We start from the raw sequence: 144,179 nt of genomic DNA on the forward strand, positions 1-144,179 counted from the left end.
CAAGGTCTACATTTTCAAAACATTTGTTTTATGTTGGATCCTTACAAGAGTAGCAATGTTTTGGTTAAATAATTAAGCCATCATGACCTGAAGCTTTTCCTACCATTCTTATTTTTCTTGGGTTGTGAACAAAGCCCTAAACAAAGTTATGATCACTATAAAATGGAAAAAATGAAACTAAAAAAAAGCAAGTTGCAGAGAACAGTGTGTTCCAAAAATGAAGCCAAAACCCCAATTATAACCTGAGTAGAACACATAATTTGCACATATGCGAAGGAGCTCATGCCCCAGGATCTCATATATTGCCAGTTTGTGTCACATGACAAATAAAGATGAAGCAATTTTTTTCAGAGCCAGTCCATGAAAAACCAAAATGGCAGTGAATCAAGTGAATGCCCATAAATGCAAGGGTTTCAGTGTGTTTTGAATTCAGTCTTTTACAAGGTAAGTATTTTTTTTAAGTGCGGAAAAAAATGTGTGAATGTAAATTTGAGGCCCTGCAGGGGAAAAAAAACTAGTTTCAAAGCCACTGGTGTACTATAGCTCTCATCCTCACAAGCTGACTATGAGTTAAAAGTGCAATGTGGCTGCAAAAAAGGCAAATGCTATTTTAGAATGCTATTTTAGGCTACATTAATAGGCGTACAGTCTCCATATCCCATGAAGTACTACAGTAGTTCCCTCCTCTTTGACAATGGTTAGTCCTCATCTTGAGTTAGTCCTCATCTGGACACCACACTTTAAGAAAGATGCCAACAAACTGGAACAAGTTGAGAAGGCCAACAAGGATGATCAGGGGACTGGAAACCAAGCTATGAGGAAAGACTGAAAGAACATGTTCAGCCTTGAGAAAGGAAGACTGAGGGGAGATATGACAGCACTTTTCAAATATTTGAAAGATTGTCATATAGAAGAGGGAGAGGATTTATTTTCAGTCATCCCAGAGTGCAGGAGATGTTATAATGGGTTCAAGTTACAGGAAGCCAAATTTTCGTTAACGGTCAGGAAAAAAATCCTAACTGTTAGAGCAGTATGACAGTGGAACCAATGACCTTGGGAGGTGGTTAGAGCTCCAACGCTGATGGCATTCAAAAGAAAATTAGACAACTGTCCAACTCCATTATTCTGTGATTCTATCCCCATTCCGAATATCAAATGAATAAAATTTGCGGAGCTGTTGTACCCCCCAAAATAACACCTCCACATTGTGACCAAAAATGAGAACCATCACTTGAGGGGCACTCTAGGGTCCTCATACTTTAAGAGGATCAAACTTTTTCAAGTTAGGATCTTCTTCAGGGCCCCTATTAAGACTAATCCAGATTGTAATCTATTATGCTCTGGGATGCTTGAGCCACAGGCAAATCTTTGCATTTCAGCATCACCAGATTTTTCATTTCTACAACTGCAAGTTTGTTTCGGCAACTGTGCAGAACAATTGGTGAAAACAGGAGAATTCATGGAAAGGAGGAAGGCTGCACAAAAAATTATACACCTTTAATGATTTTTCCCCTTTATAATAGAAAATGTATACATTTTTGGCAAGCATTTTCTCCTGAGAGAATGCATTTTGGGACATAATTTCTCCAGTATGCACACATCTTTTAAATATGCACATTTCCTACAATTTTTAGTGGCACACCAGTCTTCTCAAAAGTGTGGATTCCAATGCAGAAGTGCTTCTGTGTTCAGTTGGTCCAAATCCAGTAGGTTCATGCAGAAGTTCAAATGAATTAAATTTCCTCTACGCATATGGCTGGATATATCATTGGGATTGTTATTTTCCATCCTTTATTGACAGCATGGCAACCGTTGTTTATTATAAGCCAGATATTTTTTCCACAGCTTTCCTTTGGCAAAAGAAAAAAGAAAAAAGGAAAAAAAAGGAAGGGGGGAACATACTTTCCTCCTGTGACATGTGGAAAATTAATGTTACTCATTGGGTGTCTTCTACTCCTGTTGTCCTCTCTCTCTCACCAGAAAGGATTATAGCTATTTTGTTTGATGTAATTGGTTACCATTAGAAATGTGTAATAGGCTGTAACTTCCCAGAGACAGTGCATGTCGAAACTCATTAAACTGTTACATGAGAAAATGTTATTCACAGCTTTCTTTTGGGCAACTTGTAAACAAGGTAATAATTGTGATGAAGACAGACAAAACCTCAGCCACCTTTTGAAAGACAGAGAGGAAGCAGTCTCTGAAGCAAAAAATGCTTCTGCCTTGTGGACAAACATTCATGCCTTCATCAGGCGCCCAGCGTGTCACCCAAGACAGAGTCTCACCTTTCCTTTCAACCAGTACATACATTAATTGAAACAGGACACCGTGTCCTTCCTGGTTCAGTTAAGGAAAGGGATGCTGGGAATCAGCCACTAGTAGCGGCGCAAGCTCATCGCAGCAGTAAATCAATTTAATCTGGTAGAATATAATTATAAGGGAAGAAGCTCTTAACGTTTTTATTACAGTGATCAGGGACCTGCCAAGTCAAGAAGAGACCTTGAAGTATCTATGTTTCTCTCTCTCCTTCTTAACCTCTTTTACGAGGAAGCGCCTTGATGATGTCTCTGCTTGTTTCATTGCCAGGCACTGTTTTGTTTTCCTGTGCCAAAAGGTGGGAGGTATAGAATGGCCTTGGTTGGACTGATTTCCCTGGGAATAAAGAGAGAGAGAGAGAGAGAACAAGGAATACAGCTTGGAAGGCTTCTATGCTATGATTCCAGACAATCCTACAGCCAACATGGCTATAGCAATTGGTCCCTTGTAACCTAGAGGAGGAGCAGAAGAAACAAACCCCCACTGTTATTATGGAATACTGTTGACATTTCCTTTGTACTATGCTCCCTGTCCTCAGATTTCTGGAGAAGAAAGAGAAAGAGCAAAGCTAGGTTCCCAGCCAAAGCTCCAGTTGGAATTCCAGCAAAAGTGGAGTTCCATTGGGCGCTTTGGTCAAAGATCTAATGATGTCATATGACTCATGCTTCATGTTCCTGCCCTGGGGCTAGCTGGACAGAAAACAAGGCAGAGCTAGGCCTTGCTAAGCCTCACCTTCTAATTAGGACTTTTTTCCTCAGGTGGCCCAAGTTTAGGTGTCGGTAAGGTGTGTGCCAATCAGGTAGAACTCCCAGTATTCAGAATTATTTTGTTCTTAGACTCATAACAACTAAATAGCTAATGCCTATGTGCAAGGATTTAAATGAATTAAATCAATTAGTCCATGTGTCAAGTAAATTAAATTTCCCCCATTATGTACTACATGTACAGCTGAGACATCTCCTCAGATTGATCCTCCGTCCTACCAGCCATCAACCATGTAATACATTGTGGATTCCCTCTTAACCTCATGCCACAGTGGTTAAACTGCTGTATCGCAGCCCAAACTGGGATCACAACCTGAGTTTAATCCCAGGTAGCCAGCTCAAGGTTGACTCAGCTTTCTATCCTTCCGAGGTCAGTAAAATGAATACCCAGCTCACGGGGGGGGGGGGGAGTGTAGCCTGCATAATTAACTTGCAAACTGCTCAGAGAGTGCTTTAATTGCTATGGGATGGTATATAAGCAGCACACTTTGCTTTAACCAGGCACAAACATCAGAAGGCAGCTGAACCCATTGTCACAGTCTTCTTTGATTACATGTGTGGCCTGTTAAGATCTTAAAGGATAGTTGATAATGATGTCTTGTGCTTTAGCATAAAAGATTGGGTCTAACGCTGTTCTATTTACTAGTTTTAATATTAAATGTAAGTCTTTAATACTGTAATTATTTATTGTTTGTAGCTTTTAATGCTGTTTGTTTTTTTAATAACGTAAGCCACCTTGGGACCTTTTTTACTCTGTTTTCCTGAAAATTAGACCTAACCTGAAAATAAGCCCTAGTATGATTTTTCAGGATGCTCATAATATAAGCCCTACCCCCAAAATAAGCCTCAGTTAAGTGAAAGCCTGCCGTCCACCACTGTGCAGCAAAACAGAAGAAGATGACATGACTGCATTTCAATAAATGTAGATTGTTGTACATGGGGGGGGGAAATCCCCCGAAAATAAGCCGTAATAGTTGTTGGGGTTTTTTTGAGCAAAAAAAATATATATATAAGACCCTTTCTTATTTTGGGGGAACACGGTAGGAGAAAGGTGGTATATAAATATTTTTAAAGCATAAGTTTCCTCTGTGAGCAAAGTGATGCTTAAGATTTTTTTGTGACAAAGATTTCTGCCATATATGGAGTGATAAATGCCAAATGTTCAAGCCAGATTCAGAAAAGCACTAGAGGTCATATTGCACACATATCTTGACTTCAGAACTGTATCACAAGCTTTCACCTGAAATGCTTTATTGGTTGTAGTGAAGCCATTGACTGTGTGGACCAGGGAAAAGCCGTGGTCCATGCTAAAAATGAGTGCACCTCAACATTTTATTGTTCTGGTACATAGAATAGATTCTCTTTGGCAAAGATGTCGGCTAAAGGTATACATGTCCCTTCAATCTATATTCAGAATGTATCAGGTAGTAACCTGGATTAAGTTCAGAGTGAAAGAGGAGTGAAAATTGGTAAAATAGACATCAGAAATGTAAGATATGCAGTTGACACCATATTCCTAAGAGAAAACAACAATTACTTGAAATAACTACTAATGTAGTTTAAAGAAAAGAATGCAAAACAAAGATTACAGTTGAACCTTAAAAGGACGATTGTTCTGATTAAGGAACAATGGCATAACTTTAAGGTTAACAATGAAGAAATCAAAATACTTAAAGATTTTCTATAACTTGTTCAGTTACAGTATCAGCCTGAATGAATACTGCAGCCAAGAAATAAGTAGACTACTGAAACTTGGAAGCGAAGTTATGAAAGAATTAGACATAGTCCTAGAGCATAAGGATGTGTCACTGGAGACCAAGACCAACATATCCATACCATGATATCCAAGATATACTATAGTATGGTGTTTGTGATTGTGTATATGCATGAGAACTGGACAATGAAGATACCTTGATGGGGAGAGATATAGACACACTCTAAATATAGTATTAGAGGAAAGCTTCATCAATGCCACAGATGGCCAGAAAGACAAATAAATTCTAGGTGAGATCAGACCTGAAGCTAAAATGACTAAATTGAAGCTATCATATTTGAACATATTATGACAAGAAATGACTCCATGGAAAATACATTAATCCTAGGAAAAGTGGAAGGCAGTAGGAAAAGAGGAAGATCTCATGTGAGAAGAATTGACTCAGTAAAGGAAGTCACAGCCTACAGTTGCAAGATCTGAACAGAGCTCTTAATGACAAGACCATTTGGAAGCCATAGCATCACCAAATTTAGAAGCAACTTGAGGGCATATTACAACAAAGCATCACTCGGTGGTAGAAAAGGATGGTATATTTTAAAAAGCAAAATTAATCAAATGTGCATCTGTAACCATGTTACCAATACCCAGTGTGGTATAGTGAATATAGTGATGGTTTAGGATTCTGGAGACCTGGGTTCGAATCTCCACTCAGCGATGAAAGCTCACTCGGAGTGTGGAACTCATAAAACCATTCCTTAAAAATTTCACTTATCTTGAAAGCCTATTAGGGTCTCTAGACATCAGTTCTGACTTAATGGCACATAAAAACAAACAACCATGATCCATTATTTCCCACAGCTATCCACAGACTGTCTGCCACTTCTGTCTGCACCAGCTGATTTGTGCGTGGTCCTCACCTCATCCGTGTTGTAGCCCCCTGGACATTAGCTCTGAGAAGCAATCCCAGCTGCACTACTCCTCATTTATGCATTCAGGCCTGATAAAGACCAAATATGAAAGGAGGGCGCTCAATGAGGAGTTAAGTTTCTGAGTAATTCTGCTCCCTTTCTTGAAATATTGCCAGTTTGGGAGAAGACCTCCTCATAAATAAGAACCCCAGCATGCTCCTCATTAAGTAACTGTTTGCAAACAAATCATGCAGATCTTTGAGATCTCTCAAAACATGATAGATAGATGTGGTGTCTTCAGAAAGAATTATTCATCACAGCTTCCTTCCCGAATATTTTCAGTGCCATATGTGCATTGCCTGGCAAGATGCAGGTTTGTGTAAGTCGTGTGGAGGAGGGAAAATATGCGCTGAAATTGTTTCATAAACTATTTTGTATCTTTTCTTAAACAACATAGTGCTTCAGGAGCCTCACCACCTGTGACGGTGGTGGGACTGAAATACACCCCCTCCCTGATTATCTTAAAACCTAAGCAGGCTCATAAAGAGAGATGTGGTATTTAAGATAGCTCAGACCCAAGCTGTTTAGGGCTTTATAGGTTAAAATGAGCACTTTGAATTGTGCCCAGAAACAGACCAACAGCCAGTGGAGCTGATGTAATATGGGGGTTATGTGATCCCATCACCTCCTGGCAAATAGAAGGGGAAGATATGGAGGTAGTGACAGATTTTACTTTCTTGGGCTCCATGATCACTGCAGATGGTGACAGCAGCCACGAAATTAAAAGACGCCTGCTTCTTGGGATGAAAGTGATGACAAACCTCGACAGCATCTTAAAAAGCAGAGACATCACCTTGCCAACAAAACTCCGAATAGTCAAAGCTATGGTTTTTCCTGTAGTGATGTACGGAAGTGAGAGATGGACCTTAAAGAAAGCTGACCACAGAATATTTGATGTTTTTGAATTGTGGTGCTGGAGGAGACTCTTGAGAGTCCCCTGGACTGCAAGGAGAACAAACCTATCCATTCTAAAGGAAATCAACCCTGAGTGCTCACTGGAAGGACAGATCCTGAAGCTGAGGCTCCAGTACTTTGGCCATCTCATGAGAAGAGAAGACTCCCTGGAAAAGACCCTGATGTTAGGAAAGTGTGAGGGCAAGAGGAGAAGGGGACAACAGAGGATGAGATGGTTGGACAGTGTCATGGAAGCTACCAACATGAATTTGGCCCAGCTCCGGGAGGCAGTGGAAGACAGGAGGGCCTGGCGTGCTCTGGTCCATGGGGTCACGAAGAGTCGGACACGACTAAACGACTAAACAACAACAACAATCATTTCATACGTGGAAAAATACAGTAACCTAATGCACTAAGCCATCCAGCCACTTCCCGAAATGTTACCGCTGATGTGATCATATGGACCACAGCAGCTGGACTGCGTGCAATGTGCTGTTTAATGTCATCGGACTTATAGTGACCTTTACAGGGTTTACAAGGTAAGTAAGGTATTTAACCTTGCCAACAAAAGTCTGAATAGTCAAAGCTATGGTTTTTCCTGTAGTGATATACGGAAGTGAAAGCTGGACCATAAAGAAAGCTGACCGCTGAAGAATTGATGCTTTTGAATTGTGGTACTGGAGGAGACTCTTGAGAGTCCCCTGGACTGCAAGGAGATCAAACCTATCCATTCCAAAGGAAATCAAGCCTGAGTGCTCACTGGAAGGACAGATCCTGGAGCTGAGGCTCCAATCCTTTGGCCATCTCATGAGAAGAGAAGACTCCCTGGAAAAGACCCTGATGTTGGGAAAGTGTGAAGGCAAGAGGAGAAGGGGATGGCAGAGGATGAGATGGTTGGACAGTGTCATCGAAGTTACCAACATGAATTTGACCCAACTCCAGGAGGCGGTGGAAGACAGGAGGGCCTGGTGTGCTCTGGTCCATGGAGTCACAACCTGGCTACAGTGTTTTGGACCACTGAAATTTCTGAATGATTTCCAAAGCAAAGGCATTACTGCAATGCATTACAGTAATCAAACCAGGGTGTAAATAAGACATGTGTCATCATGGCCAGATCAGACATCTCCAGGAATGGGCACAGCTGGATGTAATAGTATTAACTGTGCAAATACACTCCTGGCCATTGCCAAAAGCTGGGCATCCAGGCTGAGGGACAAATCCAAGAGCACACCAAAGCTTTGCACCCATGTTTTCAGGGGGAGTGTAGCCCCATCCAGCAAAGGTTGGATCTCTACTCCTTTATCTCCCTTCTGATTGACCAGGAGCACCTCTATCTTGCCTGGATTAAGGTTCAGTTTATTCAACTTCACTAATAACACAAAACACCAATGTGAAGCTGACAAAGCTTCCTTGGATTTCAAAGGAAAGGAAATATAGAACTGAGTGTCATGACTGAATCCCAAAACTCCAGACGGTCTCCCCCCCCCCCCAATTTAAAGTATATGTTACATTGCATGAGGGACTAAATAGAACCCTGAAGGACACCACAGGCCAATAGCCAAGGCAGCAGTTTCGCAGCATCACCTGAGTTTTTCCTGCAGGAAGGATTGGAGCCACTATAGAACAGTACCTCCAAATCTCATCGCAGAGTGACGATCCAAAAGGATACAATGGTTGATTGCACCAAAAGGTACTGAGACATCCAGCAGAACCAACAGGGACATACTCTCCCTGTCCAGTTCCAGCATAAGTCATCCACCAAGGCAACCAAAGCCATCTGCATCCCATAATAAGGCTTGGCCAGACTGAGATGGATCTAGATACCATGCCCAAGAATGGACTATTACAGAGTGGCCCGTAATTATCTAATACCATGGGAATCAAGGAGGGCTTGAATCAAGGAGGAAATCAGGAATTGTCTTATTACTGCCTCCTTTAAGCAGAAGTAAAGCAACAATCCTACAGTTATTGTACTCCATGGCATCTCCTTTCTTGGAGAGCAGAATGTGTAATGAGTGTTTCTGTTCTGTGGGTCGTTGCTTTAATTTATTTATCAGCATATTTTGTTAGGTTTTGATAAATGCAGTCTTCATAGCTTGAAATAGCTCTATTGGTATCCCACTGATTCCTGGTGATTTATTTCTTTTGATCCCTTTGAGAATACCTTTTGCTTTTCCTTCTAAAACTGCAGATTCATCATTAAAGGATGCTTTCGTATTTGTTGCACAAATCTTCCATTCATTGTTTCTTCTTTTTATTTCATTCTGCTAATTTAATCAGATTTTTTTTAAAAAAAAACTATTTTATTTTGATAAACTATCTGGTAGGTTTTTTGGGGGGGGGGGGGTGAATTGCTGTTCAGAGCCTAATGACCGTAGACTACCATATCCATAATCCTCTGAAACTCCCACAGAGCTTAGCCCTACCTACCCATTCTCTCTATCTTTTCCACAGTAAAATGGCTGCCAAAGCCTGAATTCTTTAGCTATAGGAATGTGAAAACAAATTTTAGGACTTTAATGGCTTGATTAAAGCCCAGATGTCTGTAATGCAGAGATTCTGAAAATACCATACCTAAAAACTGCTCCAGAAAATCAGAGCCAAAGCAACACAGAATCGGTCTATTCTACTAACCAATTCAAAAAGCAATAATGCAACCAAACATTAGAAAAGAAAAGAAATACAGTATGGGTTGACTGCTTAGCCACCCAGCCCAACAAATACCTTTTGGGCATCGGCAGAACAATAGGAAAAAGAGGCAAGGAAGCAGTCAGATGCACTCAGGGAGACCCACTCACCAAAACAAACAACAACATAACACCAAGGTCAGGTGCTGATAGTCACATCAGTCATATCATAGTCATATCAGTCACATCACCATGTCTTTGCAATATTCCTTGTAACTCTGTCAGATAAAAAAATTCGTAGGCGATTTGATATAGAAAGAGTGGCAACTAAAAGTTACATGAAAGAGGGAAACACAAAAGAAACATAAAACTGTTGTTCCCCTCTCACTTGTAAACCCACATTTTTTTTTTGTGCTCAGAGGCTCTCTTTCAACAATCAGTGGAGCAAACACAGAATCATGCTGTTTGTGCAAGTGTTGACATTGCACAGATTGAACCTGATTTTTTTTGTGATGGGAGGCTTCTGCAAGCACCGTAGCTACACTAGCAGAAGCAATGTGATCTTGCATTACTACACTAGCAGAACATTTTGCTCACCAGTTCAGAAGGATATTTGCTGATGTATACTATTTGCATAGATTGGGACAGTGACTTACTGGACTAAACTTTTAGAATACCTAGTATAACAACCCTGCAGTATTTTGCATAGCTCTCCAGTTTGTTTGTTTGTTTGGCTGAGTGGGACCCTAGATGCCTACTCTAAAGTCCTACCCTGACAACACCATTGCCTTCTTAAAGGTAAGACAGGCCCTAGAAGAAAGAAATCATACGGAGAATTTACATCACTCAGGTCCTTATAGGTCTTTGGCAAAGAGACATAACAGTGTTGAAGGAAAGACCATGCATCTGTACTCTTGTTTAAGTTCAAGCAAATATTTCAGGAAATAAGTTCCGGAACTCAATCTCCTATAACTATCGCTATGCCTCCTGTAACAAATTTATGCTGGCTGCACATGACACAGGCAATTTGGGCCCTTTAAAGCTTTCAAATATGATTTAAACTTTCATGCAACCTATATACTGTAGGTCAAAGGAGGAAAGGCCATTTTTCATGCTTTCCTTTGGATGAAGTTGCCTCTTTTAGTACTTAATTAATGGCCCCTGTGACACAGTCATAAAGCTGTGATGCTTCTAAACCCTAATGCGGTGCCAAACTTCATTTTTCTACCTCGCTGTCTACTTTGCTAGTTTGGAACCTATAAATTTCTGGTAACAAAAAGGGAAAATATTTTACTCACTTTTGACAAAACAGAATTCATAACTTGCATTCACTGCTGTCCAATATACCTCCATGAAATAATAAATGAAATAATAATAGTTTTTTTAAAAACTATATCTTGAGTTGGAGGGGCAATACACTTATGCTGATTTTTGTAAAAAATTGATTTGAAATTTTGCCATGTTGCTAGGATTAGATTGAAGAAACCAGTATAGCTGGGGGGGGGGGGATTTAAAGTTTTATTTTCAAAAACAAGCAGAAAAAAGGTCTAATGAAGAAATATCTAATTACACAGTGCTCCCCACCATAAGAACTATTTGGAAGAGGACACACATCTTCTCTTCCAGAATTTTATTGACTTTTGGGCTTTGTCCATTCCCCTTTATTCATACAAAATCGGTAAATTCTCCATATATATCTATAAATAGATATCTGCCAGTTACTCTCTCTTAGCTTATATTACATGTACGTTTATCATTGGTAGCTACAATATATCCCAAATGTCCCTATACCAATCACTTAATTGAAAGTTATAAACTGTTTTCTAATTCCTAGCAAATCAATCTCACCGTTGTTAACAGATTGGAAACAAATTCTTTAGTTGTCTAATTCCCTGCTTCCTTTTCAAATACAGATAAAATGCATTATTTTAAGACATACAGATACATTTAACTTGCTTATTTCATTTATTTCCTTAAAAACCAATTGCTAATATGTCAAAATATTCTCACATTCCCACCATATATGAAAGTAAGTACCTACTTTCTGGAACCCTCTCCAGCACATCTTAGAACAATTACTAGGTATTTGATTTCATTTCACTGAAAGTTTTTTTTTGTTTGTTTTTATTTTATCATAGTGGCTGATGTCCATGTAGTCTCCAAACCACCCATGAAGTTGTCTCAGGATGTTCACAAGGAATTCAGAAATCTGATCAACATCTCTGTTGGGTCTCAAAGAGGAACAAAAGGAAAACAAATATTAGTATCAACTATGTTTTACAATAAAGTTAAGATCTTGCAGTGCTAAGATCAAACTAACGCCCTCCAGATATATTGCCCAAACTAACGCCCTCCAGGTATATTGGCATAACCAACAGTCATTCCCAGAGTGTATGCTGTCTGGGAATTGTGGGATCTGTCATTCAACATATCTGGAGAGCTCCGACTCAATAGCATGCAATTATCCTTATGGAACAAAGCAGCTCGAAGATTACAATTCGAACTGGGTGAACTATTCAATAGCTTTTAAAAAATTAAACTGTAACCTGGGTGAGCAGGATGAAATTCTTTTTATATGTTCTAGGAGAGCAGAGCCTTTTTTGTGTAGATCTTCTTTGTTTCCATGGAAAGAGCTTGGCTTTTCTAGAAACCATGGCTTACAGGAAAAACAAGTGTCTCAGATCGCAATCCTGCACATACAGTACTTCTCTGGGAATAAATCCTATTAATTTTAATTGGACTTCTGTATAAGCTTGTATTGTTAGTTAGTCCTTCTATTAGGTTAGCAGCAAGTTATTATTTTATTTTTTTATTTATTTTATTTATATCCCGCCTATCTAGTCGATTAAGTTAGAAATGAGCCAACATTTCTCAGAAAAGAAAAATGTAAAAATAATCCACATACACACACCTGCAGTTCACCTCATCTTTCACTCTTCTCTAAGTATTCTCTATTTTTTCTTGGGTACTTCGTCATGCTCTCCTGCCCCAAGCGACAGTAGATCCAGGACGTTATGAAGAATGCAGAATGGTGGAAAGGCTGTCAACAGAGTTACAGCTGGTGCCACTGCTACAACAGGATGGAGAAACTTTAGGAATACATGTTCACCGCGAGTGTTCAGCCCCACAGCAGGAGAAACTGTTGAGGGATTTCTCTTCACTCTTGTGAAGTGGTTCACTCAATTTCTCTGCACCCTGATCCAACAGAGAATTTCAAGAGGCCACTGGTGTGCAGCTGTACTGCATGCACATACCTTGAATGATCCGGAGATTATATGTGATGCACTTTTCTCCCTACTTAGTACTATAGAGGCACTTCTACTGTTTAGGCACACACGTTTCTGCTCTTTGCTCTCCCGACTGATGGAATGGCGTGCCAAAATGAAAAAGGAATATTTTCTGAAAGCTAGGCTTCTAAGTCCCTCGAGAGCTGAAAACACGTTCTGAACCCTGGAACCGTTTCTCTTCCTTTGATTTGCCTGTTCTTGATCCTGGGCCAAAATGAAACGCTACCAACTGAAATCCTTATATTTTGCTTTGGGTATATGAGGTTTGGATTATTTTTGTTTGTTTTCCTGAAACAGAAGGGCTGGAAAGAAAAAAGATGGAAAGTTGCCATAAAACTCCAGGTGAGGGTAGAAAGGGAGGGCAGTCATTCCATGGTCTTTCCCACTGGAATTTTAAAGTTATGAAAATGCTTACACATCCAACAGGAGGTGCACTGGCCATACATTAGAAATATTCTAGTATTTCCCTTTATTTGGGTTTGTGACAAGTTAATCTTCAGATCTCGGCAGAGTTATCACCCCAATTCAATCTCTTTCCAAATTTCTCAATATAGATTTTGTCTTCAGGAAAAAAAACATGCACACAAAATGCTTGATTTTGCCATTAAATCCACATAGAATATAGTCACGCAGTTTAAAAACAGCAACGCAGACTCATGCAAAAAAGTAGACAGCATAGACGTATGTGTGAATACATGCAAAAGTGCTTCATCCCTTCATACTCATAAATAGCCTGCAAACCCCAGAATGATTTACTGTGAAATATTCAAAGGTATGAGCTGAACCGGGCTAATAATTTAGGGTTTTGTAAAAGTCCACTTAGCCACCATCACTATTGTTCCCCACCACCTCTATCCCTAGAGTTTTACGACCCTTGTCGTTTGAACAACAGATGCTCCAGATTGGAAAAATTAAGCTATTCATAGCCACAGATGCTGTTAAATTGGCGACATATACCAAAGCTTTGAACAATAAGGAACTAACTGCATTTCTTATTGCTTCTTGGCAGTCAGGTTGCTGTTTGGTGACCTAACAGTTATTAATAGTATTCGCGAAGGTTTTCACGGCCAGGATCTAATGGTGGTTGTGGGTTTTTTGGGCTCTTTAGCCATGTTCTGAAGGTTGTTCTTCCTAACATTTCGCCAGTCTCTGTGGCCGACATCTTCAGAGGACAGCACTCTTTCCTCTGTCCTCTGCTGTCCTCTGAAGATGCCGGCCACAGAGACTGGCGAAACATTAGGAAGAACAACCTTCAGAGCCCGAAAAACCCACAACAACCATTACTTATTAATAGGTTGTGCTTACTGGTTGATAAGGAAAACAGATTATATACGCTGCTTCTCTCTATTGACCAATTCTGATATTATACCTTACAATTATTTACAAAAAAGTGAAAGTTGAAACTGAAGAATATTGCTCTAGCCCCTTAGAACCTGGAAAAATCCTGTCAAATTACTTCTATGTCTTAAATGCCTTTAAAATGTAGTTTTTGAAAGTAATTAGAAATATTTATTATTACCCCCCAAAAAGCAATTTTATAACTACTTCCATATTTGTCTGATACATGAAAGCTCATAATGAAATAAATCTGCTAGTCATTAAAGTACCACAACATTTCATCTCTCTTTTCTTTCTTTCTTTCTTTCTTTCTTTCTTTCTTTCTTTCTTTCTTTCTTTCTTTCTTTCTTTCTTTCTTTCTTTCTTTCTTTCTTTCTTTCTTTCTTTCTTTCTTTCTTTCTTTCTTTCTTTCTTTCTTTCTTTCTTTCTTTCTTATTCTGCTTTAGTTTTGCCAAAATTTTGTAGCTATCTGTTACACTGGTTGTTGTGGTTTTTTCGGGCTCTTTGGCCGTGTTCTGAATGTTGTTCTTCCTGACATTTCACCAGTCTCTGTGGCTGGCATCTTCAGAGGACAGCTCTCTGTGCTCTCCCCTGTTACATTACTTGCACTAAGTTTGTAACTTTCTTACAACACTAGTTATCCAAAAGTGACTCACTAAAGGTAACTATGTGACATGTAACTAATTACTTGCAAACTCTGTATTTTTCTTTCCTCACCTCTTCCCTGTAAAATTTTAGCACTGTAAAATTAAAATTAATCCCTTTGTTCTTTACTTTGTCCAATCAGTCCAGTTTTGTTAAATTCATACTCTTTGAACAGCATATTCTTTAAAGTGCATTACACTCTGACAGTTTTCACTGAGAATTTGACAGTCTGAGCTCCACTTTGGGAAATCAACACATTCTTTACATCAGTGCTCCTAAAGCTTAAACTATGCACCTATGTCACTGAAATTCATAATCTCCTGGTTCAATGTATCCATGAAGCACATTAACTATAATCAACAGCACATGGTCTCAATCTGCTATATTATGTTAGTCCATCATATTGATTGGTTCTTGTTTATTGCTTGGCTGTCTCCCCCCAAGCTCTAAGACACCCTGATTTATTTGCCAGAGGTTGTGTTAAGGAATGGTTTAAGGCAAGTATAACCAGCCTTTTACTTGGGACGTGGTGGCGCTGTGGGCTAAACCGCAGAAGCCTGTGCTGCAGGGTCAGAAGACCAGCAGTTGTAAGATTGAATCCATGTGTCAGAGTGAGCTCCCGTCCCTTGTCCCAGCTCCTGCCAACCTAGCAGTTCGAAAGCATGCAAATGTAAGTAAATAAATAGGTACCACCTTGGTGGGAAGGTAAAATGGCATTTCCTAGTTACGCTGGCCACGTGGCAATGGAAACTGTCTTCAGACAAGCGCTGGCTCTACAGCTTGAAAAATGGGATAAGCACCGCCCCCTAGAGCCGGACATGACTGGACTAAAAATGTCAAGGGGAACCTTTTATGTCCTTCAACATTTCTTTACTACCAAGGTCAACCAATCCATCCCAGAATTCTTCGTGTGTTTGTGTGTGGGTGTGTCTTTAGTTCAAATTAGGACTGCATGTTGGCTTTGGCTAAATCCTGAATTTCAGACTGATCTGCATGAGGTCTATATTGAAGTGGAATGACCAGATTTCCTTGTAGAGGAAAGGGAAAAGATCTGAAGAATTTCCACTCATTCTGGAGATCTGGAGATCTAAAATGAGCAGGAAAAAAGACCTTCAGCAATACATCTGCGACGAGATTGTGTGACTGGGAGCCGAAATGGTTTTGCTCATCGATACCTCTAACTTGAAATCTGAGCAAAATAAAAAATAAAAAAAAATCTCATCATCATTCTCTGTTCACATGCTTGTTGCAAGAGATTATATGAAGTTTCTAAAATTATAGGCAAACTCAGTTATCTCACAAAACTGTTTATCATTCTTCTGTCTGGTTTATCAGTGTCAGTTGGCTCAATAAATTAGACCTTTAGATGTGATCTTTAATTTGCAAAATCTGAGCAGGACTGTCAATGGAGGGACCTTTAGAAGGTCATTAATTCATAAGGTCACTATAAGTAGGAAAGAATGTGACAGCATTAACAACATTGGAAATAGCAGTTCTATAGAAAGACATCTGTGAACAGTGTTGTGTTGATTGTTCTCTGAGCTTCATCTGAGTCATCTCCATATTGTTTGCCTTGTTAATGTGCCTCTAGCTCCCATTTTGTCTAAGGCTCCTTTTAACCTCTCTAATACATTTTTCTGAAAGATATCTTTTGTGTGTTCTAGGTAGCAAAACTCATGGTGTGGCCAGGATTGCATCTAATTACACCGGAAAGGGTGATTTTGCTGGGAGCAGTCTCCCTTAAAGAAACCCTTGCATACATGTCAGGAAATGCTTCAGCCCAGCCCCAAAAAGAGTAGACCTGGTGATGGATCAAAAAGATTCAGCTTGGGCATGGATTGGGGTCAGGCTAGATCGCTATTGTCTGCATGTTGTGTGATTACCTGGAAATTTAGTTTGCAGCGTGTCGTGTCACAAGTGGTCCAAAATGCAAGCTATTCCTCTGTCTGATCACACCCTCAGCTCTGTCCCTGCGCATGGTTCCCACGTACATGCCGTGCATTCGGCCTGCTGCCTACCTGATCTGTGCCCATTCTCCTTGTAATATTTTAACTCATTCTCCTAGATCTTTTTTAAACTTGCTTTTCTTTGGTACAGTTCTTCCAATATAAGCAAGGATTTCCCAAGGGAAGGAGATGCCAAAACTAGGATACAGTGATTGGACGAAACAAGCATGAATGGGCAAGACTAAGCACTTAACTGAATGCACCTGCTTTTAAGAATTGTATTTGGATTTTGAAAGCTGCAAACTTTAAAGGTGTCTAATAGGAGACATTCTGAAACTTGTCTGAATTCTAGCAGATTTCCTTTAGATTTTATGACAGCTCCAAATTTCACATGCATCAGTGAAAGGAGAAGAAATTTTGGTTTTCCAGTGCAAATGAACTGAATGTGGACATGCTCAAAAGTACTGTTGTCATTTTCATGATATTTGAAGCTAGTGGTGGTGGTGATGGAGGAGGAGGAAGAGGAGGAGGAAGAGGAAGAGAATGAGGAGGAATTCACATAAGCCTTTAACTTCACCACAAAGTCTCCACATTGTCCATCTGCCAGAGACTTGCCACTTTGCAATGGTTGCTAAAGGAACTGTGTTAGTGAGAACTCAATGGTCCATCCACTTTGATACCACCCAGGCCCAACTTTACATCTGAAGTTAAAATCTCAAGAAATGGGGTGCTGCTGACCTAGCAATCTGAATGCTAGAAGTTCGCCATTTCTTTTTGTCTCTCATAAAGAGCGGCCTGAGAACCGTTACATATGAGTACTGGAGTGGAACAAGGTACAGCGCCTGAAGCTCTGTTATAAGAAGACACTATTTGTATGTTTGGAAAAGGTACCCACAGAAGTTCAGTATTGCTGGAGAAAAGGACTCAGAGTACAGCTGCCGGACAACATTTGAGGGCAAGGTATTATCTTTGGCACATGCTAAGCTGAGGCTAGTAGTAAATGTCAGACTGTACTTCTGGAAGCTGTGCTGCCTTGCTACAAATATTCTTGCATTGTTTAGACTACAAATTGCTTCCAGGAAACTGAGTACGCAATCATGGAAAACAAGGTTCTGTTCAAAGCAGCAGAAGTCTTTGTTTTGTCCTGAATGAAACATGTGAAGGTTCAAAAACTTGCATACCAGCAGACAAAAAATCAGTGTCGTGCCACCTATGCCCCTGATGTCACAAGTTCCACTAAATATGGTCCCACAGCATTTTAGGGTTGTACTAAGCAATGAAGGTTCTGCTTGAGAGACCCTGGTAGTCAATTGCATTGCTTCTCCACAAGTGATACCTGACCACCAGTGAAACACAGAAAAAGTCTAAGCAGGATGCAGGGTTTTGATAACATGAAATTATGGCATCTTTTGTGTGTGTTATATGCCACCAAGTTGAATTATACCAGTCTTACTAGGATTTTCAATGTTTATGAGATATTTGAGTTCTTTTATCATTGCTACTCTCCAATAGTTTTCCATGGTCTAGCATGGATTTGAACTCCCCGGTCCAAGTGTGTCTTTTAATTATGGCAATAAAATTTATAATAATATATAAGAATAATGGAAATAATAATAACAGCAACTGTGGGGTAGTGAATAGAATGTTTTACTAAGGCTCAGGAGATTTGAGTTCAACTCTTCAGCCATGGAAACTCACTGAGGTGCGGCAATGGGAAACCATTTCTTGAACATCTCACAGACCTTGAAAACCTGTTATGGTTGCCATAAGTCAAAGGAGACTTGGTAACACATAACAATAATAAGTATTGCCATTTTTTAAATTTAGTACAGTACCTTTTTTACAGTCTTACAGTTTCCGAACAAGTAGCTGTGTTTGTTAGGTGACAAAATTTAAGTGGGGCAACAGAAAAAAGAAGGGAAGAAAAGCAAAACGCCATCATCTGAAAGACTAACAAGTTTGGTCTTCTATGAGCTTTTTGTGCATAAAATCCTCTTGCTCAGGCCACCCTCACACTATGTAACAAGTATGCTACTCTTCAAAATGCCACATGATTTTGTAATTCATTCCTCCACATCTTGTCTACAGTTACCATAACAGTAGAATTTATACACGGAGGTATTATTGGTATTTTCAACTGCTAATAAGATTATTGAAGGCAACAAGAAAAAAAGGAGCAGTAAGTCAGAAATACTGTACATTGACTCAACGAAGGAAACAGCAGCCTTGAATTTGTAAGAGCTGAGCAGGGCTGTTAATAGCATGGCTTTCTGGAGGCCACTCATTCGTTGGGTTCCTGTCACTAAGAAGCAAGAACAACAATGGAATTATATTTGTTTATGCTTGGTTCTAATTCTATTGCCATTTCATATCTTTAAAACATACCCTAAATTATAAGTATAATAGCAAAATGTCTATAAAATGTCCTTCTCAGACATAAAATGAGTCTTTTGTTTCTATCTCAGTGAGACCTAAGTTCTTTGATGGTGGGACATGTGAAGCAAAAGATTAGGAAACAGGCAGGAAGTAGCTCAGTATCATCTAGTATAAACCCTGTGCATACTGGACAGCTTTGTATTTCAACCTCTCTCCAGATTGGGGTCCACTTCCCTGTAAATCCAGTAAAACTCCAGGAAGCAAGATACTCATGGGAGGTATTTCTGAGTGAGAATAGGTCTTTTTCAAGAAAAACCAACAATGGTTTAGTTGGCAGCCCAGGAGCTCAGCTGCAGCTGCAGCTGCCATGTTATGTTCTGCCAAATGAAGCTACAAATGCCTGTGTTGTGGGCACAGCTATGGGGGAGGGGAGAATGCACTTACAATATGTCCACGGAGGAGAAATCAGAACAGCAGTACCTCATGCTGCTGTTTTGCTAAGGATGGGAAAGAGATTTGTTGAGTTCTCAATACCTGTTTCACAGATTCCAAGAATGGCAAGGACATCTGAGGCTTGCTGTGTGTTTTGGGGGAAGAAAAAAATGTACTGTACTCCAGAAGTGGACATGTTAAAAATGTGCAGGACTAAAAAAGACATATATTTGAAAAATGCACACAAATTGCTTTCTTAAGCGGAGAAATGTGTTAACACGACTATAAATAAAACAAACAAATAAATAAAATGAATAAATAAATATGAAAAGATGCATGCATAAGTTTGACGGGGAAATGCATTGGTCACTCACAGTGTTTGAAGTTCCAGCTAGAGTAGACCTATCTGAATCAATGGATATTATGGAGAAAATGACTCACCAAGTTCCACAGAGATTCAACAGGTTTGTTCTAGTGCCATTTGCTTTGGTAAAGTACCTTTATAATAATACCTTTACTATGCCCTCCATATACCCTCATTATACCCTCATATCTGCTAAACAACAGGATTTCAGCCAACAATATGGATGAATTTCCATTTGAAGATGGAAAAAGCTACCTTGCAACCAGATATGCAGTTGAGATGGATGGGAGAAGAATGGTGATGCAATTCTGAGAGACATGATGCAAATAGGACTTATACATTTTAACATCACATTTCTATAGAAAAAGAGTGGGCCTAGCCAGCTAGTGAGTGGCCCTTTATGCTAAATGTTCAGCCTGGAGGCAGGCGGTGCATCACGGCCTATCCCAATTTGAAGAGACCCTTGTCCAGCAGGCCGAAGCAAAGAGGAAGTCACACAAGCAGCAAAATCAGGGAGCTGGACAGGGGACAGATTGGATTTGTCTTCAGTGTCGAAGGAATTGTCACTCTGGAATTGGCCTCCTCAGCCACACTCGACGCTGTTCCAAGTCCTCCACACAAAGCACGTTACCATAGTCTTTCGAGACTGAAGGATGCCAATGAATGCCAATAGCAAGGTAGCGACTAAGGATGTTAGTCCTCAGTTGATTCATCTTCATGCCCTAAACTGGAAAACGTCCAATATTTTTTTTCTTCTGGCTGTGAAATGGTGGGATTTTGCCAGGGAGGGGAGTCAGTCTCAGAGGAAATATCTGCATTTTCACAAGTGGTTCATCTGTAGTTCTGTAAGGTGAAGAGTACTGGAAAATGTGACAAGTGTTCCAATGTTGCAACAAACTAGCTAAAGTCATAGCATCTCACAGCTTGCTGTCCTTCCGATCAATCAGCCTATACTATCACTTGTTAAGTGTGTTGTGTTTAGTCTCACAAAGAGAAAATGCATTAGTTTTGCACAGAAACAGGAGTTTTTGCACAAATTCTGTTTTGCACAAATGGTGAAAACCATGATGAGGAAGAAAACTCTTAGCAATCTTGGCATCACAATAGGGCTAGGTTCTGTCAAAGAGGATGGCAAATCCTCAAGGTGCTGCCTGACAGGATGGCTATTCTTAACTAGCCTTTGGCAGCGGCAGGACTTTTTCACCCCGCTGCTAGAAACCAGCTCCATTCTCTAAGTAAAGGTAAAGGTTCCCCTTGACAATTTCTGTCCAGTCGTGTTCGACTCTAGGGGGCGGTGCTCATCCCCGTTTCCAAGCCATAGTGCCAGCGTTTGTCCGAAGACAATCTTCCGTGGTCGCATGGCCAGTGCGACTTAGACACGGAACGCTGTTACCTTCCCACCGAGGTGGTCCCTATTTATCTACTTGCATTTGCATGCTTTCGAACCGCTAGGTTGGCGGGAGCTGGGACAAGCGACGGGCGCTCACTCCGTCGCGTGGATTCCATCTTACGACTGCTTGGTCTTCTGACCCTGCAGCACAGGCTTCTGTGGCTTAGCCCGCAGCGCCACCACGTCCCTGAGCGCCACCACGTCCATTCTCTACTCCTCCCCTATAGTTTTCACCATATAACTAATGAAAATTGAAGCCGCTGCAGGAAAGCTGTGGTGTCTAGAGATCTGGGACCATCTTTGAGGCCCCAGGATACTTTTGGGGCCTCAGAACCCTCGCAATAGAAGTAACTAGAAGTGGCCTGTGAGACTGACCCTCACACTTTCAGAGCTACACTTATAATTACAGGAAACAGTGGCAAAAGTCCTATTACTTAGCATAGTAAGTTGCACCTGGAGTCGGCCTATTAAATCAGTGGGGATTTGGTGAGTCAACTTTTCTGTAATTCCATGAGCCTACTCTAGTTGCAGCTTACAATGCCAAGCAACAGGATTTCAGCCAGTATCATTTGCAGGACTCAATGTAACGTGTAGATAAGTCTGTACAAATCACAAAGGTCAGGAACATATAATTGCCTATTTTCCTAAACTGAAATTGTTTTCAATGTATACTTTCAGTGTATACTTCTCTCCCAAGTAAATACTTTCTTCCCATCTCTGATTTTTTTTTTCTCCCACAGGCCCTCATATTTTCCTTCAGCTGTTTCTAAATCACTTTGTCATGTAAGTGAAGATTTTTATAAAGAACACCATGGACATTTGTCTGTGCTGTGACCTGAGTACTTAGTGTCCATCTTATTGTTCATGGTAATTAAGAGTGGGGAGAAGCCAGCAAATTTGGGCAAACTCAAATTGCAATGCAATAGAGCCTCCTGTGCAAGGAATTTGCTTCTGTCCAAACAGTTACAAGGAGATGTTTATAGCAGGCTGAAGAGGAGGGGTTAAGGTACCACAGATGAGAACTACTTAAGATCTTGGGTGAGCTCAAAGTTAACTTCTCATTCAGGAAGATGTGCCATGAGAGCTATAAATCAAGTGCAGGCAGAAAATTAGCTAGGAGGGGCCCATATGACCTAGTCCTGGAAAAACTAGCTTTCTCCTTGAAATCCAAAAACTCCATCATTCTTCCCAAAGAGTGTTTGTAAACTAACTTCTTGCGTGATGAGCTGTTTTTTTTTAAAAAAAAAATCAGATCCCTAGGTTTTGTACTACTTATTTATATCTTACAAAATATAAATGAAGACAAAATAACAGTAACAGCAGCAGGAAAAAAACAATTCATAGAGGCAAATTTAAAATTTTACATAGTGACCAACATAGGCTAGTTGTATTTCCATATTGCAACTGCTGTGGGTATGTTAATTAACTGAATATGAGAGAGAATGTCTTGGTTGAGGTTACAAACTGAGGCCCTGCTCAGGTTTTGCAAACTAAATAAAGGCTGTGGTTTTCTTTATTGAGTCAATCCGTCCCATCTTCAGACTTCTCCACGTTCCTTCAAATATTCCCAGCGTTATCAGTGAGTTTTGTCTTCTCATGATGTGCCCAAAGTACAATACGTTCAGTTTAGCAAGAATCTTGCATACTGTACTCTGCTCAAAGTATCCTGAATGAAGAAAGTCAAATTATAAATGTATGGTGTAAACTCTGAATACATGTGATCCAGTGGTAAGTCTGTCTGGTTGTGGGTGTACTCTGTTTTGATTGGCAGAAGATCTTATTTGTACAGACCGTCTAAATATTTCATGCACATACATATATAATAAAATCTAGACAGGTCACTTTTTAAAGAAGAAAGCAGTTATTTCCAATCATCATTATGATCCTGTGGTAGGACTGTGAAATAAACCCTTGGTCTTCAAAACATTTGCATCTAGAATATGCCACAGAGAAAAGAAGTAAGTTTCATATAAGGTACCATTTAGACAATGTGCAGAGAGCACATTTTCCCCCATTGCGAAAATGTGCAATGGGGGAAATAATTGCTAACAGGCAATTATTTGTTCAGCTTCTGAAAGCTACTGACTTATACATACACGCATACACACACATACAGTGCATGCATCAAAAGTACTAACACTTCTGATCTCCATAGCAAATTATTCTGCTCTCAGTCTTCTGCTCTCAGTCTTTGGAGACGCCAGGGTAAATTTCCAGAAGATTTTAATAAAGCTTGTTGTCAGTAACAGTTTACATATCAGACACGAGGAATCTTGGGTTTATTCTGCTATTAAATTCTTATCAGGTAAGTGGTCCACTGAATTGGATAAATCATCTATAGAGATATTTCTAATGATGCATTGCTGTGGAAGCACAGAACCTTATTAAAATGGATGCAGATTTGGTCTGTGCCTCGGGGCTAGAATTTGAACTTCTCTGTGCCTTCTAATCCAAAGTATTTGTATACAAGACTACTTCTCATCACTTCTTAGGCTGGTTCACATTTTCATATTTGTCTACCAAGGTTTAAGAGGCAGTGATTCATAAGAACTGAATCTTGTGATGATTGACTACCTATGTCAGGCATCACCACCTGGAATCTTTTGGCAACCACCTAGGCTCACCATTTGGCATGATGGAGAAGAAGCCAGGCTTTACCACTGTTAATGCGCTGCTGGCAGCATAGTTGATATGTTGGAGCTGGGAGGTGGTGCACTAAGTATAACTTCTGTCCCACATAAGAGAAATGCCATGTTAATGGTGCTACGTCTTCCACCAATGTTCATGTGTTTGGGTCATGCAGCACAGTTGAACTCAGCAGGTATTGTCTAGAAATGCTTGCCTACTTAATATTATGTGCTGGAAACAGTAATGTAGTGAAACCAGGCCTTACAGGGTCAAAGCTGCAGGACTTTCTGATTAGCAGGGACAATGGAATAATTCACCATCCCGCTCAGGTTTTCCAATGATTGATTGATTGATTGTATTTATATGCTGCTTCTCCCCCCCCCCCCCCATTAGAGCATAGCACTATTCTGGACAGAACTGCTCAGAATTGAAACAGGAATATAGCATAACATGAACAACAACATCAAGAGTGGGATGAGAATGGAACTTAGTGCACTACCTCCCAGCTCTACCTCTCCCCTCAGAACTTGGCTGCCATCCTCGCAGTAGCTGGGAGAGAAACAAATTTTCCTCAGAACTTGCAAGCTCTCCCTGATGTAGCACAAAGTATTTATGGATGGTTTGGTCAGTGTCAAATGAGCATTTATTACTGTTATGTACCATCAAATCCTTTCTACCAATTAGAGACCTCCAAAAGATCCTACTTGGTTCGGAGGTTTGTGCTGCTTCGTACACACAGCACCACATGTTCCCTTCCCCTGCCTCTCTGGCTAGATCCCCCACTCGCCAACTGGCGCATGTTCCCCTGCTCCTCCTCTTTGGCTGTATGACCAGACTTCAGCAGACCCACGGGCTTCCCTGGCCCACCTCCTTGGCTGATCAGCCACTCAGACAAGGAGGAAGGGCAGGCAAACCCTTGCTCCTGCCGGGGACTGGTCGAACAGCTGAAAAGGAGGAGAGGGGCACGCTCCAACTGGTGAGTGGGTCATTGGCCAGGGAGGCAGGGGAAGGGGATACACAGCATACAAACCAGGACCATCTCTAGTCCTGGTTCCTGAGCATTCATGTGCATCATTAGTCAATTTTTCTAGCTAATGGACAGGCTTTCAAATGGCACCACTCTATTGGTTATTTGACAATCCATGCCAATCAGCCTTCACTACAGATGCTTTCTCTTGATTTTTCTACTATTCCTTCTTCAGACACATACTTGCAAACACTGTCTTTATTTCCACATTTATCCACTCTATGGAGGTTTACATGGTTGTGGTTTTTCCCTCAGGCTCTTTCCCAGCTTTAGTTTACAAGACAACGTGCCTCAAGCACACCATTATACTCTGACTAGACTGACCTCTGTGTATTTTATCTCATCTTAAAATCTTGGCAGCAACTTAAGGTCATAGTGAGCCCTGAAAATCACTGGATAGTGCCTTAGTGTTGGCACGGACCTAGGTACTTGGATAGAATTTAGCAAAACGTCTCCTGAAAGGTGTTTATTTAAAACAGATGTAATCAAAAATGGCAAATATTTTATCATAAAGTAAAAGGGAGAATCGGGGCACCATTTCATATTTGGATGGAGGAATGTATCACACTTACCGTCAGCAAAGCATTCTCCTCCTCCTCCCATCAGAAAATAGTTCAATTTATTTTGAGCCATTTGCAGACCAAAATAGATCCTGATAAAGAACACACTGGAGTCTGAGTTCTGCCTGCATCTCTCTGGGGTCCCTGCCCTCCTGCTCTGGTATGACAGCTGCTGAAGCAATGGTGGCACAAGAAAAAGAAATTGTTTACTTCTCTCTCTCTCTGTCTCAGCTTCTTCCCGTCTCCCCTTTCATAGGGTCAAACTAGACATTAAAGGGATGGTGTTTTCCCTGTGGTTAGCAATGAAGGTTCCTCATAAATGCATGCCTCAGCCATCAGACATGCCAATGAAGCCTATGTTTATCTTCCAATGTCCAATCACAAAAGAAAAAATGAAACTCAAGATACTGAGATACGGGAAAGCACCGATTAAAATAAACAGACCCCTTTCACCACTTAAGGGAGTGTTGCTTCTAGATATGTGTTATTTATCTACTTAAATTTACTCATAGTTCAAAACACATTTAAACAAGTGAGCCCACTTTCATGAGCATCCCTATCTAGGTGCTTGCAAGCAAGATGAATAAGTCATAAAATCAATGCCACTTTCCTGAAAATGCTTGGAAACAAAAGTAGTGGTGGACTCAGAAAATTCTTCTCCATTGAAGGACAGAGTTGTGTCTTCCATTCAATCTGAAGTGTATCCCCTAAAGTGGCCTGTAACTCAGGCAATATATTTATTATTACTTATCTATTTTATTTATGTGCCAGTTTTCTCTCCCAGGGGGATTCAAGGCAGCGTGTGGTCATCTAAAAGCACACAATTGTATCTCACTCCAATTCAGAGTGTTTGCCACCACCCTCTCCTAACATGTGCCTAAATCCTTGGGGCAAGGGAAGAGGGAAATGGCAGTAGCTGAGTGCAGAGTATTTTGTGAGTGCTGTCTAAAATTTTCCAAGTAAACTGTAGATTACTACTGCTAGTATCATATTTTAGCAATGCACAGCAAAAGGGGAATTTCATAAGTGTCTCCCCTTGCAATTCTGGTAGGCTCTCCTCGTATGATCACTTGCCTGACCAATCTTGCATTTGTGCAACAGGAAGCTTTCCAAGGTTGGGGGAGGAGCACTTATGGAATCACCCTTCAAATTTATGGGGACAGGGTTTTCCCTCTCTCAAAATCACTACCATTAAGAGAACATACACATGAAGGAACCAGCCATCTTGCTGTGAACAAATATAGAAATTAATTCATTTCCCAAGGTAACACATCTGTGCAAACACTGTTGCCAAATGTAAGCACATTTCTAATAAGAGGGCAGGAATAGGGCATGTTTGTGGTCCTCTTATCATAGCAGTTGGGAGTTATGGCTGAGACTTGAAGCGCAACAGTTCACAAAGTATTCCAAAGTTTGAGAGGTAGACATAGCATGCCACAGAGAGACAGACACTCTTTTCCCTTAAGAGGATATTCTTTAACAGACTTGAAAGGCTGACAGTGAAGATACAGCAACTTCTCTGATTTCTCTTTATTTATTTATATAGTTTTACCCTGTCTTTCAAAGAGAGATTTTCAAGGCAGCTCACAAAATAAAAGTCATATCAGCCAAATATAAATCATCAAACAATATCACCAGAAGACCGAAGAAAGCGGCTACAAAAGAACAAAGCCACCAAGAGAATAAAAATATTTTCACTCGGTACGGGGGGTTCTTGCAAAGGCTTGGGAATGAACTTTGGGGCTTTGAAGAACTTGCCTCAAAAGCTCTTCAGAGCTCCAAAACAACTAAACTAGGGGTAAGCATAACATGACCTCTAAGATAAATGTGACTCCCAAGACCATTCGGCACAAGCCTCATAAGAACTAGCCATATTGTGGGTCCCACAGAGAGTAGGGGAGGAAGGTAGTTTGTTCTACAAGAGGCTGCCCAGAACAATACTCCTTGCATCTATCAGATCTGGGATGTCCCTAACCCCACCAAATTCAAATTCCACATTCAAAAACAGAAGTAGACATCTAGGAAGTTCTGGTTTTGATTCCCAACCCATCCACCCAACCCATATTTGGTCATTTCTCAACTTGGCCCACTGCTTTCCACCAGTAAGATGGTGTCATCTGCATATCTTAAATTACTGATGTTTCTTCCACCAATTTTCCCTCCTCCATTTGAATCTAGCCTGACTTTCCATATGATATGTTCTGTGTACTGATTGAACAGATAAGGGGATGAAATACACCTTTATCTGACACCTTTCCCTATAGTAAACCATTTTGTCTCTCCATATTCTGCCCTAATGGAAGCTTCTTATCCACAATACTGGTCATACATCAGGACAATCAAGTGCTGAGGCACACCCATTTCTTTCAGAACAACTCATAGTTTCCCAGGTTCCATACAGTCAATACTTTGCAATAGTCCATAAACTGATGCAAATTTTTGGTGCACTCCAGTAGCCATCAGATATTTGCAATATGATCTCGAGTGCCTCTTCCTTTTCGGAATCCAGCATGAACATAAGACATTTCTCACTCCATATAAGGCAATAGCCTTTGTTGCAACACTTTAAGCATCACTTTTCTTACATATGAAATTAGAGTAATACAGTAGTTCTATAGTTACTGCACTTCTTGGCATCTCCTGTCTTAGGGACTGGAATGTATATTGAACATTTCCAGTCTGTGGGCCATTGTTTTGTTTTCCATATTTATTGGCATATTCTTATTAGGAGTCTGACAGACACAGTTTCTGTGGCTTGAAATAGTTCTATCGATATCCAATCTACCCCTGGTAATGGATTCCCAGTGCTTTCAGAGTAGCTTTCATTTCACTTTCTAGAACTGTATGTTCTTCATCCTAGGATTCATTCTTCCTTAAAGGAGTCTGTCATCCTTTTATCTCTTCTATATAGGTATTCCATATACTGTATTGTTTCCACCTTTTCTTTATTTTCTCCTGGTCAGATAGTATACTTCCTTGTTAGTCTTCAGCATTCCTAACCTAGGCTTAAATGTCCTTTTGATTTTTTGAATCTTCTGGAATAGATCTCTTGTTTTTCTCTTTTGGTAGAAAGGAGAAATAGTAATAGTTATCTTTGTCACTACATGACAGTCACTGAAAAACTGCATTCGGGGTTCTTTCTGTAACCTTTTACTTTTGTTTCTTACCTGTCGTTACCAGTTTTGATATTTCTTCCATCATCTTCCTAGGTTTTTTTCTTTTTAATATATTACATGAATTGTCTTTTTGTATTCTTCCCTAATAATATCTTCAATCTACAGTTCTTCTGAGTCCTCAGACAATTTTGCTTGGGTGGTGTAAGATAGACACATGGGGGGAGAGGACAGAGGAATGGGAAGATATGCCTGAGTCTGAGTGTGTGATGGCTGTTTGGGAATCTGTGCTGAACCTACCTGTTTTGTGTTTCCTTCTGCTTTGGAAGCAATGACAGGAGACAATACATGTTCTTCTGATATGTTTCATAAGAACATATATTGTCTCCTGCCGCTGCTGCTTTGCACTCTTCCAACAGCACGTGCCAATAACCACATCACATCCTTCCAGCAGAAGTTGTTTACAGCACCCCACCGTATGTACCCCAGGGGAAAACCCCAGTCACACCACCCTCGTTACTGCTCTACAGAAAGCACTTATCAAAAATAACCACATAAAATTCTCAACCATCTTTACTAGCCATATCAAATAGGTACAGTACAGCTGTTTTTCAACACAAAAAAAAGTTCCTAATGTATCTGCCAGGTACGTAGCTATTAAAAAATAGTAGCCTGCTGGAAAGTGAGAGGTGGCAACCATCTTCACTAAATTATTTGTTCTCATGTCTTTAGGCTGTCCCAATGTGATGTCTCAGTTTATGGTTGGGTTTTTGTTTGTTTCAGTTTTTAGTCCATGACATTCTTCACTTATGAGAGCAAAAGAAATAGTGCTGTTTTTTCTTGTCATGCTCTCCATAATTTGTGCAAACTGTTTCTGCATAAAACTAGTGCTCTTTTCCTTTGAGAAGCAAAGCCCACATATAGCAAGCGCAGGATGCCTGGCAGATTATTTCAAAATACACAGGTAACCAACATATCTAATCTTTAGAAGTCCAGACAAGCAAGCCATAACCATCATCGTTGTGCACACATTGCACTATTAACAGTATTTGTGTTAATGCATTGTTTTGTTTTGCTCAGTTCTGCTTGCTTCTCTGGTATCAAGAGTGCAACAAAAATGCTTCGAATTTTGGAAAATGTCCATCAACAAACGAATGAAACAAAATTCTCACCTGTCCCTACCCTAAATGGCATCTCTTGCTCAGTTCTTGCTCCTTTTTCCTACTTGTTCCCTTTACCTTTACACGATGCTCAGTCACTCTAACCACTTCCTGCATAGCGGTTGACTCCCCCAAACCACTTCCTCATATGCTGCTCCATCACCCAAATCAATTTCTTCAGCAACAAAGGTGCTGCTCATTCTCTAAAAACAAAAATAACATGCCAAAAACAGGACAGGAGAAAGGAGTTCTGGTTGCAAAGATATATATTGGTTATAAATCCCCTGAAGCCAAATTGTTGCTTGTAAACTCTTTACAATGTCTGCATTGTGAAGGTATGCATAGCTGAGTTACAGTACCACTATTTTCTCAAATGCCAACTGCTTTAGGCTCCAGTCCTAAACTACAGAGAAAATGCCATTGAAATCTATGGGACTTCTTCAAAGTGCCTTTGCTTAGCGCCAGACCTGTTATCCTGCCCTCCATTTTTCTTCAAGTGACAATCTGTTGTTATGCGCTGTCAAGCTGCCTACTACTCATGGTGACCCCATGAATGAGTGACTTTCCAGAATATCCTGACCTCAACAGCCCTGCTCAGCTTTTTGCAAAATAATTTATGGATTCAATCAATCTCATATTTGTTCTTCCTCTTTTCCTGCTGTCTTCTACTTTTCCCAGCATTTTCGTCTTCTCCAGAAAATCTTACCTTTTCGTGATGTGCCCAAAGTATGACAGCCTTTCTGACTATACAAGAACTATAACTCGGGAAAACAGGCTATTTTGTATCATAATTGCTGTCCACACAATGTCTTTTTTCTTCAGTTTTTAAAAGGCACCATTTACATATTAAGGCAATTTGCAGTTGGAAATTATTGCCTGAATACAAAATGCAACATAAACACCAGCCCTTTGTTGAATGAAATTACTGTACTACATACAAGCATTTGTCATGTCCTCTGTGCATTATTCCCACTTTTTAAAAAAAATCAGCTGAAATGTGCTGAATGCGCCTTTCCACTTGCCCTACTGTTTTGCAATGCCTGATTGCATTGTAAAGAGGAATGGGCTGAACTCATTCAATGTGCCTAAAACTGTATCACAAGCCCACAAACAGGACAACAAAATGGGGAGGGGCTTCTTAATTCATCCCTAGCAGTAAATGAAAACAATGTGTGGGACCCAACCAAAATGGCTTCCTTTTAAGTCTCATTGATGGTAGTCAAGATAAATTAAGTGAGTCCTCATTTTTCTCCCAATAAGATAAATGAGACTGAGTGCTTAACATTGACTGGACCCTGTTCATTATTACTGATAAAAAATTATCACTATTGCTGATACACTTGAAATAATAGTGCACCCATTATTTCAAGTTCACCCCAGACAAGTACTTGTAGACAAAAAGCAGCCTGTCACCCAAACACAGTAATTGCTTTGCCTTTTTAAGCTATAGAACATAAGAAGAGTCCTGCTGGATCAGGTCAAGGACCCATCTAGTCCAGTTTCCTGTATCTCACAGTGGCCCCACCAGATGCTCCTGGGAGCACACAAGACAACTAGAGGCCTGTCTCTTGATACCACTTCCCTGCATCTGGCACTTTGAGGTACCTTCCTTCAAAGCCTGGAGATTATACATCTCCATCATGGCTTGTAACCTGCAATGGACTTTTCCTGTAGAAATCTGTCCAGTCCCCTTTTAAAGGTATCTAGGCCAGATGCCATCACCACATCCTGGAGCAAGGAGTTCCACAGACTAACAACATGCTGGGTAAAGAAATATTTTCTTTTTTCAGTTCTCATCCCAATTTCAATGGATGTCCCCTGCTTCTGGTATTGCATGAGAATGAAAAGAGCTTCCCTCTATCCACGATATCCATCCCCCTGCATAATTTTATATGTCTCAGTCATGTCCTCCCTCAGGCGCCTTTTCTCTAGAATAAAGAGCCCCAAATGCTGTAGCCTTTCCTCATAAGGGAGGTGCCCCAGCCTGGTCATCATTTTAGTCACTGTTTTCTGCACCTATTTGTTGTGCATACAGTTGTGCAAAGCTGAGCTCTCTCTTGTTGATTCATGTTGTTCCATTAATGATAATGTGGATGTTCAGAATTATATATCAAGAATAATAAATGGAACAAAAGCCACATAATGTTCCCAGCTATTAAGTGAGACTCTGGATAAATGAATACTGTGCTAGCAGTGAGATAGGCTTTTTTTAAAAAATGCAAATCTAATAACAGGTTGACCTTAAAGACAACGTGAGATATGTTCCTGCACAGCACTTGCCTCTGGAGGTCAGAATGATTCTGCGTCGCCTCCTGGATGACTGTCTCGCGGTCCTGCTGTCCCAGTGGAGGCAAGACAGTTATTCATGGGCATTTTAAGAATTGCCGCCTCGATGAAAATATCAGAAGGGGATTTTCAGCATATGTTGGAATTTACTGCACAAATGCAGACATAGCCTAAGCAACAGGTAATGTTTCTTAATTAGACATGCTAATCCTTCTTTAAAAGAAAAAAATACCCAGACAGGCATGCTGCACATTCATAGCAAGTCCTTCAGCTTAGTCATGGGAATCTTCTTACAGAGTGCAGCTGAGACAACCCTGCTGTGTCATGACCTAAAGAGATTCCAGGTAATAAATGAAAGAAATAAGCTCTTTTTGGAGTTTTACAAAGGAATGATTTAGAAACAAATCATTTTATTTCTTGTGTGTCTGTGTGTGTGTCTGTCTCTCTCTCTCTCTCTCTCTCTCTGTATGTGTGTGTGTGTGTGTGTGTGCGCGCGCGTGTAAATAGGACTCATTAGAATTTTCAACATAAAATAAAGGGCAGCCTTTCTTTCTTTTATCCCTGTCATTTTGAAAGATGCTGGCATGCCAGCTGTGCCTGAGACTGGATAAATGAATGTTGCCTGAGATGGGGCAACAAATACTCTTATATAATATCAAATCTGGGTCATTAAAAATGAAATCAAGATACGTTCATGACCCCTAGGCAGTCTGTGATCTGTTTCCTACACAGTCTGCCTAGAGTAAGCGTGCTCATTAAAGGCACAATGTAATATTCATTTTCCAGAACTAGCTGTCTAATATATTCTGTTTCCCATCCGCAGGGGAAAAGTGCAGCTGCTTATGCATCCAGATCAGAACCACTTATGCACAAGTGTGAGTATTCTGTATGCAAGACCAATGTCAGGAACAGAATACAGAAAGGAGTTTGGGTTATTTTTGTTGGGTGCAAGCAATGGTTGCTATCATACAAATTTAGAGTATGGAGTGGAGTATCTTGTGCCTCTTCCCACAATCACCAGGTCCAGTATTAACTTCAGGTCCCCTCCCAATCCTTGCCTGTCATGCCCAATGACATACAATGTTCTGAGAACTGTGGTTCAAAAAAAAGGAACTTTTCTCAATTCCAGTGTGCCTACTGAAACCCAGTCCCTGAAGCCCACACCCAGGGTACCTCACACCAGGCTGCAGAATTTAAGAGCTGTATCCAGTATGATGCAGTAGATAAAGTGAGGGACCAGGAGTCAAGAGATCTGGGTTTGAATCCCTACTTAGTCATGAAAACTCACCATGGGTGTGTGTAACTGGTAAAACCACTATTTAAATACCTTTGTTGTTGTTTAGTCGTTTAGTCATGTCTGACTCTTCATGACCCCATGGACCAGAGTACACCAGGCCCTCCTGTCTTCCACCGCCTCCCGGAGTTGGGTCAAATACATGTTGGTAGCTTTGATGACACTGTCCAACCATCTCATTCTCTGCCGTCCCCTTCTCCTACTGCCCTCACATTTTCCCAACATCAGGGTCTTTTCCAGGGAGTCTTCTCTTCTCATGAGATGGCCAAGGTATTGGAGCCTCAGCTTCAGGATCTGTCCTTCCAGTGAGCACACAGGCTTGATTTCCTTTGGAATGGATAGGTTTGATCTCCTTGCAGTCCAGGGGACTCTCAAGAGTCTCTTCCAGCACCACAATTCAAAAGCATCAGTTCTTTGGTGGTCAGCTTTTCTTAATGGTCCAGCTCTCACTTCCATACATCACTACAGGAAAAACCATAGCTTTGACTATTCAGACTTTTGTTGGCAAGGTTAAATACCTTACTTACCTTGAAAACCCTGTAAAGGTCACTCTAAGTCCGATGACATTAAACAGCACATTGCGCGCAGTCCAGCAGCTGTGGTCCATATGATCACATCAGCGGTAACATTTGGGGAAGTGTAGTGGCTAGATGGCTCAGTGCATTAGGTTACTGTATTTTTCCATGTATGAAATGATACTTTTGTCTAAAATCTTTAGACTAAAAATCGTCTTATACATGGAAGTAAGCCAAGGAGAGAACCGTGCAATTGGAAAACTGTCCATATCTTGCCTCTGCAAACAGGCTTCCTTCGGTCATGAGGCTTAGCTTTCTCCAATCAGGAGCCTTGTGTAACTGACATCAGCTGATGCTGAACAAACCAATTGCAACACACCTTGTTGGAGGTGCAGCATGTAGACAGTGCTCAGATGCAACAGGGACAATACTGGTTTGTAGATGTTACCTAATTAGTAAATAAAAATGTACAGTATTCTGTTTTATAATATGGCATTAGAAAGTGAGGGGTTCTTATACATGGGGGCACCTTATACACAGAAAAATATGGGTATTTTGTATCTGACTGTGGAACCAGATGTTGGGAGTTTGATCTCCCACTATGTGACCCAAGTGAAGAGCTAGCTTTTTGGCCTTGGATAAGTACCACAGTCCAAGAGAGCCCCCGGAAAAGAATAGCAAACCACTTCTTAGTTCTCTATACCTAGAAAACCTTGGAGAGGGTCACCATAAGTCAGAACTAACTTCACTGCATGTTGTTGTTAAGATCATTCATTTTAAAAAGTAAATTTTCTCAAGCTCTGCTTATATCGTAGAAAGGGCAACCTTTTAAGTTCCCAGCTGTGTTGCTGCTCTTCCCTCTTGTTGCTTCATCTCTCTCCTGTTAGATTAAAATATTCAAAGCGGATTGAAAACTTTATTTTAAAAATACAGATTTTTTAAAAAAAATCCAAAATATTCTCTAAAAAAGTTCTAAAAACCAGTTTTAGAAAGAAAAAGCCTTTCAAAATAATACATTTGTTCATCAGAAACTCAATAGAGATGGAGCCACTGCAGCTACCCTGTCTAGGAGCTGCTACACAGAAAGTTATGTCTCCTGTATTCATCACACTAGTTTCACCATCCTAAGAAACTAGGTGACGCACAAAACAAGGCTTCTGCTGAAATTTCAGACTGTAGGCATGTATATACAAGAGGAAGTGATCTTGTAGGTATCCTGGTCTCAACCCATTTTATAATAATCATTATGTTCTATCAAGTTGATTCAGGCTCCCTTTCCAGCGTTTTCTAGGTACTGAGTAATAGAATAGTAATAGTAATAAAATAGTAATAGTAATAATTCCCTTCTTTTGCGGGTTCTCTAGGATTGTGCACCTTGCCCAAGGCTACACAGGCTGGTTCTATTACAAGTCACAATGGGGAATCAAACTCCTGACCACTGGCTTTGTAGGCAGATCTCTAACTCACTGAGCTTTCTAGCCAGTGCCCGACCCATTTAGGGCTTTATAAATTGAAACCAGCACCTTAAATTGAGCTCAGAAGCAAATGGGAAGCCAGTGCAGTCGGTTCAAGACCACTGTTTCATGGTTTCTAAGCTACACATCAACCAACAGTTGGCCCACCATATTTTGCAGCTCCACAACTGATCCTCTGGCCACAAGGCAAGGGTGGGTGCTCTGTGGAAATAACTGCTGGAAAGTTCAGTGGTTTGTGCACCTGGCTGTGGAGACAGGGGTTGGACGTTGGCTTCCCCACTGTGCCTCCTTGACAGGGGCTGAATTCAATGATCTATAGGGCCACTTCCAGCTCTGTAGTTCTAAGATTATTATGAAGAAACATTTCTTGTATAGTAGAAGTGTATGTGGCAAATACGAGTTGACAGTCTATGCACCAATCAGACTTGGCTACATTCCTACAGCATAGAGTGCCACACACATAACTATTCTCCTACCAGCAGTTTATAAATGCCAATTTTTTAAGGGTCTTGTTCCCTGTCAATAAAATTGTTTCTGTTACCAACACTCAACCATCCAGCTGCTTTCCCATCTGGAATACGAATAAGCTCCTCACAAAATAGTAGGTGAACATTGCCCAGTGCTTTTCTTCACAGCCATTTTTGAAAAGAAAATGATTGCAGCTGTTTGTATTGTGCTAATCCTGCCAAGTCTTTGAAACATGATGCATTTGAAAAAACAAAAATGGGACACCGTGCCTAATAAGAACAGTGAACGGACCCTTTCAGAGGGAGGTGGTTTCTTCTGTTTTTGAAGCAAGACGACAGGGAATATACAAAATCCACAAAGGCAAGGAAGGGGGAGAGACAGTACTACAGCAAACTGTGCATCTACTGATGTATAAATTTGTACTCAGCCTATGCTTGGTCATACTTCTTAGCCAGATAGCCTCATATTTACTTGTTAATTAAGAAAAAGATTTGAAGGCATGCTGTTTGCCTGTGGTCTAAATTGGAACTATGCCATGGGGAATCTTAATGGTTATTTACAGCATTCTGAATTAAATCTCATTTCTGTGGTGACTAAAGGCCTGTTCAGGCATTCAGCCAAAAATTTTAAAACACAACCTGTGCAGGGAGCATAGAGCTGGACACACTGGGGGTGAAAGTTTCAGGCTGTCAGGTTCAGGATAGAATGATGAAGTGCTAGATCATGCTGGGGTTTTTTTACAGGAAATCCAGCGATGAACTTTTAAACCTGTCAGAGAGGTTCACAGGGTTGACCCACAGTAAGGCAGAGTGAGGCATCTATATCTACTCACCTCTGTTCTTGGCCCTCCATGTGGCCAGCTCTAAGGTCTCAAAGCCCCTGTAATTAAGCAAAACACACTTACAAGCCTCCTTGAAACTGGAAACCTTGGCCTTCTCAGGTCAACTTGTGATCAGGGTTGCTAGGTCAAAAGTATCTCCTTCCCTGAGATTTCAAAGGGCCCATGTGATGTCATAACGCCGGGTAGGCAAGGGCTGGGAGAGGACCTGGAACCAATTTTGGGCCAGGTGATTGTGGGAACAAGCCGAAAATACTCCACTTTGTGTCTTGCTCCAAATGCTCACGGTAGACCTGACTGCTTGCACCCAGCAGCCATTCCACATTCCCCAAGCTTTGCTCCTGAGGGGTTTTTTTTAATGCACTGATACCGCACACACCTCCCCACTGAATCTGTTGTGTCTTTCTACCAACTAGAATGGGGTGCCTGGCATATAAAGCCACCTCACACACAACCCCAACATCATCCCCCTCTAGTGCCATTCATCCTGAGCGTTGTCCCTTTGCCTAGAAAACTAAGGGAGCACAGCAAGTCCTTGAGACTTGGAACATTCAGTTTAAGATGCTTAATAGAATCCATTTGTTTGTTCTAACATTCCACTTTGGAATGGGACCCAAGTAGGCTCACAAGAAGTTTAAAACAGATGCTGTTAAAACAAATCTGGATCTTAAAATTAATTTTTTTAAAAAAAAAAATACTCTTAGCAATCCTTAGAACTGTAATGGTAGACCACTTTTGAATATTTTATACCTCAAAAATCCTATGATTATTTTTTAATCTTCTTCAAATGATTTATTCCTGCATGCAGGCGTGCATGGGCGCATTTTATTTGTATCCTGACTTTCTCCCAATAAAGGGACTCAAGACAGCTACTTTTTTGGTTGATCCATTTCTTTTATATGATTACTTGTTCTGGTTCTTAGCACAATGAGGTATTTAAATTCACGAATGTGTTCTTGTCAAGTCTGGAAAAACTACTTTTTTTTACAGTCCCCAGCGGCCATACTGGCAATGGATTTTGGCAGATTGTTATTTTAAAAAGTAACATTTCTGAGTTTTGATTCTGGTCTGAAGAAATGTAGTATAGCTAGTCTCCTTTCCATGCTGGCTTTAATTATATGGTGAAGTACATAAAAGGAGAGACTTATTGCTTTCCATAGGTGAGTATATAACAATTTTATTTGTGAGGGGGAAACCTATGGGAAATCTGGAGTAGGCTCTGGGTCTTTAGGGGATATCTGGAACATTCCAGCCAGTGAAGAACAGTGCCTACTTAACTCCCCAAAGAAGCAAGCCTCGACATAACCACAGTGCAGAGTGAGGCTCCCTAGCTGAAAAAGTGAACAGCTGTCTTCCAGCTGGCAGTGCTTAACAAAAGCAAAGGGAGTAGCTTCCACCTGATAAAATATACCAGCCTCATCAATGTGCACAGAAAATGAACTGCCTGAATAATACTGTTCTCAGTGTCAGTTTAAAATCTATTTCATTCCAAAGCTACCTGCTAGTCTCTTTAAATTGATTCACGGGCTATGATGACAGGAAACTCCGTGTTTTAACTTTTTTTTAAGTGCATTTTTATGGCATGTGGTCTTAATATTATAATATTTTGTTCTGATGGAATGCTTTGCCATTTAGTTATGACTGGCATCCAGGTTGAAATGCCTTTCGCAATGTGAGGTTGCATGTGTTGATTGATGATAACAGAAATCCTGTTTTTCTTTACCAGCCTCTGCCTAGTTCAAGAAAAGCACAAGGCTGGCGTCGTGTCTGAGCTGCTGCATTTCAGGAATTCTGCTGCTCCGCTGCAACCAGGTTCAAGGAAAAGATATGTGTGCACTAACTACACCTGAGTTATAATACATTGTTCTAACTATAATCACATTCATATTCCAGAGATATGATTCTGGCAAACCTTTATGTCTGAGAAATCAAGCCTACAGATAAAATCTGTGTTTCCTTCCTGAGAGCCAATCACCCACATTTAGTTTATTAATTAATTAACTAGGCAAACTAATTTGTAAAGTGTGATGTGAAAAGCCACTGTTGTGACAACCAGACACTTCCAGCACTTAAGGAATTTCCCCTTCAAATGACATGCTCTAAGTAATACAGTACCTAATTTGTTCCTAGGAGCCCTTTGCAAACAATGCATTCTGCAGAATGAAAGTATGGAGAGGGAGACTGGACCTGATGTCCACACATTCATTATACCTTGTGAACAAACTGGGTATGCTCCCTTAATGCTGTGATTTTTTGTAACATACCAGACCAAAGGTATGCTTTACATAAAGAGACTGTTCAGATTTTGCTATTGAATACAAACAATTTGCCATTCTCAGGACAGAAGGATAGAATTTGAATGAAATATATGGACGTTCAATTTACAAACCATAAACAGCTTGGACAGGGTTTATTGGCAATATGCTTTTATGGACTGTAGACATGGGGGAAGTGGGAATATAATGGAAACACAGGAACCCCAACATGTAGATTGGCAGTCAATAGTCATTAAGAGTCACTCTCCATCTTTGAGGATGACAGGCACCTAAAAGTCACTAAGTATGTGGGTGACAAATACATCCAAGCATAGATAAGGAAATCAATTCATGTTAGATGGGTGGAATATGTGTTCACACCCAAAGTAACGGACACAGTGGGATGAGCACTGGTCCCTGGAGTCGGACACAACTAGCCTTAATTGTTAAAGGGAACTTTTACCTATTGTTACACAAGATTTTCCAAGTTCTTGCTCCTGTGTAGATCTATGTATGGTCAACAATGGTCTTTTCTTCAGATTTGGCACTGAAACTATGAGCAAAATAACAGATCTTGGCTGGGCGCACACCTCTCCCTCTGTTGAAAGTGCCTCATACAATGCCTGAATGAGGGCCTTAAGAGGCTATTAGTGAAGTGGTATTCTTGCTGAAAAGGGGGCTGCCTTCAGAGGTGACCCAGAGTATATAGTACTAAATATTGTGAAATTGGGCACATGGTTAGAGATGCAGATTTCACTCATTTCAGGTCAGAATGAAGAAGATCAAAATGTGTGGAGTGATTTGACTGCCACTAGGAACTGAACCAGCCTAGAACAGCCTCCCTATCTAGTCACACCCTCGGTTAATTGCAGAGTACATCCCTAACCGTATGCCTAGTCCCATCGTATTCAGTCCAGGGCAGGACTGCAGCTCAGGAGAGGCACATGTTGCCTATCCTGATTCAAAAACTATTTAACAGCTATATTTCTGCATGAATGATGCTTAGATCACACTCTTATTGACTGCAAGATTGGAAGATATTGCTAGAACTATAAAGGGTTGGATCTGGAATTTTTCTAAAGAAAGGGGCTCAAAAAATGAAGTAAAATAAAACTCTGGCTGCCTGGGAACTGAATTTCTGATTCAAGTAAAATATTATTATTACATTAGAACATTAATATATGAATACTTTCCCAGGACTGCATCTCAAACATTAAGAAGTCCCAAGAGTAATAATGTTTGCTTTAAAATAATGTAATTCATGAGAAATTGTATTTTGTGGAAGTTGGTATAATTTAAAGAGTGAACGCGTTCTTCGAGAATGGGATACATTATTTAAACTTGCATCCAGTATCATGAGATCTAGAAACTTGGAGATTTGTTTTGTAATCAAATGATGTGGTTTCCATGAGTAAATTAATTTTATTGGGATTTGAAATCTGAAATAATGACAGATAGGAGATGATTCATAAGATAATTATTTAAGTTTGGCTTCAAAATAAAAAAAATAAAAAACCAGGCCCAAAACTTGTGTGCAATGTCTGCTCCATGACCTAATTGTAGAAATCCGTGCTTTCTCCAGAGGGTTATCCTTAAGTATCCTTAATTCTAATGTTTACTAAGTGGAAAGGAAGACTAGAGAGATGTGGATGAAGATATTTGCTCACATATAAAAAGCCATCAAATGAAGTTTCAGTTAGAGAGGACAGAGAGAAACTAAGGAGATACATTAGCGACAGAGAGTAAACTAGTCTGGGTAGCTTTAGAACAGTGGGGCTTGATTAGATTCCTCCGTCCATTCACTTGGAAATATCTTTGGCACTTGTAGCTGCGATCTAGTCAACTACATGTTGGCATTAGATTGCACTATTTTGGTCTGTTTGGTTTCAAGGTGCCCCGACCCTCCTCACTCCTTACCTCTTGCCTTCTCTTTTGCAATAGCTGTCAGCCATTTTGCTTGTGGCCGGGTGGGTGGGCATGAATGCTGGGTTTTATGCACACAACGAGTGGCGGTAAAGAATGCCACATTTCAGCCTCATGCTTCTTCTTTCCTCTTTTTTTAAAACTATTTTTTGGTAAGTGGCATAGTGCTGTGATTTTTTCATTGCTAAATGACCCTTTGTTTCTCTTCATTTCTGAAACATATTTCCATCTTTAAAACAAAAAACAAAAAACCATTACTGATGACTGTAGTATAATGCTATGTGATCTTCATTGACAGATGTTGAGTAACATCAACTTTGCAAAACTGGCAGGCAATAAACATGTGTAAAGGTGAAGCTGCACAGGCAGGATCTTCAGCCCTATATAGTGCTAAAGTGATGCAGCGCAATAGTGGGAAAGGTTTTTAAAAAAAATTAATTAAAACATTATATTAAAACAAAAATGTATTTTTTCACTTCTCTGTAGAACAAAGGGTGCCATCCATAGTCACAGCCAGATCACAACCTCCTCTACACATCACCACTGTTGTGTAGCAAGAACGGCCAGACCACACCACCAAACTCACACGGGAGGTGTATATAGCAAGAAAACCGTATGCATTTGGACTGATTCTAATCATTCCAAATAAACAGTAGACTCCAACCCTGGAACAACTGGGGTGAACTGGTTCCCATTAGGGACATATTGGAACACTCTAACAAAAATATCATGTAGTCAGCAGTTTTTAGAGCAATCCCAGGAACTACAAAGCAGGATAATCTCCCATGTAGCCGGCCTCTAAGGAAGGAAGTTCTATCTCTATCGGCATAAAGCACAAATCAGAACCCCCCACTTTTCTAATGCCAAATTAATAAATCAGAGGGAAGCTCTCTCTGAATTTCCTCTACAGGCCCTGCAGATTTGGTGAGGGGTTTGGGACTTCCGAGTTACATACCCACAAGAAGGACCCCCCAGGAAAGTTCTCCCCAGGCACCTAGAAACACCAAAGTGGCAGAGAGGCTTCCCCTGATTTCTTTTCTATTTTTCTTTTCTAAGCAGCATATGGGGAACTACAACAAAACATGATTGTTCAGAGCAGCTACAAGACTGGAAGTGCTTCTGGTCAAAACGTCAGCTTAGTGTGGTCCTTAGGGGAAAGGGACTGGTCCATTTTTCACAACATGAGATAAACATGTGGGGAGGTGCTCTCTCTCTCCCACGCTTGCATGGAATGTGAGAACTCTTACAGTACTGGAGGGTCCTCAAGCATCTGTCAAGATAGCCTGTTCACAACCGGAAATGAGCTGATGGCAAGATTTCTTCCAATGCCTATTGATATACCGTCAACATAGCAAGTAGCCAATAATTGTCATATATGCCCCTAAACTGTCTAAATAACCTCCTGTTACATAGTTCAAGTGGGTGGCCATCGCTGTATTTTGTGGCAGAAAGTTCCATAGAGGCATGAGTTCAAATGGATGCTGAAACTCACTGGGGTTGTGGAACGGATAAAACCAATCCTTAAGTATCTCAGCTTGAAGCCACAACATTCAGGGTCACTTTAATTCAGTTCTGACTTGAAGGCACATAGCAACAATAACAAGTAAGTTAACAATGTGTTGTATAAAGTATTTCCTTTTATTTGTCCAGAAGCCGCCAGCGATCAGCTTCATTGAAGGAACCCAGCTTCCAGAAAGAAGAAATTCTATATAAATGTGCATACAATTATTATGTCTTCTGCCCTTGGTTGCCTTTTTTTCTAAGTTAAATAGCCCCAGGCATTGTTTCAGCTTCTTGATCATTTTGGTTGCCATTTCCTGAACAGCCAATCTGCCACACAGGCAGAGAGAGACCTTTTCTTCTCTCCTTGCTAGCAACTCCACATGCGCTGTGAAGAGACCAGCCACAGATGGGATTGTAAGAATAAATAATCCCCTGTCACTGTGCTATTCTTACATTTAAATGTTTGCTCTTCTGTCCTTCAGAAACTCCAACTCATGGAAAATAATCCTTTTCCCACCCATTAAAATAAACCACATCAAATGTGGCATGCACTGGAGGGGGTGTGTATGCAAAAGATCAAAAGATAGTCTTCACTATGAGGCCAACTGAAAGCAGTACTTAGTTCTCATCACAATCTTCATCATTATATGTATCAAAGCCCAAAAGGACCTTCATTTAGTGAATATACACAGACAGTACAGCAAATTGAAGGATGTGTGCTTAAATTTATTAGGAATACTGCTTTTCCATCAGTCTCTCCTTTTTAAAGAAGAAGCAGGGTAGAAAAGAAAATGTACAATCCATACTCTGCCTGAAGACTATGGCTTAATAATAAATATTTTCACAATAATGGCTCAATGTTGTGGTAATATTCTGGAATTTTATCATGATGTTTCATTCCCACAAGAAGACCAAAATGCGGCACCCTACATTGAGCCTCAAGGATAAGATCTTGTAACAAAAAAACTATAAATAGCACAGCAGTTTTTTTAAAAAATGTTGTGGTAGAAAGGTTATACTGTGCTGCGTGACTAAAATACAGTCTCATGTGAAGCCAACTTCAGTGCTATTATTTTTGAAAGAACTCCAGTCTCCAGAAGGTTTATGAAAAAGATGACTTAAAACTATTATGTTGGGTTTAGAACAATCTTAAATCCAAAGGTTGAAACCAGCAGGCTTAAAGCTTCTGGTACTGTCTCCTGCTCTACACTACAATGCAAAATGGAAGAGGGTTTTATAGTTTAAAAACTCAAAATAAGATTAGTTGGCAGATATAGGCTGAAAAGGATTTTTAATTTAAATATTTGAGCAGCCTGATTATGTACATTAGGAGTGTGAAGCAAACACATGAGCCAGTTTGACTCAAAGGTCTTTCGGTTTGACTCTAATCCTAAATTTGAATAGAGAATTCAGAAATCTGAAGGTCTGTAGCTCTAAGAGACTGTCACAGATCCATGTACCGTATTTTTCGCACCATAAGACTCACTTTTTTCCCACAAAACAGGGGGGTGGAAAGTCTGTGCGTCTTATGGAGAGAAGAAAACAGATTATATTTTCCTGTTTTCTTCTCCTAAAAATGGTGTGTCTTATGGAAAGGTGCGTCTTATGGAGCGAAAAATACGGTAACGACTGGGCTGTTTGATTGAATGGGATAAAATTGGCAAGGTGGGTAAATGAAGGATGAAATTTGCCATAGTTAGGCATCCTTCAGTCTTGAGAGACTATGGTAACGTGCTGTGTATGGAGGACTTGGAACAGGACTGTGAAATTTGCCATATTTCACAGAAAATATTTTTGTTTTTCATGATTTTGTATTCCTCATTGGTGTGGATTGTGCCTCTTCCCCCTGTGTATTTGTATGATGCCAGTAAAGGTATATCATATCGTATTGTATCGTATCATATCACAGAAAAGTGCAGTTTTTTTCCCCTGATAAGACCTTTTAAAGTTTGTTTGCTTTAAGTGGAGCCAGCACTGTTTGGTTGGTTGGTTGGATGGTTGGTTGGTTGGTTTTCTTGATAGACTTGGAACAAATCTTTCAAGCATAGTTGCCACTCCGAAATGAATCACAATTGGCGAGTTTCAGATGAGTAAGTGCAGATTTTCATGGAAGCACGATGTTTGCAGTCGACACACCAAAAAAGTGGGAAGAGGAGAGAAGCAGGAAAGGAAAGGAAGCAAAGTATAGCAGTGTGAGTCAGAGACGTATCCTTGGACATTGGTGTATCTGCTTCCTGTTCACACTTCCCTGTATATTTTGAGCAATTTGTATAAAAATGTGTACTTCTTAAAGGTGCTGTTGCCTAGGCAAGGAACCAGCAAAGATTGAAAAAGATAGGTGCACAGGGTAGAGAGTCGTGGCATTTTTAAAAAAAAGCTTAAGGTCTTTATAATAATGAAGTGTGGTGTGATGTAGGTAATTAAAAGATTTTACTACAAGGCTCTGATGTATGTTTGTAAAGCACAAAGACAATGTATTTTGACAGAGTGAGTCTAATCCTTTCCAGGACCCATGAAAGACAGTGTGGAAGGCAGGACTGTTGTAGCAGAGGTTTCAGATTTGTGGACCTACCAAATCACACAAGTTCAGCTTTCAAACCAATTTTGATTTTCTTTTTACCAGTGTGCATTCCAGTTGATAGACTTGATAGACACTTGGATATAAAGGCACACTAAGTATCTTTTGCATCTTTCTCCAAACCCCTGTGCTACATGCATTGCAGGTGTGGTCTACACTGTTGTCCTTGTGTCTAGTTTCTCCCTCTCTTTTTTTCTGTACTACATGGATGTGCTCCATTTTCGGTTTTTCCCCAAAGTTCTATCCTTAGACAGTTCAGCTGCTCAACAAATTTCCAAACTTCTCTTCAAGTCAGCTTCCCTCAACAATCTCTGTCATACTTGAGTGTCTTGAATTCAACACAATTTCTGATCCCTCATGCATCATTCTCTGAAATCTCCAACATTGCAACTGCCCGCTGCTTAAATTGCTGCAACATTTTTCAGCGCTTTTCTGTCTTGCTTGGGCTCAGGTAAAGAAACAGGGTCCACTACAGTATTTCCATTTTTTTTTTTGAGGTTCCAGTCAGAAAAATCTTGAGCATAGGCCCTGAAAGACCAAGCAGCCAACAAAACAAGCTAATTTGGAAGACAAGAGGAACTCTTTTCATGACAGTCTTACACAGCAAGCCCTTAAGGAGTTTCTTATTTTAACCATGGGCTATCTATAACATTTGTTTTTTGCCCTAAGAGAGCAGTTATGTGGCCAACAGGCAACAGAGCAGTGGTGAGTCGGCTAGTGATGGTGGCATCTATAAGGTTAGCATAGCAAGGTGGTAGATGGTAAACAAGGGAGCAAGAACCTAGTTGTAAGAAAGCACCACTCTTGCAAGGTAGGCAATGTCTCCAAAGGGTCTGTGGAATGATTCTGCTCAGTGGCAAAAGGTATATAAGGAGTTCTGGATGGAATGGCTACATCAACAAACAGATAAGAGAACAGCAGAAGATAGAGGAAGCAGGGTTTGGCGTTGGGGGCTGGCAGATGGGCAGAACATGAACGAGGTTCCCAGTTTCATTCTCAGGCATCTCCAGCTAAAAGGTTCAAGTAGGAAGTAATGTGAAAGAACTCAACCAGAGGCCCTGAAGGGTGACTGGCTCTTGCCTACACTACCAGCTTGGTCAGTCCTGCGGAGACCTCCACCACATCTCTGTCTGCTTCATTTTGGGCCAGTAACTTCAGAGGACGTCTCCAGGATACTGGCTCACTGCAGACCGACTGCCTCCCTGCTTAATCTTTGCTCTGCTTGGCTCATAAAAGTCGCCAACAATGTCTCTTCAGAATGGGTTGTTAGCATCGTAAATGCCTCCTTGAGGGAGGGGTGCCTCTCCTCATGGGTTAAGAAGACTATTATTCAGCCCATCCTGAAGCAACCAAGCTTGGCAACTGATAGCCTTAACAACTGCAGTCCTATTGCCAATATTCTTTGTATGGGCAAGGTTATAGAGAGGGTGGTGGTGAATCAGCTGCAGTTGTACCTGCAGGAGGAACATTGCCACAACCCATTCCAATCCGAATCCAGGCTGTGTCACGGTACTGTGACTGCTCTGGTCACACTGCAAGATGACCTGCTAAGGGAGCCTGTTAGTCCTTCTGGACATTTCAGCTGTTTTTGATACTTTTGGTCACAGTATCATCCTGGACAGGCTCTCAGAGATGGGGATTGGGGGATTGGCATTAGGCTGGCTCTGCTCCCTCCTTGAGGGCTGGATCCAGAGAGTGCAGTTTGGGAATGATTTGTTGGCCCCTTGGATCTTTCATTGTAGGGTTCCATGAGGATCACCAATCTCCCCAATACTTTCCAACATCTATGTGAAACTACTGGGGAAGGTCATCCAGAAATCTGGAGTATGGTATGCTGATAAGCAATTCTATTTCTCCTTTTCCACCTCTGCAGTGCATGCCATCCGGACATTGGAGCGGTCCCTGGCTTTGGTGCTGGAATGGACCAGGGCTAACAAGATGAAGCTGAACCCAGATAAGACAGAGATCATCCTCCTTGGGGGGGGGTGTCCCTTTGATGGGTTGGGAGACACTCTTCCTAGGCTGGCATTGAGTCCAGAACCTGGGAATAATCCTGGATCTGTCTGACTCCTGGGCTTCCCAGGTGGCAGCTGTGTCCAGGACAGCCTTTAATCAACTAAGGCTCATTGTCCAGCCCTGTCTCTACCTTGACAAGGGTGCACTCAGAACACATGGGTTGCTGACTTCCAAGCTCAACTATTGCATTGCTGTCTACGTGGGACTTCCCTTGAGGTTGACTCAGAGACTGCAGCGGGTCCAAAGTGCAACAGCCAGGCTCCTGCACATGTAGGCATATTTGATCACATCTCCTCTATCCTGGCTAACCTGCACTGGCTTCTGGTTGCATGCTGGATCACGTTCATTACGGATGCTCACCTGTAAAGCCCTTCACAGTTTGGGCCATGTTACTTGATGGAGTGTCTCTCCCCAAGGTCTGCTTGCACCGCCAGATCTTCACAGGCCACGCTCCTTCGAGTAGCCATGTCAAAGAAGGCCAGAAAATCTTTGCCAAGAAGCAGGGCCCTCTAGGAGGTGGCACCAACTCTTTGGAACCATCTTCTGATGGAGCCTGACCCCCCCCCCGCCTCTCTAATTTCAGGAGGCTGCTGAAGACCTGTCTCTTCTGGGAAGCTTTTAGTGGCAGCCTCCCCTGATCTTGCCTGTTTTCCACTGCTGCCTGGTTTTACTACATGATCTGGGTTTTGTCTGTATTTGTTGCATTTTTTTTCTTGTGGTTGGTTGTTACCAGCCTGTTATTATGTTTTAATTATGTCATTTTGCTTTTTGTCTTGGTTTTTATACATACACCATCCAGAACAGTACTGTGCATGAAAGAAAGAAAGAAAGAAAGAAAGAAAGAAAGAAAGAAAGAAAGAAAGAAAGAAAGAAAGAAAGAAAGAAAGAAAGAAAGAAAGAAAGACTATTTCTATATAAATCCCAGCAATAGGGCTTACTATGTCAGCCAGTGCTGCCTCCAGCCTGTTCATAGTAGCGCTCAGAAGATTTCAGTACAGAAAGCAGTTGTGTGTGCGCTGAGGTTCTTATCTCTGGTTTCTGTGTTCTACACTTAGGCAAATGTGTGTCTTATTTGGAGAACTAGGGCTTTTCAGATAATAAAGTCCAAATTCCATGATAAGGAATGACCTTATTTGTTCTCTATAGATAAGTTGCATTCAGTTAAATGGACCCAGTCTCATGCTGCCTTTTTTTGGTCTGCATGCAAATCCGTTTTGCCATAACGAACACTTGCAGTGGTCTCACACAATACTCAGGGCACACATTCTTTCATTGTGTACCAACCTGACTCCTTGGAAGAAATGGTCTGATAGTCTCTTCACTGTAATTACGCTGCATCCTCACATCATATAAATCAAGATGTTGCTCTAACTTTGTTTTTTTAAGGAAGGAAATTATTAGATTCACTACCTCTCAAGAGAAATGAGAAGTCTTCTTTCACCTTTAAGACTAACCAATTTTTATTTTTCATAAACTTTCATGTGTCCAAGCATATGTCTTCAGATGAATGGAGTGACCATGTCTCTGGGGGAAGTTTAGAACAGGGAAGGTATATTAAGGAGGGACAACTTTAGGGTGTGTTGCTTTGGGTGAAGAAGATATTTAACAGACAATAGGTAGTGATTAAATCCATCACTTGATGGTGATTAGGATCTGATTAGAGATGGGGGACGAAGCACCAAAACTTGATGACCCATGAACCATGAATTGCCCCCAGTAACCTGACGAACAACAAATCAATTCGCAATTCATTGGATTTTTAATTTTTTTATTTTATTTTATTTTTTGCTTTTCCTTCTCTTGCTATGCCCTGTGAGCATAGCAACAGGAGAGAAAGCAGAGATCAAAGTGATTGCGCAGCTTGGCAAGAAGCTAAGGGAGGGAAAGCTGGGATGAAAGTGATCCTGTAGTGCTTCGATCCCTTCCCCTTCTCCCCCCCCGCTAAGCCCTTACAGAGCTTAGCAAGAAGAGGGAAAGCAGGGATCAAAGCAGTCGACAGGGCTTTGATCCCTTTTCCCTTCCTCTTGCTAAGCTCCGTGGGGCTTAGCAAGAGGAGGGGGAAAGGGATCAAAGCACTGCACAATCAAAGAGATCAAAGCACTCCCTCTTCTTGGGGGGGGGGAATAGGGATCAAAGTGATCCTGCAGCACTTTGATCCCTTCCCCCCCCACAGGAGAGTGAAAGCAGCCAATTCCTTTGATTGCTCTTTTGATCCATTCCCTCCTCTTCTTATGCCGCGCAGGCATAGGAACAGAAGGAAAAGGGAACCAAACCATCCTCTAGCCCCTGGCCTGGGATTCCCTTTGGGCAGGCTTTAGCAAGCCACCCGAAGGGAAAACCCCTCTCTGCTTATGCCCCTGAGGAACAGCTGATCTGCAGGGGCATAAGCAGATAGGGAATGAAGAGATGAATGTGAAAGAGTTATATTCATTGCTTCAGATTTGTTGGGGAAGAGTCGGACATGACTAAACAACTAAACAACAACAACTGTACCCCAAGAATATGAAGCAATGAATATCTGACGAATCAGGGATATTTAACAAATATCCTGATTCATTTTTATATTCGTCCTCATGTCTAGATCTGACTATATAATCGGGGAAGAAATGTTCCTAAAAATAAAAACTGGTTAGTCTTCAGAGTGCTACAAGACATTTGGTTTCCCTTATGCTACAACACACTAACATAACTGCTGGCTTGATTAATTATGTCTCAAGCTTTAATGACAGTACTCCTAAAACCTTTCACATGTACACTTTTCCATGGAATCAGGCCAACTGGCAGCAATCAGATACCCACTTAATATTTTATAGTGCTTGCCTAGAGCTTGAAAGATAAGTGTATAGAAGTTTCATTAAATTGCAATTTTAAAACATTTTGAAGTTCTTAAAAAGTAAGAAGTCATAGAATGAATTTGGGAGAAAATCCCTGTGCTACTTATCTAATCTTCCTTTTAATGATACTATGGAGATTTTATTATGTGCAAAGCTTGTAAAAGTTGCTGTTCTGAACTATACGTCTTCCATAGGCAGGCCTAGGTAGCCTTAAGTCTCATGCTGCCACGCTATTCTTACTTTTTTTTAACTTCTAGAGTACTCTAACTAACATAACCACTTCTTGGCATTGTAGTCCAATAAGCAATTACATCTCCCAAGCTCTGATTTAGCCATTCTATGTAGAAAGGGTACAAGAACTAGAAAGTCCACCTTAATTTCATTTGGTGGATATAAATTTCTCACCAATATTTTTTAGATGGTTGTACTGGCTTTGGTGTAACTCAGAACCGTGACAACTACATGGATGCAGTCCTCCTAAAACTTTATCCCAAGTTTAATGACCTCTTAGCCAGGGACGGGTGAGAATTTTGGGTGGTCCAATCTTTCATAAGAATTTTCCAAATTGTACACATTTTTTCATAAATTCACTGGAAATAATTTGAGATTTATTTTGGAAAAATGAATGTGAAAGAAAGCAAAATTGAAGATTTCCCCACCCAAAACGTATACTCTGAATGTAAAAACAGTAAACTGTACCTTTGAATGCAGTAGAATTGCTGTATCGACAGGGGAATCGGTTCAAAGCACCCTCATCGATGCGGAAAAATGCAGTTTATAGCAAACACTATTATAACAGTGAATGCTATACATAACATGGTCTCTGATTCCCTCTAAGGGCCAGGTTTGGTAACTTCATCATTAGAAATATATATCTTTAGGATTTTTATTTTAATATTTTTGATATTTTCAAACAATGAATCTGTGCATACTGATCACACAAATAAGAGGGTCCAACTGTACAATTGGTTCTATCTGTTCTACCATGTTTGTGATGCTGAATTTAGATTGCTGCTTCTCTTTCTCTGTCTGTCCGTCATTTTTAACATTATAGGTTGGTAATTTTGGAATCTCCTCCATACCGAGAATCATTGTGCCTTTTCAATTTGGCCAGTAAAGATAATTGAGGTGATCACTACAACATAGATGAAAATGTTTCTTTTCAGTTTTGAGAAGAACTTCCCAAACTTTGTACATTTCTTCATATGCTTCACGGCAAGCTCTCTCTCTCTCTTTCTCTCTCTCTCTCTCTCCAGCTAGTCTCTGTGTCACATCTGTAGCTCAGGAGGAATCAGTGAGTCAAGACAGAACTTTCTTGCAAATCTAAAAAAAAAAGCATGAATATAGAACTTTCAGTCCCTATCATTCCAGGTGTCTGAAAATGTCTCAATCTATAAGGGGCAGAGCAGCTGCAGATCTTGAAGTTAATGGTACTTTCACACAAACTTGCTGTTACAGATCTACATTCTGTATCAGTAGAAAATTGATCATCATCAGTATGTAAAAGGAGGAAAAAACAATTTTTAGGGCAAGGATCAGGGTAATTTACCATCCTACCTTCTTAAAACGATTATCACTATTGCAATATATTAGAGCCATAAATGAATTAATGGTTAATGGATTCCCAAGAACTCTGTACAGTTTGGGAACTATGTTACACAGCTAGTGTGTGAATAGAGCTCTGTTTCCTTTGTCACAAAGCACCTTTCATTAACACACAACCCCCTAGTGTTTGAGAATTCTTGGATTCAGTTAGCAAAGCTTGCCAGCCAATTTAAAATTAACTAAACTCCAGGTGAACTGCCATACCAGGCAATTGTAAAACTGAGCATGTGAATTTTCCAGCAGCCTGTCTAGCTCAAAACAGACTGCTTTAGATAAATTGGGGATGCATTCTGATTTCCTCCAGAGTAAACTGTGAAATATAATAGGCAGATTCTGGACCGCCCTACAATTCTTTTTCCGTGACCTGTGAGGGGGAAAATAATAATACCAATGTTTTGATTTCTCATGTATTGCTCATTTCATAAGTATTTTTTTGAATATTTTTCTTATTTTTCATTATTCTAAAGCAAAATCATCAGGAGAGGCCCTTCTCTCAGTCCCAGCATTTTCATAGGTACATTCAGTGGGTACATGGGAGAATGCCTTCCTTTTTACTGCTCCCAGACTATGGAACTCCCTGCCACAGAAGGCCAGACTGGCCCCATCTTTGCTGCCCTTCTGAAAGCAGCTAGAGACCTTTCTTTGCTGCTTTGATATTATTTTTAATATTTTTTTCTTAATGTCTTTCAAAGTGGGACAGCAGTAGATTGAGGGTTGCCAAATTACGGCCCATGGGCCACATCCGGACTGTCTTGCTGTTTTATCCGGCCCATTCCCTTCAGCCTGTACAGATGGGGGGGTGGACGTTCGGGCGGGTGGGCAGGCAGGCAGGCAGGGGGTGCAGAGGCAGGGAGGGGCAAGCAGCTGTGCATACACACACATGCATGTTCCTTTGGCCCTCAAAAATGTGAAAAATATATAATGTGGCCCTCATGCTCAAAAGTTTGGAGACCACTGCACTAGATCAATATTACAGATAGGAAAAAAAATACCACAGATTGGACTGCAAGGTTTCCCTGAGGCCCAACACACACATACACATGGTGATGGAAGAGATGTAGCAACCAGCAGCCAAGGCTGGCAAAAAGAAAGTCACACCAATGAGTGGCAAAGAGAAATTGACTAAAGAAATTGAGAAGACTGGTAGCTTCTAGGGTTGCAAGGAAGGGAATGCTTTCTCTCTCTGTTCTCTCTCTTTTCTGATTTTTCAAAACAACCTAAGCTTTACTTCTGTTCTGATTCGCTCTGGCTTCAGTTGCAAGCAGGAGGAATGAAGGGAAGGTGGAGAGACCAGAGGGTCTCTGCCACAGCCGAGTACACATGATTCTCACTGCCAGTGCCACCACCAGTGCTATTTTTATTATTTCTTTTATTTTTTATTTATTTCAAACTGGGATAGCACTAGATCAATATTACAGATAGAACATATATATATAAACAGATCAGACTGTAAGGTTTACCTGCAGCCCGAACCCCATGATCCTGGCATCCATTACTTAACAAACCCCACAGACACAATTTACACAAAAAGAGGCATTCACATATGTCAAAACAATTAAAATAGCATGGGCATGGACAGAGTTCCTACTCCAGTCCTCTGAAGATGCCGGCCACAGAGACTGGCGAAACGTCAGGAAGAACAACCTTCAGAACATGGCCAAAGAGCCCAAAAAACTCACAACAACCAATTTAAAATACTGTAAGTTGATTTCACAAGTGGTTTAAAATAAACTGCCCTCTAGAGGCCAAGTAAAATACCTCACTTTCCAACAAAAATAAACCAAGTAAAATTCCTATGTGTCATGTAGCAGGAATTTTAAACATCCATTCCAAACTTGCTAAACTTGATTCAAAAAGAAGGGGGGAGTTGCTCTAAGTTTTTTCTATCTCCTATTTTCTGTTCCCTACCTGGGCAGATGACAAGAGTTGATGACTTTCCAGAGCAGTGATCCTTTTAGTTTTCCCTTTCATATGGTCCCTCACGTTGGGCACCTTGAAGGGCCACATATTTGAGTCACACTGTCAGCGTAGGAGAGGCCTTTTCCTAGCACATTTATCTATTTCTGTCCTGAAACTTGCTGTCAATCAGACTTGGAAGGTGAAAGCCCAAAAATTTCCAGGTGCAGTTTCTTATCAGCTGTGTGGAGTTTAGCCAAACCACACAATCAGATAATCTGTGTCAGTATTTCATAATAACCCTATATCTGACTTCCTACATATAAGTAGGCGAGCTTACATAGGAAGACTGTTTGAGGCGGGCTCTGTGCTAATCTTAAGATTGCTGACTTGGATCAGGGGATTAAGTTGCACCAGAAGTCACAACATATAGTCCTCAAGATATGGTTGGACCCTCATCATGGGCAATGCTGGTAGGGTTGATAGGAATTGAAATCCCGCAATATCTAGAGGTCCACACTTTGCCCATCCATGAGTTACACTTTCACCAATGCTCAAGGTATAAATATGTAAAGGGAAAATTATTATAAAACACTGCCTAGGGCAGTGCAGTACTTGTGTTCTAGTGCTTCTCACTGCTTGAAGATGAAGACTGGGCCGTAATTTTCTCATCACACAGCGGCATGTTTGCTGAAGTAACTCTCCTTAGAACCATAGAATAATTATGTTGGAAAGGGCCTATAAAGCCGTCCAGTCCAACCCCCTGCTCAATATTAGCAGTCCAACAGTGTTATTGCATATAAAATATATAAGACAACAAAGTTTGTTGGCTCTCTTCATTTGTTGCTGATAGTCTCTTCTTCCCTCTCTGACCTTCCTCCATGCAGTAAGCATAGGGCATCTCTCTTACATGCTGGAGATTCCATCTCTCCCCCCATTTTCCTTCTGACTGTAACTACAGATGTTAACTGTAAGTAAAGATACATTATTAAATGTTTCTAGAGTGATTTTATCATATAAAATGCTAGTCTGTGTGGAAGTGAAACCAAAAGTGTGAGTCTGGGTGATTTGACTGGGGTTATTTCTCCACGTTTTCTGCATTGTTGCTGTTTTTCCTACCTCATACTCTGCTAAGAGGAATAACCAAAATTCTCCAACACAGGCAGGGTTTCCTGGTTTAATGGTTTAAAGCACATTTCAAAATTATGGCTACAGTATTTAGTCAGAGGTATGTGTTTCAAATTCTGCCTCTGGTGGTGTGAATTGGAGGCTCCCTCCCAGTCCTGTCAGACAAAAGGGCTGTCAGTCATTCAGCATTTCCCCCTCTCTTCTATTGCTCTATATTGAAACACACACACATACACATATTTATTTATTTATTCATTTTTGGCTGGAGATGGAGGTACACAAAAATGAGACAAATCCTTTTTAAATAAAATAAAGTTTAATCTATACCAGGTGAGTCAATTATAGCCAAACTAACAGTATTACCTAGTAGATGGAGGGAAATGTCATCCTCAGTCTGCAGTCTTTCTTGGATAATGTTAAATGTCCATGTTGGATGCCTTGATTGACAAATCAGGGTATCTTCTGTAGTTCATCAAAAAGAAAAAAAAAAGCCAGCTGGTCCTTATAGACAATTGTCAAGATTATGGACAGGGCAGAGAGGCCCACACAAACCATCAGCCACACTACTCAGACTTTCCTCATAAGTCCCAGGGGAAATCTTTCTGTCCAGTACCCTCTCAGCATTCTGAGTCACCCGACTCCTCAGTGCTCCAAGGAATTACCAGAAAAAAAATCACAAGGCTGTATGCTTTAAGTTGCATGCCAACCCCACCAAGTAAGAATACCAATATACCACCCCCATTATAAAGCATCCAGTAAGTGCATGTAGTAAGGCCTTTCTTCAGTACCAATTAACCCTCTGTTCCCAAAATGACCAAAGTGCTAACAATTATTTTTTAAAAAATATGTTGCAAAAAAGTAAAAAAGAAATAAAGTTCTGAGCAGTTTCAAAAAGTGAATTCCAAACTCCAAAAGCAATCAAAAGTTGTAGAGCAAATATACATTCAGAAAGGTTTTGAGGCAAGGGCAATTCCAGAACAGTTCCCACAGAGAATAAGAAAGCTAACTATCCTAGACTATTACTCACATTGAAGCAGAACTTCAACATAGTTCTAGAGAGTATGTAGAATGTAAATTCAAGAAGCAAGACAGCAGGCAAGTGTAGCATTCTCCTCAGAGAAACTAGGCTAAACTAAGCAAATTCTGTGTGCCATGTTTACACCCATTGTACACCTTTCTTGACCTTTCGAGAGCATTTCAACAATCAGGCTTTGAGTAGCCCCAAATCTTCCAGAAGTACATTTTTTCTAAAGTAGCTTCACTCTTTTCCTTCTCTCTTCTTTTCAGCTGAAACCAGTTCTCTTAATTAACTGGTATCAGGAATGAGAGAATTATAGCCTTTCTCATCATACTGATAAGATACAGCTGGCAGAACCTTCCAATTAATGGGAAATTTCTCCACCTCTCTTCTGGCCTACCCATCCCAGCACAAGCCACTAAGCCTGAATTTCAAAATTAATTGAAACCATCATACCCTCTTTTCCCAATTTCTTGACAACAGCCCAAAACCAAGGGTGGCTATTACCTTTATTGTTGTTGTTATGTGTCTTCAAGTCAGAATCAGCTTATAGTGACCCCAACAGAGCTTTCCAGGTATGTCAGATAGTTAAGGAGTGGTTTGACCAGTTCCACACCCCAGTGAATTTCCATACAGTATCTGAGTGGAGATTCAAATCCAGGTCTCTGGAATCCTAATCCATTACTCTATCCACCACACCACAGTGTGTGATACCTTTCTTAGACCATGGAAAATTCACACAGATAAGCTTTCAATTTATACTGGTCTTCTTCAAGCTGGGCAGCAGAGGTTTGTAGATAGTGCAGAGGGCCCTGAGGAAAAAAAAAATACCATCTGCCTCACTATTGGTGCACCTAAATCTTTTGTTCAAGAAGTGCAGGAGAAGTACAGGATCCATGATCTCTAATGCTGTAAGATGTATTGTGTACCTTGGTGTATCTGTGGAAACAGGAAACCCAGTAGAGCCAGAAGCAAACAAAATACCCAAGTAAGCAAATGCTTAGGGTCCAAAACTGAAGAGCAATAATCTAAAAATGCAATCGGTGAATGCCTTGGTTTATGACAGGTCAAGTTCCAGAGAAGGAGGACAAACATGCAGGGGTCAGAGACAGATAACAGACAAACACAGGCTGATTATTCACAAAGGCACAAAGCAAGGAACCTGTTTTATTTTAAGAGGCCCCCACACACATTGGAGTATTTCTGTAAGCCCCAGCCATCAGGGCCAGTGATAAGGATTATGACCGTTGTAGCCCAAAATATCAGGAGGGCCAAAAGGCTGAAGGCCCCCCATTACCCACACACATGTTGATCGGAGGTTTTGTCCAGTGTCTTTATTAGTAATGTGAATCTTGCAGCTTTTCACCCTCAAAGAGAAATCTAGGAGATTTCCTAAGAAGTATCATGGAGAATTTAACAGGATTACTCAGATGTTTTATGCCCATCTTATTTCTGGAGGAAACACTAAGCTGTGCAAAATTATTATTATTACTGAACAACTTGACATTTTTCCTGCACAACTTTTCCTGGAAAGGACACTGGACCCAACCAAATATTTATCTCATCCAGCATCTTGTTTGGTGGCCAACCAATCAATCTTTGGGAAACCCACAGGCAAGATATGAAGGCCATAGCCCTCCCTTAAGTCATGTCCAAAAGATTAAAAAGGTACTTTTGGGGGTTACAACTCCCCAAAACCTAAGACAAAATGTTTTTTGTTCTCTACTTTGCAAAATACCGCTTAAGTATCAGTGGTAAAATAGCAGGAATGTTCCAACCAAAGCACATGGGTGCAACTTCAGCTCTTCAATGGCCACATTATATAATGAGATTCTTGAAGTGATATTCACAGACATATAAGTTGCTACTAGAGTAAACCTACTGAATCAGTGGGGATTTGGAGAGTCATTACTGAATAAGGTTCATTGATTCATGGCAAGAGAGTTGCAATCCTAATTTGATGCTGTTGCAACTATTTATATGCACAGAGGGGGATGTAACCTTTTATGGACGACAAGTCCCCAAATACCCCAGCCAGTTACTGATTATGCTGTAACTAAAGATGGACATGAACCTCAATTTGGAGATTTATGCCAGTTCAATGTTGCACCCACACAGGTGCTATGCGGGCACCTCATACTTCCTTCTCTCACCTCCTCTACACCCTCAGCCATTCCCTGGGCAATGCGCGTTTCCCTCCCTGTCTTCTCCACATGACTGTCCACTCAGCGTTCACAGCTGTGCTTCCCTCCTTTGCCTCCTCTAGCAGCCACCCACTCAGAAAAGGAGGTGGGGCAGAGATTCCTGGAGTGCTGCCTTGGACTGGGCAGCTGTCATAAGAAGTGGAGGAGGGAAGCACATCTGTGAATGGTGAGTGGACAGTTGTGCAGAGGAGTCAGGGAAGAAAGCATTCATTGCCTAGGGAATAGGTGAGCGCACAGAGGAGGAGGGAGGGGAAAGTACACGACGCTGGCAGAATACCTGTGCAAACGTGGTGTTGAACCATCATGAACCTCTTAACCAAGGTTCATGCCCATCTCTAGCTATAACCCCAAAATATACCTTTCTGTCTCTGCATACAAGACAAGTTTAGTTACAGTCTAAATGTGCTTACTCAGGCTCTGTCTATTTGAGCACAGGGAGCTGAAGCTGTGGGAAGATCACAAAGGGAAGAAAGCCACAGGAAAAAACACAAAATATAAGTTAACTAAACATACACAGTGACTCATCTTAATTTGAAATATTTTGGCTTTTTTTATTTGAAGAGTTACTGAAAGGATGCCTTTTAAATGCTGCAAATCAGCCAGCACTCATTGCCAAGTCCATTAATTAGGACTGACTCACTGTTTCCATGATACACCCAGCTTCCTAATATATTGCTAGAATTAAACTATCAATGCAGTTGTCAAGGTTAACATGCAGTAGGATCTGATATAATTCATTTATTAGGAAAAGCCAAACACTCCAAATGTTTAAGGTTTGCTGTTGTTGTTAAAGGAGGAAAGAAAACCAATATGACAAAGACTTGTAAAATTATGAATAGTAGAGAGAAGATGGCGAGAATGAAGATATCCATTTCTCCCTCACTACCACCACCCATCTCTCTGTTATGTAATCCCAGAACACAGAAGACGGCCTTCTCTGTCGCTGCTCTCAGACTCTGTAACTCCCTCGCACAGAAGGCCAGGCTGGCCTATCATTGCTGTCCTTCTGCAAGTAGGCAAAGACATTCTTAAAATGTGGTGTCCAGAACTGGACACAATACTCAAGGTGAGGCCTAACTAATGCTGAATAGAGGGGGGCTAGCACCTTGTGGATTTCGAAACTATACTTCTATTAATGCAGCCTAAAATAGTATTTGCCTTTTTTGTAGCCACATCACATTGTTGGCTCATATTTTGCTTGTGATCTATGACAATTCCAAGATCCTTCTTGCTCATAGTTTTGCTGAGCCAGGCCCCCATCCTGTAACTTTGCAATTGCTTTCTTTTTCTGAGGAGCAGTACTTTGAACTTATCTCTGTTAAATTTAATTCTGTTGTTTTCGGCCCAGTGCTCCATCCTATCAAGGTCATTTTGAATTTTGTTTCTGTCTTCTATTCTGCCCAATTTTGTATCATCTGCAAATCTGACAAGAATTCCTTGCACTCCCTCATCAACGTCATTAATAAAAATATTGAAGAGCACCAGGCCCAGGACTGAGCCTTAGGGTACCTCACTAGTCACCTCCTCCCAGTTTTCTGTCAATGTTTATTTTCTTCCACTATGGTATTCATTCATTTTTTTCTTTCTCCTTTGGCTTGCAGGCAACATGATCTCTTGTCTCTAAATCCATCTCTCCCTCTCTTTCTCTTAGTGACTTCTCATTATTTGAATATTTAGAGAGGGTAGCTGCAAAGAGAAGCAGAAAATGGAGCTGCCTAAAGCCCTTCTGTTGAAATGAACATTTAAACTACAGATGGGCATGAACCTTAAAAAAATGGCGGCACATGATGGTTTGTAAGATTTAAACCCTGAGCACTTCAAGATGCTGCCCATAGCATACTGGGAGACATTGGGATCTTGGATTACAACTCCCAGAATCCCTGACCCACATTGTCCAAAACTGAAACATTTTTATTTTCTACAATCAGCTAAAACCATGGGACATTCATCACAACAGGACGTACAACAGGAAGGATCTTAATGAGCAGAAGATGCATTTATTATTGGAGTGATTTACAAGTAGCTTATGTAGTTGTTTCTGAGTAATGAGAGTAACTGTGGTCCCTACGGATTAGCAGAGCCATTGTAAGGCTTGGCACAAACACTGGCTCAGAGCATGGACCATTTGTAAAAAATGTTACATCTGGTATTACCCCCTCCCGCCATCTATGGTGTATGATCCTAAAATAACTTTGAATAAAAGGGATAAAATGACTTGTGGCCACCACTTGTTTCTGGACCGGCAGCATCCCATTCCTTCAGGTTTAGAGCCAGAACCTGAGATCTAGGGAAATATCACAGAGGTGTGCCTTTGTGAGGCCATAGGCACAGATCCTTTAGCCACAATTACAAAAGTGTATGTCTGTGATAGAGAGACAATGTGGATATACAACTAAAGGCCAGTGAAATGGAGTGGCACAGGCTGGCGGTTACAATCCACCATTAAAAGCAAGTGGGTTATTAAAAGGAAAAAGGATGCTGTCTTATAAACCAAAGATAAGACAAGAATAAATCATGACCTACTGGTAGATGTTTGTATTTTTAGTGGGGACTTTTAGTGGGTGGGGAGTGTTGGGGGATTTTATGTGTGTGCATATGTCTGGTCTCTGTGTGTCTGTGAATTTCATTGTATGGGTATACTGTGTATATACTTACAATGACAATAGATAGATAGATAGATAGATAGATAGATAGATAGATAGATAGATAGATAGATAGATAGATAGATAGATAGATAGATAGATAGATAGATAGATAGATAGATAGATAGATAGATAGATAGATCTCTTTATTATTCACTATAAACCCCTGAAAAAAGATCAAGATTGCCAGATCTGCAGAATCATGCTCTCTAAACTGAGAGATATGGAGAATGAACCCCAAAAACTGAGAACTGGCAACCCATTGATGGCATGCTACAGTTTAATATAGCCCTTCCCGAAATCTGCATGTTAGTATATTCAGTGCCAGTTTTGAAATAAACTGCCACTGCGAAGTCAAACTCTCATAACATTAATTAAATACGTAGCTAAGCAGAAAGAGGGCATTTAACAGAGAATTCTTACAATTTTCTGCACAAGATTCCCTAGAAAGGCCATGGAATTGTGCAAAATTGGTCAGTTCGTTGTGTGAAAGAACAGGCATAAAATGGGGGAGGGCAGAAAAAAAAATTAAAAAAACAGAGTGAGGGTCTCTTTCTCCTTTTTTTAAAGGAAGCCAGGAAATATTGCTGGTGTACAGAAAAAAAATCAGCAATGACACTTGACATGGTAAGACTCAAAATCACTTTTTGGAGTATTGTCTCCACACCCATAAGGCTCCATCTCTAGGACCAAATCTACATGTCGTAGTGTGCAAGCATATAGAGCCCTGTCTGGAAGATGTGATCCTCAGAGAAGGGTTGATCTTAGGACAGCAGATGTAATCCCACTCTGAAGATCAGTTTCCAATCAGATGTTCAGTCTCTCCTACGTATATACAGATGTACACATTTGGGACATGGCAAACTGCATAGGGTTTGCAAGACTTATCTTCCATCCAACATTTTTCAGATGGTGGGTAGAATATTTCATTTCACCTTTCAGACAAGTTCAAAATTCTTTCAGGCAGATGAACCATCTCTTTCCATGTGCGTGTTTTTTTTTAATTATGTTCATGCTTATTGTATTAGATTAGAATATACTAACAACTTTGCTCAAACCAGATTTTTTTCCATGCTTCATAAAAAGTTAAACTCAGGGCACTGCAGTGTGACTAAGTGAACATCCTGCATCCTTGGTTTCACATTTTAATAAAAGACACAGGATGGAAAGCGGCTGGGTTTAATTATAGCCTTCATTTCTTTATAAAGGATGCAATGGCATGGCATTACGTTGTGTATGGTAAGATGAAAACGACTGCAGTCTGTCCAACGAGGCTCTGAAAGTAAGGAAGCAAAAAGACAAGGCCACTGTAATATCTGTTGCAGATGATCCAGTTAAGGCAAGTTAATAATCAGGTTTCTTAGTCTGGCATAAAAGCAGCATAGTGAGGAAGAAATAGTAAAGGCACTTCCCTCGGAATTGCCACTGTAGACCTCTTCACACATTCATTGAACATCTGTTAAGGGACAAGCAGGAACACTTCCCTGCTTTCATTGCCCTAATCTGAACAAGATCAGCTGAAGCTCCAATCTTTTAGTTAGTTAGTTAGTTAGTTAGTTAGTTAGTTAGTTAGTTAGTTAATCTATCTATCTATCTATCTATCTATCTATCTATCTATCTATCTATCTGTCTGTCTGCTATTTATTTATTTATTTATTTATTTATTTATTTATTTATTTATTTATTTATTTATTTATTTATTTATTTATTTATTTATATCCTGCCAATCTAGTCATTGAGTACTCTGGGCGGCTTTATTTGATTGATTTCATGTCTTTCCGCCAGAATTTGGACTCAAGGCTGTTTGCAACAGCAGGAATCTTAGTGGTATTCATATAAGCCTTGTGTAACTAGCCATGCCTAATTTACAAGGTGCCAAATCATATCTCAGTTGCACAACTGGGCATTTGACCAGACACAAGGTTGAGACATGCCTGGACACCTTATCACTTAGTTGCAATTAGCCATGGAAAATTACAGAAACCTTATACTAACTCAAATAGGATCCTGGCCAATATGAGTAGAATAGATAGAAATGAAACAGATATGGCTAAAATGTACAAAAGATCATCTTTGATAAAATACAATTAAACTATACAGTAATAGTAAAACAAATATGATCTAAAAACAATTTAAAACATCAGTTTTAAAAGAAAAATAAATGCAATACGCCATAGTCTATTTAAAGCACTTTTTGAAAAACAGGCAGTCAGATGAATAAAATAGTCTGCTAGAATAAAAAGCCTTTTCTGGCCAGTAGAAGAACAACAGGCAGGAGGCCAGTCCAGACATTCCTTGGGCTCAAACTAGATTGATTTTTTTGTTTATTTATTAATTATTTCAACGTGTATACTGCCCCCTTAGTGTGAACACTCTCTGGACAATTCATGATACATCAAATCACATTAAAATCAACAATACAATATACAATAGATACTGTACCATAAAATAAATAAAATCTTAGAAATAACTTTAAAACCTGCATTTAAATAGAATTAAACAAATTTAAAACACATTTAGACAATTCAGGCCAGTATTTAGAATCATTAATAAAAGGCAGCTTTAAATAATTATGTTTTCACTAATTTCCTAAAAACTGAGAGATGCACCTCTGTTGGAAGCTTGTTCCAGACGGAAGGGGCTACAATTGAGAAAGCATTGTTCCTGGTATTAACTTAGGTGTCGCCATTTTTAACACCATGGACACCATTGTCAATTGATGCATCATTAGAGCAGAGGTCCTTTAAGAAGGGAATGACATCTGTTTATCCTTGTATGAGATTGCTCCACACTGCCTCACTTTGCCAGTTAGGTTCCTTTTGTTTTGCAATTTGTCATCAGGAGAGAAACAAGTCCTTCCTTTGCAAGTCTGGTTCCTTAAGCATGGAACTCTGACTTACTGGCCTGCAGGGGAAATATTGCAATCACAGAAAAATACACATTTCATAGAATGTGTCTTTTGAGTCCTGGAAGACAATTCCAGAGTTCCTGGCAGAACTTTATGTGCATACAAGTTGCCCATACATAGGTTCCCTCTATGTAGTTGAGGACCCACTGAATGTCAGGGTCCCTATTTTCACGCGCAGAGACTGAACACAAGGCTGAAATCCAGTATTATGTCACAACTAAGTAGGCCCATTAAATCAATGGAGCTTACAGAAGAATTGACTTCAACTTACGACCATAATCCGTTCCAGAAGATGGGCGTAACTTGAAATGATCATAAATTGAAGCACCATTTAAAACCCATTAATCCATTCTGGCAAAAAAATCACCAAAAAAACCACCACTCCAAGCCCCATCGGAATGCGATGGGTCTGGGGGGGAAAAAAAAACAAAAGAAAAACACACACACCACACAGCCAGCTCCATTGGAATGCCATGGGGCTGGGAAAAAACACTCAACCCCCCCCACACACACACACAGCCATCCCCATTGGAACGCCATGGGCCTGTGGGGAATAAAATCAAACACCCCTCCCCCACAGCCAGCTCCATCGGAACGCCATGGGGCTGGGAAAAGACACACACCAAAAAAACAAAAACAAAAATCACAGCAAAGAAACATCACCCCCCCAACCCAAATCCACCCTACAAAACCCTGTAAATGTACTCACCCACAAGCAGAAAGCAGCACCAGGCATTCCGAAGTTTCTCTGCAAACGCGCGCGCACTAACCGTCGGGGTGAAAGAGCTACAAAGAAGCTCTTCGCCGACCAACGGTTAGCCCTCTAATTTGAATTCCCCACCTTTTTTCCCTGCCTCTTTTCTTTGTAACTCGAAGCCCTGGCCGCAAGTCAAAGCAACATTTTGTGCCCAGAGCTCGTCGCAACTTGAAATGGTTGTATATCGGGACGTTCGTAAATCGAGGCACCACTGTACTTCAATTATAAATGATTACTGGATTTCAACCCATATGCCTAACCTCTGACCTTCAGCTAACCATATGCCCGTCATAGGTGAATACACAGGTGTGTTCTCACTTCTACTTATACAAGTATAATAACAGTATATGAGCTTTTTTTTTCATATTGAGTGTGTCACCCAGGCAACAGTTTGCTCAGTGTGCTAGTATACAGAGATACTAGTGTTAGTATCCTTAAACCTATCCACTTAGTTGATACAGGACCTGCACACAGTGGTAACTGTGACAAACCCAGACCTACTGGAGGATGCCACACTTTCACTAAGCTGCCACCAACCATTCCCTGTAAGGAGTCACACAGACCAGGAATGGATTTTTAACAAACAAAGGAATAAGGTTTATTTAAATAACACACAGGGAAAATAAAATGATCAAGTGAATAAGATACAGTAACGTGGCTTAGTCTCAAACATACATACACCAGTTTGGTTCACACAGAACACCTTTAAATGAAGCACAGACCCTGAACCTATCAGTTCTGGCTACCCATACAGACACCTGAACCTATCAGGTAGGTACTGACTGACACACAGTAGTACCCTGTCTGACACACAGACTCCCACACCAGCTTCTTCTTCCCAGCTTTTCTCCTCAGCTTCTCAACTTCTCCACACAAGCTTCACATATATATACAGTACAGCCCCTCCTCCTGATGTCCCGCCTTCCACTCCCCATAGGATGGAACTTTCCCTCCAAACCCATGACAGACAGGTAACATCAGTGCTGTATGTAACAGTAACTTTCACCCTGGTTATTGAAACTCTGGTTGTGGCAAGACTGGGAATAGAGCTTGGGCTGGCTTTCTCCTCCATGCTTTTTCTGGTATACAAAATGTAGTAAAAACATTTACCACATTTATTTTAATTAAAAAAAATCTTCTAGGGTCCATGGTCAAGAGATTATAGATTTATAAGGAGCTCATGTTCTGCTATATCATTATTCAGGCATTACTTCAGAGAACGGATGAAAAGAATATATTTTCCCCACCTCAATTACTCATTTCAAAACATGACTCCTTACTGCAAATCACTTCAGACTTCCTTGTGAGTAGAAACACAAAAAGTTGGGCTGTGTATTATATTGTTCAAAGCTGTTGCACTGGAAATTACTTTGGAGTAACTATATATAGAACTGAACTGTGCTGCTTGTGCTTGGTAGGAGGAATTTCAAATTGGTACTAAATATATTTAGCCTTCATCCAGTATGCTTCAAACTACTGTACTGTACTTCCTATGACTGTAAGCTCTTCCCACTGCCGGAACCCAGGACCTGACCTCTTTTCACATTAGAATTCGGTTCCTGGGCCAAAAAAAAAAAAAACCATTTCCATTGACTACAAAAATGAGAAAAATGAATGTCTTTAAAAGATAAAACAATTTAGCCATCTTTCTGATAGAAATATTCTACTTTCCAAAGTACGGACAAGATGGAATGCTTGCATAGCTTATACAGTTTCTTTCCAAGGAGACAACTCTAGATACGTGTGTGTGTTTTTCTCCAAGTTAGAAAGTTATTTTGAAAGGTGTCAATTATAATGTAAACAATAGCATCCCTAGTGAATTATAGTCTAAGGGGAAGCAATTTGCTGACATGATTCTGCTTGCAGAATAAATGATAGTGGCTCATTAGTAGAGATACACTTAAAAAAACATGCAATGACATTTCATTTGTTTAATGTACTCAGTCGAAAAGAGATCAACATGTTAATAACATGGTTTAGACTTGGCCTATTCATGACCCAGAGACAAGATTATCTGGTGGCTATTTTCAAACCATGAGCTAAATCTGGTTGCCCACATTTTATTTATTTGTTCAAGACTACAGGTTAAATAAAACTGCTCTCGTTGCTTGTGTTACACCCATGAGAGTCATTGCTAAACATCTCTCTCTTTCATTCTCTATCTTTTTGCAGGGGAATATAGATTTTAATGGATGGTCAAAAGTTTCTGAAACCAGATCACATTAAGACATTTGTTCCAAACTACTGCTTATAATTTAAGAGCATTATGAAATTAATGCAAATGCTCTCAAAAACATTGGAAAGAATGATATGCATGCCCAAGCAAGAGGATTTTTTAAATTGACTTTTAAAACTATTAAATTAAACTCTTTATTTCGCCCCCCCCAGCACTTTTTTGTAGCATCAGGACACTGTTTTGTTATAGGCCTGGCTGTCATCTGGAATTAGGATGGTAATCTCTACTAATCTGAAAGTATTTAAAATTAATATGGAATAAATCTGAAAATATAATGAAATAAAATGATTTAATACCCCAGACTTTAACTACATGCACAAAAAGGTCAGCGAGTTTGCATTTGCTGAATGGGAATTGATGAGCATAAATTGAAAAAGCAGGACATAACATGAAGGAACACATGCCACCGAAATTCTTTTTAGCATAGGTCGCAGCCTTTTGTACCCTGGTATCATATTTCATCAGCGTACTTGAAGGGGCTATTACAGTTCAATGCTTTGCAATCTAAAGGTCCCAGATTCTAACCCTAGCATCTTTAGGCAGACAGCTAGAAAAGTTTTATGTCTAAAACCTTAGAGAGCTACCAACTCAATCTGAACCTGGGGTGTGCAGACTGTGGGAATTCTGGGAGTTATAGTCTAAAACTACATACCTGTAGTCTGCAAGGTATTGAACTGCAGATTGGAGAACCTAATTGGTTCCAGGGGCCAGATTGCCTTTCAGGACACCTTCATGGAGTAAAGCAGTGGCCCCCAACCTTGGACCTCCAGATGTTCCTGGACTTCAACTCCCAGAAATCCTGACCAGCAGAGGTGGTGGTGAAGGCTTCTGGGAATTGTAGTCCAAGAACATCAGGAGACCCAAGGTTGGGGACCACTGGGGTAAAGGACACAGAAGACATCAGCTCCGATATAATTTTTCCATTTCTCCTTCGAGACAGAAGCACAGAGGAACTGTTCTGTGCCTTTGTCTGTATAGAAAACAGCTCTCAGCCTGTTGTAGCTGTATTTTTAAAACATTGTGCTATTCAACAGCTCCACAACATAGCTGAGGATGAGGTTGCCCAGCTACATACATCTGTGCAATATAACAAACTTCAGTCGTAAATCTTAAATCACCATCATCATCTTAAAACTTCAGAGCTGTAAGGGACCCTATGGATCATCAAGTCCAGCCCCTGTCAAGGAGGCACAGTTGGGAATTGAACTCCCAACCTTTGGTTCTGCAACCTGATACCTAAACCACTGAGCTATCCAGAATCATTCTTATATGTTAGTCTACATCAGGGGTGGGCAATTAATTTCTGTAGGGGGGGGTACATGAAAAATCTGAACTGTGTTCGGGGACTGAACCAACTTTACTTACAAATAAAATGAAACAGTGATGTTATGACTGTTTTTATTTTAAACTTGTTAATATTCACAAATACTAAAGAGGTTTTTTGCAGTATGTTAAAGATAAGCAACTGATCAATTTTAGACAAAAAGCTATAAATGGTTTTGATGTTCAAAACTGTCCGCGGGCCGGACAGAAGCGGCTCGAGGGCCGTATGTGGCCCTTCGGCCGCACTTTGCCCAGGTCTGGTCTACATATAATGTACATTTTATACTTTTGTGAAAATGTGTTATATAAATTGAAGTAAACTACAGTAAAGTTATTGTGGCTCATTAAAATTTAATATGTTGTTTTTCATACAAGTGTATTTTGGTCATAAAAAGGTAAAGGTAAAGGTTCCCCTTGACAATTTCTGTCAAGTCGTGTTTGACTCTAGGGGCGGTGCTCATCCCCGTTTCCAAGCCATAGAGCCAGCGTTTTGTCCGAAGACAATCTTCCGTGGTCACATGGCCAGTGCGACTTAGACACGGAACGCTGTTACCTTCCCACCGAAGTGGCCCCTATTTATCTACTTGCATTTGCATGCTTTCGAACCGCTAGGTTGGCGAGAGCTGGGGGAAGCAACGGGAGCTCACTCCGTTGCGTGGATTCGATCTTACGACTGCTTGGTCTTCTGACCCTGCAGCACAGGCTTCTACGGTTTAGCCCGCAGCACCACCACATCCCTTGCGCCACCACGTCCCTTGTATTTGGTGTAACCTTCTTTAATCAGATCCACAGAGTCCTACTGTATCTTTTCATGTGCCAGTAAAGTCATTATTCAGAGCATGTACCGTAATCTCTCGAGACTGAAGGATGCCTACAGTAAAGTCATTATGCTACCCAGTGTACTTTCCCTTGGGTAAGACAAAGAGGAGGAGGAGGAGGAGGAAGGCCACGTAGACAAAAGCTGGATATTTTAAAGGTTTTTAGTTTTGCCTGCCAGATGGAGGACATTAGGCTAAAAAGGAGGACATATCCTCCTTTGGCCAGATGTCTGTGAAACCTAGACTGAACTGGCTGGTGCATAGACTCTATACTAAAAGGGTAATGTTGCTGAATAAATATGTAAAAGCAGGATGTAAATTTTAAAAGCTTGTGAAATGACATGGAGCTTGCATTCACTGACTTATCAAAACCACCAAGTACTGTTATCAACAAATCACCCAGAGAAATTTACAATGCAAGATAGTCAGGCTTTGAAGCAGTTGCTAAAGGTCAAAACTCTATGTGGATTGATATATCCGGCTATTATCACCCACTAGGGATGTGCCATTTGAATTTTATGGACTTCAAATCTCAGAATTCTCTGTTCTGCGAATTCCACCTGCCAGACCCTCACCTACAGCCACCTAAAGACTGCTCACCTAGTAATCTTCCATTTCTAACGGGAAGCTAGGCTGGATCTCAACCTTTCCTAGGCTATAAAGCCTTCCAGTCAGTCTTGCTTGAGTAGAGCACAACTGACAAACAACAGTTCAGGATTTTTGCTACTTTCCTTCTGATCAGTAACTTGGATAAAATCACTGACTAAACTGGTTTCTCTCCACCACAGAAAAAAAGAAAACAGAAATAATTTTCTATTTCGAAGTGGTTTCATGGAATGTGTACTGTTTCATATTTGCCAATAAGCGCTTCTAGATTGCTATGCATCTAACATTTTGCTGACATCTAGGGACAGACTAAATGTCAAGGGATGTGGTGGCACTGCAGGTTAAACCACAGAAGCCTCTGTGCTGTAAGGTCAGAAGACCAGCAGTCGTAAGATCGAATCCACGGGATGAAGTGAGCTCCCGGCGCTTTGTCCCAGCTCCTCGCCAACCTAGCAGTTCAAAAGCATGCAAATGCAAGTAAATAAATAGGTACCAAATCGGTGGGAAGGTCACGGCATTCCATGTCTAGTCGCACCGGCCACGTGACCACAGAAACTGTCTACAGAAAAACGCTGGCTCTACGGCTTGGAGACGGGGATGAGCACCGCACCCTAGAGTCAGACACAACTGGACAAATCGTCAAGGGGAACCTTTACCTTTTACTAGGACAGACTGCAAGCGTTGCAAATATTATGGAGCAAACAAAAGAGAAAGAGACTTTACAGTACTGCTGAGGGTTAGAGAACAAATTCACATGTTCCAAGTCAGAGAAGATGTCCATATAAAGGGAATCTAGATTCTAATCCTCGTATCCCATCTTAGAAATGATGATATGAGTTGACTCACTATCCACTCAGATACTGAGTCCACAGAGAGAAAACCGAGAACATACATACTCCATTCTCTGCAAAATGAGAGACATTTCTGCGTGAATATGCCCACATTTGTACAACTATAAGTCTAGTATTCATTACTGTACAGACCCTCTGGCTCACCTCTGCATTTTGGTGATCCTCCTCTGTGTTTTAGTATACAAGTGGAGGAACGCCATCTAAACATCCCAATTGTTGGTCATATTACATTTCCTTATGTTGCATTCTAGCACCTCTCTGAACTCCTTTGGTTTAAAACGAATAGTTGCAGTTGAAATTACACCTCTGTAAGTAGGACATTATTTTGTTTGTGTGTGTGTGTGTGTGTGTGTGTGTGTGTGTGTGTGTGTGTGTGTGTGTGTGTGTGTGTGTGTGTGTGTGTGTGTGTGTGTGTGTGTGTGTGTGTGTGTGTGTGTGTGTGTGTGTGTGTGTGTGTGTGTGTGTGTGTTATCTTGTGAGCCACCCTGGGTCCCAGTTTTTAGGAGAAAGGTAGGATACAAATGAAACAAAAGAACATTAAATAAAAGAAGAAATTACAGAAGATAAACAAGGGGTGGATTTGTAAAATGACAGCAAAAGACAGGAGAAATCAGAAGAAAATAAGTGGATTTCACAGAAAGCATAATAGAATGGCAGATTTATTTTTATTTATTTATTGACATACAAGACTTCCAAAATGCAGAATTAGCTCTTTATAAACCACATTTGCTCCAATCTTAAAGGCATTTAAAGTAAATAAGGTTCGGAATTTATAACAACAGAATATAGGAAGCTGCTAAATCTTTATAACTAGCAGGGGTGTTTTAGAGTGAAGGATACAGGGTGGGGGGGAGAAATCCAATCTGACAACTTTAATTACTGTAACCTGCATAGAATTATTGCAGTGCATCTGCTGTGCCACGAAGCTCTAGGGGCCTTTCCAAACCGTTTCTTTGCTGATAGCTCCCAGGAATAGCTGAAAACAAAGTGGCAGTGATGATGGTGGGGCTGCAGACAGATCTCGAGAGAAGTTAGTGGAGAATCAATCTGAATAAGGATCTCTTTGTTTCTCTCTGTCTCTCTGTGTGTAAAATGATTATAATGATAATATTTATTTTAGTGAAAAAAATTTCTTACTCAGGTATCAGAAAGAGTGAGTTTTCTCCTTCTTGCCACCCGAGTTCCTTGCTTTAATTAACACTGTCAAACAGCAGCTCATTCTCTCCTTCCCTTCCTTCCTCCTCTTCTTTTTCCTCTTCTTGTTTCGATTTAGACACCGTATTTTTGTAGTTTAACCTCCTATGAATCACCTCCCTAGAGATGCATATGGTTCTGTTTGTGTGTGTGTGTGTGAGAGAGAGAGAGAGCAAACACAATAGCATATGTGAGGGAGAACGTGTTCATCACTCTGTGCAGGTATGCACATTCATTTGAATAAGAATGCTTACCTGTGTATGTATTGTGTAAATGGCTGCTTATTTGTGAGACTGAGTGTGTATGTGAAAGAGCAGGACTTCTTAACTATGTTTCTGTGTAGATGTGGGTACCGGAGACTGTGTGAGAAAGAGAGAGATGACACAAGATCTACCACAAATGCCCTTGTCCAGTAACCTACAGTAGACACCAACTATCACTGGTGCTATCTCACCCATTTCCACTTCCTGAGGTTTCCATGGGCATCTGGTTGGCCCTTATGGAATCAGCATGCTGGACTAGACAGACCTTTGGTCTACTACAGAAAGTATTTTTTTTACATTCTTCATTCTTGCTGCAATGTAACAATTCTATCACATGATATTTAACACAGCCACATTAAAATATGCAGTTAATTTAATAATTGTTGTTTAGTTGTTAAGTCATGTCCGATTGTTTCTGATTCCATGGACCACAGCATGCTAGACCCTCCTGTCTTTCACTGCCTCCTGGAGTTGGGTCAAATTCATGTTGGTAGCTTCAGTGACTCTGTCCATCGATCTCGTCCTCTGTCGTCCCCTCCTCCTCTTGCTTTCACATTTTCCCAACATCAGGGGCTTTTCCAGGGAGTCTTCTCTTCTCATGAGATGGCCAAAGTATTGGAGCCTCAGCTTCAGGATCTGTCCTTCCAGTGAGCGATCAGGGTTAATTTCCTTCAAAATGGATAGGTTTGTTCTCTTTGCAGTCCAGGGGACTCTCAAGAGTCTCCTCCAGCACCACAATTCAAAAGCATCAATTCTTTGGCGGTCAGCCTTCTTTATGGTCCAGCTCTCACTTCCATACATCATTACTAGAAAAACCATAGCTTTGACTATGCAGACCTTTGTCGACAAGGTGATGTCTCTGCTATTTAAAATGCTGTCTTAATTTGTCATCGCTTTCCTCCCACGAAGCAGGCATCATTTAATTTCAGGGCTGCTGTCACCCTCTGCAGTGATAGTGGAGCCCAAGAAAGTAACATCTGTCACTGCCTCCATATCTTCCCCTTCTATTTGCCAGGAGGTGATGGGACCAGTGGCCATGATCTTAGTTTTTTTGATATTGAGCTTCAGATATTGAGCTTCCTCTTTCACCCTCATTAAGAGGTTCTTTAATTTCTCCTCACTTTCTGCAATCAGAGTAATATCATCTGCATATTGAGCTTGTTGGTATTTCTTCCAACAATCTGAATTCTGGCTTGAGATTCATCCAGTCCTGCTTTTCATATGATGTATTCTACATATAAGTTAAATAATCAGGGGGACAATATACAGCCTTGCCATACTCCTTTCCCAATTTTGAACCAATCAGTTGTTCCATATCCAGTTCTAACTGTGGCTTCCTGTCCCACGTATAGATTTCTCAGGAGATAGATAAGGTGGTCAGGCACTCCCGTTTCTTTAAGAACTTGCCATAGTTTGTTGTGGTCCATACAGTCAAAAGCTTTTGCATAGTCAATGAAGCAGAAGTAGATGTTTTTCTGGAACTCTCTGGCTTTCTCCATAATCCAACACATGTTAGCAATTTGGTATCTAGTTCCTCTGCCCCTTCAAAATCAGCTTGTACTTCTGTGAGTTCTCGGTCCACATACTGCCGAAGCCTACCTTGTAGGATTTTGAGCATAACTTTGCTAACATGTGAAATGAGTGCAATTGTACAGTAGTTGGAGCATTCTTTGGCACTCCCCTTCTTTGGGATCGGGATGTAGACTGATCTTGTCCAATCCTCTGGCCACTGCGGAGTTTTCCAAACTTGCTAGTATATTGAGTGCAGCACCTTAACAGCATCATCATTTAAGATTTTAAATAGTTTGACTGGAATGTCCTCACCTCCACTGGCCTTGTTGTTGGCCATGCTTTCTAAGGCCCACTTGACTTCACTCTCCAGGATGTCTGGCTCAAGGTCAGCAACCGCACTATCTGGGTTGTCCAGGACATCCAGATCTTTCTGGTCTAATTCCTCTGAGTGTTCTTGCCACCTCTTCTTGATGTCTTCTGCTTCTGTGAGGTCCCTCCCTTTTTTGTCCTTTATCATGTCCATCTTTGCACAAAAGGTTCCTTTAATATCTCCAGCATTCTTGAACAGATCTCTGTTTTTTCCCTATTATTTTCCTCTATTTCTTTGCATTGGTCATTTAAGAATGCCCTCCATATTAGTTCACTGATGCCCAGGATGTCAATGTTTATTCTTGCCATCTCCTGTTTGACCACATCCAGCTTCCCAAGGTTCAGAGATCTTACATTCCAGGTTCCTATGCAGTATTTTTCTTTGCAGCATCGGACTTTCCTTTCACTTCCAGGCGTGTCCGCAGCTGAGCATCCTTTCGGCTTTGGCCCAGTCACTTCATTAACTCTGGAGCTACGTGTACTTGTCCTCCGCTCTTCCTCAGTAGCATGTTGGACGCCTTCCAACCTGAGGGTCCCATCTTCCAGCATCATATCTTTTAGCCTTTTGTTTCTGTTCATGGGGTTTTCTTGACAAAAATACTGGAGTGGCTTGCCAGTTCCTGCTCCAGGTGGATCGCATTTAGTCAGAACTTTCCACTATGACCTGCCCATCTCGGGTGTCCCTGCATGGCATAGCCCATAGCTTCTCTGAATTCCTCAAGCCCCTTCGCCACGACAAGGCAGCAATCCACGAAGGGGACTTTAATAATAGTAGGAAGTAAAAGCCAAGCATGAAACAAAATTCACCCTGGGAGTGGTTGTTCATAATTATTATCTCTCCCAGATAATCAAATCACAACCTATAGCAAGAAACCAGGTTTTTCTAGCCAAAAGTCTGTTCCACACTAAGACAGAGTTCTTGGAAACTGAGAGTCTTGAATACTATTTCAAAGAAATGTGTTTCCTAAAATTTCAAACCAACAGCTACCCTCTATACACATCATTGACTTAGATTTGAGAAACTTTTTTGTGGCAAACAGATTTCTGGTGAAATTTGTGAATTGGTTACCCATTAGTGTTTCATGGAATTGCACTGAAAACTTGAAATAAAGAGCAAACCATGAAATTCTAAGAACATGAGATACGTAGGACTTCCAGTAAGGTACAGGTGGGCATTGCTCATTTGCTTGGAAGTTACTTTTTAAAAAGTACTTAGTTTCAGTTACAGCCACAGGAACCCTATAATAGTTAGTTATTTTATAATTCTTGAAAAAATACTTGTTGTTAGGAAGAACATACTAAAATAGTTACTTTTGATAGTTGTTTTTTAAAAAATTCAAAAAGCTACAGTCCACTGGTCTCTCCTAAGTAGTGAGGCTGCATACTTCTGTAGCTTAAAAAATCAAAATACAATTAATTTTACCACAAAGGGGATATAATTAGCCTTCAATACATTAGAGTCATAATGTAACTAATTGTGTCTTCGTTATTGCCTAAGGGAATTAATTACAAGTAACTATCACTAGTTGCTACTAGGTGCTGGTTTCTAAGACAATTTTAGGTAAGGTAAAGATTCCCCTTCACATTTAGTCCAGTCGTATCCGACTCTAGCGGGCGGAGTTCATCCCCATTTCCAAGCCATAGACCCAGCGTTTGTAGACAGTTTCCATGGTCACGTGGCCAGCACAACTAGACACATAACACAGTTACCTTCCCACTGTGGTGGTACCTATTTCTCTACTCACATTTTTACATGCTTTCGAACTGCGAGGTTGGCAGGAGATGGGACAAGCGATGGGGGCTCACTCCATCACATGGATTCAATCTTACGACTGCTGGTCTTCCGACCTTGCAGCACAGAGGCTTCTGCGGTTTAACCCACAGCGCCACCATGACTCTAAGACAATTTTATCATGTAATCAAAGACAAACATATAATCAAAACATTTTTTACAGAAAGCATTTCCTTCTGAATAGCCACCTCTTTTATTCAGGGCACATCTTTTTGTCTCTGCATGCTCAAAAAGAACGATATGCAGTCCATTATAATGAAACTTTCAGAGGCGATGTTCCTGAGGGATTGCATGCAGTACTATTTTTCCAAGTAGAAGGCGTTACTGGAAATGTGCCAAGATTTTTTCCCCCAGAAAAATTATTCATAGACACACTTCCCTGTACCATTTATTCTTAATGCATCTTGTATAAGACAGCTGGCTGCTCTGAGGCTAAAAAGTTCCGTGTCACATTTTTGCAGCCAAGGCCGTGTGGTATGTAACATAAACGCAAGAGGAAGATTGATAAATTACAGCAAGGCTTGTTATTCTCTTATACAGGAAACAGCCATGCTTCAGTGCCGCAGGAAACCAAAAATGTCAGCCGTTAGTTACCTACCAATGTAGTTACATTTGTCTTTATTATGTTATGTTCTGTCAAGTTGCATCTGACTTACAGCAGCCTTAATAAGATTTTCAAGGTATACCTATGTCATACTGAAGGGGAGGTTTTAGCTGTGCCACCCCACAATGAGTTTTCATGGCTGAAAAGGGATTTGAACCCGATTCTCCTGAATCCCAGTTCTTCACTTTCTCCACAACACCACACACTCTTTTGTAAACTCCTCAGTTTAATATCTCCATATCCTTCCCTGAACATATTTTCCCCCAATCTGCATGTACGTTCTTGAAGACACACATGTTGATCAGGTAATTATGTTAATCATGCCTTCTGAAATAGATCTGATGTTTCTCCTTCAGCCTGTTGAAAAAACGTTGTGGTTGCACGCTGGGTGAGAAGTGACTATACAGTAAACAGAAACACAAGAGAAGCCTCAGAAAATAATATTCATTCTAAAACCTTCTCACAGACCAGGATTATGAGCTCCACTTAGGTTGGGTACAGTAGTGTGTACTAAATATAGCTGTTAGAGTCTGTTTTGCAAACTTTCAAAAAAAAAAAAAACACAGAAAACGATGTGTTCAAATGCTTAAGTCACAGTAGCAATCAATGCTGCCTGATTATCTTGAAATAATATTTAAGTATGCTACCGAAAAGGGTTTTTTTAAAGGAAGGACCCTCTTGAATGGTAGTATCAGCCAATCAATTTTAAAAAAACATAAAGACAGACAGAAGAGTAGATGAAAGTATGGACACATGATTCCATATCTAAAGCAGGGCTATGGAACAAGGGGCCGTGGAATACATACAACTCTGATGGGGCCCAAATGTGCCCCCCACAGCACCCTGGAAACCTCAGGACCCTCACCTCCCTCAGAATTTTTTTAAAAATGTTTGAACAAAAGTATTCTCAGAAAGTCCCTGTGTGACTATATGCAGGCATTGTGGCATTTTTAAATATATATATATTTGAAGAACCCCTAGGAACTGGGGGGGCACAGAGACCCCTTCCTCTTGGAAGTTAAACCCAACTTTCTTCTTTAGGCAGGAGTCAAAGGGAAAACTGACACAAGTACATACAAATTACATTAATGAAAACTCTGATGCAAATTTATCTATATATATGATCTTAAACTTGATAAAGGCCATACTAAGTAGAGGAGAGTACTGAAGAAGCAAGTCAATTTTAAAAAAATATAATTAGCCTTTGAGAATAAATTAATACAGGAAATTGAACTTTTAGAACAACACAAATAGATTTACTCTTGAAAAGCAGCACAACAAATTTAAAACACTTGAATGTAGTATATATGTATGTGTATATATATAGAAATTTTGATTGGTAAATGGAATGTCCTTGCTGTCTTACTACATTCAAGTGTTTTAAATTTGATGTGCTGCTTTTCAAGAGTAAATCTATTTGTGTTGTTCTAAAAGTTCAATTTCCTCTATTAATTTATTCTTAAAGGCTAACTGTATTTTTTAAAATTGACTCGCTTCTTCAGTACTCTCCTCTACTTAGTGTGCCCTTTGTGTGTGTGTGTGTGTGTGTGTGTGTATAATATATAAAAAACAAACTGGTGCTTTTATAAGAGATTTTGTGTCCCCCCCCCCCTTTTAGGGCTGGAGTTCATTCATGTGAGTGCAGCCTTCTGAATTCTGAGGGAGCATGGATAGTTCTTGGACCTTTGCAGATCAGACATCCCAGTCTAGAGACATAACACCAATCAAAGAGGTTGGTTGGACCATCCCTGAGAGCATCAGCCATACCACCCAATCCTCTCAGGCCATGCTCTTACGGGTTGCCACACCAAAAGAAGCCAAGAAGACATCCACAATAAGCCTTCTTGGTTGTGGCATTATCCTTATAGAATACACTCCTGGTATAGCTGTGTCTGGCTCCTCCCTCCTAGCTTTCAAGAGGATGCTCAAGACAAGGCTGTTTAAGAAGCTTTCAAGGGCATCCTCTCTTCAGCTACAATGTATTTATGCCACCTGTCCTGCTATCATTTACTTTTAGATTTCAGGTTCTATGTTAGATTTATTATATTTACTTTTGCTTTTTTTTTTTTTTTTTTTTTGCTTTTATTACTGATGTTCTGTTGTCATGTTGTTTGGATTTCTTATTGATTGTAAACCAGCCAGAGTAGCACCTGGCACTAACCAGGCAGTACACAAGTATACGAAATGTATCTACCTATCAATCAATCAATAAACAAACAAATAATTCAACTAGTTCAACATTGTTTACAAGAGCAAAGTAAAACACACACACACATACACACACCATTCCTCATTGTTGGCTGTGCTAACCATGGCTTAGAGACATTGCTGTCCAGCAGCCACCAGAAAAAGTCACACTCCAAACATTCCTATGCTCCAGTGGCTAAGAGCTGCAGCACCCCAGCACCCACGAGTGTTTTCCATCCCAACGGCTGGGCTGGGAGCCTTTGGAATGCAAACCATGTGTTTTACTTTGCAGGGATGGCTTTTCCAACACGTTTATTCTATTGGAAGAATTTTTTCCTTTCGGTTAATTCCTTTTGGTTAAAACAGCATAAAGCACAAAACAAACTGCTGCAGCACAGGGGAGAGCAGAGCATAAAGCACAAATAGCTAAAAATCCCAGCTTCCACACAGTCTCTTTGTTTTCACTTTGTATATAAAAGAAAAATCACTCTACAAGTAGCTTAAGTAGAAAAGAAAAGAAATCTTTACTGGATTAAAATTGCTCTATTTCCCATGTTTGCACTAAAGAATAAACTTCTTTTCCAAGAAGGAGGCTCATCAGAAAAATAATATCTGACTTACAGTTGAAATGCTATCATTCTTTTAACGATCACTAGTGGCAATGGCCCTCTTTTTTAAAAAAAAATGACGAAAAACTCTTGATTGCAGATGGCAACGTTAATCTGCTTGATTATGAGTTCCAACCACTATGTTAATTGCCAAGAGTTACAACGCTGCTATTAAAATAAATGATCAATGTTTTTGCAATGCTTGGCTCTCAGAAAGCAAAACTACCCTATTATCTTCTAGTAAACAGTAGATTGCCATACAGGAGACATATAATTAAGGCAACTAGACATCTTAAAAGTGGGGGTTTGGAATGCCTAGAGATTTCCTTGTCTGTCTCCCCAATACTCCCACAACTGAGTTATCTGTCAGACAATCTGATACACTGTAAGGACTCAAAACTCAGCCTTACTGAAAGCTTACTCGTCTTTCAACCAGGAATTCTAAGAGGAAAAGATTCTGTCCCTTCAGCACATCACGGACAAATGAAATGGTTTTATATAAAATTAGGATTTAGGCACAAGGTCTGTCAGAAAAACCTACCGTTTTGAATGGGAACCCTGCTGCAAAGCAGACTAGTTGTTCACAGCATGTAATTTAAAACCACAGTGAGACAGTTAGCGGCACCAATTAAACATGGTTGCTTTGACCACCAATGTTCAATTTCCATAAAGGTTCTTACCTGTTGTGTTTATCTGTTCCACTGTTGTGGGAAACACCTTAATTGTATTTGATTAAAAAATAGGCAGGGGAAATGATCAATGAAAAGTGTATAAGGCACTGAATGATCTGAATCAAAGTATTACTCTCCTTGATTATTTATTTGGAGAACCTCTGGCATGTGGGCCTCATCTAGGCCATGGATGCTCCCCATCAGGCCTTCAGAAGATTCCACAGCACCTTTCCTTAGTCCCAATCCCCTTCCCTAAAGCCCTGCACCCTGGATGCTAGCACAAAGTTTCCCCTGCATGCTGCTTGCGAGCGACTGTTCAAATGTGCATTGGGGAAGAACCCAGTAACGTCAAGGTAGGAGAGTAGTCATCCTGCCCTTTGAAATATGCCATCCTCCTCACACACCAGGACCATATTCCTTTTTACTCCTCCCCCCCCCCCAAATGCTCCAAAGTCCTGACATTTCAGGGGCTTTGTGGAAGAAGGGTAAACGGGCTGCCTCCAGAAGAGGGCAGTCTACAAGCATCGGCACAAAAGAGCATTTAGGATCCTAGCCAAATTCTCAGCAGCTTCAGGGTTTCTCTCTCTCTCTCTCTCCCAATGTCTATTGTTTATCCATTTGATATAATTCACTATTATGCCATATGAGATCACCTGAAAAGGCTGGAGTTATACTGTGCACTCATCACACATTTTAAAAAGCTCTTGCTTAGTGTTTGTTAATGGCTACATCATTTCATCGTTGTGGTTTCAGAAACCTTCAGAGTAGTTCCACAAAACCCATGCCACATACTGCGAACATTTTTATTGGGGGGGGGGACAACTATTACAAAGAAGCAGGCAGACCGAAAAAAGAAAAGTACATCTGGAGAAATAGTGGAACCTGTTTAAGGAGACAAAGAGAATATTACTGTAGACCAGTGATCCCCAACCTTGGGCCTCCAGATGTTCTTGGACTTCAACTCCCAAGAATCCTGGCTAGCAGAGGTGGTGGTGAAGGCTTCTGGGAGTTGTGGTCCAAGAACATCTGGAGGCCCAAGGTTGGGGACCACTGCTGTAGACTATGACATTGTGTCATTGAGTAGTTTATGAGGTGCTTGAATGAAGGGGTGATGTTTTCCATGCTAGGTCAAGGCAGTTTCTGTAACATTTGTCAGGAATTCAGTGTAAACAGATTTGGAATACTATAGTATTCTAAGATCCCCCCCATTAAATAAATTGCCCATCAGCAGACCACCTTCAGCCTTGAAACAGAGATAACAAATTTATGTAGCTCCAGAGGTTCTCCTTGATTATTGGCTAAGCTGGTTGGGGCTGGTGGGAATTGTAGTTTAACTGCCTCTGGAAAGCTATAACCTTCTTATCTTTTGATTAAAGAAACATTAATCACCCCAACTCTTGATTCTGTGTAAGTGATTTGTGTCTGTTGTTGAGGGAATAATTCATCCTAGTGCCAGCCTCCCTGCCCCACTCTGACCCAAAGCTGCCCCAACCAAATACAAGACAATATAAAGGATCCAAAATTAAGGGTTGTCTATTTTGGATCAACGAAAAGGAGGGAAGAGAATGAAAAAAAGGTGTAAAACTGTGTGCAAGCTTTCACAGGCCTATGGACCCCCCATTGTCAGGCATGGTGTTGCAAAAGGCAGTGGGTGAAGGAGAAAGAGGGACTGGGAAAGGAGAGAGACCAAAAATAGGCAAGAACAGATTAGGTCTCAGAGTCCTTATGTCTCCATCTTGTCCCTGCTATGGCAGAGAGGGAGAAAATAGCAGATATTCAAATAAGCCTCTTTCAAGTAATATACTTACTGGAGTTAAAGTAGGTCACTTAATGTTTCTACTACTATAAGGTTGTTCTTTCAAGATGAAGGAACAAAGCAGTTGGCTCACATCTCATTTCAAAACACTTCTTCATGCATCTCTGGAAAGTGAAAAACATTAATACTGATTTTTAAAATAAATAACCTTGCTCTTTATTACTATTATTTTTAAGCACTTCAGCTAGTAGTGGTGTCAGCTAGAGACATGAAAATATATATTTTTAAAAATACCTCATTCTCCATGACTTACCAAGTCTTCCCATGCCAACAAGACTTCCCTCTGTATCAGTGAAATTTCTCAGCTTCCTGTGAAAACAAGAGTCTGACCTTATCCCATGCACCCCACTTGCCCCATTTTTTCCACCTATTCTTCTCTGAGGAAACTGCACAAATTCTGAATAGCTGGATGCCTTTACTGGGGAATGTGGTGCAGAAAAAAAATGCCTTTTTGCATAGGAATTGTATAAATTCTGCACCGTTCAGTGTTTTGTCCCCAAAAAGGACCATGAAACATCCATGTTTATTTTGCATTTATTCTGTAATCTTCCCCCTCGCCCCCTCCCTCAAATCCTTAAGCAGAGAAATCTCACTATGAGCAGAAAAGAGGGATTTTTTAAAACTGAGTTTCTCATTGACAATGAGAGGCTGAGAAGTTTACAGCGTGAACTCCTTATGAATAAACAGGTGTCAGAATAGCTTGGTTTATTTTGTCATCAGTGGCATGACAGAGTCTAACTCTTTTCCCACCCTGTTGGTGAACCTTCGAATTCCTCTCTCTGCACCCACCCTCTCATTTATCTTGCTTGTTGCTATGGCAACAGTAGTGGTATAGAGTGGCTATTTCCCCACTTTTCTCTCAGCCCAGCGCAAGAAGTGCTGGGAAATGTGATTCATCTGTTGCTGTGTGCCTCGCCTCAGGCAGTGGAGGGAAGGCACATTTTCCTCTCTTCCTCCATTCTACCAAGGAGAACTTGTAAAGAGTTAAGTTTAAAATGGTTAAATTTGTACTTTTTGGACCAACACTAGAAAAAGACCCTTGAAATATAGTGTTTAAGAATAAAGTTTAAAACAGTACTGTTAACATGGATTAGGCATCCTTCAGTCTCAAAAAACTATGGTAACATGCTCTGTATGAAGGACTTGGAACAGGTTCTAGTATGGCTGAGAAGGCCAATTTGAGAGTGACAATCCCTTCCAAACTGAAGACAAATACAATCTGTCCCCTGTCCAGCTCCCTGATTTTGCTGTTTTTGTGACTTCCTCTTTGCCTCAGCCTGCTGGATAAGGGTCTTTTCAAAATGGGAGAGGCCGTGATGCACCGCCTGCCTCCAGGCTGAATGCTCAGATGTCAGGGTTTCCCATCTGTTGAGGTCCATTTCTGAGGCCTTCAGATCCCACTTGCAGATGTCTTTGTATCGCAGCTGTGGTCTCCCTCTGGGGCAATTTCCCTGCACTAATTCTCCATACAGGAGATCCTCTGGAATCCAACCATCAGGCATTCTCATGATGTGCCCAAGCCAACGTAGATGTTGCTGTTTCAGTAATGTATACATGCTAAAAATTCCAGTTTGTTCTAGCACTACTCTATTTGGAACTTTGTCCTGCCAGGTGATACCAAAAATCTGTCGGAGGCAACGCATATGATCGCAAGTCTTGCTGATATGATCGCAAGTCTTGCTCATTTCTTTGATCGCGAGTCTTGCTGATGTCAATACGTGGTCTTCCTTTTTCGTGTCATACAATCTCTTTGCTCGCAGTTTTATTCTACTACAGGGAGTGATCAGTATCGCAATCAGCACTCTAGTAACTGTGTGTGATCGTAATACTAGGAAGGCTAGAATGTCTAGTGAGGTTCAAATTGAGCTGGTGCCAATGCTTGGATCTTGGATATCGCCAGGAAACTCTGTGTTGAAGCTTTATAATAAAGAACATATTGCTGAGACAAAGACCATAATAACATCAAAACTCCAGCAAGCGTTGGCCATTTTCATTCATCTTCCCAATGCCAAAGAGGCCTAGAAAAGTGGGCCAAGAACTGTGATCAGCACCAATTCTAGTGTTAAAAGTCTCTGAGAATGAACAGTGGCTCTCTCTCGGGGATTTTTTTGATAGTAGCTGCCAGATCATCGTAGAATTTGTCTTTGACTTCTGTTGTGGATGATAGTGTTGGTGCATATGCAGTAATGAGGGTGACCGGCCCCGCTGATGAGTGGAGCTGCAGAGACAGGATTCTTTCACTCCCCACTGTAGGTGGAACAATGGATCTCAGCAGAGTATTTCTGACCACAAAGCCAACACCATGTTCCCTGGTCTCATTCAATGGTTTTCCCTGCCAGAAGAATGAGAAGTTTTTTTCTTTGGCAGATCCCGAGTCTGGCAATCTCGTCTCTTGCAGGGCAACAATGTCCTTCTGAAGTCTGCTCAGTTCCATGTCGATGATAGCTGTCTTGAGCACCTGGTCTTGAGCACATTCCTGCAGGTCGTCAGAAAAGCCAGGGGTCATTGTCTGAACATTCTGGGTGCCCAACTTTAGGGCAGCAGTTTTCTTATGATTGTTGCATGGTGCAAGGTTATCGATCTGCTTGTCGGCTTTCACCCTAAACCCCACGCACCCCGTGAGGGTAACAGACCGTGGCGAGGTAACACCTTACTGGCTGGGGACTGCCCAGCTTAAGGCAGGTGCTAGCTATCTAGTGAGGTGCAATGACCTCTCCCACCATCAGAAATAGCCCCTGGTGTCATGCTCTACGCCAATCAAGCAAAGACTTGTAACCAGTAACTACTACTTCCCGTGTTGTTTCAACGCTGTATGCGAAGCTGGAGAGTCCTCTCCAGAGCACAAATGTTAACATGAGTTCTACTCATTAAAACTGCTAGTTGCATACCCCTGTATAAAGGAGACCAGCACACCACATTACAATCTCCCCAAAGGGGCGTGGGACATGGTTTTCTTTAAAAACCAGATTCATGTCAAGTAGTGCAGGCTTAATGCGCTTAAACTGTTGTTGACATTTAGCAAATCTCATAAGGTTTTCAAGGTAAGTGAATGGTTTAAGGAGTGTTTTTACCAGTTCCACTCTCCAGTGAACTTCCATGGCAGAACTAGGGGATCAACACCCAGGTCTCTCAAGTCCTAATCCATTCCTATATCAACTGCACCACACTTGCTACTCAAACTATTTGTTCCTGGCTTTCTGTACCACCAAGCTAATTCTGACTTACATTTACCCTTTTTGTAAGTTTTCTAGGTGGAGAGTAGTCAGTCTTGGGACTGCGCAGTTAACCCAAAGCCAGAAAAGCTAGCTCTTCCAGAATGCACAATAAAATACAAAACTGTCATTCTCTGGCTTCATAGCTAAATAGCTAACTCACAGAGCAATCCAGCCAGCACTGTAATACTCAAAAGTCATGGTTATCACAACCATGATCTACACTGTCTTTTGTGAACTTTTAGAAGTCACAGCCTAATGTACAGTTGTGTGAAACAGAAAGTACACCCTCTTTGAATTCTATGGTTCTACATATCAGGACATAATAAAAATCATCTGGTCCTTAGCAGGTCTGAAAATTAGATAAATACAACCTCAGATGAACAGCAACACATGACATATGGCACCATGTCATTGCACCATGGAAAAAAGTACAGGCTTCACTCTTCCAAGGATAATGTTTGAAAAACCATGTAATTAGAGCAAAATCACAACCCAGCAGTCTCTATGCAAGAGAAAGCTAGGATAATTTGCATGGCTCCTCCTCTGAAGCTCTCTGCACACAGGAAGGGAAGGCCCACCTACGACTGAGGACATAGTTGATCTTCCTGCCTCACCATGAATGACTGTGAACTTGCCTGTTTGACTGAAACACTAAGTGAAATAATCGATTAATGAATGTGAAAAACAAAACAAAATCTTGGTTGGTGCAAGGAGGGACTTTTTTCATTTGCAACCAATTGTGGGATGGCCAGAAAGGATACAAAATATGCAAGTTAGCCATCTGTGTTTGCTAGTTCAACACTTACTGCCTGAGCAGGAAGAAATAATGTGCCTTGTCAACTGTTCTAACTCAGGTTTCTAGGTCCCATTCAATTTATATTCCCAAGGCTAGACTATCTCTTATAAATTTAGCTTCTAAAATGAGGTACAACCATTTTTCCCTTTAGGGTGCAGGAGTGTCAGTGACATGTACTAGGCAGAGAGAATAATTTAAACTAGCACTTAAATTAGAGCATGAATAATGCCCATTTAACGAGTTACATGTTTTTAATTGTAAACACGAACACCAAGTTAATTTTCCAGTGTCTAATATTTAAATTTAATTATTTAATTTTTTTCATCTAATGTTCCAAGATCTGCATGAGAGCAATAAAGAAGGGAAGTGGCATGATTAATAAATTGGATGGTAGGAGGAACATGCTCTTGAGAGTCCCCTGGACTGCAAAGAGAACAAACCTATCCATTCTAAAGGAAATCAATCTTGAGTGCTCACTGGAAGGACAGATCCTGAAGCTGAGGCTCTAATACTTTGGCCATATCATGAGAAGAGAAATCTCCCTGGAAAAGACCCTGATGTTGGGGAAGTGTGGAGGCAAGAGGAGAAGGGGACCACGGAGGACGAGATGGATGGATAGTGTAACCGAAGCTACCAACATGAATTTGACCCAACTCCGGGAGGCAGTGGAAGACAGGAGGGCCTGGCATGCTCTGGTCCATGGGGTCACGAAGAATCGGACACGACTAAACGACTAAACAACAACAACAACAAAGAGGAGGAACATGCATTCTTCTCTAACCGGATTAACATCCATGCCAGAGAATAACTGGGGATGGTGGTTAATGTTCCAAATGTAATTCAAGTTAGCATTAAAAGCTATGAAGGAAATTCTAATTTTGATGACATCACTATCTGAAATCCATATTCTATTTACTGTGGAATATATCTATTAATATTATCACAAGAATCCTAATTATCCTTTCTCACTTGAAAACAAAATTATAGTTTACTGAATGAAGCAGAATTTAGTACATATGTTTGGGATCAACAGCTTCCTTTTCAACATCCATTTTCTCTTTAGCAGGATCACATCAGTTCTCAAGCCAACTACAGTAATGGCCACTTAACTGATCCCTATCAATTCTCCCTTCATTAAGAGAGACTTATTTAGAGCTCTGATTGCTGATACAATTTGGGAATTCTCTTGAAGGAGTGAAGGAACTGCCTTCTGTGCCCTTTAAGGATATATTTGCTTAATATTAAAATTTGCTACTTATCACCCCCATTTTTCCAGTTCAGACAGACTGCTACTTGGAAATCTAATAAATTTAGCTGAATTGCTGGAAATTGTAATCCAGTGCATCTGGAAGGCAGCAGTTTGAAGGTGGCCAAATCAAGTGTATGTTTGTTGCATCCAGAGCTTGGAAAGTCATTTTTGGATTACAGTTCCCATAATCCCCCCCAGCCTGCATGAACTTTTCCAAATGCTGGTTGCAGCCCACATTTTACTGTGTCAGATATCTACTGTCTTGAGAGGAGTCTTCTGAATATGCTTAATGTCCACATTCTGTGCAAACAATGAAAGCTGATAGCAACACTGCATTCCAGCTCAGGAGCACTGCTCTCCCTTAATCTTTTAAAACACATAGGTCAAGAGACTTAACCAAGCAGAACTTTCTAGATGCTAAAGCTGCAACCTTTTAATTAAATTATTGTCAGTCTGTACTGGTCTGTCACAACAACGGTTAAACATTGACCAGACAGAGAAGTCAATACAATGGACAATGGAAACCATTGTACAACAAACTTTTCAACTTCTGTTATACAAAATAAAATATTTATTTAGAACAGGTTTACTGGGCTTCTTCTGTAGACTACAGTGTGCATTAGAACTGAATGCCATGGCTAGATCAACCTTTCCCAGTGAGGAAGTCAACCCAGGAATATCTGTCCCAAATTTCAGACAATTTGTTAATTTTTATAAAATTGCTTGCTATATTACTATTAAATAGGCAGAGATTGTGGGAACAACTTGTGCTTGAGAACTGTTCAGGACAGCATCTTCAAAAGCCAAACATAAAAATCTATAAGCCTTGCTAAAGACATTTAGCAATACTGTATCATGATGTTCATAGCTTCTTTAAAGCAGGAACTAAGTGGGGCCTAGCAAAACAGGAAGCTAAGGTGGCTATTCCCTTACCTCTCAATAACAATAATTTGAGTTTGGGCACAATCCAGAAAATTATGCTGTTCCATCAAAAACAATGGAATAGAATCTGCAACTCAATATCCTGCCTTACTCTCAGGTGTATCTAGAATTGTGCAAATAATTTTCTACTGCATTGTGCCTTGCACAATTTATCCCCTAAGTGTTATACGTAAAAGACATCACCCACATTTGGCAGCTTTGCCCACTGTTTTTTACCCCATTTCTAAACAGATCCTTTGCCTACTGGAGATCAGCATTTTTTCCTTCTTTTTTTAAAGTGATGTTCCCATTTAGATTTGTGTTCTTTCCATGCTCCAAATAGCCGTTTAACTGCATTCATTATCCTCTTATGCAATGTTCTCTACCCCTTTTACCCTTGGAATGAGCACTGTGGTCTCAGCTGAATATTTTTGAAGACTGCTCATTTCCCTGTTCTCTTTCAAGTCTGCAGGCTTTGCATTTTTTTTCTTTTTAAAGATCTTATTTATACACAGGCTTTTGCCTGCATTGTAAAGCTTTCAACTCCACCTAGTACTTTACCTTTAATTTTGAACAATCTCACACAAATTATTTACTGCCATTATATTGATTTGTAGATGTTAGATCTAGAACTTTGCTCCACCCACCCCATCCAGGCCGCTTTATATTATCCAACTGTGATAGAGAAATCCTGACCATCAGATTAGCTGGTTGGAAAGAATTAGGCTCAGAAAGTAGTGTCCCTTCATCAGCAAAGAGGAGCTCCAACAGACCAATTAAAAGCTCCATGTGCAGAGAGATACAGGAGAGATGGAGCCCACAGGAGCAACACGCCAGGATTTCCTAAGTAATAGGAACTATAACACCATATTCCTCCTCCCTCAGGTTGCCCTGTTGAATCTGAGTTCCCTCTGTTTCTCTCAACAGCTGGGAAAGAAATGGATTTGCCCAGGAACAACATATTTTGTTTAGTTATCCCTTCTGTAGTGCAGAGTATTTGAGGGCAGTTTGGTCTTGAATGAGCTATTAAGAGCCATTGACTTCACAAAAGTCTGGTTTCTCATTTGTTTATATGAATCAAAGCTTCTCTGGCATTTTTGGACTCTTGAGACTGTCATAATAAATGCCTATACTAAATTTACCACGACACCACTGTCTGTCTGCATACATCTACCACTAGTGGTGTTTCTATTGGCAACAGGCCTGGGAAAGGGGTGGGCCGGGGGTGAAATGGAAGTAGTCTTTGATCCCCTTTGTTTCATTCAAAGTAACCAGGATTTGACTTTTCACTTATGTCAGCCTAGAATTAGCCTGGATATCGTTACTCCCACTGAAACAGATTAAGAGCCAAAATATTTTAAATATATATATATAATTGGGGTGGGACTTGGAGACAAAACAAGATTATTTTACTGCCCCCACCCGACTTGTGTAAGGTGACAGAGCTTAACCAATGATCACCTCTCTGCCCAGTCCCAACTGGGACTGTTTGAAAAAGTTACTTTTTGGATCGAAATGTCCAGAATCAACCCATCTTTTTTTAAAGCTGTGCCCCAAACACATGTATGTGCATTTAAGATTGTTTAATTTATATATATATTTAAATATTTTGTTATTTTATTCATTCATTTTACTCCTCTTCCACCTGTTATAATAACCAAAATGCTAATGTTCTGTATCATGCTGACCTAAAGGGAAGAAATAAAGGATGCTTTGAAAAGTACAGTCACCATGGGATGCTGGAAAAAAAATAGCTATTCAAGCTGGGACTGGATTATCCATTATGCTAAGCATGTGATGGAACCAACTTAAGCCAAACTGGAATGCTAGCTGCTTGTGCAACTATCAAATTACCCATCACTAGAGAGAAGAAAATCCATTCATTGCTTGATTCATTATTCCTTGTATCTTTTGTTCAGAAAATGCTTCACCACATACTGAAGGGCCATAAGAAGGGGAATTACTACATGTTAATGCTGGCTGGCCACCCTCTGTTCCCATATTCCCCCATTTCCCCCTTTATCATATCTTGGTGCCTAGCTCAGGGGTGTTTAAGGGGTGCCCAGCTCAGATGACAGGTGGTCTACAAAGTGGTCAAGTGGCCAGGTGGTACACATCTTCCATATATCGCACAGTGTCCCTCGCAATTGAACTGGGGGGTAGTGGTTCATCAGGCAGGAGATGGATTGCCCAATGTCTAGATCATTGCTTTTTACTCTTCCAGATGTAAGCAGTAAAGCTGTAGCTACTCTAATTCTATCAGATAGTGGTGGCGTGTGATTTCGTTTCTTCTCCATACCTTGCCAGCATCCAAAATAAGATAGGATTGTGTGAGTTTAAGATGGCATCATACAAGTAAATTAGTGTACAACGTCATCCAAGCTTTTTGCACTAAACAGTACAAAAAAGAAGCCTAATTTGTATTTAACAATTAAGTGCCTCACCCAACCAGCTAACACCACAAAACCCATGAGTACATACATAATGTACGACAGGCACAGTCCTTTTCTTTTAAGCAGGTGACATCTCAGTGCCTTCATTTACTGAATGACGTGAGAGGAAATGCTCCAGTACGGACTCCCTGGCTTGTTAAAAAGCTGGACCGGCATCCAGTTAAAGCAAATTACATCTTGTAATCTTGTGTCTGGAAATATGGAAACAAGGGCTGGGGGTGGAGGCACTTCACTAGGGATGTGCACAGTATAATTTTAATGTGGAAAATTGCTGGCTGCTGAGAACTAGGTCAAACACAATAGTGGGGGTGGGTGGTGTGTAGAGTGAAACTATGTCATAAATGGAAACAAGCTGTATGACCCTGTAAAGAAAATGATCTGGCAAATGGAATAGATATACATTTTAAACCATCAACCATTAATGTCTGGCAGCAATCAGAAGGAGCAAATGGATTACTGGCTTGTGTAGCTGAGAGACCAGTTCATAAACCAAAGGTGAACATTAAGAGGGTGGCCCAGAAATCCAGCATGGCATTGAATATTATGGGTACACCCACAAACAAGCAAGTGCCACATTGTGAAATGGATGCAAAGGAAAATGCCAAAAATGAGAAAGCAGTGGCGATAGTAGTTGCAAAATCATAAATGATACAGTTTCCATATGCCACTATTTAGTGGAGCAAAAAGGCCTTTAGTGGAGCGAAAAGGGGATACATTATGAAATTAGGAAAATGCACCAGTATAGGCTGGCCCGTTAGACGAATTGGAGGACTGCCCTCACATCAAGCTAAAGCTACACCTCAAGCCACTCTTGCCTGTCCAAGGCAATAGATGAGGGCCCTGCCCACATTTCCTCTGGGCTGAACTCCAGCCTCATCACCTATTGTGTGAAAGTGTGTGAGAGAAATAAAGGCCAGGGAGGGAGAAGAGAAGGAAATACATGTATTTTTAATTCAGTTGAATTATAGAATGAAGTGGGAGCGAGGTTCCAGCAAACATTTCTTCTGTGTGTGAGTATGCTTGCTTGCTTGCTTATATATACTGCTGTTTATGTGTCTCTGTATGAATGCCTGTTTCTGCCCTGGCTTTGCCTGTCATCCTTCCCTCTGCCCTCCATTGGCTGCTGTGTCTTATGTCCCACCAACCCTATCAGCCACCACTGCCACAGCCACAGAATGTGTTGGCAAGCCCTCTCAAAGAATTGCATAAGTTTCTGTTTTTCATGCAACCCTTCCCTTTTAAAAACTAGTTTTGTATTTAAATGTTGTCGATGTCATTGTTGTACATCATCTCATTTCCCATATACAGTACTAACTTAGCACTCAGCATAGATTAGCAAAGGTGACGTGGTGGCACTGTGGGCTAAACTGCAGAAACCTTTGTGTGCTGCAGAGTCAGAAGACCAGCAGTTGTAAGATAGAATCCACATGATGGAGTGAGCTCCCATCACTTTGTCCCAGCTGCTCGCCAACCTAGCAGTTCGAAAGCATGTAAATGCGAGTAGATAAATAGATACCATCTCGGTGGGAAGGTAAAATGGTGTTCCCTAGTCATGCTGGCCACGTGGCAACGGAAAACTATCTTCGGACAGGTGCTTGCTCTACGGCTTGAAAAGCGGGATGAGCACTGCCCCCTAAAGTTGGACACAGCTGGACTGAAAATGTCAAGGGAAACCTTTACCTTTATAGGAGTCAGGGACGGGCTACCTTTTGGGCTCCACAGACTGCATATAGGACCAGGCAGTAGGTTGTAGGACAGTGGGCTAGAGGAGCCAGAACTCACAAAATGAAGCCCTAGGATGTTGTGATTAGCAAGGGCTGTGGCATCATATGTTGTGCACCACTACGTCCCTGTTCTCTCTGAGATTAGCTTCAGTCCTTACAGTAGCTGGAATATGTGGATTTTCCAAAGAAAAGTATGCTGTTCCAAGCTATCTCTGTTGCAAATCAAAACAGTTGAGAATGGTTGGGTTGATTAAGGACCATTATCTCTACAAAACACCTTATCCTTATTTGCAGATACAGTGGACCCTCGACTTACAGACGGCTCGACTTACAGACTTTTCGAGTTACAGACTTCTCTGGCTGCAAAATTTAGATTCGACTTGCAGCCAGGGAATCGACTTACAGACCAGAAAAAAACCCAAAATGGAATAAAAATAGAATAAAAACCACTGGTTATGGGATTAATCGGTTTTCAGTGCATTGTAGGTCAATGGAGATTCAACTTACAGACTTTTCGACTTGCAGCCACCATTCCAATACGGATTAATTCCTTAAGTAGAGGGTCTACTGTATTGGCCAAAAGTCTGTTGTTTAGCATCACAGACCACACTGGATTGAATCAATGGGAATTTAGTGAATCAACTCCTCTCTGAGGAGGATTGGGAAACAGCAGATTCTCTGTCAAGATCACTGGGGGGGGGCAAAGGTTTACCCTCATAAGTAGTCCAAATATAGACTGTTGCAACAGTGGAAAAACCACTCTCTGCTTTCCACCCATCAGCTGGGCAGAGGTGAATTCTGGGCCTCTGGCAGGATACAGAAAGATTTTTTACATGTGGTGCAGTTTACCCAATGTTATGTGATTTTTTTCCCTCAGAAAAGTCCTCTACAGCTGTTTTTACCATGCCACACAAGACACACCAGGCCTTTAGATAGGTATGTGACCTGTATCGTCTGCTGAAGAAGAAGCATATAGATGGCAGCAAGCATCTTGCCATAGCATGGCTCTTTGCTAGCCGCATTCATGGACAGATTCAATTTCTTGGACTGGTAGCATTACTTTCTGACTATAACTCCCTGAATTTCCTAGCCAAGATGGCCATTGCAGTTCACTCTGTAAGGTGTAGTCCAAAAATGTAACTTTTCTCACCTCTGCTATTTATTACCATGTGGCACATAACCAGTCTTTACCCTCAGGGTATGTGCAGTGGGGAGGGAGACAATTAAGAACAAAATATGCAGATAAAAATTGTACACACAGGAGCAAACAGAAATGCTGGTCCCAGAGTAGACCCATTGACTGAAATTGTGTTGTCATAACTTTCCTTGGTATGATGATGTCATCATTATTGGGGAATTTTGGTTAAACGGGGGGGGGGAGTTCTAAGAATTTGGTTATTAGTTTAATTACTAGAGTATAAGGCAGAATAAACACAGAAATGTGGGGAGATCAGTTCAGGCTCACCCAATAGTCTCTCAGATTTGCACACAAAACTAATATGCAATATGGTGAAAAAATCAATCTAGAAGCAATTAAAGTGGGGAAAAAAGGATTCTTTGGGCTTGGGGGTCCCCAATGTTTATCAGATTCCATATTCATATGGTTTTATGTATATAGGACAGTCAGGGAGATGCACTGAAATCCAATGCAAAGAACATCAGTGTTATCTTAGATTGGGTAAGGGGGAAAAAAAGACTGATTTAGTAAAACATGGCTGGGAAACTGGGCATAGTGTCTCCTTCAATGAAACAAAATAACTGTTTCAGTCACACTTTTAGAATCTGAGACTAATAAGGGAGTCTTTGGAGATACATGGGGGTGGTATGCTGAAGAAGACAGTAACTTTTGGCTTCCTATAACTGATCTCCTTAAAACAACAGAAAGTTGATTAAGCAATTAGTACACCTGGAATGTGTTCTGATGTGATCCCATTGAGTTTATTATCACCATATGCAATGTAGTTAGAATGCTGTTTGAAAACCTGAAGATGACAAGATGTGTTTTCCTGAAACCTGAAAAGTTTTTTTGAGCAAATTCAGTCTGTTTGACTGGAATTGGTCAACTTTTCTATGATGCTCCAAGAAAGCAGAAAGGTTTTCAAGGTATCTTAACTTACAGTAACCATCTATAATTACAGTCAGAGGGGAAAACGCGGAATTGAGTCTTCAGCATACAGAGGCCCCTACATGCTTGCTGCTTGGAGCATGGTCAGAGGAAGAAGAGAGATTGAGATTAGCAAAACAATAGAAGTAAAAACGAACAGGAAGAGGGGACAAGGGGTTGCCTCAAATGGCAGAGATGGGAAAAGAACTTTACCAATCACGCTAACGGCAAAGAACAATCACATTAGGCTGTAAAGCTCCCTCCCACGGATACCCTGTGTTAATACTTTCAAGATTGCTGTTATTCCAACAATCATTAAGCAATGGACTTAATTTCATTAATTTAAACATTTTCTATTAGCTCCTTTCCCTTCAGGTTCCAAGGTTCCCTCTGGATTCCTTTTGCCCACGGGAAACCTCTGGGAACCTTGATGTGGAAGAACATTTAATATATGAAAATCACTACCTGATTGCTGCTAGCAATTCCAATCAGGTGGCAGGACCAGGGGCAGCGATATGCCAGTAAAAATAATTGGGCTTATCCTCTTGGTCCCTAAATCCACATTCATGCATGAACTGTGTTATGTTTGAGACAGGAGTTCCTATTCCTTGCCTGGTGGACTCTCAGCAAAGTAGGAAATTCATACACTGGTAAGAAGGCGCATGGTGATTTCTGAGGAAGCAGTATGTTGCACAGCCACCTTGGTCCTGAGGCTAACCCTGCCTAAAGGGACTTGGATAAGCAGTTCTATCCAGTTTTACTGCCAGTGTCATCAAAGCATAATGGACTGTGATCTGGCTCTTTATTGCCCTTGGAATAAGCTTGGCTTTCTCCTGGTTTTAATTAGAACATGGACTAAGTTGGTGAGCCAATGTATGAACTGAGCTGGGACAATTGCCTTTTTAAATGTTTTTGTTCTATTTCTCCTTTGTTGGAAGGACACAACGATCCCATCCAATCACTGAATGCGAATGATGCTGTCAAAATCCTATATAGCCAATCAGTGACATTACTTGAAGGCAAATAAGGGCAAATGAGGGGGAAATGGTAAAAGCAGCAATCAGGAGCATTCTACGTTACCAAGGCAATCAGGCCATTAATGTACTGCTCAGGCTACTTTTAAAAAAATATAACAAAACAATTGGCAAGGTAAACAACCTCTCCCCTGGAACGTTTCTGTTCCTTCTCCAAGCCTGAAAAAATTGGCCTCAACGGCCCTTTCTGTGTTGTGAGTACTCAGCAGAAGGGAGCACAAGGCAGCCTAGTGGAGATGGGCAAAGTGTCTGAAAAGCAAAAGCTTTGCTGATGGGTGGGTAGATGAGGGACAGGATGGGAAAACAGGTTTTAATCACTGCCCAGCATTATTTCTAAAAAAAAAATAGGGTACAGGTTTTTGTTTTGATTTTTACAACTACCATACTTGCTGGAGGAACCTGGTCATCTTGGCTGTAGATTTCTGTGGTCCAGATAAGCTAATAGATAGATAATTATCTGTTGTCAAGTCAATTCTGCCTTGGGTTTTCCATACAGCGAATACTCAGAAGTGATTTACTATTCTCTTCTTCTGAGAGCATCCTGGGACTGTGCAGCTTGCCCAAGCCCACACAGGCTGGCTCTACTCACAGGAGGCACAGTGGCGAATTGAACTCACAACCTCTGGCTCTGCAGCCAGATATCTAAACCACTGAGCTATCCAGCCAGCTCGAGAGAGAGAGAGATACATAGATAGAATTAAGTTCCCAAGATTTGGAACCATAAGTACTGTTTACTGTGCTGTGCAATTGATGAACCATGACATATTATTGATGTACTCAGTATGTCACACTTGTGCTGGGCATTTATGACCAGACAAGAGGGGAAAATATCAATTAATTCAGATTTAGACTGTACAAAAGAGGACAATGCTAATTGCATGCTCTGACTAGAATCACCCATGCATATTTGCCTGTACTTTACTATAAATGATTCTTTGCCTTTTGAAAAGGGCAGTGACGTACTTCACAAGGGGCCAGTGGGTTTGTGGTGGAATTATGGGATTCATTAGCCAATAGCCTTCTTCATGCATGATCTTTTAGCCTATGTGGCTGTTAAACAAGCCATGAGACTCAAAGCACATGACAGAAGCCAACAAAAAGGCCTGAAGAAACTTACTTTGCCACAGTTAATTAGTAGGGCTGTCATATGTTCCCACAGACAATGCAAATGGGCAGTTGGTCTGAATGAAAGAGAATTATAGACATATTCCAGAAATCTCCAGAAAGGCTAATAATTTGGTAAGTCATGACATGTGCATGTCAAAACTGTCTCCAGGAATTTTGGATGACTGGGGGAGATGGGGCAAATGTTGCAGAGTAAAAAATTCATTTTTTTATACAAAGCAGGAGAACAGACACAGAGGAGAATAGCTACAAATTCCCCAGAGCCCACCACTTTCTCATTAACTGGTACTTAAGGCCTCAATAACTTTGAGACATTTGTAGGAGAAAGAATAAAGTTGCTTGAAATTACAGACTTGTGCATGCTGCTTTCTTTACTGCACATGTACTTATCAACCAACTGAACTGATCAACAGCAAACAAACAACTGCCACTAACAGATTAAAGGAAGGGAAAGAAAAGCTCAGCAGAGAGGAGGGGCTCTTTTTTAATTCAAAGGCTGAAAGGAATGACTGGCTGGTCTCAGCTGGACAGATAATCACCCCACCCCAGAAAAGTCTCTCGAAGTCTTTCAAACCACAGACAGCATGTGAGGTTGCAAATAAAAGTCCAACAGTAAAGCTGCATAATGGTACATTAGCATAATTTGTGTGCATAGCATATATTGAAATAATAAACACATTTAGGATCCTAGCGGGTAAGTAATTCCCAACCCTACAGACATCCATGTAGCCAATGGCAGATAAAAGACGCAGGAATCAAATGAAAGGAATTTTCTTCTAGACATAAAACCTCCTTATATTGTGTCAGAAAAAAAACGGGGAAGGAGCAACAGGTTACCTACTGTACTTGTAATTGTGGTTCTTTGAGTGGGCCTCTGTGATTCACCCTGTGGGTAATCCACACATGCGCGGAGCCCCATCAGTCATTCTAGAGCTTCTGCGATAGCAAAAAGATACATTCGTGCAGACCCCTCCCCCTTGGTATATGTACCTTGGCGCCAAGGCTCTCCCTTCAGTTAGGCCAACTGCCACATAAAACAAACAGGGCATGACAGAGGGGGGCCAGGTCGGGATGTATGAATCACAGAGGTCCACTTGAAGAAGTACAATTTCAGGTAGGTAACCTGTCGTTCTTCTTTGTGGCCTCTATGAATCACACTGTGGGTGATTAGCAAGCTATCTTACTCGGAGGAGGGTGTCACGCCAAGGTAGAGGACAACACAGCGTGCCCAAAAGCAGCATCAGACGTCTGCCAAACGTGCAATCTGTAGTGGTTGATGAATGTGGACGGCTGTGACCACGTGGCAGGGATGCAGACATCCAGTAGGGGACCACCTTGAAGAAACGCCATAGACGTTGCCAACGGCCTGGTAAAATGAGGGCGGATACTCAAGCGAGCTGATAAGCCAATAGTGGAAGCAACCCACTTGGATATTCTTTGTGAAGTAACTTGTAGACCCTTAGCTGGGAGCTGATAGCTGACAAATAGTTGAGCTGAATGTCTGAAAGGTCACGTATGAGCTACATAAAAAGCAAGAGCTCTCCTCACATCCAATGTATGGAGGATTTTTTCTTGTGGAGTAGTTGGAGATGGAAAAAAGGACAGAAGAACCAAAGGTTGGGATAGATGGAACTGGGAAACAACTTTGGTTAGAAAGGAAATATCTACAAAGTCTGACCTTATCTGGGTAAAACTGGAGATAAGTCAAATCGTAAGGCCACCAGTTCACTAGCACATTATGCTAAAGTAATAGCCACAAGGAATGGTGTTTTGAAAGTAAGTAGCCTGAGGTCAGTGGAGGCAAGGGGCTCAAACAGAGCCTTTGTAAGTTGTTGCAAGACCAGTGTCAGTGACCACTGAGGCGGTGGAGGACACACCTCAGGATACCCCTTTAAGGAAATATTTTAGGGTAGGATGTCTGAAGAATCCAGCTGCTGGAGAGGTTGCTAGCTGATGAGCGATGATTGCAGAAAGATAAACTTTGAAGGATGAAAGGGTAAGGCCTTTAGTTTTCAGTTGCAGGAGGAAACGAAGGACAGTATCAAGAGAAGGGTTAACTGAAGGAAGTGAGGCTGCTGAAGTAAAGGATTGGAATTTTTTCCATTTGTACATGTATGCTCTCCTGTTTGAAGTTTTTTTCGCCTGATGAATGACATTCATTAGTGAGGCCGAATCCTCCACACTGCCAGGTGAAGAGTGGGGAGATCTGGGTGGAGAATTTGATTGTTGTTTTGTGTGAGCCGGTGAGGCAGAGGGGGCAGGTGATATATGTCGGACGACAGGTGGTGAAGGATTGGAAACCATGGTTGTTGTGGGCACCATGGAGCTACAAGGATACTGTGGTTGATACTGTGTGGTGGGTCCTTCCGTTGGGCACCAATCGGGGTAAAGAGCATCCCAATGATGCTGCTGAACATATTCATTTTCTGCATGTAAAGGCAAACGGACGTTCTTGGAGGCTTGATGCCTGTGATGATGTGCCGTAGCCCGAGGTGGCAGGCCGACTGTGGCAGAGTAAGGTACAGTCTCTGGTTGAGTTTCAGCATTGTGCAGGTCTGAAAAGGCAACTAGCGAGGACACACTCAGAGAGCCTGAAGATTGTTGCAGACTGTTAGGAGAGGCTGTCAGATGGTCAGCCCACTTTTCCCACTTGGGGGATTGGGAAGGAGACTGTTGGTGAGGTTGAAGAGGTTCCTCATCTGAAACGGAACCGTTGCAGACAAGGCCTCTGGGCTAATTTGGTTGTGGAGTCGGAGAGACAGATGGAAGAGGCTTTGGTTTTCAAAAACTTAGCTTTCTTCGGAGGCGAAGGTTCTGGCACCAAAGAAGCGTTGATGGATGGTTTCCTCTTTGGAGCAGTCTTTGATGTTGAGGGTTTTGACTTCGAGTCCTTAGTTTTGTGCGCTCACGTGGTTGTAGAAGTGGAGGGCACTGACTCAGAGCGCAAAGGGGTAGCAGACTGGAGTTGTTTTGCCGCTTCAGAAACTGCTTTGTCTATGGCCTTAGCGTGGGATGTGAACTTGCAGGAGGGTCGTGCCATGGGTTTATCTGGCTGGAGAGACTGCTCCCAGAGCTGGAAAGGCAGGTGCGGAGAACTCCGCGCTTAAAGTTCTTGCAATGGGGACACAATAAGGTTTGATGAGCCTCGCCGAGGCAAAAAAGACACTTCGCGTGGCCATCTGAGAGTGGAATCTTGTAATTGCAGGCCACGCCGCATTTAAATGGGCCAGAAGAGACTATAAACTGAAGATCAGTTTGGCGGGAGGATTGCATCAGCCCAAAGGTCAGAGCGGTTTTCTTATTACTGCAAATATCAGTTAATAATACTTGTTATATTAAAGTACTAAATAAAAATAAAATTGAATAACTTTCCTTTTCTTTTCTTTCACTTTCAGTTTTCACGGCAGTTGAAAGAAACTGAAGGGAGAGCCTTGGCGCCAAGGTACGTATACCAAGGGGGAGGGGTCTGCACTAATGTATCTTTTTGCTATCGCAGAAGCTCTAGAATGACCGATGAGGCTCCGCGCATGCACAGATTACCCACCGTGTGATTCACAGAAGCCATGAAGAAGAACAGATGTTAAGACTGTGCATTAGATTCAGCCAAACCAAATCAGCCTCATTCAAAACACTTTGTATGAGAAGTGGATAGAAGGAGCATGGTTATATTCCATTAGGGTGAACAAAGCAATGTTCAGTTTGTATCTGGAGTACAAGTCATTTCACATACGCCTTTTTTTTTAAGAAAAAAGGAAACATTAAGTGCCAAATACACCACCCCCTTCAGCTAGCCATCCAAAATTTGCCAGCTTACTCCCTCGCAACAAAACCTACCTATCAGGTCTCCAAATTTCATGTACATCAGTGCACAGTCAAACAAGTTATAGTCATTTTAGTTTACCAGTGCACATCTGTTACAGGCTTACAAACTGACTCAGATTCAGGACATAGATGTGGAAGGGCACAAATCCATCTGGATTGAGTCAGGATCCATTCTGAAGGTGTGAACTGGCTTTCAACTGAAGCAAGAAACCTGTGCACAAGTGTCTCTAGGTGCCAGGGAAAAACATTCCTGGGGGGCCTCTTTGTAGGTGTATAACTCAGACATCTTCCACAAACTTTGAGGGATTGTAGAGGAGAGTAAAAGCTTCTCAGTATTTTTGATGTCTCTAGGTACCTGGGGTGACCATTTTATAGCCAAATCTATGAATACAAATCAATGAATTAATAATTTTTACAATGAATCTGGTGAATCATTTTTAATTCATGCCCATATCTAGTGGAAATACATATTTCTAGGTGTTTTCATTTAATTTTTAAAATATTTTCAAACTGTAGATAAGTGAAACCATGGACACTGATCCCGTGGATTCAGGGGTGCTATTGTATAACCTACTGTGACTGGTAATTGCTCGTCCTTTTGCTAAGCCCCATGGGGCTTAGGAGTTGGCAGAGAAAGCAGCAAGCAAAGTGATCCTGCAGCCCTTTGATTTCTGCTTTCCCCCTCCTTTTGCTAAGCCCTTAGGAAGTGCTAAGGGCTTAGGAAGTGGAGGGGGAAAGCAGCGATCCAAGCACAGCAGGATCGCTTTGATCCATTCCCCCCCTCCACTTGTTTTTGTTCTATCCTCAGCTTACTTCCGTGTATAAGACAAACCTCAGTTTTTAGTCTAAAGATTTTAGACAAAAGTATCATCTTATACACAGAAAAATAAGGTAATTAGATACACTGAATCCTACCGAAAAATCAGAAGCTCTTAGTGCTGTACCAGAAAGGAGAAGGATGGCACTTAAAAGGGCAGGATGACTCAATCTAAGTAGAAAAGTTTGTGGATGCCTTAATTTGGTTTGCACCAAACTGTACTAACAGAGATCCAAACTGTGATCTGTATACCCATCTGAAAAAGTCCAAAGCCTCAGGCAGGAGCCTTTCCATGCCCTGAGATTATCTATGAATTTATCTAAATGGCCATAATTTAGTAACAGACAACTTGCTTTGCATTGAGATCATCCCAGCTGTTCCTGAGACTTTAGAAGAACCAATGCCCATCCAAGTATACAATAATGATGTAGAACATCATCTCTCAATTGATGTTACATGTAGTCTATGAGTGTATCTACGAAGCACAATTATTCCTTCTGATCACAGAATCATAGAATAGTGAAGTTGGAAGGGGCCTATAAGGCCATCAAATCCAACTCCCTGCTCAATACAGGAATACAAATCAAAGGACATCTGCCAGGTGGTCGTGTAAGTCTCTCTTGAATGCCTCCAGTGTTGGAGCACTCATTGATACTATTTTAGCAATGAGGGCTCCATCTCACAGAAACCCTAGGGTTTGTAGTTGCTATTTCTCTTTTTGCTTTCCTATTACCTTCAGGTTTCACTTCCTTCTTTTTTATTTTTTCCTGATCCAGCGTCCTGAGGGTCTGTGAGTGATGGGTTGAGAGGTCCAGAGGAATCCAAGCCTTACTTAAAAAAAAAACTTTTGTGTGTTGACTCCCAACAGGGTTACTGCAATTGTCATATCCTTAACACCTGCCATAAATAATGAATATAACAGAACAAAATGCCTGTAAACATATAAGCATCTTTCTCTGGAAAAGTGTTTCTTTGACTTCTATCATAGTGGGATCCAGGCTCTTTGACAGAGTGGTTGGGGGGATGCACAGTCTGAAAGCCCAAAACGAGTACCTTTAGTTTGGGCTTCAGTCTTAACTCTGATCCTGAGCTGTTGAGACCCAACCATGAAGTTTCAACCCTCCTTTCCATTCCTCCCCTCTCCATTACCTGGCACCTACCCATTCACTCCATTTTTCTGGACAAGCTATTCTCTCCAACCATAATCCCTGTCCCCTCACCCCAACCTGAAATGTCTTGTTGTTGTTTAGTCGTTAAGTCATGTCCGACTCTTCGTGACCCAATGGACCAGAGCATGCCAGGCCCTCCTGTCTTCCACTGCCTCCTGGAGTTTGGTAAAATTCATGCTGGCAGCTTCAATGACACTGTCCATCGATCTCGTCCTCTGTCGTCCCCTCCTCCTCTTGCTTTTCCATTTTCCCAACATCAGGGGCTTTTCCAGGGAGTCTTCTCTTCTCATGAGATAGCCAAAGTATTGGAGCCTTTCCTTCAAAATGGATAGGTTTGTTCTCCTTGAAGTCCAGGGGACTCTCAAGAGTCTCCTCCAGCACCACAATTTGAAAACATCAATTCTTCAGCTGTCAGCCTTCTTTATGGTTCATCTCTCACTTCCATACATCACTACTGGAAAAACCATAGCTTTGACCTTTGTCAGCAAGGTGATGTCTCTGCTTTTTAAGACATGTCACGACTCTTTGTGACATGTCTTGAGCTTGTCAAAACAAAGTTCCCACAAAAATTAGGCCGTTCCACTCCAAATGCTAGTTGGCCTCCCGCTAACATTTCATATCACGGCAGGCCCATATTTTGCATTCCAGGCCGAGAGCAAAAGGCCTTGTGTGTGCAGCAGCTCGTGCCAGAAAGAGGAAGATCCAATTCTCCTTTGACAAAAGCAGTTAACAAATGGGACATAAAAACGTCCCCCACAAAGAGCCAGACTGGTCTTGGGTACCCTCTGCATTCCCACTGTGACAGGAATAGCAGGCTGTAGTAGGTTTCACCAAGGAGAAAAGGAAAGGGCTCCGAGGGCAACCCTTCTGTGTAATTCCTAAGCTAAAGACCTTTTTTTTCTTTCTTTCTCTGCTCTCAATCGTTCGCTTTGCACTCAAGTTAACTCATGTACTGGACTTTGCCCAAGTACATTTTGTCTTTTGATAGAAGGCCAGCCTTCACTCAGCTGTGGTGCCGTTTTCTTCTTGCTCTTCTTTTTCCTCCTCCCCCCCCCCACCACCCCTGCTGGCTCACTCCCTCTCTCTCTGTTATTAGTCCTATTTCTTGGCCCCACCGAAGCAGTCAGAGAGACAGAAAGTGGGGTAGCAGAGGGGCATAGCCTCAGATAAGTGCTGAAACAGACTGTTGCAAAGCTATCTGGGATTCTCCTTTCCAACTCCGTCCCCCATCCCAAGTTAATGAGTTTTGTGAGTTGAACTGTCCCAAGCTAAGCGCCAACACTGCAAAGGTATGCCTGAAGCCAGCTGAGGCAGAAAGCATTTGAACTCCACGCTCTGCCAAATAGCTTCCAGATGTGTTAAGATATAGCCTCAATCGACTCTGACTGAGGCTCTGCCAGCATACGTCTGCACATTTCTGGTACACAGGGAACATGAAAGAAGATCTTTTATAACATCTGCTGCCTTTTCCCAATGCTTTCTCTGTGTCATTCTGCTCTCTCTCTCTCATTTGTCCTTCCATCTACTATCTATGTTCCAAAAATTGTAATTGGGGAGAAAATGTTGCCCACTTTTTCTTAGAATCACCAACATTTCTTAATCTGGTTCATATCTTCAGTAAGTCATGATACAAAACAGTTAGAGGGTTTCCACTGCTACCAAAAGAAGCAACAAAAGTTCTCAAGTCCTTCCCATTAATATTTACCCATCAGTGCTGGGAGCCAAAGTCAAAAAAAGTAACTTTTTCCCAAGTGGGTACCTAGTATATTGTTAACTGGAAATGCTGGGCATTGGACCTGTGGCCTTGCATGTTTGAAGTTCATGCTTTCCTGTTGTGGAGTTGCCTTTTTAACACCCAGCTTCTGGAGCGCTCCCTTTTACATTATACAGAAAATTAAGAATCAGTACTTAAGTTGATATACCTTTTTTTCCAAGTGGGAATTGGCCCACTATGGAAGTAAAAATTAAAAACTCACTGGAGAAAATGCAATATTTTTCAGTAGATCATTTGCTATTATTTAAGTTCTATGCCAACTGGATGGATGGATGGATGGATGGATGGATGGATGGATGGATGGATGGATGGATGGATGGATGGATGGATGGATGGATGGATGGATGGATTGGATTGGATTTGATTTGATTTGATTTATATCCCGCCCATCTGGTCTGGTCGACCACTCTGGGCGATTTATAATTATTTACCTTCAGTCCTCTTTCAAAGACAGGTTGTAGAAGACAGTAACGGGGGTAAAAAGAAGCACAAATTACTTAATTAGTTATACTGTAAACAGAAAGCGGAATATTTGAGATTTCTTTCTGGGGTTACTCTCTGTGAGTGACGAAACATGATCACTGCAGAATTCCAAATGTATACATATGCTAAAAACATATGGGATTGTTCTCTTCTGTCAAAGTATTTTCCCCAATGATATTAGAGGTCACACAGGGATTAGCCTATAAACAAGCTTAATTCTGCAAACACACCAGTCATTTAGCTGCTAACAAGAATATATAACTAAACTTGCAAGACTAAAATTTTCAGTCCAGCACTATTTATAATCATCAACCTCTCTTGCAAGTGACATGCTGTCTATAAGAACAACATCCACATGGATCTACGCCTATAAATGTATTCTCTGGGGACATAATTGCTCCTGAGATATCTGTAGTTCAAAAACAGAAGTGTTCACATCTTTTTGTAAAGATGCCAGCAATGCAGATTCGGTCCATCTCCCCACTCCACCCTTTATCCACAGTGTCTCCCACAGATTCATTTTGGACATGATTCCAGACGTCCCCATTTCTGCTTGCAATAGACAGCCCTGTGTTTGGTTGGCATGGATGACTTTGTCATTACTTTGGTAGTCCAGCCATACACAATAAAGAAAGACATCTTGTGCAATGTAATCTGAAGTTAATTAAGCCCTAATATATTAAATAATTAAAATTAATGTTCTGTAGTTGGTAAGCCAAGAGCTAAAAGAACAATGGATGAAAACAATGTGAAAAATCCTCTTACATGCACTGTGGAGGAAACCTATTTGGTCTGGTATCATGGAAGGAATGTTCTACTTTCTGCTTTTTTACAAAGTACCCACTAGTTTCAGGTCTGAATCATCTGCCATTTTAAATTTGCACAGTGCCCTAGAATGACTGATGATTAAAGCTCAGATCCCCCAGACCTGGTGGGCTGTCACTCACTGGAGAACTAAAAAACATTCCATCAGACACTGGATACTGTTGGACAGTCCACATGCAGTGGTCCTGGAGCAATGATCGTGTGTGAATTTCAGCCCTTTGGAAATTCAGAATGATTACCTGAAGACACTTCACTCTTTGTAAAGGAGTCATGACTTCTAAGAAAATAAGAAAGCTTGTGTTGATTGGAGAAATACACTTGAGATAGGAAAGATGATACATGTCCTAGTTTTAGAACGTCAGGAGCCATGACTACCTCTTTCATCTCTACAGAACAAGATGTCTCCTCCTTGGAAGGACAAAAGAGAGGTGTGAGGAGAAAGGAAGTGACATCAGCAACCTGAAGAACAGCAATCTAAGGTCAAAGGACAGGTCAGAACAGGTAAAGAATAGTCTAGGAAACCTGAGCAAGTCCTCTTTGTATCTTTCCCATGCAAGGACATGCATCTTCTTGAGTACTGTATAAGCTAGTTGCACCCAGTCATTTCCAACAGATATAAGGAAGCAACTGGCTGACACCATACCAATGAACCTATGGGGAGAAAAGCAGCATACAGTAAAATAAATATACAGGCCTGTGGATCACAAAGGCACGATTTTCTATTTCCTCTTCTCCAGTTCTTGCAGTTATCTGCGGCCAGCTGCAAATGTTGTTTGTCTCCTATGACAAGGATGGGTAACTTGTCACCCTACAGATGTAAGAATGCAATTCTATCAACCCTGGCCAATGTTTAGGAAAGGAAGTGATTATTGTAGTTGCCATTGAATGATGGGCTGCAAATTACCCACTTCTTATCAGTATGCATGCATGCTGGGAAAAGCAGAACACTTGCATTTAATCTTCCGAACCTGAATGTGAATTGTACTTCCTTCCTGCACTCAGTATCAACATCTCTGTGCCCTGCAGTACCAAGACTAAATGGAAACGGTGGGAGTGTGCAGCATGCTCGTGCACATGCAGGTATACATTGAGAGTACACATGAATGGTTGGAGCAGTTCACTTTTTAACCATCAAGTTTAACATCCTGCTTCTTCTAAGTAGCTTGTCTGTTAAATGAAGAAAAGAGGAGAAGGAGCCACACCAAATTCACATTCTTTCTGTTAATATCTGCCAGTGTTCAGTCCTGCCTGCTCCTTGGAGGCTCGTGTTATTTATTTATTTACTATGGAACACTGATAAGCTTATTTTACCAGTTAAATAAAAACACAAAGCAAGTTGCCAGAAGGCATTATTATTGTCCAAGAGTTAACTGCATTGGGATCGGCTAGCCTATGCGATGCAGCATCTTCCAATGATCAAATCACACACCGAGCATCACAACAAAGATACCTGGTTGGGAGGTTTCAGAAACACAAGCTTCAGTTTGCATGCAATGCACATGGCCTTCCTAGTGAATGCAGATCTGGGAGATGCAGGCTTTTTAATCCAATCTCTGCCACAATCACAGAGCAGAAAAATTCCTTTTTTGAAACTATGACATGGCTGGTGGGATTCTGGGAGTTGTATTCCAAAAAGCAATTTTTCCAAGCTCTGCAACAAAGAAATTGGCCTCAGGCTCTGCCTTAGATCCCCTTTCCCCTCCCTTCACAAAGGATGGAAGGTTGAGTCAGGTAGCTGACTACCTGAGGGTTTGACCTCAGGTTGTGAGCAGGGTCTTCACTGCAGTACTGCAGCACTGCTGTGCCATGAGGGGAAGGCTTAAATATCTGGCTTTTTTCCCGTGAGCACCCTGTAGTACAATTTCCTAGATTCTCCTCAAACACTACTAACACTCCTGCTCTCGGGAGAGAGGCTACTCAAAAGAAGCACTTAACACTGGATCAGTCGTGTGGTGCATTGTATTAACATCCTTTCCACAAAGCAGTGAGACTGGAAAACCCCGATAAAACCATTTATCACGCTTAGAAGGTGGAACTTTCTCTCACAAAACCACTCACTCTTCCTATCTTCGTGTTTTCCTTATAGGGAGAACTTGAAAGGTTACCGTACATGTATAAATTTTTGGAAACATGGTGTTTTCTGTGTCCTTCTGAGTTCAAATTGCTAAAAAGTCTTCAGGAGTGTTCAGATGTGAATTGGCTTACGCTGAAAAATCTCTCTTTGATTTGTATAACTCCCAATTTGATTCTGGATTCCGGATTACTTTGTATCCAAAGTAAGCCCTTCAGTATATTAAGAGTAAACTTTTGATTATAATGAATGTATGCTGGGACCCATTTGCTTCTGATCTCAGCAAGAATTTTTGGTTCATGGTTGATGAAAGGTCAACATGGCTAGGAAGAGACTTCTTTTAGCATAAAACATTGAACAGCTAGGGATAGCTCTGCCTGGTAGAACCTACTTACCACTTCATTGAGGTTTCTGGATAGCCTTTGTTTCATTACAAATCCAACACAGATGGATTTCCTAGTTACCCCCTACCTTCTTTTCAGTTACTTTTTGAAGCACTGCAAGACATTTCTGTTGGGGTTATTGGACACCCTTGTATAAGAAATTTTGTAGCATTATTAAATCTGAAGCATTATTGCCCAGAAATGGCCACATCCTCTTCATCTTACTAGTAATATTACTGCTTCTGTTTACTTACCTTCTTCTACGATGACTCAAAGTATGATTAAAATATATAGAGCACTCCAAGTGATATGTGATCAAAGAATTGTGCTATCACCTCTCATAATCTGGAAATTACATTTTTGCTGATGCAAGCTAGAATTGCAATAGCCTTTTAACCTGCTACCATCTAATCTAAAGCTGACACATATTTAGCTTAAGTCTATTAATCCTCTGGGCTTTATGCTTATCTAGTTCAGGCATTCTGTACCAGCTGCACCAACTATGAGAAGGAGCTCATCAGAGCACATGGGTTAGCCCTGCTCTCAGATGCCAACATTTGTCCACCATGCCCTTTGTCATTGTGTGATTGTCCTCAACCCAAAGACAAGTAGGGTATGAAGGGGAACCTACTGCAGACCGTAAGTCTTTGCTGATTTCCTTCTCACAGATGAGAACAAAATAAGCAAAAACATCAACATAAAAGCAACAACAACAAAAGTCTCTCCTGGTTCAGATTGTGAAAAATTTTGTGCATTTTCCACCTTTCAGGACTTTGTTTTGCCAAAATAAAAATAAAAATCTGGAAGTAGTTTTCACATAAAACCCTTATATTTCACTCAAAAAACCAAAGTATTTGTGCAACAATTCATAGAATGAGAAAAATTGTATTCATCCTTATCTCAAACTGATGCCGGAGCACAGCCAGTGTAACAGGAAGTACAACCAGGGCATGCATCAACATGTAGGGGACGTCTACCCAGTGTGTCCAGAATAGGCCCTTCATAGGTTCAGTATCTATTGGTACCAAATGACTGACTACGACTATTATGTTCTTCCCCTGGTAGCGTTTCCCTTCATGTTCCTACTCTTTGTCCTAATCTAAGTTTGGCAGAGGTGTTTTTTTTAACTATAATTCTCAAAATCCTTTGCCAGCATCTCTGAGCATGATTTTCCTGCTATGGGTAGGTTCCCACTGCCAACTAGATCAAAAGCCAATATTGGTAGAAGTTTTGGACTTGGATAAAAGATGAGATAAATAAAATTGGTTCAGTTCATCCCAAAGAAAGCACAAATTATGTTAAACCATTCCCGTTTAAACATACCAATTTGTATTGCATCTTTCTCAATTGTTTTACCTGCCCTGGGTGCTAAAGATGGGGAAGTAAAGGAAGATTGACATTTAAATAAATAAAAGAACCATCTCATGGCTGATTTAGGATTTAAACTCAATCTCCCAGGTTTCATTTCAATAGTCTTTTCATTCTAGCAAACTGGCAGTCTTTACCTTGGAACTCTTAGCAGCAGCAATAACCAAGAAAGGGCATAGGTGGGAAGCATTTGTTCCTAGCATTGACTCAAAACTTCAATTACACTAGAGGAAAAAGTAGAAGTTGTCAATGCAGAGCTCAGCTCAGTTCAAGAAATACAGTGGCTACCATCCAGGGATTAATTAACCTTCACAAAAGCAAAGCGTCATTCCATTTCCATAGATTTTTTTTTTCCCTTGCAGTGTTCAAAAGGGTGCTATTTCTTATTCACAATGTGAGCTAAAATCCATCCAGCTTTCCAGGACCACAACTGCACACAATTGTCTTTTCAAAACAGGTGGTACAATAACCTCTTCGCACAATTAATTCCCACAGGCTTTGGAACATAATGAAGTTGTTTTAAAACGACAACATCTAACACTTCTCCAGCATCTCTCGGTTGGCCTTTCTCTTCAATGGCGCACTGAAAAAGAAATGAAAGAGATTTTTGTTCCTTTTGTATTTGGAAGACATCTAGCAGATAATTTCATATGCAAACAGCTATCCAAATGTAGTTTGACTTCAGGAAGTGTTGGAGGTAAAAGGCGGAGGGAAACACTCAGAGACCTCTTATGTTTTCTCACTCAGGTATGTTCAATAAGGAATTGACTCATTACCCCTGAGGCAGGAATGAAATTAATTTCTGAAACAAATACCGTATAGGACATGAGGGACAGAATTTAGAAAAATGCCATCAGATTTAGAACACTACTGATGATTATTGAGGTTTTGTATACAGTATTCCTCTGCCCTAGTCAACCAGTTCACTGAGGGGTCACTCCGTTTGCCCACATCGAATCTTCCTCCACAGCCATTCATGTAAAAAGAAAGACATGTTTCCAAACAGGGTCAGGCAAAGGGCTTCTGTCATAACAGTAATAATTGCAAGCCATCAAGTCAATTCTGACTTATAGCAGCCCCTTCCAGGGCTTTCTAGGTACAGAGTACTCAAGAGAGGTTTACCATTCCCTTCTTCTGAAGACACCTTGGGACTGTGCAGCTTGAACAAGACTATACACTGTATAGAATACAGGCTGGCTCTTCTTCCAGAGGCACAATGGGGAATAGAATTCCCAGTCACTGGCAGATACCTAACTCATTGAGTGATGAAGAAGTTTTTCCCCCTGATACTTTTAGAAACCCCTTCACAGATTGCTGCCTTGTCATAGCGAAGGGGCTTGAGTAATTCAGAGGAGCTATAGGCTATGGGCGCCACGATCACTGCAGATGGAGACAGCAGCCACGAAATTAAAAGATGCCTGCTTCTTGGGAGGAAAGCGATGACAAATCTTGACAGCATCTTAAAAAGCAGAGACATCACCTTGCCAACAAAAGTCCGAATAGTCAAAGCTATGGTTTTTCCTGTCGTGATGTATGGAAGTGAGAGCTGGACCATAAAGAAAGCAGACCGCCGAAGAATTGATGCCTTTGAATTGTGATGCTGGAGGAGACTCTTGAGAATCCCCTGGACTGCAAGGAGAACAAACCTATCAATTCTAAAGGAAATCAACCCTGAGTGCTCACTGGAAGGACAGATCCTGAAGCTGAGGCTCCAGTACTTTGGCCATCTAATGAGAAGAAAAGACTCCCTGGAAAAGACCCTGATGTTGGGAAAGTGTGATGGCAAGAGGAGAAGGGGACGACCGAGGATGAGATGGCTGGACAGTGTCTGCAAAGCAACCAACATGAATTTGACACAACTCCGGGAGGCAGTAGAAGATAGGAGGGCCTGGCGTGCTCTGGTCCATGGGGTCACGAAGAGTCGGACACGACTAAACGACTAAACGACGACGATGGGCTATGCCATGCAGGGACACCCGAGATGGACAGGTCATAGTGGAGAGTTCTGACTAAATGCAGTCCACCTGGAGCAGGAACTGGCAAGCCACTCCAGTATCTTTGCCATGGACAGAAACAAAAGGATAAAAGATATGATGCTGGAAGATGAGCCCCTCAGGTTGGAAGGTGTCCAACATGCTACTGAGGAAGAGCGGAGGACAAGGACAAGTAGCTCCAGAGCTAATGCAGTGGTTGGGCCAAAGCTGAAAGGAGGATCAGCTGCGGACATGCGTGGAGAGAAACGGTGAAAGAGGACAGCACAAAAAATGGTCTGAAGCTCAACATAAAAAAACTAAGATCATGGCCACTGGCCCCATCACCTTCTGGCAAATAGAAGGGGAAGATATGGAGGCAGTGACATATTTTACTTTCTTGGGCTCCATAATCACTGCAGATGGTGACAGCAGCCACAAAATTAAAAGATGCCTGCTTCTTGAAAGGAAAGCAATGACAAACCTAGACAACATCTTTAAAAGCAGAGACATCATCTTGCCGACAAAAGTCCGCATAGTCAAAGCTATGGTTTTTCCTGTAGCAATGTACGGAAGTGAGAGCTGGACCATAAAGAAGGCTGACAGCTGAAGAATTGATGCTTTTGAATTGTGGTGCTGGAGGAGGCTCTTGAGAGTCCCCTGGACTGCAAGGAGATCAAACCTATCCATTCTACAGGAAATCAACCCCGAGTGCTCCCTGGAAGGACAGATCCTGAAGTTGAGGCTCCAATACTTTGGCCATCTCATGAGGAGAGAAGACTCCCTGGAAAAGACCCTGATGTTGGGAAAGTGAGCAGGCAGGAGGAGAAGGGGACGACAGGGGACGAGATGGTTGGACAGTGTCACTGAAGCTGCCAACATGAATTTGACCCAACTCCAGGAGGCAGTGGAAGACAGGAGGGGCTGGCGTGCTGTGGTCCATGGGGTCACAAAGAGTCGGACACGACTTAATGACTAAACAACAAGAACATTTAGAAATGCAGTGGTCAAAGGGCATTAAGGGAAACACTATTTTTCCTAAAGAATACTCTTGTTCAAAACGCAGAAGTGAATGAAGCTGCATGGACATCATTATTCTCCTTCACGTCACTCTGATTATGGTGGGAGAGGCTGCAGTACTCTTCTGAAAGCTCTCAACCCCTATACCTAGTTGATCTTCATTTTAATCCAACCCCAGCCTTGTTCATTATCTTTTTAAGTACATTTCCTTAGCTGTATTGTTGCAGGAAAAATAAAGGGGCTGGTTCACACTCACTTTCCCTGTAATGTAAGCAAATGAGTTGATATCAGACCTTAGAACAAACACCTTCAGAGCTTTTAAAACAAGCCATCCAGCTGCTGCAATGTGAACAAACCAACTGTCCACTGTAGGTTATTCAGCAACATGTAGGCCTAAACTGGAAGGTTGTGATTGTGCTGCTCTATATCAGAAAATTGTGCCAAAACTGGGAAAATGTCTAGGAACAAAGGAGTGTGGCTTCCTTTGCATTTCTAAGAATTTTCAAGTGCCAGCTCCTGTTCACTATTGTCCCCAGATAGTATCAATAATAGCCATTAATCCTCTCTCGAGGAGAGACAGAATTCGGATTGAGAGAGAGATAGAGAGACTGTGGGTTTTTTGGGCTCCTTGGCCGTGTTCTGAAGGTTGTTCTTCCTAACGTTTTGCCAGTCTCTGTGGCCGGCATCTTCCGAGGACAGCACTCTGATTGGGGTGTGTGTGTCACATATGTGTGGGCACTGGAAAGAAAGAAAAATGAGGGCATACCACATGAACCTAGAAAAGGATTTGCCCATTTCCCTCCATCTGCCACCCTCCTGCTATAAGCAAAAAAGGAGCCCCTGCAATTCTTATATTTTAACAAGGGCAGAAGGCACTGACAGGGCAGAAAAAAAAATACTATAGCCATTAGCAACACGGGGAAATGCATATCAATATACGAGGTGCTCTGCATCGTAGGTGCACCAGCAGACATGCATTCTTTCACAAATTGGCCTGCACTGTGTTAAGCAGCCAGGGAAGAGCACTGGACTCTAATACTGCCTAACATCCCATCTAGATGCTGTGCTGAAAGTAAAGCATTTAGAATTGTCCCTTTTGCCTGCTCTCCTCTTTGTTTTTCTTCCTCTCTCTGTAGCAAGGCGTCTATGGAGGTTATTATCTAAGCTGCCTGTGATGTGGTGTTTGGAGCTATTGGAGCAGAGGGTAGAAAGAGAACAACGCCTGCTGTGCAGCCATAAATGAATTCTCTGAATCCCAGCAGGTTTTGGTAATGCAATCCCTCTGCTATTTTCAGGCAATGCAGAGATTGCCGTCTTAGGGATTATTCCAGTTTGTGCCCATAGGGAACCAGAGAGGGACATTGCAGAGGGCTCCAGTGCCTTGTCTGGCTATTATCTAGCAAGCCAGACTCAAAATCTGACTTTTTAGATATGTTCCACTTAACATTCCTTATAGGTATTTTATTCTTTGAAGTATATCCATGTGAATACAGTATGAAGAGCTTGGGAAAGTTTTATGCCACAGCTCCTAGAATTCCCTGCCCTAAAGATTCTTTCCCCTTCACGGATTGCTGCCTTATAGTGGCGAAGGGGCTTGAATAATTCAGAGAAGCTATGGGCTATACCGTGCAGGGACACCTAAGAAGGACAGGTCATAGTGGAGAGTTCTGACTAAACGCAATCCACCTGGAGCAGGAGCTGGCAAGCCACTCCAGTATCTTTGCCAAGAAAACCCCATGAACAGAAACAAAAGGCTAAGATATGATGCTGGAAGATGACCTCCACGGGTCAGAAGGCGTTCAACAAGGAAGAGTGGAGGACAAGTATAAGTAGCTCCAGAGCTAATGAAGTAGTTGGGCCAAAGCCGAAAGGACGCTTAGCTGTGGACGTGCCTGGAAGTGAAAGGAAAGTCCGATGCTTCAAAGAAAAATACTGCATAGGAACCTGGAATGTAAGATCTCTGAACCTTGGGAAGCTGGATGTGGTCAAACAGGAGATGGCAAGAATAAACATTGACATCCTGGGCATCAGTGAACTAAAAAAGGGTGGGAATGGACAAATTCAATTCAGATGATTAGCATATCTACTATTGTGGGCAAGAATCCAACAGAAGAAATGGAGTAGCCCTTATAGTCAACAAAAGAGTGGGAAAAGCTGTATTGGGATACGATCTCAAAAATGATAAATGATTTCAATATGAATCCAAGGCAGACCTTTCAACATCACAGTAATCCAAGTTTATGCACCAACCACCAATGCTGAAAAGACTGAAATTGACCAATTCTATGAAGACTTACAATATCTTCTAGAAGTGACACCAATGAAAGATGGTCTTCTCATTATAGGGGACTGGAATGCGGAAGTAGAGAGCCAAGAGATAAAAGGAACAACAGGTAAGTTTGGCCTTGGAGTTCAAAATGAAGCAGCAGCAATAGAGTTTTGGCAAGAGAGGCTAACAGAGTTTTGGCAAGAGAACCAGCGGGTCATCACAAACACTCTTTTCCAACAACACAACAGGCGACTCTACACATGGACATCACCAGATGGGCAATACCGAAATCAGATTGATTATGTTCTCTGCAGCCAAAGATGGAGAAGCTCTGTACAGTCAGCAAAAACAAGACCTGGAGCTGATTCTGCCTCTGATCATCAGCTTCTTATAGCAAAATTCAAGCTTAAACTGAAGAAAATAGGAAAAACTAATGGGCTAGTCAGGTATAATCTAAACCAAATCTCTTATGAATACACAGTGGAAGTGAAGATTTAAGGAACTTGATTTGGTGGGCAGAGTGCCTGAAGAATTATGGATGGAGTCTCGTAACATTGTATAGGAGGCAGCAATAAAAACCATCCCAAAGAAAAGGAAATGCAAGAAAGCAACGTGGCTGTCCAGTGAGGCCTTACAAGTAGCAGAGAAGAGAAGGAAAACAAACTGCAAGGGAGATCGGAAAAGTTACAGAAAACTGAATGCTGAATTCCAAAGAATAGCAAGGAGAGACAAGAGGGCCTTCTTAAATGAACAGTGAAAAGAAATAGAGGAAAATAACAGAAAGGGGAGAACCAGGGATCTGTTCAAGAAAACTGGAGATATATAAGGAACATTTTGTGCAAAGATGGACATGATAAAGAACAAAAAGGGAGGGACCTAACAGAAGCAGAAGACATCAAGAAGGGGTGTCAAGAGTACACAGAGGAATTATACCAGAAAGATTTGGACATCCCGAACAACACAAATAGTGTGGTTGCTGACCTTGAGCCAGACATCCTGGAGAGTGAAGTCAGGTGGGCCTTAGAAAGCATGGCCAACAACAAGGCCAGTGGAGGTGAGGGCATTCCAGTTTAACTATTTAAAATCATAAAAGATGACACTGTTAAAGTGGAAAACTCAACAATGGCCAGAGGATTGGAAAAGATCAATCTACATCCAAATCCCAAAGAATGGCAGTGCCGAACAATGCTCCAACTACTGCACAATTGCACTCATTTCACACGCTAGCAAGGTTATGCTCAAAATCCTACAAGGTAGGCTTCAGCAGCATGTGGACTGAGAACTCCCAGAAGTAGAAGCTGAATTTCGAAGGGGCAGAGGAACTACAGACCAAATTGCTAACATGCGCTGGATTATGGAGAAAGCCAGAGAGTTCCAGAAAAACATCTACTTCTGCTTCATGGACTATGCAAAAGCCTTTGACTGTGTGGACCACAGTAAACATGGCAAGTTCTTAAAGAAATGGGAGTGCCTGACCGCCTTATCTATCTCCTGAGAAATCTATATGTGGGACAGGAAGCCACAGTTAGAACAACTGATTGGTTCAAAATTGGGAAAGGAGTACGACATGGCTGTACATTATCTCCCTGCTTATTTAACTTATATGCAGAATACATCATGTGAAAGGCCAGACTGGAGGAATCCCAAACTGGAATTAAGATTGCTGGAAGAAATATCAACAACCTCCGATATGCAGATGATACCACTCTGATGGCAGAAAGTGAGGAGGAATTAAAGAACCTCTTAATGAGGGTGAAAGAGGGGAGCGCAAAAAGTGGTCTGAAGCTCAACATCAAAAAAACTAAGATCATGGCCACGGGCCCCATCACCTCCTGGCAAATAGAAGGTGAAGATATGGAGGCAGTGACAGATTTTACTTTCTTGGGCTCCATGATCACTGTAGAGGGTGACAGCAGCCACAAAATTAAAAGACGGCTGCTTCTTGGGAGGAAAGCGATGACAAACTTCGACAGCATTTTAAAAAGCAGAGACATCACCTTGCCAACAAAGTTCGCATAGTCAAAGCTATGGGACTAGCTCCTGGGGCACATTAGAACTGTAACTGATTGTTTTTAAAAAGTAGTTTCTTAAGCTCTGCAAATCAGCAAGAGGGAATATAGTTTCTGTTTGTTATTGTTTAGTCGTTTAGTCGTGTCCGACTCTTCGTGACCCCATGGACCACAGCACACCAGGCCCTCCTGTCTTCCACTGCCTCCTGGAGTTGGGTCATATTCATGTTGTTAGCTTCGATGACACTGTCCAACTATCTCATCCTCTGTCGTCCCCTTCTCCTCTTGCCTTCACACTTTCCCAACATCAGGGTCTTTTCCAGGGAGTCTTCTCTCCTCATGAGATAGCCAAAGTATTGGAGCCTCAACTTCAGGATCTGTCCTTCCAGTGAGCACTCAGGGTTGATTTCCTGTAGAATTGATAGGTTTGATCTCCTTGCAGTCCAGGGGACTCTCAAGAGCCTCCTCCAACATCACAATTCAAAAGCATCAATTCTTCGGCTGTCAGCCTTCTTTATGGTCCAGCTCCGAGAGGCAGCGGAAGACAGGAAAGCTCTGTCCCATGGGGTCACAAAGAGTCGGACTCAACTAAACGACTAAACAACAAGAGCAAGAACAAAAGATTCTTTCCTGGCTACAATTCTGACAATTGTAATACCACATCATCATCATCATCATCATCATCATCATCATCATCATCATCATCATCATCATCAGAAGAAGAAGAAGAAGAAGAAGAAGAAGAAGAAGAAGAAGAAGAAGAAGAATCCAAAATCTGCATTCACAACCATGATATAGTCAATTGTAATTGAAGGCAAGCCCAAAAATTGAGTTATGTGATTTGCTCCAAGTTTTCTTTTCTGTTTGTGACCCCTCCCCAAAGACTAAGAGGGACATATCAAAGCTAAGCAATTTCCCCTTCCTTTTATCTTCTCCCATTATCCACATCAAGAGCCATGCTTCATCCCTAACCCAACTAACAGGAATTAGCCTGTCATCCTGAGTGTTACTAGCAGCATCAGGAAGTGGTTGAATGAAATATACATGAATGATTGGATCAGATGTACATTCGGCTATGGTTTGTTACTGTTTGTCTGGATTGCATTGCTTTCAATGAACTATGAATTTAGGTTTACTTTTCACTGAAAGAAAAGTAATATGGGGAGCTTCTATTTTACCCCAGGACCTTTTAAACTGCAGAGGGACAATTCTTTCACAGTTAAAGCAGAGATGGGGAACCTCCAACCCACACGTCTAATATGGCCTATGAAGATTTCAAATCTGCTCCTCTGTGGAAGGAGTGCACTCTTTCACCCATACCCCTCTATCTTGGATCTCCCTGTCAGCTTAGTTAAAAGGAGCAAAATGAAACATAAAGCCCTGAGAATTTTAAAGGATCTATGGGAAAGATGTTGATTTGTAAAGAGGCAGAAGTGGACTTCCACACAATTAAAGCAGAGCTAAGGGGGATTAGGTAGTTCTCTCTCTCTCTCTCTCTCCTATGCAAATGGTAGGTAGATGAATCTTTTTCCTGGATTTAATGTCAAATTAAATAAGCTGTATTATATAACAGTCTAAAAACTTTGGAGGTGTTCCTCTAACAAGCCTGTTGCTTGAATTATAATTATGTTCCTATTTCTACTGCCTATTTCTAACCCAGGAATACAGTGGAACCTCTACTTACAAACTTAATCTGTCCCAGAAGATGTTTGTTAGGTGAAACGTTCATAAGTAGAAGCAAAATTTCCCATAGGAATGCATTGAAAACCATTTAATCTGTTCCGGCTGTTTTTGGTTCTTATCTAGAGGCACTGCTCTTAAGTCAAAGCTGGTTAATCTGTACTCTACCACTAGGGGGAGAATTTTTCTTCTTTTGACCTAAGATGAACTTAGGTCAAAAAAAGGGCAGGAAAGGAGGGAGGGCGGGAACACCTTCTAAACAGAACACCTTTAAAAACAAGCACCTTTTAAAGAAAACCAAGCACCAAGCTACAAAAAAAGGGCAGGAAAGGAGGGAGGGGAGGGAGGGAAGGAACAATGGGGAAAAGAGGAAAGAAAGAAAGAAAGAAAGAAAGAAAGAAAGAAAGAAAGAAAGAAAGAAAGAAAGAAAGAAAGAAAGAAAGAAAGAAAGAAAGAAAGAAAGAAAGAAAGAAAGAAAGAAAGAAAGAAAGAAAGAAAGAAAGAAAGATGGAAGGAAGGAAGGAAGGAAGGAAGGAAGGAAGGAAGGAAGGAAGGAAGGAAGGAAGGAAGGAAGGAAGGAAGGAAGGAAGAAAGAAAGAAAGAAAGAAAGAAAGAGAGAGAGAGAGAGAGAAAGAAAGAAAGAAAGAAAGAAAGAAAGAAAGAAAGAAAGAAAGAAAGAAAGAAAGAAAGAAAGAAAGAAAGAAAGAAAGAAAGAAAGAAAGAAAGTAATCACTGGGGCACACAGACAAAGGTTTGTGCTGTTAAGCACAAAAAGAGGGGAGAGAGAGAGAGAGAAGACGGGGGGGGGGGGAGAGCCTTGAGTCTACAGTAGACTCCATTTAAAAACTCCATTCTAAACTCCATTTTAAAGCCTGCCTGCCTGCATCAATAAGCACCATAGTTTTCTGATTTTAAAAGAGACAGATCTTGAAGCCACATTTTAAACACACATTTTAAAACAAAAGACAGGTCACAGTACACAAACCCTAGAAGCCACAGAATGAATGAACGAACGAACGAACGAACAAATGAATTAATGAATGAATTTTACATTTTAAAATTACAGTGTACAATAATTATTATTATATAATTCCAGCACAGAACTCCTCATCACAAAAAGAGAGTCTAAACTGTATTTTACAGTCTGCAACAACCAGCAACCATTATTACAGCAAACAGATCCCCAAAGGAAAAAAAGACTTTGGAGTCACATTTTAAACCCACACATTTTAAAACAACAGAGAGGTCACAGTACACAAACCCTAGAAACAACAGAATGCAAAAATAAATAAATACATTTTAGATTTTAAAATTATAGTCTGATTTTCACATTTCATTTTAATTTAATACTACAGTCTACTTTTCACATTTTAAATCCACACTGCAAGATCCATCAGGGCACAGAAACATAACCCCCCCACCTAGCCCTACCCTCCCACCAAGCTGCAAAAAACCCTGTACAGTACAGTAAATACAATGTATGTATTCACCCAGAACAGGCAGTCTCTCTGTTTAAAAGAGAAGTAAAAAATCAAAAATTTTATTTAAAGAGCCAAAAAAAAAAAACAGTCCATACAGTACAGTACCAGGTAGTACCAGGCAGTACGGTACCAGGCAGTCTGAAGACTCTCTCCCTATCCACACTCTAACCGCTGGGACAAGCGAGGTAGCAGACAAACAGCCTCTTCTTTGGCCAACGGTCAATTGAAAGTTCAAATTTCGCGCTTTCCCTGCCTCTCCTGTGTTTTTTTTTTGTTTGTTTGTATGTTGAAGCTCCGTTCGCAAGTAAAAGCAAAATTTTGCAAATGCAGCTGTTCGTAAATTGGATTGTTTGTAGGTAGGGACGTTCGTAAGTAGAGGCTCCACTGTATTAGATAGATTCAGACCAGTCCTAAGGATTCAAAATGGAAGCACCATCCAGTTCAGCAGTCTAGCAGCTTTTTATCCATAACATAAATTTTGTTTGTTTGTTTGTTTATTACCTTATATCACCCCAGTTGTACCTCAAGAGTATACTGGGTGGTTAACAATGTAAAATACAATGTAAAATTCAATGAGATATAAAATACAATGTAAAATACAATGAGATATAAGAAACTAAACAAGAAGAAAACATAAAATATGCAAAAATGTAATTAATTTTAAATTGCATTATGAAATTAAAATAGTAAACACAAACGCAAAAAAACACAGTGCCATTCAAGCATTAGAAAGAACAATATGTTTTGTTTATTGTGCTCTTGTGCCCCAAGACTGCCAGAGATCTATGGTTCAACACATTAGTCAGTCCCTTGCAGACACATACAATGGGAAGTGGCAGGTCTGAGATACAGGTACACAGGCGCAGATACACATGTGTATGTGAAGATCTTTTTCAGGTTATCACACAACACTGATCTTCAGGCCTGCTCAAGACATACGTACTGCCTGAGGCAGAGCAGTAAATGGCAGATATCACCAGAGACTGTAACTTTCTCTGGATGCAGAAACCAAACTGTGGTTGTTGTTACTGTTGTTGTTGTTGTATTACTGTTGCTGTAGTTGGATGAATGAATGAAAAGTCTTGTAGCATCATAAAGCTAACAGGATTTATTTAGCATAAAGTTTTTGTGGACGGTAGCCCACATCTTCAGATTGTTAAGTGGGCTTCCGTCCACAAAAGCTGGCTAGCTGTCAAGGTGGATATCCATCCACTATGGTTTAGTGCACTGGTTCTTAACCTTGGGTTACTCAGGAGTTTTGGACTGCAACTCCCAGAAGCCTTCACCACCAACTATGCTGGCTGGGGTTTCTGGGAGCTGTAGTTCAAAAGCATCCGAGTAACAAAGGTTAAGAACCACTGGTTTAGTGGATAGAATGACAGAACAGGACTCAGGAGGCCTGGGTTTGAATCCCCGTTCAGCCATAGAAACTCACTCATTACGGGTGTGGAACTGGTCAAGCCACTTTTAAAATATCTCACTAACCTGAAAGCCCTGTTAGAGCTGCTGTAATTTAGTTCTGACTTAGAGGTACATAACAACAAGCCATTAAGGCAGGTGGCTGCAAGACATTCCATTGGTTTGGCTTCAACAAAGTACTCCCTTGAAAATACTGAATTAACACTTGGCTTCCCTTTATTGACAGCCAAAATCTGCAGCCCGAAGTATCTGCCTCACTCTGCCTTACAGTAGGGCTAGCTCAGATGATTTTTGCATACTCTCCCTTATAAGAGTTTTCTTTTTGCTTTGACACAAAACAAAACTGTAGAAACTGCATTAGGAAGAGTGGAAGAGTGGCAGCTTAAGGGAAAGAGATGCCCAGTTTTCCCTCCGACTATTTTTCTGCTTTTCTACACTGGGAAAATTATACAGCACCTATATATTCTTCTCAGTGCTGTTATAAGAGGGGAAATTCAGGAGGCCATTTTCAGCAGAAAAAAATTCAAAGGATATGCATTTCTCTGTTTTTCTTTCTTCATCTTTGGAATGCAAGTTCTGTCCTGAGTTTGGAAATCTAAAAATAACTCTTGGATCTTCTGTTTCCAATGTACTCTATGAAATGTGCTCTGAAATACGTATACTAAATATTTAATATTCCTGAATGTTTATCCTTCAGCATCTGATATTCAGAAGGATATTCATTCCTCACTATCATAGCCAATGAGAAAGCAGTCCTCAGTCCTCATTTCATTTCATTCATTTTTAGCTCATCCATTCCACCGACCATAAGAGCATCATGTGGCAATGAATTCCACAAGTTAATTTCATGCTTTGTGATGATATGCTTCTCTTTTGCGTTCCTAGATCTTATCCAAATTTTTCATTTGGCACTTTAACAATTGCATATACTTTAGCAGAGTTGAGAAATAGCTAATTAAAAATGGCAAACTGCTTATAATTAGTCTGGATCCCAGCACTGAAAAATACAGCCTGCAAAAAGGTCAACGAAATCTACCCAGCCACAAGAACCAGTGATCACTGCACAGAAAAGACTAGCTAACAACACCCATCAATCACAGTGACAGATCATCTCCCCCCCTTATCACAACAATACACCCATAACAAAAAAACACCCTGATCACCATAATCACCCAATCTCCTGAAAAGGACAAAAAGCTGATCCCACAGCTACAAATACTTAACTATCCCACACACTACACCAGAACACAGACAGAGTTCTAACTCCTGTCCTCTGAAGATGCCAGCCACAGAAACTGACAAAACGTTAGGAAGAAAAGCCCCCAGAACACAGCCAAACAGCTCGAAAAACCTACAATAACCAATGGATCTTGGCCATGAAAGCCTTTGAGAATACAATGCTTACAATTAGTTCCTTACTCCAAAAATGAAGGCATGACCAAGTTATATTATAATGGAGATTTAAAGGCTAGTTACATTATAATTGAGACTTAAAGGCTAACTTTACTCCTTTTATGGTATAACTACAGCTACTCATTTTAAGGAGTTGTGGCCTCTTAAGTGGTTATAGTAGACTATTTTTTTGGTTAGTTAGTTACTCATTATATTTATATTCTGCTTTTCCACCAGTAAATTCTTAGCAGTATAAATGGATATGTGCAGTCTAAACTAGTGTCCTGAGTTCTAGTCTAAAAATGTAAATAGCATACTACTTCCTTATTAATAATATCACATGGTTCAAGTAAAATCCAAAAGGGGGGTAATATCTGTATTAGACCACTAAAATATCTCAAAAAGTGAACTTCCAAATCTTCAGGACACTTCATCAGGCCGAGCATTGCGGAGCATGAGGTAAGGGGAGAAAAAGAAAAATCCAAAAATTATGCTGGCTGAATACTGAAGCCACAGAATATGAAATTAAACTACAGTTCCATGATGGGGGCTGCAGAATTAAAGAATCCATCTCAAATATGATGGCATGAGAATTCACCCCATATGAAACCAAGGGTGTCCCGCCATCTCTATAGTGAAAGGACAGCCAGTCCCTCAGTGTATGCTCCATTGCCTTTTGTTGAAGCACCCAAAAGCAAATAAACAGACTAGCAATTTCCACATAAAAATGATGGAGATTAATTTTGGAGAGCACACTATGCAAAACTGTCAACTGAAACCAAATTATAGGAACGTCCTAGTGGGTAGAGGAAAAAAGGGTCCTGCTTGGTCTCGTGCCCAGTTTAAAAAATGCTTTCTTAGCTCACACTGCTATGTTCACAGAGGTTGGGTTTTGTTTTTTGTTTTTTCCAAATTAAGTGCTGGTTTTCATCACTTTTGAGAAATGGAAAAAAAATCATTATTATGAACTATTACGATGACTAACTCCTGGGGCACATTAGAACTGTAACTGATTGTTTTAAAAAAGTAATTTCTTAAGCTCTGCAAATCAGCAAGAGGGAATATAGTTTCTGTTTGTTATTGTTTAATCGTTTAGTCATGTCCAACTCTTCGTGACCCCATGGACCACAGTATGCCAGGCCCTCCTGTCTTCCACTGCCTCCTGGAGTTGGGTCAAATTTACATTGGTAGCTTTGATGACACTGTCCAACCATCTCGTCCTCTGTTGTCCCCTTCTCCTCTTGCCTTCACACTTTCCCAACATTAGGGTCTTTTCCAGGGAGTCTTCTCTTCTCATGATATGGCCAGAGTATTGGAGCCTCAGCTTCAGGATCTGTTCTTCCAGTGAGCACTCAGGGTTGATTTCCTAATTTCCGTGCCACTCAGCACCCCGTAATAGCTCTCTTATGGATTCCAGCCCTTTCACTCCATGCTGCCAGGTGAGAATCAGCACAAACTTCAGCCACTGAACATAGCTTTGACTGAGAAGGTGAGCCATCCCTACACTGCTTCTGATCTGAAAAGGGCTTTTAACATCTTTCCCTCTAAATTTAATAAAAAGAAAAGGCACTATATGTTGGCCTTTGAAAGCATCGGTCTCTTTGTGGTCCCATTTGTTATTAACCTTTGAGGTAAAGAGGGAAAATGAAATACTCATAGACAAGTTTCTAAAAGTCAGCTTGCAGCCACTGTTTATGGCTAAATTAGAAACTCATGTAAATCAGCATATAAAATGGAAAGTCTGGTGGCCCTCCTCCTCTTAACAGACAAAGCAAAAGGCAGAAACCATTCCCTGTTCATTCTGGCCACAGCAACCTCCATCATCTCTGCTAGATCTTGCAATTATAAGTAAAGTACAGCTCTCCACAAGTTGCTGGGAGCAACTTTCCTGTTGTTGTTGTTGTTGCTGTTGTTGGGTTTTGTTTTGTTTTGCTTTCGGTGAAGGAAGATAATAAGACAACAATTTCCCAGTCTCCCAGGGTGAAACATTCTGCCCCACACACCCAACCCACTATACCACCACAGGAGAGCAGCCGCAGAATGACCCTGCAAGGTCAGCTGCTTTCCTCTGGGATAGCGATTATCTCCCATGGGCAAATGGGCACACCGCGTACTTATCGTGCCCTGAGTCTTGTGACAACTTTAACATGAGTTAAAATGAGGTCAGAGGACTGGAGAGGATGGGGGGGGGAGAGCAAGAGAGGAAAACCTTTACCCACGTCATTTCATCCATTTCCACAACAGTTGTTCTATTAAGATGTGCTGGTCTGGGTTACAGAAATACCACAGAACTACAGCCCTTGTCAGAGAACATTAGAGCCTCTGGTTCATATACTGAGCATCTCCCATGTGTTCCTCATGACATGGGCAAAGTTTGGGAAAGTGGAAATTAGAAAACTCACGCCTTCCACCAGCTTCTCATAGTTGTAGTCGAAAAAAACTAACTTTGCCAAACTCTGGTCAAGGCAGCCATTCCTAAGTGTAAGGTAAAGGTTCCCCTTGACATTTATTCCACTTGTATCCGAGTCAAGGGCACGGTGCTCATCCCCGTCTCCAAGCCATAGAGCCAGCCTTTGTCCGTAGACAGTTTCCGCGGTCATGTGCCAGCGCAACTAGACATGGAACGCCATTACCTCCCCACTGTGATGGTACCTATTTATCTACTCGCATTTTTACATGCTTTCGAACTGCTAGGTTGGCAGGAGCTGGGACAAGCAACAGGAGCTCACTCTGTCGCGTGGATTCAATCTTATGACTGCTGGTCTCTTGACCTTGCAGCACAGAGGCTTCTGCGGTTTAACCCACAGCGCCACCACGTTCCTAAGTGTACCCTGAGGTAAATAGAGATAATGTAAATTCAAATAACTATGGCTATGTTCTTCACTCATTTGGGGGGACAGTGTGGTTGCAAATACTAGCTACTGATTGGCTGCAGTTTCCCTAGCTCTTCTTTATAGGCAGCCTAGCCCTTTGTGTCACACACATGCTGCTGCATTTGAGGGTGAGTGATGGCAGGCACTACAGTAAGTGGTAGCGGCCACTTCTTAAAGTTGTTCATTCCTCACTCTGGTCACATTTATAGAGAAATCAACAAGAACCTTCAATCCAATTTGGAGGTGTGCATTCAGTACACTAATCTATTATAATATCCAGTAGGTAGAAGCAGCACCCTCGCCTCCATATGGAATACTGGGCATACCTGGAAAACACAGGTACCTTGAGTGAGGGAGTATGAACTACAGAGTTGAAAGCTTGGTTTAAATCTCTGTTCAGTCTTGCGCCAAAGTGTGAGCATTTCCAGCTAATATGGCTGACAAAGCTGCTGAGTTTACAAAGGCGAAAAACAACCTGAATGGCTTAGAGAAGGGAAGGCAATTTGTATATAGTATTCTTGGGGCAGGAGATCTTCTAATTTATTTTCCCTGATTCAAAATACTTTCCTTTTAAATTATGGAGAAATGCAATATCCCTGAAACAAAAATGCCCCCTGATGGGAACACACACAGTCTCTGCATGACAAATGAGAAACAAATAGGCATTTTTGCACTCACAAAAGAATCAATTGTGTCTAAAGGCTCAACAGCAGACAAAGAGCTTATCAAGTTACTGGGGGTTATTGTTGTGTTTCTGGCAGGGATCCTGATAGGGATTTCAAAGTTCATGAGGTGTTCAAGGAGTCCCAGTGAACTGTCATAGTCCAGCAGGGACTTGAACCCCAGTCTGTTGAATACCAGTACTACACTTTTTCTACATCACAACACTTTGTTATTATGTGCCATAAAGTCACCTGTGATTTATGGCAATCCTAAATGTCTTTTCCACAATAGCACTAATCAGCTCTTGCACACTCAAGCCCGTGGTTCCTTTAGGGAGTCTATCTATCTCATATTTGCTCTTCCTCTTTTCCTGCTGCCTTCCACCTTTCCCAGCATTATTGTCTTTTCCAGAGAATCCTGTCTTCTCATGATGTGCCCAAAGTAGGTCAGCCTCAGTTTCAACATTTTTGCCTCCAGAGATGGTTCAGATTTGATCTGCTGGCTCTTGATCATTCGGGATTAATCTGAAGTAATGTCACTTGACCAATAAAATGATAACCAGAGCTTGGAAATTTACAACAAGATTCTAGGAGTTGCAGTCTAAAAAAGTAAAGTTTCCAAGCCCTTATAATAAACATTTTAAACTCATTTCTACTTTCACTGGAATAAACTTTTCCATTAAGAAAGGCTAGCACTGCAGCCTACATTTAGCTGCTCTGCCCTAAGCTAAGCCACTGAAATTTCTCATGTCAGAATATGCCCTCTTAACCCACCGTGATATTTGGCAACAGTTTCTTGTCTTCTCAACAGAGGAATGTTGATCAGAACTACAGATACGTCTGTGGGATTCAGATACTTAGTGGTCTGAGAAACAGATGGCATTTTAAATGTACAGAGAGACAGAGAAGGAGTCTCTTTGCAATGTTGCCTCCAAAATGCCTGCCAGAGAAGCTGTTTATGTTTTTTAAGACATATACACTGTTAACGCCTCTGTCCACTTCCTAATCTTCAGCATTAACAACGGATAAAGGAGAATCCTAATACGTTCAAGCAGTGCCATCTTGTGGATGCTGCCTTCAAAAGCCGGAGAAAAGAACTGGAAACCTTTCTGAAGGAGCAAGAGGAAACCCAGATACTGTCTCTTTATCTCGCCCAGCTGCAGATGTTCAGACAGTTCCCCTTCAGCAAATTCATTTTCAGAGAAGCTCATGCAGTAACTAGTTGGTCCACAAAAGCAGTCCTGGTTCTTCTCAGGAAACCGGCAGCTCCAAGAGGGAGGGCCCCCCCCCCAAATGTTAATGAACGACTACTCTCACCATCGCTTTGTCATTGCCTAGAATGGCTGAGATGGATCTGACAGAAGATCATTTTCGGAAGACTTCCTCTCTGTCTCTCCAGATCTGACGTCTGGTTAGCAGGACAAGGCTTTTTTCCTCATATTTGTTGAACGTCTTCCATGGGGAGTTTGCTCCTGCTTCCTCTTGCCCCACTTTTAAGACTTTTTCTTTCATAAAGCTTTTAATAAATAATTTATCTCTCATGTTTGACAATGTGGTGTATTCCTTTCAGCGAGGGCCATACAACCCCCCTCCCATTTGGTTTGAGGGCTGACTTGGTGATGTGCATTAGGATACAATCTGGCTTGGCCTGATTTGGATCTGACCCAAACAGACTTGGATCTGGATTCAAATCAATAGTTTCAGGACTTTAAAGATGGCAAAGGGTATGGCATCCACCACCAACCCATTCAAAGGTCCCAGTTGCCTCTGAGCTTAGCTGCAGTCCTTTCAGCTGGGAGAAAAATAGATTTTCCCCCCACAAACGAGCTCTTGCTGCAGTCTCTCCCAGTTGTAATACAAAGTATTGGTCTTGAATGAGTGGTTAAGTGTCACTAGCTTTACAAAAGTCTTCCTCCTCATTTGTTGATTTGAACTGATTCCTCTACTTGCATTTTTGACTCTCCTTATGGATGGGCTGGCTATGGGGACTGTCATGATGAAAGTTGCACTTCCAAATTTACAACAGAATCATGGCTTCACAGCCATGATTCATGCACCTTGATATGTGTAATGGATTCATGGTGTCATGGAAAAGGAAAGAAAGAAAAGTAGCAGCAAAAAGGACAGGTGACAGCAGTGGAAGGTTTTTATACTTTCAGCATCCTTTCGAAATGTGGAGGACAAATTCACACTTACTTCAGTGACTCTGTGCCCTTCAGCATGTATTGTGTAAGACCTGGTGTTGATATTAGGGTTCTGTTACATGTTCAAAAACTCCTGGGTTTCTGTCAGGTTTAACATGCTTGAAATTGATTTTAAAATATCCATTTACATGACATACAACTAAGAGTGTGTAGTGGGTTTTTTTGTCAGGAAATGTGGTTTTTGTTTTGTTTTGTTTTGTTTTTGTGTGTGTTTTTGGGAAAGCAAGATATTTTAAACAGTCAGGAGAGGGTTGTTTATTTTAACTCAGCTGTGAATATGATTTATTTTGAGTCGTTTTGGCCTCTTAGAACTGCAGATCTAGAAGGGACTTTATGGACCCTATGAACCGTTGAGTCCAGCCCATGTCAAGGAGATACAACGGGGAACTGAACTCCCAACGTCAAGAACCACAACAAGATATCTAAACCACTGACCTATCCAGCCATTCAATATAATCTTAGAACTGCAGAACTAGAAGGGACCCTATTGATCATTGAGTCCAAGGGGACACAGTGGGGAACTGAACTCCCATCCTCTGGCTCTGTACGAGAAGAAAGTAGAGAAGCTACTGTGATGACAATCATATACTTTTTTTGATTAAGGAATTTCCTTTTCTAATAGCAGGTTATCTATAACATAGAGTTTAAGCCTAGGGCTAGAGGATTCTGACGTTCTGTGCTCCTTATGTTCCTAATAAACGATTGAACATTTTGCTCCACATTTTGCCACATCTTTTAGAATTTCCCTCCACTGCACACACTGTTAAAAATAAAATAATTTAAAAAATAACTAATTCAGAGAAGTCACAGGAAGCCAGGCAAAGACACCACATTGCTGCTTAGGGACTTGACAGTCCTTACTCAATCCTGCATGATTAATGCGGGGAACCTCCTTGACACTGGACCTTCAATCACATCTGTCCACCTGGAGTTGTGCTATTCATAAATTACAAAATGACATCTTTAGTTAGGGCTGCTAATGGGTCGGATGGAATGTGGCCTCTGTATCAAGGGGCCCATTTCAGCAAAATTCCGAAGCAGCTGTTCAGATGTTAACCACATAGAAATTCACATCCATTGGCCAGGAGGTAAGAAGAATTCTGAATTAGCTTTCACTTATAAATGGTCCTGTCTTGCCAAAGCTGACAAGAGGTTCTTTGGGATTCAGGGACAATGAATACACCAGTAGCGGAAGGGTACAAAACTTTGTTAAAGAGACAGCAAAGTGGAAAGTGTAAGTACTGAAACAGTAAAGCAGAGAGAAGCCTCACACTCCTTTGGCTTCCTGGGGAACTCTAACAAAAGGTTGTGGGCAACTCCTGGAGTCAGTAATTTTGCAGCACTTCCCAGGATCTAGATCTGCACCAAGCTTCAAGAATGGACAAAGCTCCCAGCCCTTCTATATAGTTTCATAGCATACAGTTGTGCATTAAGCACATTTCTTTATAGTCAACATTTGGGGTGTTTATATTTCGTTAATTTATACAATGATACCAAAGCATTTCACAAAATCGGACACCAAAAGATAGCAGAATCAGACAGCAAAACTGCTAGAACTGTCTGGTCTGGGTACTTCTTATCACCCTTGAACTTCTCATCCTCAAGAACATTTGGGGCAAACAACTCATACTTTTTAAGTAACCTCTGGGCACACAGACAAATGAAGCTGGTTTCTTTCTGCTGGTTTCCATCAGTTGATGCATTTCCCAGCTAACCTCTAGAAAACTCTGGTGTCTGGCAGTGTCTGGCAACAGCTCAAGCATCGGGCACAAAAAGGACTATAGTTGCATACTCCACCGAATCTCTTAACGGGGGGGGGGGGGGTTCTATGACATGTCATTTCCCCCCCCCCGCAACCTATGTTTTTGCTTATGGGTGGGTTTGAACAGGTTTATGAGTAATCTGGTGAGAAAGGCCAGATTACTTATAAACATGTTATAACTTGCTTGTGGGTTCATATGTAGGTCTCAAAGAAAATGTGAAACGTCATAGAAATTCTCCCCCGACTCATCCCTATGGCAAATCTCTTATGTGTGGACATTACATGTCCTTGGAAGGGCATTTTGCAGTGATGTTGCAGAACTTACATTCAGCCATGACTACCCTTATGAGCACAGTGGAAAGCTCTTCAATCTTTTCAAGAACAAATGATGAAAATTCTTGGTACATCTGACCCCCTGTCCTTGCCAGGCGAGAGGCTCATTGGATGAAGAACCAGTGCTTCCACTAGCAGACCACCTCGGGAAGCACAAGAGATCAAGGCAAAGTCTGGGCCCTCATGAGGTATGATGGTCCACCTCTTCCATATAAGAGGAGTTCTGCAAAAGAACTCAAGGGAGTGCTAGCCCAACATCACATAAGGGACCAGTAGCACTCAAAAGCAGAGCAGAATTATCTTGCCCAGAAGTGTAAGGTTGCTAGCGAAGACTCCTTAGAAGGCAGACTTCAGAGAAATCTTGAGCAGTGACAGCTGTGGTTTAGGAGGAACCGAGCAGTGTCTGTATAAGAATGCTGGCTGCAGCAGTCAAGTCTGAGGACAACACATACAGTATATCACAGAAGTGAGTACACCCCCTCACATTTCATAAATATTTTAGTATATCTTTTCATGTGACAGCACTGAAGAAATGACACTTGGCTACAATGTACAGTAAAGCAGTGAGTACACAGCTTGTATAACAGTGTAAATGTGCTGTGCCCTCAAAATAACGCAACATGCAGCCATTAATGTCTAAACCACTGACAGCAAAAGTGAGTACACCCTGAAGTGACAATGTCCAAATTGGGCATAAGGTGTCAATATTTTGTGTGGCCGCCATTATTTTCCAGCACTGCCTTAACCTTCTTGGGGATAGAGTTCACCAGAGCTTCACAGGTTGCCACTGGAGTCCTCTTCCACTCCTTCATGATGACATCACAGAGCTGGTGGATGTTAGAGACCTTGCACACCTCCACCTTCCATTTCAGGATGCCCCACAGATGCTCAATGGGGTTTAGGTCTGGAGACATGCTTGGCCAGTCCATCACCTTTACCCTCAGCTTCTTTAGCAAGGCAGTGGTCATTTTGGAGGTGTGTTCAGGGTCGTTATCATGTTGGAATACTGCCCTGTGGCCCAGTCTCCGAAGGGAGGGGATCATGCTCTGCTTCAGTATGTCACAGTATATGTTGGTATTCATGGTTCCTTCAATGAACTGTAGCTCCCCAGTGCCGGCAGCACTCATGCAGCCCCAGACCATGACACTTCTACCACCATGCTTGACTGTAGGCACAACACATTTGTCTTTGTACTCCTCATCTGGTTGCCGCCACACACACTTGACACCATCTGAACCAAATAAATTTATTTCAGTCTCACCAGACCACAGGACATGGTTCCAGAAATCCAGGTCCTTAGTCTGCTTGCCTGCAGCAAACCGTATGTGGGCTTTCTTGTGCATCATCTTTAGAAGAGGGTTCCTTCTGGGACGACAGCCCTGGAGACCAATTTGATGCAGTGTGCGGCGTATGGTCTGAGCACTGACAGGCTGACCCCCCCACCCCACCCCTTCAACCCTGTAGCAATGCTGGCAGCACTCACATGTCTATTTCCCAAAGCCAACCTCTGGATATGACACAGAGCACGGGCACTCAACTTCTTTGGTTGGCCATGGCAAGGCCTGTTCTGAGTGGAACCTGTCCAGTTAAATGGCTGTATGGCCTTAGCGTGCCGCAGTTCAGTTTCAAGGTTTTGGCAATCTTCTGATAGCCTAGGCCAACTTTATGTAGAGCAACAATTCCTTTTTTCAGATCCTCAGATAGTTCATTCCCATGAGGTGCCATGTGGAACTTCCAGCGACCACTCTGAGAGAGTGAGAGCGATAACACCGGCTCCCCCTTCACACCTAAGACTTGTGACACTAACGGGTCTCATGACACCAGGAAGGGAAAACAGCTACTTGGGGCCAATTTGGACATTGCCACGTAGGGGTGTACTCACTTTTGTTGCCAGTGGTTTAGACATTAATGGCTGCATGTTGCGTTATTTTAAGGGGACAGCACATTTACACTGTTATACAAGCTGTATAGTCACTGCTTTACATTGTAGCCAAGTGTCATTTCTTCAGTGTTGTCACATGAAAAAATATACTAAAATATTTATGGAATGTGAGGGGGTGTACTCACTTCTGTGATACACTGTATATTTCACAATACATTCTTAGCTTCCTGCATTTTAGGAAGTCCTGTTACATCTGGGTCTCCTGGTATCTGACCTTGGTTTAGTTAATAACTACAGATTTTCTGTATTTGATTCATAATCTGATAGAATCTGCTCTACTAATACACCTTGGATTTGTTTCTCAAGCCCCATCCCTTGCTTCCTATCTGCCTTATTTACTGATTGCATTTGTGTTTGACTTGACTTTCTGGACTTTTCAATTCAGTTACTCCTCACTTGATCTGACACTCCCATGATCTGGCACACCATCCTACATCCAGGGATTCCAAGGCTTTGCATGGCACTTGCAGTCTGGAACCAGGATATCTCTAGATCCATCTCAGATCCAAACTGTGTTTTCCAACTGAACCCTGCCATGGCTTTGGAGTGAAAGTTCAACCTGTGAATCATGCAATCACAATAAATATGCAAAAAGTTTACTTTGAAAATATAGGATTGGATTCAGATTTAGTCATACTCAGAAGAGATACCTTAAAATCAGTGGGTCTTAATTTGGTCATGACTAACTTAGCACAGGAGGACAGGATATGGTGAGATCCTTGGATCCATCTGGCCCAGGACTGTTGACATTGATTGGCAGTACCTTGCCAAGTGGAAAAGCACTGCAAGTGCACTTGGGCATGTCCAAGGCAATGGCGTGCAGCCAGCCAATTCTTCACTTCCAGAAGCACTGCACTGTAAATTTGCTGATGGCAAAATGACACAACAGCTCTTTTTGGGACCACAAATGACAATAATTTCTATTCTCTTCATCTAAGAAGGTCTTACCTTCACTTTATCGTGAACAGAAATATGATGTTGTTTGTGTCCAACAAACTCACAGAGGAATTGGTTGTTGTGGGTTTTTTGGGTTCTTTGGCCGTGTTCTGAAGTTTGTTCTTCCTGATGTTTTGCCAGTCTCTGTGGGCAGCATCTTCAGAGGACTGGAGTAGGAACTCTGTCCATGCTCTGTTGGTGTTTGTTGGATAGTTGAATATTTATAGCTGTGGGAACAACTTTTGTCTTTTTTAAGGAGATGGGGTGGTCAGAATGTTTTTGTTGTGATAAGGGAGGGAGAGATTATCTGTCATTGTGATTGATGGGTAGCGTTAGCTGGTCTTTTTTGTGCAATGATCCCTGGCCCTTGTGGCTGTGTAGAGTTCGTTGACCTTTTGCAGGTTTTATTTTTCAGAATGGGGAGCCAGGCTGAGTTTAGTTTTAGGCCTTCTTTCCTGTTGAAGTTCTGTTTATGGATTTCAATAGCTTCCCTGTGCAGTCTAACATACAGATTGCTGATGTTGTCCAGTACTTCAGCATTTTGAAACAGAATTTCATGTCCAGCTTGTTTTAGGGCATGTTCAGCTACTGCAGATTTTTCCGGTTGTTTTAATCTGCAGTGTCTCTCATGGTCTTTGATTCTGGTGTGAATGCTGCATTTTGTGGTTCCAATATATACCTGTCCACAATTGCAAGGTATCCGGTATACTCCTGCAGTGGTGAGGGGGTCCCTTTTGTCCTTTGCTGACCATAACATTTGTTGTATTTTTGTGGTGGGTCTGAATACTGCTTCTAGGCTGTGTTTTTTCAAAAGTTTCATGGGGTCTGTGACCCCTTTGATGTATGGCAGAAATACTTTATTTGTGGGTGGCTGTTTTTCTTCTTCAGTTTGGTATTGTTTTCTTGGTTTGATGGCTCTTTTGATTTCATTCTTGGAATAGCCATTCGCCTGTAGGGCCCAATTCAGATGGCTGAGTTCGGTGCTGAGAAATTGAGCTTCACAGTTCCGATTTGCCTGGTCTATCAGTGCCTCTTTTCTGTCATGAGTGGTGGTCGGAGTTTTTGTGTAGGTACCGATCTGTGTGGGTGGGTTTTCTGTAGACCTTGTGTCCCAATAGGAGGTCAGTTTTGTGTAGGACCATGACATCTAAGAATGGGAATTGGCCATTCTTTTCTTTTTCCATGGTGAATTGAATATTTGGGTGGATGGTGTTTAGATTGTTTAGAAATTCTTCCAATTTTTCTTTGCAGTGGCTCCAAATTGCGAAATTGTCATCTACGTATCGGAGCCAGACTGTGGGTGTGAAGGGTGCTGAAGCCAGGGCCTGTTTTTCAAAATGTTCCATGTATAAGTTTGCTATAACTGGGCTGAGGGGGCTCCCCATGGTCACTCCATCTGTCTGTTTATAGAACTCATCCCACTGAAAGCAGCTGGTCATTAGGCAGTCTTGGAAAAGAGGAATTGATCAGCATTGGCAAAAGGTTTCTGGGATGTGTATGGTGCTGAGAGGCCTCACAACCAATGTGGATATGCTATTTTTGTAAGAACGGGTATTAAAGTCACCTCAGTGGACTTTACTGAAGATAATGACATAGGAAACCTGGCAGCTGAACTAGCTGCATGTATAGTAACATTGATTTATAAACAGCCTAATATACTATTCTGCTTTAAGATTCTTTTGAAATGCAGAAAGACTTAGAAGGTGCCTTACAAAACGGTATGCTAATTCCCAGGAGATACATGGCAAAATATCCCCTTTCTGAAACAAGCCATTTTTTTTACTTTAAAGAAATCCTGCCTTTCAACTGTTTCTGTGAACTTTCATTGCCCTATAATATCCAAATATCTCCCTTCCCTGCCCATGACATTGCAACAATTTATGATTTGGAAAAAATCCAAGCTGCAGGGGCTGAAATTATGGCTTTTTAAAAAGGTATTTCAAAAGGTGATTTGATTTCTTATCATACTGTGCATGCATGGAACAGGCTTGCCAGCAAGAGCTTTGCAAAGTAAAGTGGGTGGGATCAACCAGTCTCTTTCAAGATGAGCAATGCTGGTTTTTCAATTTATATGATCTGTTTTAAATCTGGGAACATTTAGGGTCACTTATTTCTGAACAGGGGCTAAAATAGTATTATTTAAAAAAATTAATTATAACTTTTTAAAAAATCTCCAAATGTGGCATAAAGCAAGAGCTGACTGTTACATCTGTGCCAAATTTGGTGCTGATCTGAAGCCCTGTTTAAAATTATGAATTTTGTTTGGGTTGCTCCCATTTTTAGAATTGCCTTTTAAGATGTTTATTTCCTCTGCTGTCATACAATCATTGCTACACTCTCATGCAGCAATAATAGAAGTGCTATGTTATTTAAAACATTTTGTTTTCTCTTGCTTGAAGTTGCTGTTCTAATCCACTGTTTTGATTGTTTTTTCTAATTTGTATGGGCTTCATTTAATCTTAATTTATTTTCAATTACATTTGTTTTTCCCTTTAGGCATTTTATTTCTCTTCTAAATCATATTTCTGCAAAAAAAGATGTATACAAGTGTGTGAGGAAGCCTTTCTGAAATCCTCACCTATACAGCATCATAATTATTTATCTTCTGATGCATGAAGAAGGTTTTTCTACTCTGACAAACATTTGACTAGCCAGACTGATCTTTCTCATGAGATAGTTACAACAGCTGGCTCAATCTTATGTGTATGTTTATTTCTTTTAAACTAGCTGGGGTTCTTCCTAACTCTTTGATTAATTACAAAGTACATTATTGTTTTAACATTTTAAAAAACTGTTAGTCACTTTCTTTTCTTTTTGAAGACAACATGGTACTTACATCTCTTAAATTAAAAATAACTAAATGTAAGTAATTTAGACCAGTTCTTAGATTGATATATCAGGTGCAACTCTATCTAAACAAAGCAGATTTAGCCTCAATCTTACATGCCTTATTTACCTCTAGACTTCTCTGCTGCACTCTGCGTGGGGCTGCTTTTGAACAGGACCTGGAACTGTTGGCATGTATAGAATGCAGTCACTTGTCTGTTATTTAGAATTGACAGTCACAATATCTGTATATTACAATGGGCAGAATCCTATTGGTTAGTTACTCCAGAATAAGTGCAATGGCATAAATCACAGCACCAAATTTACAGCTAGTTAATGAGCTGCTGTATGTAATGTATCTTTCATTGTGCACCAACTCACATGACTGGCATGCAACAAGAGATGCAAGTGACGGTGTATTAATTAGTGACAATTTGCTGCTGCAGTGTATACTATTGCACATAATTCTGGCATGACTAATCAATAGGATTCTGACTACAGTACTAATTTCATAACAATTGCACTAGTTGCCAGTAACTTTCCAGGCCCAAACCAACTAATCGTTTTTTGCTATTAGAGTCCTAAATAGGTTGAAACTAGTTTAGTGTGATGGTCACCTGTACCCACACTTCAGTGTCAGATTTTGCTAATTTTACTTCTATTGGCATTAAAGACAGAACTTTCTCAGCAGACTCCTCATTTTTTGGACTTCCCTTCCAAGGGATGTGTAGGTGACCTCCTCAGTAGAATTATTTTTAAAAAGCTGAGACCCCACCTTTTCAAAGATTTTTCAGCTGATGTATTTTTTGGTTATGTTATGCTCCTGGTTTACTGATATTTATTGTAGATTCTAAAAAAACAAAGATATAATTCGATTTTCATACACTCCTGATCTTTTGTGCTTTTGGATTTCAAAGTTATATACATGATTATATTTTTCTTTTATAGTTGCGTTTTGCTCACTGGTTGGGGTGGAGATGGTAAGCCATAAATAATAAAATAAATAATCATTAATTATATTGGAGATCCATGGGACAGCTAATGGTTATGTTCCATTTCACAGGAACCATGATTTTAAAAAATGATTTGAAGGGACAAGGTGCAAGCATAATCCTGTCACTTTCCAGTTTTTGACGTCTCAAGAGGTTTTCTTGCACTTTATGAAGAAAAAAAAAAAAAACCAAACCGAATGTCATTCTCATCTTGATGCACCACATCCAACATGCAGTGTGGTTCCTGGCAAGGAGAGGGCCGTGTAGGCATCCTTCAGTCTCGAGATACTATGGTAACATGCTCTGAACAGAGGTCTTGGAACAGCGTCTAGTGTGGCCATGTAGGACTACGTAACTGCCAAAGATGAGGAAGGAATTGTTGTTTTGAAAAAAACCAAAAAAGACACTGATCTTTCCACAGCTCTCGAGATTAAGGGCATGAAGAAAATCTCTGGCATTCTCTTCCATTCCCAGATCTGTATCTGTTTCATCATCATCATCATCATCATCATCATCATCATCATCATCATCATCATCATCATCATCATCATCATCATGTACCGCCCAGTCAACTCTGACATATGGCAACCCTTTTCAGGGTTTTCCAGTTAGAGAATACTAGGAAGTGGTTTAATGTTCCCCTCTTTTGCAGGCATCTTGGGGCTGTGCAGCTTGCCCAGGGCCGTACAGGCTGGCTATACTCATAAGAGGCATAGTAGGGAATCGAAATCCCAACCTCTGGCTCCGCAGCCAGATACCTAAACTACAGAGCTATTCAGCTAGAGACATTTTTTTTCTTCTTTACACACAGAAATCCATGCATAATGGATAAACCTTTCTCAACATATATATATGTTACATTTTTCCTAACATAGGCATTTTAATATGTTTTTCCCATGGATTAAACTATAATCTTCTAAATGTATAATCTTCTAATATTTACATTTTTACATGTTTTTCAGTTACATGTGGTTTCTTACACAGTTTTCCTTTGTCAAAATGCATTGCAAATTTAAGAATTGTACAGCTCTGCAAGGTGAAATGTGTTTTATCCCACTGCCAAACACAGAAGGTACACCACTGATATTTTGAATGGAGAACTTACATGTTTCCTTCTCGGTGGTGGCTCCTCGCCTTTGGAACAATCTCCCTCCTGAGATTCGCGCGGCCCCTACGCTGGGTACATTTAAAACTCAACTAAAAACATGGCTCTGTGTCAAGGTCTTCCCTCCTGCCAGCACCTAATCTAACTTAATTTATTTTTCTCTTCCTTATCTATTTATTATTTACGATTATTTATGATTTTTGTCATTTTCTGTTAATTGATATTTTTAATTTATTTATTATAATTGTATACATGTTCCTGTTAGCCGCTCAGAGTGGTATAGATTTACCGGATGAGCGGGATATAAATCAAATCAAATCAAATCAAATCAAATCAAATCAATCAAATAAATAAATAAATAAATATCCTTACCCTGCATCTCACAGCCAACAATACTGGGGGGAAATCCTACCTATGACTCAGGAGAGCCAGGTTGGGTGTTTAAACAAAATGTCTATCGCAATATGCTTTTGATCTAGCATGGCTTTTTAAATGTTAAGCTGACCCAGACAGTGCTGGTCTGGAGAGACCAAAGGGACTGCCTCCATATCATAGAAGCAGAAAATCATGAAAGGACCTACAAGGCCTTTGAGTCCAACTCCCTGCTCAGTACTAGAATACAAATCAAAGGACAGTTGTCTAAATTTCTCTTGAATGCCTCCAGTGTTGGAGCACTCACCACTTCTCGAGGTAATTGGATCCATTGTCATACTGCTCTAACAGGAAATTTTTCCTGATATTCAACTGAAATCTGGTTTCCTGTAACCTGAGCCCATCGTTGCATATCCTGCACTATGGGATGATTGAGAACAGATCCTGTCCCTCCTCTGCCTTTCAAGTATTTGAAAAGTGCTATCATATCTACCCTTAGTCTTCTTTTTTCAAGACTAAACATACCCCATTCTTTCAGTCTTTCCTCATAAGCCTTGGTTTCCAGCCCCCTGATCATTTTTGTTCGAATTTGTCAGCATCCTTCTTGAAGTGCGGTGTCCAGAATTGGACACAATACTCAAGATGAGGCCTAACCACTGCCGAATAGAGGGGAACTAGCACCTTGCAGGATTTAGAGACTATACTTCCGTTCGTTGTTTAGTCGTGAAGGAGAATAATGATGTCCATGCAGCTTCATTCGCTTCTGCGTTTTGAACAAGAGTATTCTTTAGGAAAAATAGTGTTTCCCTTAAGGCCCTTTGACACCACATTTCTAAAAGTTCTTGTTTAATCGTTTAGTTGTGTCCGACTCTTCATGACCCCATGGACCAGAGAACACCAGGCTCTTCTATCTTCCACTGCCGCCCGGAGTTGTGTCAAATTCATTCTGGTAGCTTAGATGACACTGTCCAACCATCTCATCCTCTGACATCCCCTTCTCGCCTTCACACTTTCCTAACATCAAGGTCTTTTCCAAGGAGTCTTCTCTTCTCATGACATGGCCAAAGTACTGGAGCCTCAGCTTCAGGATCTGTCCTTCCAGTGAACACTCAGGGTTGATTTCCTTTAGAATTGATAGATTTGTTCTCCTTGCAGTCCAGGGGACTCTCAAGAGCCTCCTCCAACAGCCTAAAATAGCATTTGCCCTTTTAGTAGCCACTGTTACTATTGGCTCATATTCAGCTTGTGATCTATGACAATTCCAATATCCTTCTCGCTTAAAGTATTGCTGAGCCAGGTATCCCCCATCCTGTAACTGTCCATTTGGTTTCTTTTTCCAAGTTGAAGTACTTTGTATTTATTCCTGTTGAATTTCATTCTGTTGTTTTCAGCCCAATGCTGAAACCTATATACATTTAGAATTCTGTTCCTGTCTTCCAGGGTGTTAGCTATTCCACTCAATTTTGTGTTGTTCGCAAATTACAAGGACTATCAAACTATCATAAAGACAGAGAAAAACTCGGACCTAGATATGAAGGGAGAATGAAGAAGAATTGCCTTTCTCTGGCTATTGCAAGGTAGAAAGAACAATAAAAAGAATTAAGAGACGCAATGGATTCTGCTGGGGAATAATTTATGAAGCAAGCCGTGAAGATGTTGTCTTCTATGGAAGCAATTATTCCTGTTTTTTTATTTCTCTGGCCCTCTCATTTATCACTATAAATCTCTACCTGTGATGAAAAGATTGGCCCCCAAAGAGCTATTGTGCCTCTTTTCATTTAGTCATGGTAAGCAAATCCTGAGGGGAAAACACGAAACAGCCAAACAATGGCTTGTTAAATGGCATTGATATTCCTTTCACAGGAATGCTCAAAAGCACACAGGTAGTTTGAGAGCAACTGGTTTGTTGATGAAATGCATTTCAGGTCTCCTGCTGCCTCTTGTTGTTCCTTCAAAAGCACTTTTCATGTGAGCTAATTCCGATGCCCGTCTGCTATTCAAAAGCGGGGCTTTCAGACTGACAGACATTGGTGTCTCTTGCCCATTGCTCTTCTTTGGCTGGTCTCCAGGAGCACTGCAAACAAGGGCTGGGGGCAGCCTATATGGTCCAGTGGGAACAGTTTGTGCCTCACAATGTGTATTCGTAGTTATTGGGACACAATGGCAGATGATGAAAAAAAACAACCACCTGCTGAGGGGGGAAAGAAGAAAGAAAAGCCACAACATCCATCAGATCCCAGCCGTGAAAGCCTTCGAGAATACAAAGTTCATTTTGTTTTTTATATTTCCACAAACTGAGGAGAAAAGCACAATTAGAGGAGGCAGGATTGGGAGATAGTATACTGCCATTACCTCCTACACCTTTTCCAACCAGTTTGGATAGGGAAAGGGTTAGAGTGCTTTCATTTTGATGCCATCTGTAGTTTTGGCTGCTGACAGTACTAAACAAATAACAGCCTCTGCCAAACACCCTACCTCCCATCCCACTACCCCACAGTACAAGTTCTTAGCTTAACAATGTGGTTTCCTCAGGAATTATCTTGGTATGTGTTGACCCTCTAAAATTATATTTCTTCTTGGGATAAGAGGAGGTCTGTTTTACTGGCACAGCCACGTAACTGTTTGCTTTGAAAGAACTTGGGGGTGGGGGAAGAGAAAGTAAAGGTTTTTACAAACAGATCAAGACTACAAATGGATGTATTTATCACTCACAAATAAAGGCATAAATAAGGAAGGAATAATTAAAACAATGTATGGAAGGTTGGTGGGCTTCCTCCCATGTGAAAGGGCTTCCTCTGACATCGGGGGGGGGGAGCCCTTTGAGACCTCCGGAGGCAAAAAGGCAGGGGGGAAGGGTGGGAAATTTGAATTTCCAGCTCTTCCCCCCTGCCTTTTTGCTTTCGGAGGTCTCAAAGGGCTTCCTCCAATGTCAGGGGGAAAGCCCTTGGAGACCTCCGAAGGCGCCGATCGCTCCATTCGCAAAAATTGGCATCGACTTGTGAACGGAGCCTCTACTTCCGAAGGCAAAAAGGCAGGGGGAAAGGGCGGGAAATTTGAATTTCCCGCCCTTTTCCTCTGCCTTTTTTTTGTTCATAGGTTGAGGCTCTGTTCACAAATCAATGCCAATTTTTGCGAATTGAGCCATTTGTAAGTCAAAATGTTTGTAGGTAGGGACATTCGTAAGTCGAGGCCCCAGTGTAATATCTATCAGACTTCTGGGAAAACCCATTGAATAACCATCATTCAAGTCTGTGCTCCAACTACAGATGCTCAAGAAGGTGTAATTGAAAGCTTTTATGCAAGCATGATTACATACAAAATTCAGACATGCTTATAATTAGGGCGAGGATTTCTATGACATGTCATGTTTTTCTGCAACCTGTATTTGAATTAATAGGTAAGCTAAAACATGTCTATGAGTAATCTGCTGAGAATTACATGGCTTTTATTTTGTCTGGAAAATCATACTTTGACCTGTTAAAGTGTTATGTCATATTTCTGCTTCATTTTGTAATAAACGTTATATTTTGGTTATATTTTGGTTGTCAGCAACTTCCCAATGACTTCAACATGCCTAAGTAGATGATCAGAAAGTGTAAAAGTATGGCATTTTGTTCAAGAAGTTGGGAAGTGGCTGTTCATTAGTGGTGGTAATATTTTGTTTTGTAAAGTTGTGTGAAGTTATGGTGTCAGCCCAAAAGCGTTTTAATATTCAACAGCATTTTGATATTGTGAAACCTAAGAGTTATTAAGCAAGATTTATCTTTGCTGAGAACAAGCAATGTTTACTTTTCAAGAAAGCTTCTTCTTCAACTGCGGGTTCAGCAAATACCCAGTCAAAATTTTGTAAGGATCTCTGTATAATGATGGTTACTTCAAATGCTCCCTTAAAGAAATTACATAGTGGTAGCTTCTGACATTTCTTGGAAAAGACTTATATGTGTGTGTGTGTATATAAGCACAGATTTTTTTAAAATTGGGTGCTAATTTCAGAAAAATTGTAAAACATTTTTTGTTTAAATCATTATATTTAAATGATTTTAAGTAATAGACGTTTGCATATTTCTGACATTTTTAGGTCACAGAAATCCTTACCTTATTTATAATTATAGATGACTGGAATGCAAAAGCAGGAAATAAAGCAGAACCAAATGTTAAAAATTTGGTTTAGGAGTAAAAAAATAAACCAGGAGAACAACTCATAGTGTACTGTAACGCTAATGATCCGTTTATCGCAAATGTACTTCAAGCAACCAGATTACTGTACACATGAACATCACCAGATGGTCAATAGAGAAATCAAATAGACAATGTAAATGGAAACAGGAGATGGAGAAGTTGTAATCTCTCTCCTATAAGGCCAGGAGCAGATTGTGGCACTGATATTGAAACGTTAATATCAAATCTTGGAGTTAAGCTAAAGAGCACTAAAAGAATCCTAGTGCCAAAATATAATTTAAAAAACATTTCTGAGGAATTTAAAATCCACATCAGGAACTCAATTGAACATGAATCAGAAGAACAATGGATTGAAAGCAGAGATGTTATTAGGAAAGAATGCAAAAGGACCATTTCTGTAATAAAAAGAAAAGAAAACCCCTAGATGATTGATGGAAGAAACAAAATGTTTAAAGACAGGAAAAAAGCAAAAGTGAAAAGTCAAAGAAGTAGGGTCAGGATCCTGAATGTAGTTTTTCAATGACTGTCACATAGAGACAAAAAGACTATTATATCAGCCAGTGCAAAAACAAAAACAAAAACAAAAAGGAAAAAACAAGGGATCTGAAAGCACTAAGAAGAAATGAATCACATGAGGTAGGTAGGGTACCAAAAGAACTATTCCAAGTCACAAAGATTGAATCTGTTAAACAAGAATATGCTAACAAATATGGAAAACAAAACAATGGCCCACAGACTAGAAACATTCAATATGTTTTCCAGTCTCCAAGAAAGAAGATCCCAAGCAATTCACTAACCACAGGATTGCTCTAATTTCCTACACAAGACAAGTGATGCTCAAGATGGTGCAACAAAGACTTACTGTATATGGAGTAAGAAATGCCTGATGGTTAAGATGGATTAAAGAAAGGAAGAGGCACTTGAGATCATATTGCAAATATGCACTGGCTACAAAGAATTTCAGAAGATCATTTTTATAGACAGGAAATTCTTTGACTATGTGGATCACAAGAAGTTACGGGTTGTTCTGACAGGGTGTACCTCAGCACTTGATTGTCCTAATGCACAACCTGCATTGTGAACAAGAAGCTACTGTTAAGGACAGAATACAGAGAGCGAGGCAAAAGTGTCTGACAAGGTGCATTTTATCTCCCTATTTGTTCAGTCTATATGCAGAACATGTCATATGGAAAGCTGAAGTAAATTATGGGCAGCAAAATTAGGTTCCAACAGGAACATAGACTGATTCAGTTACCTTTGACTCTCTCAAGAGCTATTGAGAAGAAATTTTAAAAACAGTGAAACCCCCACTTGTAAAAATATAAAATGCTGCTCTTCCTCAGTAATAGAAATGTGCACTATCTACACAAGTGTGTAAATGAAAACCAAATCAGGGTATTTCTGCAATTCTGAATTTCAGTACAGAACAACATCACAATGTATCCCATTCAGCATTTGTAGAGTTAAAAAGATGATCAGCAATTTGAATTGAGGAAAAGGGAAATCAAAATTCATACAGTAGAGGTCACTGCAATACATACCTCCCCTTGTGGAACTGTAGGCTGACGGAGAAACATTTGCCTGACAATTTAGATAGCCATTTTGGATTCCAGAATACACGCTGCTTCTCCTTTTGCTCTAGCATTCATTTTTTCTTACTAACCTTTATGGAGATGTCCTCTCACTATGAGGACTGTGTGTATCCATGGCTGTGGAAGGAAGGATGTTGTATAGAATTTGACCAGAGAGGTCACACAGCTGAGAAGGCACATAATACCTCCAGGTTATAGCTGTTTGGATTCCCCCCTCCCCATTTGCAGAAATGTTTTTCTTTGTTAAACAAACATCTAGAAACACATAGATAATTTCAGAGATACCCTGGAGGTAAGCAGCTCTGAGTGTTTCCTAAAGCATCAAGGGCAGGTTGGTCCTGATCTGTATGCTCTTTGTTTGAGTATACAGTGGGTTAAGGTGTAAATACGTACTGGCAAATACATCCTGATACTCTTTGAAACCACTCAACTTAGCTATTTAACAGGCCTGGATTTCTTCAGTTTCCAAGCACTGCAGGATCAAGCAGAGGCCTCACAAAGTATATTGATATATTGAGAGATGTTGCATAAGTTCTTTGGAGAACTCGAAGGTCTTTGAGCGTCATCTTAAATAGATATATGTCCTTGATAAGGCTCATAGAGGAATACACGAGAAGCACTATACTGCATACCTCTATTCAAAACCATTTCAATCTCCATGATCATTAATGGTATAAAATAAATGAGGAAACTAGAACAATTTCCCCTTTTAAAAGCTAGAGATAATGTTATATGATGCATTAGGTGATCTAATAGAAATATATGGCCCTAATATGGATTTTGTTCCCCTCCTTTCTTTTTCTTTAACAAGAACCATTGCTGTGGTAAAAAAGGGAAACAGAAAGAAAGAAACCCTATGTCTATTCTTAAAATAATTCCAGTGTTATGATAGATGTTGATTTTTAAACAAAGACATCATTGCGCCTTGATTTTTCAGACAGAATTACCAAATACACCTGTGACAGTAGGGGGGGGGAGTGTTTCCACTGATGAAAGAGCTGACGATCTCATTAGCAGCAAGCAACTGTCAACCCATTTATGTCTGAAATGAAATGCTGAGTTCTAAAGGGAAATGACTTGTTCTTTCATCATTGTGACTGATCAAACCCTGTGTAAAGGAGAATTCCAGTCCTAATTCGAAGATGAAATGACTGTGATAATGTAATAGGGGAATCATTGCTGCAAAACATGGTAGAGATGAGGAAGGGTGCTGAGAATAAACCTAAGCTTCCAAATGAAAGCAAGGAGAGCAACCACTGATGTCCCCAAGAGGACTAAGTAGCAGG

The 144,179-nt window shown here is 41.0% G+C and overlaps 2 long non-coding RNA genes across 2 annotated transcripts; one reads left to right on the forward strand and one right to left on the reverse strand.

The window, feature by feature from the left end:
- Positions 1–54,460: 54,460 nt before the first annotated feature.
- LOC144586388 (uncharacterized) lies at positions 54,461–108,100 on the reverse strand. The gene is made up of 2 exons (XR_013541181.1): positions 108,013–108,100; positions 54,461–54,625 (listed from the first exon to the last, which is right to left on the reverse strand). It is a non-coding gene; the product is annotated as an uncharacterized LOC144586388 (long non-coding RNA).
- LOC140704969 (uncharacterized) lies at positions 97,262–104,554 on the forward strand. The gene is made up of 4 exons (XR_013541178.1): positions 97,262–97,352; positions 98,369–98,446; positions 98,559–98,605; positions 104,446–104,554. It is a non-coding gene; the product is annotated as an uncharacterized LOC140704969 (long non-coding RNA).
- Positions 108,101–144,179: the final 36,079 nt, after the last annotated feature.

This window comes from Pogona vitticeps, chromosome 2, assembly GCF_051106095.1.
Source record: "Pogona vitticeps strain Pit_001003342236 chromosome 2, PviZW2.1, whole genome shotgun sequence".
NCBI classification, from domain to species: Eukaryota; Metazoa; Chordata; class Lepidosauria; order Squamata; family Agamidae; genus Pogona; species Pogona vitticeps.